The sequence below is a fragment of the Vidua macroura genome, chromosome 15 (genome assembly GCF_024509145.1).
Source record: "Vidua macroura isolate BioBank_ID:100142 chromosome 15, ASM2450914v1, whole genome shotgun sequence".
NCBI lineage: Eukaryota > Metazoa > Chordata > Aves > Passeriformes > Viduidae > Vidua > Vidua macroura.
In genome coordinates this window covers 2,669,313-2,797,489 of record NC_071585.1, presented here as the reverse complement: position 1 = coordinate 2,797,489, position 128,177 = coordinate 2,669,313, and the positions used below count along the sequence as shown (strand labels likewise).

Sequence of the window (128,177 nt, the reverse complement as noted above, 5' to 3'; positions counted from 1 at the left end):
AAAAATCTTTTTGCTTAAAAGTTTTCAGCAGCTTTGTCACCCTCTGAGCTCCCCTGGTTGCCTCTCCCTCCCCTTTTACACTTCTATTTTCTTTCTATGTTAACAAATAACATATAAAATCCTCAGGAAAATAACATTATTTTGTATTAAAACCAACCTAGGTCACACACACAACTCTTAAAAATTAATGCCACTGCCCTACACAGTGATAGAATTTTCCATGTGTGAGAAATTTCATTAAATTTCATTTCTTTGAAGTTCCATGTTAGGATGAGCACCCAGAACTTGGTGTTTTCTCTCATGGGATGGGAAAAAGGGTTAAAGATGGATATGAGGGGAGAACCAGCTCCCACCTGAAATGGGGTGACCAGGTGTGGTCCCCAGGAAAGGTTTGGGGATGAAAGGGTACATGGAAAACCCTGCAAGCTGCTCCCTGAATATTTCAAGGCAGGAGTGTGGCAGGGTAGGGCCAAATCCTGCTGGATCTGAGGCTGAAATTTCCAAGGAAATCTTGCAAAAAATGTTCCCAAGATCAGTTCAAAAAGGGCCAAAAGGCATCGCTCAGGAAGGAGGTGAAAAGCACAAAAAAATCCAGGATCCCAATTTTCTTTTTCTTTTTCTTTTTCTTTTTTTTTTTTTTGGTGAGAATTAAACACTGAGGGGATGAGGAAAAAATGCAAGGAGTTTTAAAAAATTGAAGAGACAGATGGAGGTGATGGGAGGTAAAATGGCAGCACTGAAGGGTGGAATTCAGGCAGGAATGGGATGCCCAGCACCAATCTGAGCCCCTGGCACGGGCTGGGTGTGGGGCACCAGGCACAGGGAAAGGCCTTATATAACTCCTACAATTTATATAACTGCGAGAATTCCTCCAGGGGCCTTTCCTGGGAGAGAGCAGAGCTTTTTCTGGGATCAGGGTGAGCTGACCCAGAGCTGGAGCTCTGGGGTGATGCCTGGGAGTGAACGGAGTGGAGGATACCCAGGATGGGACACCCAGGGAGCCTTGATTTTATTACTGTCATTAATACATATACATAATATACATTTAAATAGATATCATATAAAATATATTCTATATAATTAATATATATATTATATTAAAAAATTACATAAAATAGGGGCATGTCCCCCTGCATGGCAGGGGACAAGTGAGGGTGGCACCGGGGCAGCAGGAGCTTGGCAGGGAAGTGGCACTCGAGGAGAGGGAGTTTTTGCAGTGTTGCTGCATAAAAAGGGGCATCGAGAGAAGGGGTGCCAGGACAGCTCATCTCATGAGCAATGGGGGACTGAAAAAATGGCAAAACCCGGCTCTGGGGCTCCTGAATTCCCAGCACACCCCGGTGACTCAGCCTGGCAGGGCTGGCAACGCACAAGTGACACATCAGGGTGGCCCCAGGCTGGGCAGGAGACGGGGAGAGCTGTGGGAAGGCAGGATTTGGGATAGGATTTGGGATTTTGGCACTGCCGGGCCCAGAGCCCCCGGTGTGGGGGGCACTGAGAGATGGGGGAGCCCCACAACAGAGGCAACGCACAACGCCTGATTCCTGATCCATTTCACGGCACAGAACCCTGCAAATCCCCGCTCCTGCTCCCAAAATGCCCCATACAAAGCGCCCCAAAAGCCGGGGATGCTGCCTCGGTGTGATCCCTCCCCGGGACCCCCCCTTTCCCCCGGCAGCAGATGGAGACCCACTCCCAATTATGTTCCCGTCACAGGCAGAAGAAAGAAAGACAAATGTCCCCAAGAAAGCTCTTTGGGAGGACAAAAGCTCCTTGAAATAGGAGCTGAGCTGTTTTTTCCAGGTTCAGAGCGGGGGAAGGAGGGAGGGGGGGAGAAGAAGGGGGGGATGGAGGGGCGGGATGCGCACGCAGCCGGCACTTCCCGTCTTTGTCTGGAAAAGGAGGTCACGGGGGGGCCGGGGGGATGCAGGGGGGGATGCAGGGGAGGATCCAGGGGAGGATGCGGGTCCGCGTCAGCGCCACGTCAGGGCAGCAGCTGATCCCGGCTCCCAATCCCGGCGCGCTGAGCTCATCCCGGGAGCGGCGCCAGCGCGGCTCAACTGCGCACACCTGGCGGGTGAAAGCGACACTGCAGGGACACCGGGACAGCGCAGGGGGGCACGGGGAAACCCCCCGCTTCCACGGCCGGAACCCCCCCGATACCCGCATAAAGCCAGAAATCCCTTGGAAAACTCCTTGGTCTAACTCAGGGTTCAGGCAGGGGCTTCTCAAAGTTTAAATTGCCAAAACAAATCGCTCCTCAGTGGTGATGGCCCAATGCAAGCACTCCGGGGGGCTTTGGTGGGCTCTGCACGCCCACCAGTGCCTCCCAGTGCCTCCCAGTAAGCCCCGGGCACCAGCACGCAGCCCCAGCAGTGACAGCCCGAGCGCTGCTTGCAGTGGCAGCGCCCGGGACAGGCAGGAGCTGCACCCCAGGGATGGGTGCAGGTGCCACCTGCAGCTCCCCAAAAAGTGAGGGGTGGCAGGGGACTGGCACCAGGTGAAGCCACCCCAGCGGCAGCAGCGATGGGGACAGCAGCAGCTCCTCACCCCCAAAGATTCAGCCCTGGGACACAGCCCGGCCTCGCTCCCACTCACTTTTCCACGTGTCCTCTGCTAAAAGCACCACTTCCAGCCAGGAGAACACCTGGGCCAGGATGGCTCCGGGGCTGGACCAGGCCGGGTGCCCCAGGCATGGTGCTGAAATAGCAGGAAAAGAGCAGCTGGCCCTAAAACATCAGGAAAAGTCAGTCCAAGACAAACAGGCAACACCACTGCCTGGTGTGAGGTGTAAACTCCTGCTAAAAATCTCAGCTGTGCTACAGAAAGTTTGTGAGGTGGGAAGTGTCACTGTTGAGATGGACACACGACACACACACACTTGTGCAGTGACAATGGCTACTTTTTAAAGTTGTTCTTAAGTTTTATACTCTTAACAAAGCATGATTTTAAGTCTTTACTTACATCAAAACAGCTCAATATATTCATTGGACAGAGCAATAGTTTATTGTACTTTATTGGTATAAAGTAATTAATGTCAATAATTAATTGGCAAGAGTTTATAAGAAATTATCAAGGCACGTACACTGCTCACTAAGGCAGGTATCCTCTAACTGCAAATATCCCTTATGTGTCTGTTTTATTGGTTTCCATGCTGGCCTTGCTGTCTTCCTGGCTCTGGATAATCTCCTATTTCATCAATTTCTTCTGCTAACTCAGTCCTCTGGCCTGCAGAGCAGCTGCTAAGCCATCCACAGGCACGGCCCTCAGGCTCTGAGAAGCACAGCTGGGGATCAGGGAAGGTGCAAACACTTCCAGAGCAGCCAGCACCCTGCCTGTACCTATGGACTGTGTGTGTGAGATTGGGAATGATTGCACGTTCCAGGAACTGCAGGGAGCAGCCTCAAACCCCTCTCCCAGGGCTCACAGGGAGCAGGTACCCCACACATCCTGCAGAATTCACTCTCACTACAAAGGCCAGGGAGAAGCTTCTCCAAACAGGCTCCAGAAAGCAAAGGAACATTCATTCCCTGTTGTAGTTGAGATGGAGACAACACAAAGCAACAACACACTCCATTTTCAGAAGGCTTCAGACCTGTTTTTATTAGCAAGCATGATTTTTATTCTTACAAACCTCCTGAGTTTACTCATTGGTCAGGAGACAACCAAAGTGCTCATTGGAACAGGCAGCTGCAGGTTTCTCTTATTTCTCCTTCTTTCTTTCCTGGTTTCTGTGTCAGCGACCTTGGTAGAAAATTCTTTCAGGGGTAAACATGGAACCTCTTATCAAACATGGATCCTCTTATCAAACATGGATCCTCTTATCCAACTTCTCTCTGGCCCACAGAAGTCGCTGTAAAACCTCTTCCACACCCAGCTGTGTGTAACCTGTCTGGAGTTGGCACCCAGAAATTCTCCTTCCTGCTCCTCAGCTCCTGGATATCCCTGGTGCTGGCAGTGTGTGTTCCCAACACCACTCCAGGGGAAAGGAGGAGGCAAGAGCAGGGATGAGAGCCACCAGCTCCCACCAGGTAAATCCTGATTTATTTACAGAGAATATTTGCACAAGGGTGGTTAAACAGCAGAGAAGGGAGCTCAGTAATGCTGCAAGAGGAGCTGAGACAATGTCTGGCCTTGCAGGGACTCCAAGTAGACTGCAAAACGCCCTGGTCAATCCCTAATTTTGGACTGGCCTTACCTGGGGCAGGAGGAATGGGCCTGAGCCCTGCAGAGGACCCTTTGAACCGAAATCATCCTGTGATGCTGGAAGGAGCCTGGTGAGCTCCCCCTGCTCGTTCTCCTCAGCAGAAACTTTTGGATTTATCAGCTCCTGGTTTGTGGACAGATTTCTCCATTTTCCTGTGAATATTCCAGAGGGAGAGAGAAGCTACAACTGCAGAATCCCAAAGGCCTCTGAGGGGACAGAGCTGGGGACACTGGGATGGACAAGGAAGGGGAGGGAGGTTTTGGCCAGAGAAGAACCTGATGCCTGCAGCCAGGAATCTGTGAGCAAGAGGAAGGGGTGCCAGAGAATCCTGGGACTCTGAGGGCACGGGAGGAGCACTCAGGGATGCTGGAACAGGAATTCTGGGACTGGTCCCAGCACTGCCAGGAAGCCCCAAAGCTTCGCTCTCAAGAGAAACTTGGATTTGGGTCCACACGAGCGGGGCCCTGAGCCCCAGCTTGGGTGAGTGAAGTCCAGTGCCCTTTAAGGGCATCTCCAGGTCCATGTGTCAGGAGCTAAATCCATCCTGGACCTGACCTCATGGACCTAAGGGGTCACTGACTTGCAGAAATGCTCTGCATTATGTGAGATGGGGAAGGAATTCCTGGGGGCTGCATCCAAGGAGTTACAGACAACACTCCCAGGTCCAAATGGAAACCAGCAACTCACAACTTATAACAGAAATAAAAAATAATAAATATTTAAATCTAAACACAAAATACCATCTCAAGCACTTCTTCCACACAACGAAATAACAACACCCTAAATGCTTCCTTAAACAATACCTACCTGCTTCCACCAACACCATTTTATAACCAACAAAACATTCGACCTCCTACTACACCACCTCTAACCACTTGTTATCACACCTTCCAGTTCTAATAATATACAACAACAAAAACAACTACCAATTCCTTATAAAAAAAAAATTACAGCTTCAAAACCTAAAAAAAAAATCTTTACAAAACACAAACAAAAAATTAATCCAATTTCCTCATACTCCAAAAATAATCTGAAATAATAATACAAAAAATTCTTCAAAAAACACATCAAATTCTACCAACTAAACAAAAATTAAAAAAAAAATTAGTTATGCTGAGAGAGGAGCTGGGACAATATCTGGCCTTGTAGGGATTCCAACTTGATTGCAAAATGCCCTGAACAGTCCCAAACTTTTGGATAAGTTAGGCCTGGTCTGACTGGTCCATCCTGGGCTGTGGCAGTGCCTGCAGGGGCAGCAGGGAATGCTCCTGACTCCCTGGGCCTCCTGGCATGAGGGAGGTGAGGAACAGGATTTAGGGGGGTGAGAGCCAGACCTGGCTGGGCAGCACATCCCAAACTCAGCTCCTGTCAGTGCCAATGTGTGCTGGGGGTCTTCCACAGGGAGAGCAGCTGCTGGTGTGAGGTGTAAAAAATCTCAGCTGTGCTACAGAAAGTTTGTGAGGTGGGAAGTTCCAGGCTTTGATAAGCACAGGTGGGAATCAGAGAAGGATAAACACTTCCCAGAGAACCCAAAACAAGAAGGATGCTCTTATCCCAATTTCCTACCCAGACACAAGGGTGCACAAGAGGGGTGCTTGTGCCACACTTGTGGAACAGCCTGAGCTCCAGGAGATGCTGCAGGGAGTTCATTAACTTGGGGTTACTGTTTTGGGGTTCACAGCCAGGACAGAGGCAGGTAAAGCAGAAAAAAAAAAAAAAAGTATTTTATGTGATTCTTTATAGGAAATTAAGACAGAATGTTCATTTCTCCTCAGGAGGCAATCTCTGGGAGATTCAGTGGAGGAAGGGCAGTGCCAGCCTGGCCACATCCCTGGTGCTGAGGGATGTGCTGGGCATGGTGTGGAAGCTCACACAGGGAAGTCACAGAGGTGCAGCAGGAGCAGTCCCTGCTCGGGTGCCCTGGTGACAGCCAGGCCTCTGAGAGTGCCCAGAACCCCCAGACCTCCCTGAGAACAGAGCCAGGGCTCTGCTCCCACCCCAAAACCCCACCCCGGGGCTGCAGTGTCTGCACACAGGGGCTGCAGCAGGGCCATGGAGCCTCCATAGAATCCCAGCGATCCAGGTGCCACCTGGTGTCCAAGCACAGCTCTGCACAGGGAGCCTCAGCACACTGCAACAGGGAATTCAGCCTGTTTCAGGTGTAAATATCCTTCCATCAGGGGTATTTCCAGGGTTGGGGCAGCCCCAGCTTCTCTGGGCACCCTGTGCCAGGGCCTCCCCACGCTCCCAGGGAACAATTCCTTCCCAATATCCCATCCATCCCTGCCCCCAGGCTCTGGGAAGCCATTCCCTGTGTCCTGGCACTCCAGGCCCTGCTGCTGCAGGAGCTGTGTTAGACCTTTGATCATCCTTCTCCACCCCCAGTCTAATCCTATCACAATTTCTATCTGAGGAATTGCTCTGGACACCCACTGGAGTAACCCTGACTCATTGCCTGTTTCACGTTGTAGTGACCAGAACTACAAACAGTCCCCAAAAGGGCTTTGGGACAGTGGGAGTGCAAAGTGCAGAGGCTGTTATGGAAACTGCAACTCACTGAAATCATGTCATTTTAAATAACTTCAGGAAAATTCTCCTGAATCAGCTCTGCAGCTCCCTGCAAAGCTTTTGCTGGACTGAGAGGCATAACAGGGGTGTCCACCCCACCTGGCCTCTTGAAAAGGAGTTCATGGTGCTCCCCTCATGTGCAGTGATTCCAAAAACTCACCAACATTTACTCTGAGGAGCAGAATTCCCTCCATTCCTTCAGACAGTGGATGACACTGCCCTGCCAGGGACATGCTTGACCCTTGGGAGAACAGGAGCCAAAAAGGTATGGGGATGAAACAGACAAACAGATCAGGTAAGAAAAATACTGCCTCTTCTTTAATGTTCAAAGACATCAGTAAACAAACAGAACCGTACAGAGGCTGAACCCCCCCTCCCCAAACAGCACATTCCAAACCACCACAGGTACCAGGTGAGGACTCGGGAGAAGGAGCAGCAAAATCTGGCATTGGAGGGATGGCCAAGGGAAATCTCTGCTGGGTGAGGGCAGGAACAGAGCACTTGGAGGAAGCAGCTTCCCTCACCCAGCAGCAGAGCAACATCTGCTGGGTACAGCCCAGGAACGGTTTCCTCTCAGAGCAAACAGCCCAGATCTCTTGCTGGCACACAGGAGGCCCATGTGTGAATGTGGGAAACACAGCTGGAAGCTACATTAGAGGTGCAGGACACACTAAGTACTGATCTAGGCAGCCAAACCTCTGTTGCACAGGCATTCAAGCCTCCCAAGGAATAAACACAACAGGGAGGTTGTGTCCAACTCAGCCAAGTGCTGCAGAACTCGTTTGTGAATGCAGATGTGGGTGTGGGGGGAAGGACTGAGCCTCTGCTCTGCACACATCCTTCCATCCACTCCACTGAGCTGCTCCAAGGACATCCTGACCCCTACCCCACAGCTGGCCTGGTCTTCTCCAATAATTCCTGGAGCTGTGGAGCATCAGCTGCTTAAGAAGGGACATCAGGAGCAGCTCTCAGTGCAGGCTGCAGAGGACACTGGGGTGGTACCTGAGTGGAGGTCAGGGACAGCAGGATGGATGCTGAGTGCTGCAGAGAGCAGAGATCGTAGGCACAGCTGCTCCAGCTCCCAGCTGGCTGGCAGGAGAACCATGGAGCTCAGGCTCTGAGGGCAGTCCCACAGCTGCCAGCCAGGACTCAGCACAGCTCCACTCCCACAGCGGTGACAGCCGTAACCGTGACGTGGTGACAAGTAAGGAACTCGCGTCACCTCTGTGCCTCTCCGGGTGGCAGGAGCCTGCAGTGGGGCTGTCTCTGCTGCCACCACACGCAGTCCAAGATGAAGAGAGGGCTAAACTGGCTCCTGCAGGGCCCAGGTATGTGCTCCAAGCATCCGTGTCCATGGCGGGAGGCCCCGCAGCCCAGAGGCCAGGGCAGAGCCCTCAGATCTCCACGTCGCTCTCCTTGTCATTGTCGTGGTCACCGTCGTAGAACTCATTGGGAGCTTCAGGCCTGGGGGAAGAGAAACCCCTGTCAGGGAGGGGAGAGAAACCTGGAACCCTTGGGGCCTGAGGGATTGTTATCTTAGGAGACCACAGAAGCTCCTTGGGTAAAAACAAGAGACTCAGAAGTGACTTCCCTGCCCATGAGAATGAGATGGGCTTTAAGGTCCCTTCCAACCCCAAATTCTGGGATTCTCTGACTTGCTCTAGGACTCGGGTGGATTCCTCTGCAGCCCCTCCCAGGGGCAGGAAGGGAAGCCCATTGCTCCAGAAGAAGCTCTGCTACCTGCTGTAGTTTTCCTCGGAGCCCCTCTCCTCTGGATCAGGCTCATCCGTGCGGTCGTAGCTGAGCAGGTCCGAGGGGACGTCGTGGATCTGCACGCTGGGAGCGTGGTTCAGCATCTTCAGGTTCTCAAATATGGTCTGCCTGATCTGATCCAGGTACTGCAGGGACAGAACACACAGGGACCACCACAGTGGGATGTGTCACAGCTCTGTCACCTGCCTGCATCACCTCTGTGCTGGCCAAGAGCAACAAATTTGTGCAAAAAGTCACTTATCAGAGCAGAGCGAATTCAATTATTGATACTCAAGCAGGAAACCCTGAGACAACCCAGTTGTTTTTTCTCATTGTTTTTTTGCCCTGGGCTGGTTTCACAGGACAGAGCAACAACCACAGGATTTTGGAAATTCCAAGCTGATATTGCAGCATGGCTGCAGGCACTCACCTGTCTGGAATTCTGATTCTCAATCCTCGTGCTGACATCAGGGTGAAGGGTGAAGTCTGGAGCAAAGTATTCAAAGTACTCTGAGATGGAAGGAGGCAGAGTTAGAGCACAGAGGGCCAGAAGCTGTGCAGAGAGCAGAGCTCACCCTCCCACCTGCCTGGGGGAGAGCAGAGCTTAAAAAGCACAGTGATATTCAACCCTGAGTGCAAGGGATTAGACAAAACAACAGGAAATCACAGAATCACAGAATAATGAGGTTGGAAGAGACCTCTAAGATCATCGAGTCCAACCTATGTCTTAACACCTCAACCAGACTATAGCACCAAGTGCCATGTCCAGTCTTTTTTTAAACACATCCAGAGATGGTGACTCCACCATCTCCCTGGGAAGACTATTCAGTGCTTTATTATTCTTTCAGTGAAAATTTTTTTCCATATATCTAACCTGTACCTTCCCTGACGTAGCTTGAGGCTGTGTCCCCTTGTTCTGTCAGTTGCTGCCTGGTGGAAGAGACCGACCCCACCTGTCTGCACCTCCCTTCAGGGAGTTGTGGAGAGCAATGAGGTCACCTCTGAGCCTCCTCTTCTCCAGGCTGAACAACCCCAGCTCCTTCAAATGTTCCTCACAGGGCTGGTGTTCCAAGCCCCTCACCAGCCTCGTTGCCCTCCTCTGGACACACTCAAGCATCTCAATGTCCTTCCTAAACTGAGGGCCCAGAACTGGACACAGCACTCAAGATGTGCCCTCACCAGCGCCGAGTACAGGGGGAGAATGAGCTCCCTACTCCTGCTGGTCACACAATTCCTAATGCAGGCCAGGATGCCATTGGCCTTCTTGGCCACCAAGGCACACTGCTGGCTCATATCCAACCAGCTGTGGACCAGCACCCCCAGGTCTCTTTCTGCCTGGGCACTGTCCAGCCACGCTGTCCCCAGCCTGGAACGCTGTAGGGGATTTTTGTGGCCAAAATGTAGAACTCGACACTTAGACTTATTAAACTTCATGCTGTTGGACTCTGCCCATCAATGGTGCAAATTAAATCACCCCAGACACACACAGCTGTGTCTGCCCAGCAAAGTGGGTGGCAGGAGATCACAGAATGGTTTGGGTTGGAAGGGACCTTAAATCTCATCGCACTCCAACCCCCTGGCAGGGGCAGGGACACCTTCCACTAGACCAAACCCCATCCAACCTGGCCTTGGACACTTCCAGGCATGGCTAAGGCCATCTCCAAGGTCAGGAAGTGCTGACACTTTGCCTCTGGTCAATGCAGAATAAAACATCCCGAGAATTTCAGCTGAGCTCGTGAGGAAAAAAGGCAACTCCAACTTACCACTGTATGGGAGCTCGTCACTAATTGGTTCATCCACGAGCAAGGACGTTTCATAAGTCCTGAAAACATGGGAAAAGAGGAGCTCAGGACATGGGAAATGCAGGGACAAATCCCACAGAAGTGCCCAAGCAGTGCCCCTCAGCAGGCAGAGGGGACTCACCAGCACCGTGCCACGTTCCGGACCGTGTAACCTCCTCCTCCCAGCACCAGCAAGGGGATGTTGAAGCTCTTCACGTACTCCACACACTCCCTACAAACCCCAAAGAGGAAAATGCCAGAGCTGGAAACTGCAGCACAGGTTCATGGGTCAGAAATGCCCCTCTGAACTCCAGCACCACCATGGCTGCTGTGACACACCTGGAGCTTCCACCCAGCAATCTCCAGCACAGGGGCTGGGTTGGAAAGGACCTTAAGGTTCATCCCATTCCATCCCTGCCATGGCAGGGACACCTCCCACTGTCCCAGGCTGCTCCAAGCCCTGTCCAGCCTGGCCTTGGGCACTGCCAGGGATCCAGGGGCAGCCACAGCTGCTCTGGGCACCCTGTGCCAGGGCCTGCCCACCCTCCCAGGGGACAATTCCTCATTCCCAATATCGCATCCATCCCTGCCCTCTGGCAGTGGGAGCCATTCCCTGTGTCCTGTCCCTCCATCCCTTGTCCCAAGTCCCTCTCCAGCTCTTCTGGAGCCCTTTTAGGCCCTGGAAGGGGCTCTGAGCTCTCCCTGGAGGCTTCTCCTCTCCAGGTGAGCACCCCCAGCTCTCCCAGGCTGGCTCCAGTCCTAGGACCATCTCCATGGCCTCCTCCTCCTTCACCACCCCTCTGCAGCACCTCGTACAAAGCCTCATTCTCAGACCCCCTCCAGTCACACAAATGTTAAAAAACCCTCAAAATCTGCTGGCAGGCCAAAGCCAAAGGTCCAGCCTCACAGCAGAGACTCCTCAGAGCCCTTCAGGTGGTTTTTCTGTGCCCAGCCCTGCTGTACTTACCCATGGCCTCTTATACTGAGGTTAAAACATCCCAACCGGTCACAACCCAGAGAATCAGCACCACACTGGGGAAGAGAAAAACAAGAGAATTTTGGCACTGCTCTCCAGATCCACACCAGGGAACAGAAGGTTAACACAGACACAGCCCTCTGAGCCCTCTGCAGCCTCTGAAGGCATGGATGTGTGCACAGAGGTTTGCTTCCTTACCTGCAGGACTATGCAGGTGGGCTGATAGTAATCTACCACCTGGTTAATGACTGGCTGGAAGAGGTGCTTATAACCTTTGGAGAGAGAGGTGGATTTGTCATGGCTCTGGAGCACAAGGACCAGGAAACCCCTGGGGCCAAGGGGAAAGGGAAGGGAACACCTACTTTGGTCATCGATGCCATCTCGGAGGGGCACGTTGAGACAATAGTAACGGCCACTCTCTGCACCAACCTCATACATGTCACCTGCAAAACAGGACAGGCACAACAGCCCTGACACTTCAGAGCTGTGCAAAGGCCAGGGCTGAGCTGGGCTGAGCCTTTCCACCTAATCAGGATCCCTTTCTTACAAGCAACTACACTTCTGTTCCTCTCTAATCACTTTCTCCCACCGTTTCCCCCAGCAGCTCGAATTTTGTGATTTACTCTTTCTGCTCCAGCAGAGCTTCCAAGCGATTCTGAAGCAGGTTTCCACTAGAAATTAAAAAACTTACCTGTGCCAGGAAAGAAATAGTTGCCATATTTGTGAAATGACACTGTCATGACACGATCTGTCAGGTAGAAAGCCTCCTGCACCCCGTCCCCGTGATGGATATCGATGTCGATGTACAGCACCCGGGGGTGATACCTGTGGAATACATCAAAGTTGGGATTCCAGGCATTTGTACACACTCAAACATCTTCCTCTGATGTGCTTGGAAATTGGGATTTAAAACATTTTCTTCCGAGGTGGTTGGAAATGTATATTAGAACAAAAAGGTTTTTAGATGAGGCCAGAAATGTCTTGGAAAAGAACTCGTTTAAGCAGCTGGCTGCTCAAAAGTTGCAGATTCTTGTTTCCAATGTGCTCATAGTTAATCTTTAAGAGCTCCAGTGATTTTAATCATATCAGGAAATGAAAGGCAAGCTGGCATGGAGGAGGTGGGAAATGGAGCACTGTGTCCCAGCTGGTGAGCACCAAAAATTCCAGGCTGGGCTAAATTTACTGGAGAAGCAGCCAGAGACACAGAGTCAGAAGCAAACTCAAAATGCAGTCACCTGCTGCAGAAATGGTTCCTGGAAACAGGCAACAGAAGAACAGGGACATAAATAATATCCCCTGAGGGGTAACTGGGCTGTATTTGAGGCCTCTGGTGGACGGGATTAGGAAATGGGAGTGCAGGGATTGCCAGGAAAATCCTGGGGTTCCAAACAGAGCAGGGAAGGGGGAACAAGAAACCCCAGCACATCCCATAAATCTGACTGAGAGCAAGTAAACTTGCCAGCAGTCATGTAACTACTGTTTGATCAACTCCAAATCCTTTTTAATTCCATGACAACTCGTCTGAGGTTCAGTGACAAGGAGGGCACTTTGAAGTACCAAAAAAAAAAAATTAAAAAAAAAATCTCAGATCAATTCAAGACACTAAAGGTATTTCTGTAACTTTTCCTCTCATTCTAATTTTATTTTTCATTTCCTAAAGTGAAAAATAACCCGACTCTTTTCTATGGAGACCAAGTGTCCTTTGATCATCTGTGTGCAGCCCAAATCCTGTTCTTAAGGTGCCCAACAAAGATTTGAGTCACTTTTGTGTCTCCAGTGAACCAAAACTTGCATTTACCTACAAAAGTCTCACTGTGGCAAAAGGGCTGAGGCTCAGGAGCCCCTGAAATGGGACTGAAGAACTCTTCTGTACCCCTCAAGCTCCCTGAGGGATAACAAAACATCTGACTCCAAAAAAACTGGAACCAGATGTTCCAATGCTCAAACCCTGTCTTGTGTCTTAAGGATAAGGCCAGGACAAAAATGAAATTTTTGGGCTTCCTGGATTCCAGAAAGGCAAAGGAGGCAGGGAAATAGAAAAAGCAGAGGGCAAGCACAAAGCAGCCAGCAGAGCTCAGCCCTTGGCCCTGTCCTTACTTGAGCAGCTCCAGGATGCCAATCACGATGTCATTGACGTAACAAAAGCCCGAAGCCTGGAAGAGAGAGAAACCCCAAGAGTTTAGGATGAGATCAACACAGGCCAGGCCCCAAAGACAAGAGGAATTCACAGATCTCATTACCTCAAACTTTTTGGCATGATGGAGGCCCCCTGCCCAGTTTATGGCAATGTCACAGATCTAAGAGAGGAAAGAGAAGTGAGTTTAAAGTGACAATAACCCTGTACCCTCCTTCCCACCTCCACCTGCCCATCCCAGGGGTACACAACACCTCCTGGCTTTTCCTCCTCCTCAGCTCCAGCTGGGTTCCAAAAGATCAGCACCTCAGCCCCCTTACCTTGTTGTTCAGCTGTGTTGCTCCCTGCAGGGAGGCCCCAGTGTAACGAGAGCAGAATTCAAAGAGGCCTGGAAACACTGGGCTGAAAAAGAAACCACATTCCAACTCAGAACTCCTCATTCCTCCCCTTTTCTGCAGAGCACAGCCAGGACTCAAACTGGCCAGGGCTAACACCTGAGCGAGAATAAAGCTCAGTTTTCTGTGAAAGAGTTAATTTGGGGTCAGGACCCTGCCTGTAATTCATGAGCCCCAGCAGGGGAGTGAGCTGGCTGCAAACACAGTGGGGAACACAGGGAAACTGAGAGTGATTCCCAAAGCTTCCAAACCAGCCTTGAGAAGGCTTCACTGTTCCCAAAAGCTGTCAAGAGTCCATCCTGCAGCTCTGCTGGGGTGTGCCCACACCTGGGACAGGATGAGACACTGCCTCAGAAGATGGGGGGACTGGAATAGCTCCCAGTCCCAGAATGATTTGGGTTGGAAGGGAACTTAAGAGTTTGACTCCCTGTCATGGCAGGGACACCTTCCACTGTCCCAAGCCCCCTCCAGCCTGGCCTTGGGCACTGCCAGGGATCCAGGGGCAGCCACAGCTGCTCTGGGCACCCTGTGCCAGGGCCTGCCCACCCTGCCAGGGAACAATTCCTAATTCCCAAAATCCCATCCATCCCTGCCCTCTGGCAGTAGAAGCCATTTCCTGTGTCCTGTCCCTCCATCCCTTGTCCCAAATCCCTCTCCAGCTCTCTTGTCAGCTCCTTCAGGTACTGGAAGGCCACAGTGAGGTCACCTTTTCCCTTCTCCAGGCTGGACAATCCCAGCTCTCCCAGCTGAGCTGCTGTGTCTCTCTGCTCATCCTGGTGCCTCCACTGGATTTGCTCCACCATGTTCTTTGATCCCCAGAGCTGGATGCAGCACTCAAATTCTTTCCAAAGACAGCTACCACATTCCAGAAGAACTGGAAGCCCTTCCAGAACAATCAGAGTCTGCAACCCAACAAGCCCAAATCTAGACCCAAAAAGGAGCACTGCAACACCCCCAGCAAAGGGAAAGAAATCAAGGAGGCTCCACACCCTTATCCACACATGTCTTAGGCTGGAAATGGGGGTGTGCATTCTATCTGCCTTCAGTTTGAGCTGGGGCAGTTCTCTGCTGTTCATGGGACAGTTTTCTTTATCTCTCCCACAGCCAATCCTCCCTCCAGGAGATCTCTTCTGTTCATGGCCACTGAGTGTCCCTGCATGGCTGAGAAAATTCCATCATCCCATGGGGAGAGGCTCTGCCCAGGGGAGGAGCCAAGCATTCCTACCTGGATACAATCTGACCTTGGGAACACCACAGCAGCCTTTGCCCACTGCATTCCCAGAGGAGCAGCTTTCTGCCCCATTGCACTCCCAGAGGAGCAGCTTTCTGCCCCATTGCATTCCCAGAGGAGCAGCTTTCTTCCCCACTGCATTCCCAGAGGAGCAGCTTTCTGCCCCACTGCATTCCCAGAGGAGCAGCTTTCTGCCCCACTGCATTCCCAGAGGAGCAGCTTTCTGCCCCACTGCATTCCCAGAGGAGCAGCTTTCCGCCCCACTGCATTCCCAGAGGAAGCCCAGGCCCATCTCCAGCAGCCCTGGAGCTCCAGAGGAAAACTCCAGCCTTGTCCAGGCTCCTGCTCCAGCAGAAGCACAGCTGGCACTGCAGGAGGGCTGAGCCCCCATGGAATGGCACTGCTGCCACACCCTGACCCACAGCCTGCCAGGGCCTGCTCTGACTCGGGCAGGGTTTGGTTTTGTTTGTACTATTGCATTTGTATTTTTAGTTTTCCATGTAAAGAACTGTTATTCCTGCTCCCATATCTTTGCCTGGGAGCCCCTTAATTTCAAAATTATAACAACTCAGAGGGAAGGGGTTTAATTTTCCATTTCAGGGGAGGTTCCTGCCTTCCTTAGCACTCACCTGTCTGTTCAAACCCAGACAGCAGAGGAGGGGCAGGCTCCTCGTGCTGCCTAAACCAAGGCAGGAATGGCACATTCCAGAAGAGCTGCAGGGCCCTGGGCAGGGCAGGGCAGCTCCTGGGGGCACTCACCAGTCGTCGCCCACGTTGAAGGCGTTGAGGCTCTTGGTGAAGCCCTGCATGTTGTTGGGGCTCACTCTCTGCAGGAAGTCGATGTAATCCTCGGAGTGGAAGCGGCACATGTCGTGCTGGGATGCCTGGTAGGGCTTGAACACCTTCCAGAGACAAAAGCAGGAGTTATTTCCCATCCAAACTCTGTTTCCTCGGGCTGGAAGGAATCTCAAGCTAACTGACAAGTGGCCTGCACGAGGTACATAAAAAATGTGCAAACACTGGCACTTGTGTTCATTTAAATTCAACAGCTGCTCCACAAAACCTGCTTCTCCTTTCATAAATCCAAATCCTGCCTCTCCTGACTGCAGCTCTTGCCATAAAATTGCTTCCTACCCCATAGCACGTTGTCCTGCTGGGCCAGTAAAATAAACCACAGCTTCTCCTTTCCTGGGGAGATCCTTCCTTCCTCACTCACCAATTTAAGACCTTGATTTGGGGCGGTTCTGATCCCTCTGTAAGATTTACTGACAGGCTCCAAATTATTTGGGGAAATCTCCCAGACAGATGGAAGAGCTGCATGAGTTTTGTTTCCTCTGGAAAGGAAAATGGGGGGAATGGTCAGGGAGGTGGATGGACTCAAATCCAGGATCTTGTGACGGCACAGGTTTGGCATTTAGTGCACATCCCTCAGTAGAGGGGAAGTTAAAAATTAACACCACTGGGAGTTAAAAATCAACACCACCATCTCTAATCAATTCAATTGATAAGAGATCTTTTCTGTGATTCCTCTTAATATTTTAATTTCTCTTATTTTAATTTCTCTTATTTTATGCAAGCACTTGACAGAAAAAGTGGAACATGAACACAAGGGAAGATGCACAAGCTGGTCTCCAAAGGGAAATTCCTCAGGACAACTGCACCATGCTCCTGCTTTCTGTGCTGAGCAGGAAACCTGGTCCTTTTCAGAGCCACAAGAAACCAGAACAAGCCCATCTCCTCCTCTCCTGGTGCTTTCCATGTGGAATTTGGTGTTTCTCAGAGGCTGCTGCCTCTGACAACTCCAACAGGGGATGAGGTGACTCCTTATTGCCAGGGATCCCCCAGGAATCCTGATGGTTCATTAAACCAAGCCAGACCAAAACTGATGGCAAAGAGAGGAGCAATGGCTCTCACTGGACAGCCAGAGGCTCTCAGAGTAGGGATGTGGGAATCAAACAGAAAGGGAGGGGAAAACCAGGCTGGAATGTTCACTCAGCTGCTGGCAGAACAAACCTGGCTCCTTGCAGCCTTCCCAGCAATCCCAGCCACGTTCCTGAGCTGGGGAAGGTGGGAAGGGGCAAACCCAGCCCAACAGGATCACAAGCTTTGATTGTACGGAGGCAAACAATGCAACCACACCACAAAATCATCAGGAATTCACAGTCCCAATGCTCCAAACCCCCGGTTTTATTTGCTCCTGACCCTGCCAGTCCCTGACTCTTTGGGGATGAAGATGTCTCTCAGGTTTTCAGCTTCCCAGTGGCAGCTTGTGGAAAACATAACCCCTCAAAAAAAAAGAATTTCAAGACTGAAAATGTAGAGCTCTGCCCACAGCCTCCTTCAGGCAGGGATTTGCCATTTAGAAGTGTTAGGTCAGAACATGTTTCTTGGCTGTTCCTGCAAGGAAAAGCCCAACTCTGGGGAAGTTACTTGTGGAAATAATAATACAAAAAAAAAACTCTGGGGAAGTTACTTGTGGAAATAATAGCAATAATAATAATGACAATAATAATAATGACAATAATAATAATGACAATAATAATAATGACAATAATAGTCTGGGGAAGTTTCTTGTGGAAATAAAAAAAAACCAAAAAAAACTCTGTGGAAGTTACTTGTGGAAATCCACAGAGTGACAGTAAAGATCTGGAAAAGAAACTTTGCAAAGACTCCCCACAGTCCCCCCAAGTGCTGCATTTCCACACAGTCACTGCCCTGGATGTGGTTTCATTTGGGCATTTTATGAATAAAGGAAATTCTTCTCACGTCTAAACGCCTAAAATTCTTTTCATAAATTGCATCTCTACAGTTGCCTGACCTCAGCAGCTCCTTGGAATTGAAACATAAACTTTAAGAGATTTAGAGATTTTGGAGGAGCTAAGATTTTAGTTAGAGATAAGCCTTACTAGAGTTAATTAAAATAAAAGGACTCTGTAAGTAGGCCTTGATGAAGTTAAGAGTTAGTAGTTAACTAAGAATTCATTGCTTGTCAACACAATCTTTAGTTAGCTGGGTTTATAATGAAGAATATAGAAACTGACAAACAGCTTTTAGGAACATGAGACAATTGTGGGCCTCCTCTGTTCTGAAACCAATTGAAGACAAGGAATGGGAGTTCTACCAAGGTTCATTTGTCATACTTGCATTGAAAAGGTAGAAAGGTCAGAATGAGGAAGACTTCATTTACTTCCTCATTCTGGGACCCCTCCCCATGAAAGGGACCACCGACCCATTTCAAGGAACAAACTACACTTGCCTAATAGCTTTGGGAATGATTAGCATAGGAAGCGAGGAATGGGATGTACCAAAATGATGAATATGTGTTTGTATGTTGGGTATTCAATTCTGGAGTGGATAAAAGGACTCTGTAATCATTGGAAAGGTGCAGTGTGCATTTGGGAGCTGTCCCGCACGCTGCCCGGCGCCGCAATGAACATACACTTTATAACTTTAAACTGTTAGAGGGTTTTTGTCCGTCACAGTTGGATATCGGTGCTAGATCAATATCCAGATTTCTTTACTAAATCAGAATCCTCTACAGCTGCACCAACAGTGCAGGACTGAGCTCTACAACCATCAGTGAACCTGTCCCCCACCCGCGGGGCTAAAGCTCTAGAACATCAGTGAACCTGTCCCCCACCCGTGGGCCCCAAGCAGCCCCGGGGCTCGGCGGCGGAGCTGTGGCACTCGCCGAGCCCTCCGGGGCGCCCGCCCGTCCCCAGCCCGCCCGGCTGGCGGCACGCGTGGCTTACGATCATTTTCTTGTAGAGGCCGTAGTGCAGCACCAGGCTGTGCGTGAGCGCCAGGCGATGCGGCTTCATGGGGTGCCCCGCGCCTGCAACGGAACCGCGCGGGGATTAACGGGGCTGCGGGGGCGCAACGGCCGCCGCCGCCCGCCGGGCACCGCGCTCCGCACAGGTCCGGGGCTGAGGGGGACGGGCGGGAACGGGGCAGAGGGGAGCGGGCTGCGCCACACCCCCGCCTGCAGCCGGCCCGGCCCGGCCCCAGCCGCACGGCGGCCGCTCCGCCGCGCGGCCCCGGCGCTGTCCCGGCCCCGCTCGCACCGTAGTGGAAATTCCCCACGTCCGGGTCGTAGAAATAGGCCACGGTCTTCGCCATGGCGGACAGGCCGCGCCGCGCTCCCGCTCACGTCATCTCACCGCGACACCCGCCCGGGGCCGGGTGGGGCGGGGCCACGGCAAAGACACACCCACAAGGGGCGTGGCCACGAGCGGGGGCGTGGCCTCCCCGCGGTCCCGGGGTCGCCCCCCGCTCCTCCGGGCTGGTCCCGGTTGCCACCAGCGCCTCAGGGCTGCGCCCAGGCTGGCCCCGCTGCTCCCTGGTGCCCACACGCCGCCCCCGTCACCCCAGCTGCCCCCCCGGGACCGCGGGCACATCGCAGGCACATCGCAGGCTCACCTGCCTGCCCCGCACCTGCCCCCGGCTGCGCCCGCTTGTCCCAGTTACCGGCTGGACTCTCTCCCATAACCCCATGGCATCTCCCCAGTCATCCTCAGCTCCCACAGTTATCCCTCACTGCCCCTCTCCTATTGCCAGTTACCCCCAGTTACTGCCAGGTGCTCCCAGTCACCCCCCCCAGCAGATCCCAGTTGCCCCCTGGATTCTCTTCTGCAGGCCTGCAGCTGCCTCCCAGTCGTTCCCAGTTAGTTCCAGATGCCTGCTGGATTCTCTCACATAATTCTACATCTGCTCCCTCACTCGTCCCTCCTCCTCACCTACTCCCAGTCACTCCCAGCTGCTCCAGTTACTCCCAGTGAGCCCAGCTGGCCACTGGATTCTCTTCTCCAGGCCCACAGCTGCCTCCCAGTCACTCCCAGGCTCCCCTGTCACCCCCAGCTGCCGCAGCCCCCACCCCCAGGGCACGGGGGATGGGCAGGGGGTTTCCATGGGACACCCACACCCTGATGGGACTCGTTCCGTTCCAACCCCTGAAGGATGGGGACCTGCCACGGCCAGCTGTCACCAGGTGCCACCCTGGCAGGGTGCAGGCTCTCCAGACCTTTGGGAAGAACCCTCTGGAGGCACTGCCAGGCGGGAGGGAGGAGGACAAAAGCTGCGTGGGAAATCGCTGGGTGTGAGGAGGCGGCGGAATGCGGGAAAAGCTGGAGCTGACAAGGGGTGGAAAGAGGAACGTGGTGTGAACAGTGCCGGCCGGGAATGGCAGCACAGACCTGCTCCCTGCGGGCTGGAGGGAAGGAAGGACGGGCAGAGCAGGAAGCCTCATCCAAAGGCTTGGAAAACCAAGGCAGAATCAATGCTCGCTCCTGGCAGCCTCCTGCTTGATGGCTCCTGCAGTTTGGGATGAAGGAAGCTGCGCTGGAGACAGGCTCCTCAACCCAGCGGGGTCTCAGAGAGGGGCAGGACCCCCAGAGCTGCCTGAGGATGGCACCAGGGCAGACGGGTTCCCTGGCATCTCAGTGGATGCCAGGCTGGCATTTCCAGGGCATGGAAACCCCTTGGAAGCAGCAAGAGGAGCTTCCCGCCTGTATGGGATGGGGCAAGGCAGGATGGCCGGGAATTCCGGGTGCTGTGCTGGCTGCAGGTGCCAAGGTGTGGTGAAATGGTGGGGTTTTTAAAGGATATCTCTGGCTGTCTCTGTCCCCGCCACTGCCCCTTCCACACCGCTCCCTGTGTGGGTTTCCTTTCAGGATCCCAGCTCAGCGTGGAGCAAGGATCACAGGGTGGTTTAGGGGATAGGATTGGAAGGGAACTTAAGGATCATTTCATTCCAATGCCCTGCCAGGGGCAGGGACACTTCCAGAGGAGACCCAGGACCCTCTCACTGTGACCCTGCAGGGCACAGCTGTGGCTGGGGACACTCAGAGAGGGCACCTGGCACCGAGCCCAGCACCCAGCATGGGAAACTGTGGGAAATTCAGCACTCCTGGGCAACTGACCAATGTGATTGGGTCAGGGTCAGGGTTAGGGTTAGGGTTAGGGTGAGCAGAAGCTGTTTGTTGTTTCCATTATGCACTTATTTATACATTCGAACTCTCTGCACACGCTGGTCACACATTTCTTATCCACGTGTTCTGCGTGCACCTCTCAGAATCTGGGACTGGTCACAGTCCAGGTGCTTTGCTGCTGTTATTTAGTTCTTGTGGTCTTGGAGTTCTGTTTCTCGGCTTCTTTCTTATTTAGCAGAGTTTATGTCTCAGTAACCTCGATGGATTCTAGAGGGTTCTGAGAAAACTCTGCTAAGGACAGTTACAAGCTGGATGGCTGGTGCACACTGAGGCCTAAGTTCAGATACGTTACTACAGGAAATCAGTGGGATTTCAACGTGCTGAGCAACACGGCTGTGCTGGGAGCTCCCGAGGCTCTGACGCTGCTCCCCCATGACGACACTCCTGTCCCTGCCCCACCAGCTGCTGCCACCAGATAACGCCCGGCTGGGGACACGGAGCCACGTGGGCAGCACGTCCCAGTGCCCGCCTGGGGGACGGGGTGAGAGAGCAGAGACACGTCCCTGCTCGAGGAGAGCAGAGACACATCCCTGCTTCCAGCTGGGATCACTCTGCTGCTGAGCTGTCCTCCTGGGAGCCGCGTGCTGCTCCGGGCATCTCCACGGGTGTTGGAGCAGAGCAAGGGAAGTGTCGGAGAGGGATAATTTTAGATGCTCTTTGTGCTCAGAGAGCAAAAGCAGGCTGTGGTTTAACGGCCATTAGCTAATTTGGAAAGCTGGAGCAGGGCTGAGGATTCAGGGACACGTTTGACACGATGGGATGGAGCAGCTTTGCGGACGTGAGGAGGATTTTTGGGCTGAGCATCGAAGCAAAGATCCCAAGAGGAGCCTGGACCTGGTCACTCCAGCCCGTTTAGCTGCCACGTGGACAGGCAGCAGGGCCAGGGCGGCTGATCTCCCAAAAGGACATGGTCACCTTGTTTGTGGGGTGACATTTGCTCCAATGGCTGCAGAAGAGGTGTGGGAAAAGAGCGGACAAGAGGTAACGTGGAATTTCACTGGGACTGGAGCCAGCTGAGGGTGACAGGTGACAGCACTGTCCCACCAGCCTCTCCTCGGCCACTCTGTCCCCTCCTCCCAAGCCTGCAAAGCTTAAAATGTCAGTGTTTCCAGGCAATGACTGGAGAGGGAGTGAAGCTTCCAAGGACTTCCAGGATTCAGGGAAGCCCCGAGGAGGGTCCTGGGAAGGAAGGGCAGGGAATGGTTTGGGTTGGAAGGGACCTTAAATCTCATCGCATTCCAACCCCCTGGCAGGGGCAGGGACACTTCCACTAGACCAAACCCCATCCAACCTGGCCTTGGACACTTCCAGGCATGGCTAAGGCCATCTCCAAGGTCAGGAAGTGCTGACACTTTGGCCTGGTCAATGCAGAATAAAAATCCCAAGAATTTCAGCTGAGCTCGTGAGGAAAAAAGGCAACTCCAACTTACCACTGTATGGAAGCTCGTCACTAATTGGTTCATCCACGAGCAAGGATGTTTCATAAGTCCTGAAAACATGGGAAAAGAGGAGCTCAGGACATGGGAAATGCAGGGACAAATCCCACAGAAGTGCCCAAGCAGTGCCCCTCAGCAGGCAGAGGGGACTCACCAGCACCGTGCCACGTTCCGGACCGTGTAACCTCCTCCTCCTCCTCCTCCAGCTGGTGGTGCTGGATGAGGTGGGCAGGCAGAAAGAAGGCAGCTGCCTATCCCAGAGCTCCAGCCAGATTGTCCTGTGTCTCAGATCCCACTGCCTCGGCTGGTGGGGTCACACAGGACGGGAGAGGAGCTGGGATGGGGTCAGGAGGGACAGAGGATGCAGAGCCCAGGCTGTGGACGTGCCACGAGCAGGCAGCCCACAGCCACAGCTGCACCTCCCTGGCTTGGTGTGGGGCTTTACCCCATGTGGGTTCTGTCCCCACACGGCCAGGATGAACAGCCTGCTCAGAAGGGGAGCTCCGTTGTGTGGGTTCATGCCTCAAATGCTGGCTGCTTTGGGACAGAGAAGTGCCAGGGTGTTGTTTCTGAGTCACCTGCGAGGTGCTGTGTGGGACCATTAAAATGATAACGTGGTCCTGCAGTGGGACAAGGACTGAGGCCCTGGAGGGACACTGAAGCTGAGGTGGTGGAAGCAGCATGAGGACTGGGAGCAGGTGATCCCTGGTTGGGAGAATTAGGAAGAGAAACACTCAGCTGGGGTAATCCAGCTGCAGAGCCAGGAGGGAGCAGCTTGACAGCCACAGAACCCCCTCCTCATCCTGGCTCACCCCACGAAGGCCAGGATTTGTCCTCAGCAGGGCCAGGCTGCTGTGCCATGCTGTGTCCCCAGCTTGTGGAAATGCCTTGACACCAGAGGCCATGGGAAAATGGGAATGTCCCCTTGAATGGGGAGTCCTGATCAGCCTGGCATGGCTGGGGTCAGGAAAGGGGGTGGGGAGCTGGAAGGGGGTGGGGTGCAGCAATGCTCTGGCTGGGCAGGAATGCCCAGGAGGAGAAAGAGTGATTTATTGTGCAGGACAGCGTGCGTGGGCACGAGGAGAACGGGAATACACTCGCCATGACTGCATCCCCTCAGGGCCCCGCAGGAACCCAGACCTGCCAGTTCCCCCTCTGCACAGAAACAAGGGCAAGGAGCAAACTGCCTTTGAGCTTTACTTTGTGAGCTCTTCCTCAGCAGAGACTTGCATGATAGCAGCTTGTTGGTCCAGGGTTTGGAGAGCTCTCCTCTCCTGTGGCTCAGCAATCCATGGCAGGAGGAGAAGTCTTGTTCTCAGAGGTTCCATTCCTGTCTCCCTGTCAGGACAGCGGGAAGATGGGTGTCACCTGTGATGTGGTGACCTCCTGAAGTCACACTGATGGAGGAGGCTCCTGAGAGCCAACTTGGTCACCTGTGCAGAGGGACAGGAGCCCTCAGCGAGGCAGAGCTGAGAGCCTGGAGGAGTCACGGGCTCTGTCACAGCAAGGCAGACTGTGGTGGGATAATTCCCATGGGATAATTCCCATGGAGGAATGTGTGCATGGATCCGAGCTCGGTTCAATGGAGATGGGCTGGGAGGGGTTTCAAGGGCTGCATTCCTCAGGGTCTGGGGGGAGAACTGGCAGGTGGCTGAAGGATGGAGAGGAGCAGGTCTAATTTCCAGTAGCAAAGGAGTGGTGGGTGACGCCTCCCAGAGCGAGGATAATGTGGTGGAGATGGAGGTCATGGGACCACCACAGCGTGAGATTTCAAATGGCTCTTTTTTAGGAAGGAGGGAGACACAGGAGTCTCCTGGGGCTCTTTTTCCACCCTCTCCTCGGTGCTGGGATCCCCGTGTGGGGGTCTGCACCCCTCTCCCCCCCACACCCTGCTGTGTGATCAGTCCTGCTCTCACTGAGCCCCACTTCCACCCTTCTCCCTCCCATCGCCAGGGTTCAGTGCCCTAAAATTCAAGGAAAGGAAGGTGCCAGGGGAGCTCGGGGCTGGCACGCGTGCGGGTGAGGTTATTCACCCCGGGGCGGGCGGCAGCCTGGCAGCTTCCCTGAGCAGCGCTCCTGCGAGTCCTGCTGCAGCCCCCGGCATCTCCCCGAGCTCCTCTCCGCACCTTCCTCCGCCGAAACAGCTCCGGGGAGATTTTTTTCTGCGATCGGGACAGGCGGGTGCTCTTGTGGCAGAGAGCGGCAGAGAGCGGCAGGCAGAAGCAGCTGGCTCCTTCCCGGGGAAGGCAGGCAGGGAGCGGGGGCCCGGGGCCGGAGGATGCTCGCCGCGGTCCCCAGCCGCGGGGATGCGGGGTTGCTAGGAGGCAGGTGAAGGTGAAGGTGAAGGTGAAGAGGAGAGCGCTGCGGAGGACCGCAGGCCCAGGTACCGCCGCAGCGGGGCCGGGGAACAGGCGGGGGGGACCTTCTCCGTGCCGGGAAGCGGAGCCGGCGACTGGGAATGCGGGCGCCGAGCCCTTGGGAAGGGAGCCGGGAGCGCCCGGGGGAGCCGGGGCGGAGGGAGCCGGCTCGGTTCTGCGGGAGGACGATGCGGGAGCAGACGGCGGCTCGGCCCTCCGCCAGCCCGGCTGCCGCGGCTCCCTGCCTGCCGCTGCCGGTACCGGTGCCGGTGCCGGTGGAGGGCCTCGGCCGTGAGTACCGAGGGCTGCGGGGGAGCGGCGCGCCGCGGGAGGATGCTCAGCCATCCTCCGGCAAGGGCGAGCCGGGGGATACCGCCCGCCGCAGAGCCCCGGGCAGGCCGGGGCACCGGTGCCCTTGGGAAGCCGCCTGCAAGGGACGGGGGAGCGCCGCAGCCCGGGGCCGGCGGGCCTGCGGGGACGCTGCCGCCGCCGCTGCCCTTGGGATGCCTCTTGCCGGGGCCGTGCGGGGCAGCAGTGTCCTTGGGAGACCGCGAGGAGCCACCTCCGGCCGCTCCTGTCCTCCGTGCGGCCCCGCACCGCGCCGGACCTTGCGGGGCGAGGGCTGAGCCCCGGGCAGCCGCCTCCAGCTGGGAGCTGCCCCTTGCCCCCAGGAGGAAGGGGAGGATGGGCACAGGGTGGGGGTGAGCGCCGCGGCTCTGACCTGCCTTCCCCCTTCTCCTAGATCCGCATGTCAGACCATCACCACCCCAGCGATGGGGAGTCAGACCCCCAGCACGGCATTACTGTGGTCTTCCTCCTTGTCCTTGTCTTCTTTATCATGGGGCTGGTGGGGTTCCTGATCTGCCATGTCCTGAAGAAGAAGGGTTACCGGTGCCGGACCTTCCGGGACGAGCTTGACCCAGATGACAAAGACGGGGTGGAGGAGCTCCAGGATGGTGAGTGCTGGGGCAGTGAGGGCTCGGCCTTCTGCCTGGTGTGGGCTGGTGCTCCTCATACACCCTTCTGGGATGTGGGATGGGGCTGGGAGGGTTACCTGTCACATGTGGCTGCGTTGGGAAAAAGGGCTGGGGCGGTGAGAGCAGCGCGGCGTTCCCTGGGGATCCGGAGTGTGAGGGCCAGGGATCCCTCTGATCCACGAGGTAACAGGGAGGTGGGAACCAGTGCCTGGCCCTACCCAAAGGAGCATTATCACCAAAAGATAATTCTGATGAACATGCAGGACTTGCTGAATCCCCAGTATCTCAGTCATAACCCCTGTTTCCTCAAGGAAAACCTCTCCCAGCTGGAGCACAAGCACCTCTGCCCCTCTGGCGTTAGGAGGTCTGGCAGGGACCCAGCTGGTGTTTGTTATTGGTCATGTCTTCTTCTAGTCCCTGCTGTGTTCATGCAGACCAGAGAAGCAGGGCTGATGCTAGAAGGGGAAGGGACCTGTAGGGAATTTTTTCCATGGCTTCAGGCCACTGCAAGTTGCTCTGGGGCGGCTGGATTGGGAAGTCACTGCCGCATCGAGCGTGGGTGCCTGGCCCAAGCGAGCTCTGTCATTCGGTGGTTTCTTGAGTCTCTGCTGAAGTGGGGAACACACATTCCTCTGGCTGCTTCCCAGGCTGAGAACAGCCACACGGTGCCACAGAACTCCTCCAGCTCCCGCGTGCCGTCGGCAGTGCTGGGGAGGATCAGCACCTCCTGCTGCCGCTGCCGGTGCTCGGGAGGGAACCGCGGCTCCTCGGGCTCGTCCACGGCTGCAGCCAGAGCTTCCAGGTGTCCATGGATGTGCTCCTCTGGCTTTAATGTCTTGGCTGTACGTGACATGGAGACAGTCTCTGAACCTTCCAGGATGGGCTTTGCCCTCTGGAGACACCACAGCCCAGGGAAACATCTCCATGGGCTTCCAAGATCATGCTACCAGCCCTTGAGCCTTTGAGGCAGCTGCCTGCCAGACCACAGCTCCAACCTGCTTACAGGAACATCTCACACTGCTGACCAGGCTGGAGGTCCGTCCATCCATCCATCCATCCATCCATCCATCCATCCATCCATCATCCATCCATTCATCCATCCATCCATCCATCCATCCATCCATCCATCCATCCATCCATCCATCATCCATCCAGGCTTCCTGCCTCCAACAGTGGCTGGAAGCAGGTTGAGTTGAAAGCTGTGGGTGAACTCCACAACAAAGCAGGCACCAGCCAAGATTCCTCAGAACAGTCTTTTAAGCTTTTAATAGTGTGCAGCTCTGGGGCTCTCTCTGTCACCGTGTGTTCCCCATTTCTGTGTTTATTGGGTCCCAGTGGGTTTATTTTCTGTGGACATGTCCTGGTTACCCTTGGAGCCTTGAGCACTTGCAGCATCCTGCAGCCAGGGGCTCCAGAGCTGGGCAAGGACCCTCCTCTTTCAACTTTTTGGAACCTGCTTCCCTCTCATTTCTCCAGATGCTCCTCTGTTCTGAAGGAGCAACACAACCCCCTCTCCCTGCACACGCAGCTGCTGGCTCAGCCGTTTCTTTTCCAGGATGAGGGATCTGGTGTTCCCCAGTGGCTTCCCAGTGTGACGGGGGACTCGAGGCTTCTCCAACAACTCTGCTGATGCAGCTGCTCCTGGGAAGGGATGAGTGAGCGGAGCCCTGGAATCCCAGCCCTCAGTGCCACGTTGTCTCTTTTCAGATGAGGCCGAGAAGAACGATGACACCGTGGAGAAGATTGTGAAGATCATCATCCAAAACGAAGGTGAGCACTTCCATGGGCCGGCCCGGAGCCATGCTGACCACTTTGGCTGATGCATTCCTGTTTTTCCCTCTCTCTTCAGCAAATGTGGAGGCTCTCAAGGAGATGTTGGGGGAAAATGAAGAGATGCCATTGCCAGTGCCCAGGTGAGGGAAGCTCATAGCAGCTTGTGGCTGCTCCACAGTGAGGGACAAGCAGCCCCTTCCCAGCTGCTACAAAGAATCTTCCCAACCTTCTCCTGAGGGTTTTGAGGAGTGCTTTACCCCTTGTCAAGTGGAACAGCTCTTCCTCTTTCCTGTCCCCAGCGCACATCCCCCCCAGAGCTGCCGCTCCCAGGGCTTGCTGCAGTGGGGCTGCACCAGGGTTGGGATATCTCCCTGAGGTGACACAACCTGTCATCTTCTGTTGCAGCCTCTGTCCCCACAGCAGCAGCCAGGATGGGGGCCCACCACATCACCACACGGTGCACCTGGGCTCCACGCAGGCGCCCTGCATCCACTGCAGCAGGAGGAGGAGGCACCCGCTGCAGCGCCAGGGGCGGTCCAAGGAGGGCAAAAGCAGGATGTATCCCGGAGAGACCACCGTCTTCTCAGTGGGCAGGTACCCGAATGAGCTTTGCCAGACATTTCCCTGCTGGAATGAGCACCACGGGCTCTCCTCAGTCCTCCTGTTCCTTCCCCCTTCCCCACGTGCCCACGGTTCCCTCTTGCTGTTCTGCATTGGGATGCCCCAGCAGCCGCTCTGCAGCTGGAGCTCCTGAGCACCCAGGTGGTTCCTGCACCTGGAAATGCCTGTGGTATGTGGCAGGCTGTGATGCACCGGTGGCTTCCCTCCTTCTCCGGGAAGGTGACTCAAGCTGGGTTTTCCTGCTGAGTCAGTGCTGGGCACAGCCCCAGCTCCGTGTCCTTTCAGAGCCCGCTGTCCCAGCTCGGTGCAAGCAGGGCCCTTGCTGCCCAGCTGGGGGCTTCAGGGACCTCACTGTGGGGAACAGAGGGGACAGCACGTCCCAGGTGCAAGCCACCACCTGCTCACAATGAAAGAGTGGCTGTGCTGCTCCAGGTTGCTGCCTCCAATGATGTCTGTAATTAGGTGACACGGCAGCGATGTAACAATAGGGGAGTGTTCCTGATACTTCCCACAAATGCTTTCCAGTCCCCACCTGGTTTCACCTCAAGGGACTTCCTGAGCTTCCTGTGGTCTCTGTGTGGTCACTAACCTGTAGAACAGTCTGTAGGCTTGCCCAGGCTGCCCCATTCCCCAGCAGAAAGGGTTAGGAAAGTCTTCCTGGGCTTGGCTCCCTCCGGCTGTGGTGACTGGGGCAGGGTGACAAGCAACTGCTGGTCCCTGGACGGCCACCGTGGTGAGACACAAAGCTCTGTCATGCTCACATTGTGCACAAGGTCCTCATTCAGGGCCTGGGCCTTGAGGAAACTTCATGCTGTGGTCCAGAGAGACAGTCCTTTCACGGGAATGCTGAGCCAAAGTGGGCATGGAATCGTGGAATGGTTTGGATTGGAAGTGACCTCAAAGATCATCTCATTCCCCCCTCTGCTGTGGGCAGGGACAACTTCCACTATCCCAGGTTGCTCCAAGTCCCATCCAACCTGGCCTTGGACACTTCCAGGGATTCAGGAGGAGCCACAGCCTCTCTGGGCACCCTGTGCCAGGACCTCCCCCCCACTCCCAGGGAACAATTCCTTCCTGATATCCCATCTCTCCCTGCCCTCTGGCAGTGGGAAGCCATTCCCTGTGTCCTATCATGTGGATTTTTTTCCACCACCACGGGCAGGAGCCTCAGCAGGGAGGTGAGCTGGGGCTTTCTGGGCAGCTGGAGAAGCAGGGAGACCTGCTGGACCTCCCTAGGCCAATCTGCAGCTCAGATCACATCTTGTGGACACTGCCAGCTCCCGGCTCCCTCCATGCCCGTTGCTGTCCTTGGAGGTGGTGCCCAGCAGGCCAGGGCTCTGCACATTTGTGTACTCACTGCTAATTCATTCCCTGGCTGGTGCCCAGCTCCATCCACTCCTCCATGTCCTCTGTCCGTGCTCTTCCCAGCCTCCTCTCAGCACTCGGAGTGCTCTCCTTTCCCAAAGGCACCTTCCCTCAATTCCTGTTTTTTTCTCTTGAACCCTGTTAATATTCCACCCCAGACCAGCCTTCTCTGCAGGGCAGTCATCCCATTTCTCCAAGGCTTTATTTTCAATCCTGAATCTCTTTGGAACAAGGTCCAACTGCTAAGGGACCTATGTGCCCATGAGGTACAATCCCACCTCCAAATGCTGCTTCTTATTTCCAAGCTGGCCCCTTTTCTCTTCCAGATCCTGGATGACTTTTCCAGGATTGCCCTTCCTGTGTCTTATTTATGGCAAATATCTTGAAGTACTTTGACCCAGCTCTGACCCTACAAAACAGAGTTTCTTTAACCCACCCCTAGAGTTAAAGACACCCTCAGGTCTTGTTCTCCTTTATTTTTGGTGTTGTTCTTGCCTTGGATGCAGTGGTTGAGAGTCCAGCCCTCTCCTACATGGAATGAGCCCTGGTAGGCACAGGCTCATCCCTGAGGAGTGGAAAAGATGGAGCTGTGGAGGTCCATCAAGATCATCCAGGGCTGGAGCATGGGGCACCTGAGGAGGCACTTTTGGCCTGGAGAATTAGAAAGAGATGATCTAATCAGCCCCATCAGCCAGAGTGTGTCACATCCCACTGAATCCCAGGCCCCAGGGATGCTGATGAGGCAGGCAGGAAGGGCTCCTCTGCTTTCCCTCACCAGCCAGAGGTTGGCTACGTCACCTCTTGTGCCCTCTCTGGTCCAAACCCTTCCTGCTCTTTGAATCCACTCCCAGCTCTTCCAGGCTGACATTGCTCAATGGCATTACCAAGAAGTGATCCTGTCACTTGTGTCTCCTTCCTGTCCCTCTTCAGGGCCAGAACATTCTTTGGTCTCCCCAAATGGCAGTGCTGGTGTCTTATCTCCAAATATCTGGATAGACCTGAAAGGTCACCTTTGCTGCTGCTTGGCCTGACCTGAGCAGTCCTTTGGGAACCCTCTCTGGAGCTGGAGCATTTCTCTTCTCCACCCTCCCAGTCCTGAGCAGCTTTCTGGCCCTGCTGAGGGGTTGGTGCTGCCACAGGCTGGGCTCCAGCCTGGAAGTGGTCTCCTTCACCTCTGCCAACTCTCCTGGCATCTGTTCTTATCTTTTGGATCTCTCTGCTTTTTCCCTTGGAACAGCAGTGCTGCCATGTGCTTGACCTTTGTGTCTTGCTCTTCTTTCCACACCAGCAGCACTTGAACTTTCTGAAATTGTGCTTTGCCCTGACACTGACTGGCAGCTGAACCTCAGCAGAGCCAGGTCCGTTGGCTTTTCCATGCGCGATCCAAGCGCAGTGAGAGCGGCTCTGGGTGAGCCATGGGCTGCACGAGGTCTCACTGGTGGCTCTGGCTGGTGGGCACCAGCTCCCTGTGGAGGAGATTTCCTGTCTGCTGGTCCAGCAGCAGCTGGCAGTGCTGGTGAGGAGGAGTCACGGTGTGTCACAATCAGCACAATCACAATTCAGACTTTCAGGCTTTGCTGACACATTACCCTTCCCAGACTGAGGGAATTGGGAGAGGAGAAAGCTCCAAGGAGACTTTAGAGCCCCTTCCAGTGCCTAGAGGGATTCCCAGAGAGCTGGAGAAGGACTTGGGACAAGGGCACAGAGTGACAGGACAAGGGGGGATGGCTCCCTGCTGCCAGTGGGCAGGGTTAGAAGGGATATTGGGAAGAATTTGGTGGGGAGGCCCTAGCACCAGTTGCCCAGAGAAGCTGTGGCTGCCCCTGGATCCCTGGAAGTGTCCAAGGCCAGGTTGGATGGAGCTTGGAGCAACCAGGTTGAAGGGAAGTTGTCCCTGCCCATGGCAGGGGATGGGAGTGGATGATCTTTTAGAACCTCCTTCCAACTCAAGCCATTCCATGAGTCTATGATCCCTAACCCCTGTCTTCTCCCCATGTGCAGTGTTGCACCACCTCTGATTATTAACCCACCTTTGAGGGTGTCAGACCCGTTTCTGCAGCTTTTCTCCTGCCCACCCAGGAGCTCTGAGCTGTTACCTGCTCACGGTGGAACCTTGGTGAACACTCGGGTACCATCCACCCCTCCAGGGGATGATGCAAAGTGTACTCTGGCAGATTTTAGCCAAACAACTCCTCCAGCCTCTGATCCCTGTATCCAAATCACTGCCAAAACCCTGTCCCTGCCCTCACTGAGCACACTGCCATCCAGGCTGTCTCAGAGCATTTCCATCTTGCTGCTGGGAGGACAAGCTCTGCCCCAGCCAAGATCTGGATTGCGCTTCCCATCCTTCTCTTTCTGCTTGTTTTGCTCAAAATGAAGGGGAAAATCAGTCTGGGGACATGGCTTGCGTAGGTGTGAATGGGTCAGAAAGGCTGGAGATCACGGCAAAGAGAGGAGATCCAGGGCTGGAGGTACAGGCGAGCTGGGAATCCAGCGGTGGGACAGCTTGGAAAAAACTGCTCTGTCCTGCCCCATTCCAGGTTCCGTGTCACACACATCGGGAAGAAGCCGCCCGTGCAGGAGCAGCAGGACGGTGCCCTGCCCGCCGGCAGCCGGCAGCCGAGCACGGAGGAGCTGGAGCGCAGCAGCGAGATGCTCCAGCGGGAACGGGCTCTCAACGGGACTGTCCCCACGGGTGGCCTGCAGAACGGAGCCATCCAGACGGGCACCCAGAGTGGCAGAAGCGCGGAGCAAAGCGTGTCCGCCAGCCCAGCCGCGAACACACCAGCCAGCTCCGGCACCCGTGACAGCCGGCGGGCGGGCGCGGGGCCCGGCACGGCGGGGTCCGGCCCGGTGGGGCCCGGCACGGCGGGGTCCGGCCCGGTGGGGTCCCTGCAGGATGCTGGCTCTGCTCCCGGGAGCTCGAGCCGCCAGCGAAGGCTCATGAGCATGCCGGCGCTGGGAGCGTCGAGTCCCAGCATCCCAGGAGAGCTGGCGAGGGAAGGAGCCGGCATCTGCCTGGAGGAGATCGGACTGGCGTCGGCAGATGAAGTGTCGGATATTCACGGGAGCCTGAGTCTGCAGGAACAGGCCGATGAGTTGGGGAGAGACGACAGCAGCAGGAAAGAGCCCGGAGGGGAGGACAGGAAGCAGCAGGTACGTTCCTCCTCTTCCTGGTCCCCCATGTGGTCCCCTGGGCTGGAGGGGAATTGCTTTTCCCACCCATTTTCCAATGTCTGAGGCAGTGGAGTGACTGTGACACGTCCCACCCTGCTTCAGGGGCAGTGGGAGGTGCTGCAGACCTGCTGCTGGTTCCCCTTGGCAAGGGATTGCTTTTCCTTTGTGGCTGAGCTGGGATTTTGACCTGGGAGAGCTCCACTGCTGCACGTGGTGTCCCCAAAACCGTAGCCTCGATGGGGTCCAATGTGGCCAGTAAGGAACAGGCAGGGGCAGATTTCTCCAGGAGCCTTTCTTACCTCAAAGGCCAGGAAATGGCAAAGCCAAGTGGTCATTTCTTGCCTCTTTTCCCCTGCTCCTGAAGAGAGAGGAGGAAAGCCCACCCTGCCTGGAGCTCCCAGTACCCTGGTACCTCCCAATATCCCACCCAACCACCTTGCTGGAGTGGTTAGAAAGCTCCAGGGGATTTTCTCCCTGGAATTGCCTCTGTGCTGTTATCAGTGAGCAAATGAGGCTGCTGGTGGTGGTTCAGACACCCAGAATTTCACTCACAGGCTTATGCACTCCTTTGTGGTTCTGCAGCTGGGAAAAGGTGATTTTCATGGAAGGGGGCTGGGAAACAACCCCTGTGTAGTGTCAGAAGCTCCACGAGCTGGGCCTTGACTTTCCTCACAAAACCAGCACCAAGCACGTGTGGCAAAGCCCTTGGAAGAAAAAGGAAGCCAAATGCCTGGGTAAAATTCCTGGCATGCTTCAAAGCCATGGAGATCCCTTGGGGCTGGTTCTGCGCGGGCTGGGCACGGCCCATGCACATGCCAGCAGTCCTTGGCAGGGGGTGGGATGGGGCAGGACTGGGTCAGCACGGGAGAGGCCTGGGAAAGGTGCCTGGCTGGATGCTGGATAAGGACAAAGCAGGATCCCACTGTTTCCCTCTTTGCTTTCTGGTAACCAGGCTGGAAGGTTGGAGCTGTTTCATGGAGAAGGGCAGCCCATGGCAGGATAGAGCTGATGGGCTGCAGCCCTTCCCCAGAGACCTGGGGAGGTGGTGACAGGTCCTCCTGTGGCCCACTGAGCCTTGGGAATCCCTCTGATCCCTGGGGAAGCCGTTAGGTGCAGGGCAAGCCCAAGCACATGGTGATTTCTGCCCCCTCCGCAGTGCCAGGCTCTTGTCCTGGCTGCTGCCCGCGGTGCTGGGGTGCTCCAGCACATGGGGTCCCAGGAGAACGGTGACAGGACCTCCCAGGGATGTTTGTCCCCAAGCACTGGTGCCACTTGGACCCTCCCCCACGCCCTCAGTCGCAGTCAGAGCCAGCACGAGGGTGGTTGGCTGCTGCTCCTCGCGTCCTGCAGGTGGTGGGGAAGGGCGGAGATGGTGCCCGGGCTGTAGTCGCTCCTGGAGACTCAGGGGAGTTCTGCCCCTCGGGTCAGTGCTGTGGCCAAGGGAGAGCCCCCGCCCAGGCCCCGCTCTATGGGGGCGCTGACACCCCTCCTCCATCCCACAGGAGCCCAGCGCCGCGGAGCAGGACCGTGTGTGACGTGAGTGCTCGTCCCCTGCCCCTGGGACAATGTCTGGGCGGGGTGGGAGGGCACTGCCGGTGTCCCTGCCCTGGTGGGTCTCCGCTTGGTGCTGCAGATGGAGAGAGGGTGAACTCTTTCTCCAGGGGGTCGGGACGGGCCCGGCCACAGGCGGCGACTGCGGGAACTCCCATTTGCGGGTGGTGGGGAGGCGCCACGGCTGTGGGGACAAGCCCTATCCTGCCTCTCTCCCCACAGCTCCTCTCCGCTCCCGGCTGGAGCGTGCACGGGAGGCGCGCAGCCCCTGGACCCCTCGGGGCTGGGGGCTCTGCCGTGGGGCAGCCGCGGGGCAGCCGTGCCCGGCCCCGGGTGGGCAGCTACGCGCTTGGCATGGCCGGAGCGACGCGCCGGCGTCACCGACAACCGCGCTCGGCGCCAGCCTTCATCCCATTGGCAATAGGTACCCGAGTCCCACCCACCGCACCCCCCCCGGAGACCCCCCCGAGGGACCCTCGGGCCCGGCAGGGGCAGGACCGCACCCAGAGCCCGCCGCCCCCGCGGCCCCCCAGCTCCGGGGGAGGGATCAGAGGGGACCGCGGCGAGGGGCAGGGATGGAGGCAGCGGCTTGAGCCCCCCCCCGGGGCGGTGGGGAGCACCCCCCACCCACCCGGCACGTTCAGCACAGAGCACAGCCCCCCCCGGGCACCCCTGCCACGCAGAGCGGGCACAGGCACAAATCCTGCACCGGCAGGTCCCTGGGAGATGCTGGCGGAGAGAGGAGCTCCCAGCCCCATCCCGGCACGGGAGGGGCCGGAGCCGGGCCCCGGGGGCAGGATGGCCCCGGGCCAGGCCAGCGGGCAGCCCCGGGGCCCGCGCGAGCTTCGGTGTGTAACGCCCTGTACATAGACGAGCTACAACCATTAAAGCTGCTGAACCCCTCGCCAGGGCCAGCGGGATTTATTGATTTATTGGGAACAGCCCCCCCCACGCCCGCTCCTGCCTGTGGGGAGGTGCTGTAGGGGCTGGCAGGATCCAGAGATGAGCCCCCCAGGAACCAGGACTGGGAGTGCACGGGCGATGCCAGGCAGGAAGGGCAGAGGCAAGAAGGGCATGAGATGGGGCCTGGCTGTGGCACTGGGCACCCTAAAAAAGGGGCTCTGGGTGCTGTAACTGGGATGCAGGACCACTCTGCAAGCAGCATTGGGCAGGATGCAGCCCCTGGAGAGACCAGCTCGGGGCATGGAGCAGCACCAGCCCCTGCTGCTGGGACAGCAGCCTGTGGTGGTTTGCTCGGGCAAAGCTTTTTGGGGCACGGGGGGCTGGGGGGACCCACAGGGTCAGCTGAAGTGAAGCTCGGGGTCGGGCTCGGGGGCTCGGCCGGGCGGCGGGGGTGGCGCACGGAGCTGCAGAGAGGGAGAGGAGAGGAAAAGGGAGAGGGAGAGAAGTGGTGCCAACATGCTGAGGCCACTCATCCCCCTTCAGACCCCCCAAAACACATGGGTGGCTCCATTACAGAAAGGCTGGGGCAGGTTTTGGGGTCACAGCATCCCTGTGAAGGGACTTACCGGCCGCAGGCGCGTGGCTGCCAGGTCTGGAGAACTCTGCCCGCTGCCCGTGCCATCCTGCCGGCAACCTGGGAGGGCCCAGCAGCTCAGCCTGGCTTTCCGGGCTCCCCCAGCCCCTTGCCAGTTTCCCCAGTTTCCCCAGCACTCACCTCCCAGTGCTGTCTCAGGAGCAGGGTTGGGGACCAGGCTGGCCCCGGGCGCGAGGCCAGGAGGGGAGAAGGGTGGAGGGGATGGTGATGGCAGCTCCTGGGAAGACACAGCCAAGAAGGATGGGCATGGTGGGAAGGGGGTCTTCACCCCAGCACTCATGGAAGTGCCAGGGTGACACAACGACCCTCCTGCCACCAACCTGCCCGGCTGCCTCCCGGGCCCCGGTGAGCTCCTCCACCACCAAGGAGGGGAAGACGCCGACGCGGCCATCGAAGTCGCCGGTCCAGAAGCCATCGTCCACCTCACCGGCGGCACGGGGCAGCACCCGGATGATGGCCCCCTCGGGGAAACTCAGCTCCTCAGGGCTCTGCCCCTCGTAGTCGTACAGGGCTCGCACCAGCCATGCTGTGGGGAGGGCAGGGAGGGGGCTCAGCACCCTCTGGATCCTGCCCCCCTCCCTGGGGTGGGGGTGATGCCCGGCACCCACCTCCAGGCTCCAGCACCAGTTCTGCAGCCATGATGCTGGAGAGCTGGCGGTGCAAGGCAGAGGGGCCTGGGGGGCCAAGCCCAGCCCCTGAGTCACACCCCAGGGACAGCAGGTACTTTTCGGGGACGTAGCCGACCTGCCCTGCCTTGTTCCGAGCCTGAGGAAGCAGAAACCACGTGAACATCCCAGGCTTCAGAGTGGGGCCAGCCTGGGGACCTCCAGAAGGTGTCCCCCAGTATGGAGGGGGCTCAGCCTGCTCCCACCTTCACCCACTCCTCTGCGTCCCCATCCTCGATGATCTCCAGCTCCTCACCCTGGCTGATGGACAGCTCATCTGCCTGGCAGCCCTGCAGGAGATGGGGACAGAGTGGCAGAGAGGCTGAGCTGCCATCCCTGGGCAGGCAGGGTGAGGGCCGGGAAGGCAGGGCCATACCTGGTAGCCAAAGATCACCCGGCAGGTGTAGGGGTAGGTGCGAGCAGCAGGCCCCGGCTCATCGTCCTCATCCGGCTCATCACTGTCCTCGTAGTCATCGAACTCGGCCGGGTCCAGCCCCGTGGGGGTCTCCTCGCCTGTCCCCACCATGGCCCCAGCCAGCCAGGCGTCCACGTCCAGCCCTGCTGCCCGCAGCAGTGCCAGCCGTGCCTCGGCCTTCACTCGGCTCACCTGGGGACACCGCTCATTGTCACAGTGCCCAGGACATCGCTGGCGGTGTCCCCAACCCCATCGCCCCATCCCCAGGCGTGGTGGCATCCCCAGCACCACGCCCCAAGTGCAGCATCCCAGCCACCACCCCTCCCTGTCCCTACCTCCCTCACCCTGGGGGTGACAGACCTCGATGTCACCGCAAGCTCCCTGCCTGGGGGTCCCACCTCTGCCTTGCGGATGTTCTCCCTCACTTCCTCCATCTGCCGCTCCACGGCCGCCGCTTCCGCCTCCAGCGCCTGCTGCCGCCTGGCCTCCAGCCGCTGCAGCACCTGGGCAGGCACCCACAGCTCAGAGGGTGGTGGCAGCTGGTGAGGGGCTGCAAAAGCCCCTCCCTGAGCCCCCCGGCGCTCTGTGGGGCAGGACAACACCCACCTCCTCGCTGTGTGCCCTGTTCTTGCGCTCCCGGGCCACCCGCGTGGCCCAGCGCCGCGCCTCCTTCTCCAGGCTGGCCCCGTCATCTGCTGGTGGCAGCAGGCACACCTGGGCAAGGACATGGGGGTGACAAGGAGGTGGCTGTGCAGACCCCACCTTGCTGTAATGACCCCCTCCACTTACCTCCTCCACCCCGGCGAGCTGGAATCGCTGCTCAGGCGCCAGGGAGAAGGCGGGGTGGTCCTGCAGGAAGAGGAGCAGGTCCTGCTCCCGGCACACCTGCAGCAGGGGAGCGGCGTGGGGCCGGGGGCTCACCTGTGCCCTCGTGTCCCACCCAGCTCAGGGGACAGTGCCGTTACCAGTGCCGATGCCTCCACAACGCCCTGGAACCAGTCCCGGGTGGCCCGGCAGGTCTCCACCTCTGTCCGGCTGGCGGCCGACAAGTGCTCCCGCAGCCGCTCGTAGAGGTCCCCGTCCAGTGCCTGTGGGAAAGCAGATGGGAACCCCCCCAGCACTGCCACATCGCCCCACTGGAGCATCCCTGAGCCCCCAGGGCAGCCAGCCCTGACCCTGTGCCAGCGGGACCCTCCCTGCCAGCAGTGGGAAATGCTCCTTGTGGGGCACGGGGTCCGGGCATCTCCTACCTGCATGGCCGCGGGCAGCTCCACACGCTGGTAGTGCTGCAGGTGGGCAGAGGCAGACACCAGGGCAAAGCTGTACTCGTTCTGAACCCCTGCCAGCTGCCTCGAGTGCTCGGCCAGTCGCGCTGAGAACTGTGGGGACGCGGGCAGTGAGGCTTGGCGATGGTGCCCCGTGTCCCCCCCGTATCCACCCACATGGGTACCCTGCCAACCCCCGCGCCACCGACCTTGGCACTGAGCTTTTGCAGGCTGGCCTTGGTGTGAAATATCCGCCGGTCGCTCCTGCGGAGGCTGGGGAGGGTGGGAGGGGGGTGTGAGACCCCCCCGCAGCCACGGCAGCCCCCCGGCCCCGTGTCCCCCGCTCACCGCGCCTCCACATCGGCCGCCTTGTCCTTGGCCACCTCGCTGCTGCGCTGGAGGTGGCTGAACTGCTTCTTCGCCTTGTCCAGCTCCTTCACCGTCTCCAGCAGCTCCACCTGCGCCTTCTGCAGCCGCTCGATGCCCTGCGGGGAGCGTCAGCTGGGGGGGACAGCTGTCCCCAGCGCCCGGGCACAGGGGACATGTCCTTGTCCCGGTACCTTCTTGAGTGTCCTCTCCTTGGAGAGGCGGGCGCTGCGGGCGACCTCGGCGGCCAGGGCGCGGTAGCTCTCGGAGGCGGTGACACGGACCTGCCCGGCGTGTGCTGTCCCCTCGATGACACCTTTCCAGACAGTGGCCACGCTCCTGTGGGCACAGGCTTAACACAGGGCCGGGTATTCCCTGCCCCGTGACAGCTTTTGGGGATGCCCCGCAGAACTGCCAGCACCCCCAGTCCCAGCAGGGCCCTGGAACTGGGGACATCCCACCCACAGCTGTCCTGGTGACACCCAAATCCTGGTTGGCATTAAGCATCTCCAAGTTGGGAGGGCCACGGGCAGGCATAGCCAGCCCCAGCTGCTTGTCCCCAGCCCTGTCACTGTCCTCAGCCCACCTGGAGTCGCCAGCCTCGCCACGGCCCCGCTGCCAGTCTCTCTTCACGAACTGGCTCGCCAGCCTCTGCAGCGCCTGCACACAGACCTGGCATCACCGGCACTGCTCGAGCACCCACCACCCCCCTCAGGGCCCAAAACGGGGCTCCCCCACCCCAGCTACCCAGCCCATGGACCTGGGGACACACACGTGTCCCCCCAGAGCACAGACACATCCCTGTGGCTCGGTGTCAGCAGGAATCCCATCGTGCTCCCCATGACAAAACCTTTTTGGGGGGCAGCCACCACAATGAAAGGACCACCCCCCCCGCTGTGACTTTTGGGACAGAGCACCTGCAAGGCGACATCAGTAAGGGACACTGGCTACAGAGACAGAGGGGAGGAGCCCCAGCAAAGCCAAGCACAGCAAGACCCCAACCCTGGGGTGAAGGATGGTCACCCCCAGCCTGGGGGGTGTGAGGAGGGGAGTGACACGGTGACCAGCTGCAGGAAGGGGGACACAATTCTGCTGCAATATGTCTCCAAAGAACGCTGCAGGGACATCTCACATCAAAACCAAACTGACATTTCAGAGCAGCGCCCTGCGATGACCCAGCAGACAGCAGAGCCCAGCCGTTTCCTCCCTCCACAAGGTTTTCCCTCCAGGCTCCCAAAACACCCAAGGTTTGGGCCATGCTGTGCTCAGCAGAGCCCCCAGCGGGTGCTGAACGTGGTCAGGGTCCTCCCGGCAGGATGAGCCATCTGCCACCACCCTCCGGGGCCAGCACGGAGCAGCCACGCTCGGGTAATTTCCGAGGCTGCCCTCTGCTTGCGTGGGGCCGTGCCCAGCTCCTGCCCAGGCAGGCAGGATGGGGCCTGGGCCCCCCCAGGATGATCCCGAATCCCCTGGCACCTCCTTACCTGCCCGTACTCCCTGTCAATGGTGGCCCTCTGCTTGCTGTAGGACCTGGGGGGAGAGGGGACACAGGACACACAGAGAGGGGCAGGGATGGGCCATCCCTCCCATCACCTGCTGCCACCATCCCCCTGCCATCTCCCCCTGGCACCATCCTGTCCCCATCAGGCCACCCCAGTGGGTGATGGAGCCCATGACCTCGAGGTGACAGGCTCAAGGTGAGCCGTGCCCGGTCCCTGGCCCACCCGTGCCTGGTCTCAGCTTGGGGACACGCACACACACGTGGGACGAGCTGCTTCATCTCAGCCTGGGGACACACACACACGGGATGAGCTGCCCGGTCTCAGCTCGACCTGTGTCACCTGTGCGGGCCCTACCTGATGTCCTCCAGCAGCTCGGCGTCCCGCTGCTGTTTGCTCTGCAGGCCCGACAGCTGCTCCAGGAGATGGACCCGCAGCTCCTGGGTGAGCTTCACCTGCGGGAATGTCCCGCTCAGCCCCGCGGCCCCGGCGGGCAGGGGGGCGGGGATGCTCTGTCCGCCCTGCCCGGGTACCGGTGCCCACCGGCCCCCACTCCTGAGTGCCACCCAAACGCGGCCTCGCTTCCCCAGCCCCGGGAGGCTGCGCCGGGGGCGAGTCTCGGTCACGGCTGCAGGAACGGCAGCGAGGGAGGACGCGGCCCCGGTGACCCGCCCCGTGGCCCGGCCCGGCCCGGCGCTCACCTTGCGCGGCGGCGGCTGCATCGCTGCGCTGCCCCGGTCCCGGTGCCGATCTCAATCCCGGTGCCGGTCCCCGATCGCCGCCGCCCCGATCCGCGTGTGCGGAGCCCGGAACTGCCGGGCCGGCCTCGCCCCGCCCCCACGGGCCCCGCCCCGCACAGGCCCCGCCCCCACAGAATCCGCCCCATCACACACCCCGCCCCTCACAGGCTCCGCCCCAAGGCGAGCCCTGCCCACCAGGCCCCGCCCACCACTCCCGGACGGACACGCCCCCGACCGCGCCCCAAACGGCCCCGCCTCCGGACACGCCCCTTTTGCAACGTAGGCGAAGAGCCCCGCCCATCGCGCCCAGCAAGCCCCGCCCCTCGGGGGCTGCAGCGCCCCCTGGTGGTCGGAGCTGCACGTGGGCGGGGCGATGCGACACAGGGACAGGGGGACAGGGGACATGGGGACACGGGGAGACAGGGACATGGGAACACAGGGCTATGAGGGGGAGGGACATGGGAACGTGGGGACGTGAGAAGACAGGGACATGTGACAGGGATATGTGACACAGGGACATGGGGACGTGTAGGTGGGGAGACAGGGACGTGTGAACACAGGAATGTGAGAGGCAGGGACATGCAGACATGAGGACATGAGAAGACAGGAACATGGGGACACAGGGATATGTGACACAGGGACATGGGGACACGTGGATGCAAGGAGACAGGAGGACAGGGACCTACATGGGAACACAGGGATATGAGAGATGGGCATGTGTGGGCCCAGGATCACAGGGACATGGGGTGATGGGGAGCACTGTCCTTGGGCAAGGGGACATGGGGACATGGGGAGTGCTGGGGCACACAGCACTGGGATCACTGGAGACCAAGTCCTTGTGCATGAGGACACACAGGACACTGGTCCCAGGATGTGGTGACACGTGGGGTGCTGGGGGACTGGTCCTGGGATGCAGGGACATGTAGGACATTGAGGGGACAGCCCCCGGCACAGGGACGTGTGGGGTCCCACATCACATGGAGGTCACAGAGGCCCTGGCTTGGCAGGACCCTGCCATGGGGACATGGACACAGAGCTGAGCAGTGACATTCAGTGGGGCCACCTGGAATCATGAGGGGCCCCCAACCAGTCCCTGTCTGTCCCCTCCCAATGCTTTCCCATCCCCTTCATGTCTCACTTCTCTTTCTGTCTGGATTTCTCTCTGCACAACTTGTGGCTCCCCCACTGTCCCCTTTGTCCCCTTCTTTCTCTTCCCATGACATTTCTGGGTTTGGCTGCACGTGTCCTGGCCCCTCTGGGGTGTGATGATGCACAAGGCTGGGCTGGGGATGTGTCACTAGCTCTGTAATTTCCCTTAGCTGGAAAAAGGGACCAGAGGTCACCCAGCCACCCACTTTGGTGACAAGAAGGGAACAATGCAGGGTGGCCCCATCTACATCAAGCTGTGACACCAGGGGTCAGCCTGACCCCACTGATGGATCCTGGGGATGTCTGGCCCTGGCAGGGCTGGGCAGGCAGGATGCCCAGTGCCCTGGAGTGCAGCAGTGGGACAGGGCCACAGTCACCAGGAACCCGCTGCCACCTTCCTGTCCCACGCACTGGGCACAAACAGCTCCATCTTCCCTGTGGCTGTGGCTGTGGCTCTCGTGTCTGCCTCCAGCTGCCTCTTGCCCACTTCCTCCTCCCCACGGCGTGCGGCTGCGTGACGGCAGCTGGAGATTTCCCCCCCTCCGATGGTGTGCCCCAGATGCTCGTGCTGGTGACATCTGGCAGTGACCCCACGCCTCAGTCTGGCTGCCACACCGCAGGGATGTGGGCAGGACGCCGGTGTGACGTGGTGCCGACAAAGGGGGGTGTCAGCAGGGAAAGGGACGGGTGACAGCCCTGCCGTGTCACCAGCCCTGTGCCATTTGTGCAGACCCGGCTGGCACAGCGGCCACTCCGCAGAGATGTCCTGGCAGGTGCTGTCACCTGCTTCTGCTGCTGCCTGTGTCACCCTCCTGCTCAGCTGTGCCTGGCTTGTCTCTGCCGCCCAGCCCTCCTCAGGTAAGTGCCCTGGTGGGTCTGGGGGTGATGGGGTAGGGCAGGGACACCTCACTGGCCACCCCAACATCACGTCCTGTGATGCTTGGAGGCGATGGCTAGGTGACATGGGGAGAGTTTGGGGCCCTGCTCTGCTGCCCTCCCTCAGTGTCCACATTGAGAATCTGAGTGAAGACCTGAATCCCAGCCAGCATTTTGCCTTTTGGCAGCAAAATTCAGATTACTGCTCTCATAACCTGAATTTTCCATCCTCTGGATGCAGAGAGGGGGCGGAGGTTGTGGGAGATGTGTTGGATGTAACCAAAGCCCCCCAGGGTAGGGTGTTCTGGGGACCATCAGGATAGAAATTCTGCAGCTGGGGGTGATGTGCACATCCTGTCTGTTTTTTTTTTTTTTTTTTTTTTTTTTGAGCAAGCCAGAAAAGGGATTTGATCCTCGGTTGTTTCTATGGTGTCCTGGCGCCTTCCTGTTCTTCAATTTAGTTCTTTGCACACAATGAAAAACCCCTGACCACAGGAAGATGAGGAGATGTCTCTGTCTGTGGTGGGGAGCTGAGCTGGGGACATGGCTGGGACTATCCCGACCCCGTGCTGTCCTCCTGATCCCGTTGTGCCGGGCTGGGTAGGACAAGGGACATCAGCAGCACCAGGGATGTGGCAGCAGAGCCCGTCCGGGCTCAGAGCAGGGCACGCAGCTGGGCTGGCACCGCTGCGCTGGTGGCTGGCACAGGATGGGGCACAGCTCTGCAGGGGGAGGGCAGCAGGGTGTTGGGGGCTCCCCTGCTGTGGGACAGGGAGATGCCACCTCCTGTGGTCACTCTGCAGGGAGGGGTGACAGCTCCTGCCCTCGGCTGAGCCCAATACCTTGTGTCCCCTTGTGTCCCCGCAGTGACCAACAAGAAAGGGCGAGCCCTGCTCCCCCTCACTCCCCAGGAGAAGAACATGTGCTCCCAGGCCTCCGAGGAAGATTTTCTCAACAGCACCCTCAGCACCCGCCTCCTGCCTGCCCTCTACTCCGTGGTCGTGCTGGTGGGGCTGCCAGCCAACGCTCTGGCCTGCTGGGTCCTGGCCACCAACTTCAGGAGATGCTCCAGCATCTTCCTGCTCAACCTGGCCGGGGCTGACCTGCTCTTTGTCCTCCTGCTGCCCTTCAAGATCTCCTACCACCTCCTGGGCAATCACTGGCCCTTTGGGGACTACCTGTGCCGCACCATGGTGGCCTTCTTCTACGGGAACATGTACAGCTCCATCCTCTTCCTCACCTGCATCGGCCTGGAGCGCTACATCTCTGTGGCACACCCGTTCCTGTGGAAGGGCTCCAGCTGGACGAGAGGCAAAGTGGGCATCTGTGTGGGCATCTGGCTGCTGGTGGGGCTGGGCGTGAGCCCTCTGCTTTTGCGCTCCCACACACACCAAATCCCCAGCCTGAACATCACGACGTGCCACGACGTGCTAGAAAAGGAAACCCAAAGGTTCTTTGGCTACTATTTCCTGTCCCTGGTGGGGCTGGGCTTCGGCCTGCCCTTCGTGCTCATGACCATCTCCTACAGCTGCATCCTGGCGCGGCTGCTGGCCAAGGGAGGCAGCTACGGGCAGGTGGTGCGTGTCCTGGCCCTGGTCCTCGTGGTCTTCATCCTCTGCTTCACGCCCAGCAACGTGATGCTCTTCATCCACTACCTGCTGGAGCCCACGGGGTGCAACAACGGCACCTACATCTCCTACGCCCTGGCCCTGGTGCTCAGCGCCTGCAACAACTGCTTTGATCCCTTCATCTACTTCTACATCTCCCGGGATTTTCGGGGCTGGGTCCGGGATGCGGGAGGCCGCTGCCTGCGGGGGCTCGAGATCTCGTCGGGGAGGTCCACAGAGAAAACAGCCCTGCCCCTGAGGTCCAGTGGGCAGAGCCAGGGCTGCCAAGATGTGTCCCCTTGCCCCGGGGATGGGGGAGCCTGAAGCGTGCCCACACGAAGGGCTGGCAATAGACTTGGGAAAAAAAATCCCACCTGGATCTGAGGTTCACAAGGATTTTGCCTCAGTTTTGCTCCCCTGATGACACCAGCACTGCCCAATTCCACGGGACCCTCAGGTGGGTGCCTGGCACCCTGATCTCCCCACCTGCCAGACCCTGGCATCCCTCACCACTCCTCCTGCAGAGACCAAACCCTCCAGAGTACAAATAAACCTTTATTTCTCCCTGCTGGAGGCAGGAATAGGTACAAACACCCTCGCTGAGGAGGGGCTGCCCTCCATCGCCAGGACTACACGTCAGGCACACACGGCCAGCCCTGCTCCTGCTGCTCCCCCTTTCCCCCCAAAATATGCCACAGTGGATGCAAGAAGGGATGGGGGGACAGCTTGGGTGTCCTGGCCCTGCCCCGCAGGCCCAGTGCTGGAGAGGGGACACGCTGAGTTCCCCCGTGCTGGCAGGCACCCCATGCCCCCTGTCTGGCACAGTGCCGTGCTGCCAAAACATGCGGGCACCACCTTCCTGCCTTTGTTTTCCCCTTTACTTGTGTCCCTTGGCGCTGGGCTCGGTGACAAATGTGCCACTCACGAGCAAGAGCACGGGTGGCAGCAGTCCCAGCCCTCCCACGACGGGGTACCATGGCCCAACATCCTGGTCACCGCTTGTCCCTTTGGTTCCCGATCCCAGCCTGGCTCTGGGATGAGGAGGAGGAGCAGGGTGGGGGTTCCACGATGTGGGAGTGTGGGGTACCCATCATCTCTGCCACTGGGGTACCCATCATCGCTGCCACCGGGCACGACTTAACCCCCAGGTCGGTGGCCACCCCTTTGGCACAGCAGGTCACGTCACCGGCTGGCCAGGCCCCGGGGGTTGGCCATCGCTCTTCCTGAGGATGACACTGCTGAGCTCCTGCATCAGTTTGTCACTGATGGGTGAGGGAGGCTGCAAGCTCCTCTTCCTGGGCAGCTCCAGGGAGGTCTCTGCTGTGGGGCTGCTCCCCGCTGTGGCTGCCTGCTCCCAGTCCCTGCCCAGCGCCAGGGAAGGCTCCATGTTCCTCTCCAGAGAGGACGTTTTGGTGGGTCTGAGCCCCGGGCTTGGAGCTTTGTTGCTCTCCAGGTTCAAGCCCCTTTCGAGGGACACGGCTTTGGTGACAGAGGGACCTGTGACCCTGTGTGCTGGGCTGGCAGGCAGCGAGGAGCGCAGGGCGGTGGCTGGGGGCTCCTCGGGGAATGGGGATGGCTTCTTGGACCTGTCCACGGGGGGCACGGCCGCCAGCTCTGCCAGCAGCCCCTGGCCCAGGTCCAGCGCCGCCAGCTCGGGGAAGTTCCCCACTTCCTCATAGACGGGATCAATGTCTGCCTCCTTCTCCTGCTGCTCCTCCAGGGAGTCCTGGTGGATCTTCATGGGCTGGGGAGGGAAGGGGGCAGGGTGAGGGGCACTGCCCACACAGCTCAGCTGTACCCTTCTGTCCCCCCTCACCCTGTCCTCCCTGCACTGCCTGGGGATCCTTGTCCCTCACCATGGGGCCGATAGCTGCAGGGGACCTGCCCTCCACCAGCTCCCTCGGCTCAGGCACTGCTGCCCTTCCTTCCCCATGGCTGAGGAAGGGGCAATTTTGGTCCCTGCCTGGGCATGGTCCATGCCACCAGCCCAGCACCCCCTGGCAGAGCGTTCTGGGGTGGGGTGGGCAGGTGGATGCCATGCAGAGCACAAAGCCAGGAGAGATGAGGTTCAGCCCAGTGGCCTTTTTGGAAATAACCTGAAGACAAGGCACACCTAAACCTCTTTCCTCACTTTTCTTCCATTGATAACCTACGGGCAACATGTTCCCAACGAGAGAGGCTCTGGGAACAGGGCTGGACTGGTGTGCTCTTGCTTGCCCACACTGGGACCATGCAGGGAGCCACATCCCCAGGTGGGGAACACGCAGAGCAGTGGGCACCCCCTCGTCTGCCCCACAAGGTGGGCGCATCTCTGAGCGCCCGTGGGATGCTGCAGGTGAGCCCTGGCACAGTGCAAAGCCAGCAGTGGGTGCTCCAGGTGTGCAGGTACTTACAAAGAACATGGACAAAGTCCTTCGCGTGTGCAGGCGGCGCTAGAAACAGAGGAGACAGACAGGGGTGAGCACGGAGAGCGTGGAGCAGGGCCACGGCTGCCTGGGCAGGCAGGGGAGGGGCAGAGGGTGCAGGAGCCTGCAGGCACGGAGAGCTGCCACGGACACGGGCACGGACACGAGCACGGCACACAGCACACACAGCACCCATCGGTGCCTCTCCAGCCCTGCGGTGGCCACGGGGTCTTGGGGCGGGTACAAGGAGCAGGGTGGGTGCAGGAGCACCTGTGGGCAGGGGGAGCTGCAGGGGCTTTACCAGGGTCTGGTTGGCAGAGAGCATGGTGGCGTCAGTGCTGTCCCCGTGCAGGGGCACCAGTGGCATGGTCCCGAATTTCTGCTTGGCGAGGTCGGAGGAGGAGCGTCGGCGCAGGACCACGGGGCGCAGGTCGTCGTGCTGTGTGCAGGGACAGGGTGGGCACGGGGGTCACGCCCTGCCAGCCCCGTCCCAGCCCTGCCCAGCTGGGTGGCACCACCAGCCTGCACCCACCTGAGCCTTGAGGATGCTGGTGGTCCAGTCCCACAGCTCGGCTTGCCCTGAGCACACCAGGTACCTGCAGAGCAAATAGCGGAGAAGCTGCCAGGGAGTGGGGGCACTGGGGCCCATGTCCCCTTGTCACCCTGTCTGTGAGCCTGGGGCTCTCAGGTTCATCTACACCCCACGGGGTTAAATCTCTGAAAATCTCTGCGTGCCCAAATTGCTGCTTTAGGGCGAGGTGAGAGCTTTTTGGGCATCCAGCACCACCCAGGGGCGCTGGGGTGGGTGGGGAGGCAGGAAGGCTGTGTGACAGGGATGTGGGTGGCCCATGGAGCCTGGCTGCCATCCTGTGCCAGGGACAGTGGCCCCGCCACTCTGCCTCTCGAGTGCCCCAGCTCTGCCCTGACCCCAGGGCCTTGTACCACTGCCCCTGGCTGTCCCACGCCCACTAAAACTGGGGACAGATCTCGGCCTCCCCCAGCCCCAGGATGGCAGGGGACGGTACTCACAGCTGCTGCTTGTCCAGGGTCAGTGTGAAACCCCACCTGGAAAGGAACACAAAGCTATAGGGCAGCACTGCCAAGCTCAGACACAGCCTGAGGTCTGTGGGCAGTGGGGCAGGGGGCTGAGCTCGCCCCACGGGCACAGACTTTGGGTCCAGGTGAACTCCAGCAGCTGGGTTTGGGTGCCAGGAGCAGGGACTGAGGGATGGATATCTGCCCCAGTGCCACGGCTGGGGAGGTGCCACTTACTGAGCTGGTGGCTTCAGCTTCTTCCTAATGCCCATGTAAACCTTGGCTGCGTCCAGGGGCCACTCACGCTCTGGCTTGGCACTCTGGGAAAGGACATCCGGTGGGTCAGCCTGGCCTGGTGCCAGCCTCCCTGCCAGGAGAACAGCCACCAGTGTGCCGCTGCTGTCCCCAGGCTCCTCCTGCCACCCCCGGGGCTGAGGTCCATCCCACAGCATCCCTCGTACCCTCTTCTCCTTGAGCAGCAGCAGCCTCCTGTCCCGGATGACGAAGTAACGCTCCTGAAACTTGTTCCCCAGCAGCTTGGGGGGCTCCTCACGGCATTTCAGCAGCCCACACTTGGGGGTTTCACGCTTGGCACCTGCCCAGTGTGGGGACATAAGGGTCAGGGGTCTGGCAGGGTGGGATTGCAGGGGGATCCCACTGTGCATCTCAGTGATGTGCCCCTGATGGCTGCAGGGCAGTGAGCAGGGCAAGGGGAAGCTCAGGCAGAGCTGTCCCTCTCTGGGGACACCCCGAGGGGCTGGGTCCCTTTGTGCTCGCCTTACCTGTGAAGAGACAGCTGCCCTCGCCGATGGGCACCTTCCTCACCAGCAGGTACGCGGCGCTGGGCTCCGGGAGCTTGCACCACTGCAAGGCCTGCTCCAGCACCTTCTCCTTGGGGTGCAGGGGCCGCTCTGGGGACACAGGGACACTGTCACCACTGTGTCCCCTTCCCTGTGCCAGTTCCTGTCCCCTCTGCCACCACCAGAAAGCCACCCCCTGTCCCCCACACCTGCACCTCACCAGCCTGGCCCCTGGGCGATCCCCCCGTGCTCACCCAGCTCCCCATTCTCCAGCGCCTCGAAGGTCAGCCAGATGTCCAGGCTGGCGGCCACGTTGCGCATCTCCAGCACGTGGTTGGTCAGTTCCTCTGCTGTCATCGTGGGGGACACCTGGGGCCGGACACACGGGGAGCTGCGGTGGGTGGTGCAGGATGGGTCCCAGGGGCGCCAGGAGCTGCGTCCCTGCTCACGTGCTCTGGCACAGCCCTGCTTTGGGACTCACCTTCAGGGTGACGCAGCAGTCGGGCACCTTCTGCTCCAGGTAAACCTCGATGATGAGGTCTCCTGCCTGGGAGAGCTGCGGGGAGGTGTTGGTGTGGGTGCTGAGCACATCCCACCTCCCTGGGTTGGAGATGGTGTCCCGGGAATCTGGGGCTGCTCCTCCCCCGGGCAGGAGCGTCAGGGAGGTGGGCACAGGGGAGATAAGAGGGGGAACATCCTTTCCCAAATGAGGATATGGGAGAGTGGGGACTCAGGGTGGGCAGCTTGGAGTGTCCCCATCCTCTAGTCAGTCCCCCCCAGGGGCCCCTGATGTGGTGGGGGCCAACAAGCACATTCCCAGTACCTGGGTGTCCTTCCAGGTGGTGATCAGGCTGTTCTCCAGATCCATCTGGGATACCTGATCCTCGTCAATCTGCCAGAGGAAGGGTGCACAGGGTCAGCGTGGAGCGGGATCCGGCTTGAGGACACAGGGCCAGGATGGAGGGATGCAGGGGCAGAGGTGGGCACTATGGGGGGATGCAAGGGGTCTGGATCAGACCCAGCAGGGAGGGGGCTGCAGGCCCCTGCTTACATTGAAGATGCTGACGTAGTTGTCGATGAGATCTTCCATCACCTTGACCTCGTGCTCCCCTTTGCCATCGGTCTGGAAGAGGCTGGGCGCGAAGAGCAGCGACAGGTTCTTGGTGCTCATCTGGTTGAGGTCTGCACATTTCTGCACCCTGGCACAAGGAGCACAGAGGTGAGGGGCTGGTCCCGCTCAGGGTGGGGTTTCAGCCCCAGCCACCCTCCTCTGCCTCATACAAACAGCCTGGATGTCCCCAGCCCCTCAGCAGTGGGAGCAGCAGTGCGAGTTTGAAAACTGGGCAGTTCCTGTTTTGAGAACTTCCCTCCGACATAAAACCAGACAACGGCGCTACCTCAAACTCTGACTCAAGATGGGAATTGAGTGTTTTCTGTCTTTCTGAGGCACTGGATGACATTTACATCCTACAGGGTGGTGTCCCCTAGTCCCAAACCTCCTGTTGCTCTCCTTGCTGCAGGATGACTTTGGGAATGTTCAAGGTGTCCCAGAACCAGCTGTGTGGGTGGAGCAGGGCATGGGGCCTCCCTGTCTCTTAGGGATAGGAGCCAACACTCCCTGGGCAGCAGAGAGACCCCACAGGGCTGGCTGGACCAGGAGACCCTGATGGGAGGGCCCCACTGACCGGTAGAGGTGCCCGATGAGCGCAGCCAGGGTCTTGTGGTTGAGGCGAGGCAGGCGATGGATGAGCTCCTTGTACCGCTCCAAGCGCTGCGGCTTTGAGGAGATTCCTGCAGGGAGGAAAACCAGATCCTGGCTGAACCCAGCAGATCCAGAGGTGACACGGCACCAAGGCTGGCACCAGGATCCATCCAGAGGAACTCTGGCCCCAGGGAACCTGGCATGGAGCACGTCTGTGCCGCACTGCGACACGAAATAACTTACAGAAGTAGGTTAGATGTAAAAGGAAGGAAAAAGAACTCAAAAAAGTAAACTTAATTTTTTGACTCTACTATATATACAATAATAAAAATGGTAGTGGATTGGAGGGTGAAACTTACTTTTCTAACTACACTGGTCAAATTAACAGTCTATTCATTTTCTCTCCTTACAAAGAAGAATGTAAAATAATCATTATTTACATGAACATGTGTGAGAAAACTTAGTTGAAATATGTAAATATCAGAAGGCATAGGAACTTTTAGAATAACTTTAAAACTCTCAGAAGAACAGGGTGACAGGCCTGGGTGAAGGAGGTACCTGCAGCTTCCTTCCACTGTGGGTGCAGCTCCAGGGTGAAGATGGGATCTTCCAGCTCCCGGAAGAACCTCTTCAGCACGTCAGTGACATCCTCGATGAAGTTGTCGCTGATGCGCAGCTTGACGTTGCGGGCGTCCCGCCGGAACTCCTCCATCAGTACCTTGATGCGGGACTTGGCTCCGTTCTTGCGGTAAATCCCCTCGTGCCGCAGCCCTGGGACAGGGACACGGGGTCACAGGGGCCGGATCCTGCTCAGAGAATCCCTCATGGAGCTGGTGGCCCCGGAGCGGCGCCTCCAGCCTGGGTCCGTCGGCCATCCCGAGGTGCCGGAGGGCGCCGGGGCTGCTGGGCTCACCGTACTGGGTGATGAAGGCGATGCAGGAGTCCACGATGATGGGGATGTCCCCTCGGCTCAGCTGCTGGTCCCTCAGAGCGTTGCCCCGGCCCCCTGCTGACGCCTGGATGTCACCGTACCACGCTGCCGAGTCCGCCCGCGACAAGCCCTGCAGGTAAAATGTCCTGAGAACAACAAGGGCAGAAAAGAGGGAATGAGAGTTGTCCCAGGGGCAGGTTATCCCTCCTGCCTGTGACAGGGAGTGAGGGCCAGCCAGGCTGAGCCAAGGGACACCCTACCCCACCAAAACACCTCTGGAAGGCCCTGGGTCACAGCCCTGCTGTGCCTGTAACTTCCCCACCAGGGATTTGGGATCAGCATCGGCCCATCCCTGTCGGAACCTTGGTTACTGAGAATTTGAGACTTTCTGTGCTGACAGATACTGACCCCCAAGAGAACACTGCATTGACCTGAAGCCGTGGAGAAGGCTTCCAAAATGGAATGATAGAACTGGGATTGTGGGTGTGGAGTTTGAATAGAAGTGTGTAATATCACAGGGTGGAAAACTCAGAGTTTAAGGTTTTAGAATATAGTAATATATATAAAGCAAGATGTAGGTTTTAGGGTGGAGGCTGGTCCTTCTTCTTCACCTTCTTCTTCTCCTCCTTCTCCATGGGTTTGGGTGGTTTTGTGCAATTGGATAAAAAAGTCCGCACTGTGGGCCACAGATGGTTGGTTATTGGGTTAAAAGTAAAAATAATTTAGTTGTTATTTCTTAATTGGACAGTTAATCTTTAAAAGGCCTTGTAGAGAGAGAGATGGGGCTCCATTTTTAGTTTGTTAGAGTGAAGTGCTGTAGCACTCACGGTTTGTGAGACTGTAACATGGATAAGAGCTAATAAACATCTGAGTCCAAACACCTCCCCAAGTGCCTTTGCCCTGGGCAGCAAGCCCAGGTTGCTTGGCTCATTGCCCATCATCCCCACGCCAGGACTCACCTCCCCATCTCCACCAGGACCAGCAGCTCCTTCTTCTCCGGGGTGTCCATGGGGGGAACCAGACCTGCATGGGGGCGAGAAGCTGAGGAGTCAGAGGCACGCAGGGCCGCCCCGCGGTGCCTGTCCCGGGCCGTGCCGCGGCACTCACTGAGCTCCTGCAGCCGCCGCAGGTTGATGCTGTCCTCGGCCCCGTCCTCCTCGGCGGGGCAGATGAAGAGGTGGCTTTTCTGCAGGATGAAGAAGGCCCGCTGCCAGCGCTCGGGGTTCAGCATGCACTTGTAGCGCAGCTGGCCCACGCGCTGGAACTCGTAGCCCAGCAGGCAGTGGCAGCTCACGGGGGTGAACCACTGTGGGATGGAAGAGGAGATGAGAGGGGTGAAGACACCCCCGAGGGCTGACCCCCACGAGGATGGGGGCAGGTCACCAGGGAGGATGGGAGCCCCTGGAAAAGGAGGAGAGTGCTTCCCACAGCGGATGAAGAGTATGGGGAGCTGTGAGGAATCGCAGTAGGGAAGCAGGGACAGAGTCTGGGGACACGCTGGGGCTGGCTCACCTTGCCGATGGCACTGGCCCAGGCTTGCAGCGTTTCGGGCCCATCAGTTCCCAGCTGCTGCACTTTTTCCCCAGTGAGGAAGAGCTCAAGGGTGAAGCGAAACCTGCAGAGGGTGAACCAGCCCATGAGGGCAACCCTGTCCTTGCCCCCAGAGCCAGAGCAGCCACTGCACCAAGCAGGGAGCCCAGCCCTGCTGTCTGTGTGCCCCACGCTTTCTGGGCATGACTGGGGGCACGCCCGGGGGTACCTTTCAGTGGGGGCGGGGCTGGTGAGTGTCTGGTGGGCTCTGTTGACCCCCAGGGAGATGAGATCCCCGCTGTCAATGTGGCCCAGGGGCTCAGTGCACTTCTCAGTCTCGAAGAAGAGCAGGGCTCTCTCCAGGGAGCACCACGTGCGCTGGAAGTCTGCAGGAACAGGGGGTCAGTGGCACCAGGGTGGGCACCCTCTGGCTGCCCTCCCACTCTGCCCACACTCACCCTCTTTGCCCTTCCTGGCCCCTGGGAGCTTTGGGGGCGCCGTGGCCCGGTACAGGTACCCGCTGTGTGTCACTGGCTGGGTGATCTCGTTGTAGACGCCCTCTGGACCCGGGTCCCGTGTGTGGGGGCTCCCTGTGGGACACAGTACAGAGGGTGGCGTGGGAGCAGGCACCCACCAAACTGTGGGTACCAGAGGGAGATCCCCCTCGTGTCGGTGTAGGCAATAGGGTGCGCAGGCGTGGGGTTCCCTGAAAAGGGACTCCAGGGGAGCCCGCTAAATCAGAGATTCCAGAGGAATCCTTCAATAGGGCGGGTCCCCCAGGGAGTCACGGTATCCGACACCCTGAGTGTCCCCGGCCTTGGGCCATGCTAGGAGGGGCAGGGCCAGCAGTAAGGAGGAATTTCCTCCACCACAGCCAGATGGGGCTCGAGGGTCCTCTTTACCTGAAAGGTTCCTGGGCCTTTTGCTCTCTGGTCCCCACCAAAGGTCGGCCCCGGGGGCTGCCTCGCTGGCAGCAGGATCAGAGGCCAGAGCAGCCTCCGAGGACGAGAAGAACTGCAGGATGGTCTTGAGCAGGGCTGGTCCTGCCACTGCAGTGCACAGCGCCTGGGGTGAAACAGGCGCATTTAGGGACCCCGCCCTGGCTCCAGGAGACCCCAGCTCCCTCCCAGGGCTGCTCCAAGGCAGCCAAACCAAGGCACAACCTCCCAAAATCTGCCTGGCATGAGGGAGTGAGCACACACAAACAGGCAGGAGGTGCTGGCACCTCAGACCAGGAGCTGTGGGGTGGCTCCCAGCACCTCGAGGTGTCCCTTACCTGGAGCACCTCCTCCTGAGTGGCGTAGTGGGGGTGGGGCAGGCGGTACCGTCCCTCCCGGTACTTGCGGGTGATGAAATCCCGTCTCTGCTCAGCGCCGCTGTCCGGGGTGATGGCCTCGGCGGCGGGGAGCCGAGCGGCCCAGAACCGGTTGGCTCGGTCATTTCCCAGCACGATGAAGAGCTGTGGGAAAGTCCCATGGTCATGGCGAGCCCTAGGGTCAGCAGGAGAAGCAGGATTCCCAGTGTTCCTGCATCCTGAGGGAGACCATGGGGCTGCTGCCCTGCCAGGAGCAGCCTGGCCCCTGAGCACAGCATGCTCTGGCCTGAGTGCCTCACCTGCACCATTTCATTGCACCCCGAGTGCCTCACCTGCACCATTTCATTGCACCCCAAGTGCCTCACCTGCACCATTTCATTGCACCCCGAGTGCCTCACCTGAATGATTTCATTTTACCCCCGAGTGCCTCACCTGCACGATTTCATTGGACCAGACGCTGGTGTCCAGCTTCAGGCTTTGCACCTTGGAAATGTTGGAACCCAGGCTGCGGTGCTGCCCTGCAGGGAGCAGGAGAGTCAGCACCCTCACCTGCTGGGGAACTGAGCCCCAAGTTATGCCCACACCCCAGGCAGCACCATGCCTGCACAGCCTGCCCCAGCCCACACCCGAGGATGCCCCTGTGCCCCCGGAGTTGTCCCACCTGCACACTGCTTGCAGATGACCACGCAGAGGTTGATGGATGCCCAGTCGGGACTCTGAGCCCAGCAGTCGGCGCAGTATTTGTTGGCTTTGTTGGACCAGATCTTCTCTGCCACCTCGTAGTCGTAGAGCATCTCGGCGATGGCCTCCTGCAGCGCTTCCATCCACTCCCGCTTCTCCCGCTCCGACTCCGCCACGAAGCTGGGAGGACCAGCACAGCCGGAGCTCAGGGGGCTGCAGCCACCAGCACCCAGGCCCAGCTCCGGGCTGCTCCTCCCTGCTCATCCCCCCTGGATGCCAGGATACCTGAACGTTTTGGAGGGGGTGATGAGCTCGAAGCTGCGGCTCTTGGCCTCGCGGATGGTGGAGCCGCGCATCTCGATGAAGCACATGGCAATGCCCATTTTGAAGAACTGCAATGCAGAGTGACAGCGCTCTTGGTTCTGCTGGGCACCACCCTGGGCCCGCCTGTGGTGTCGGGGCTGCAGCCACGGCACCTCCAGCATCACGTCCCTGCTTTGCCCGGACAAGCCCCTGCTGCTCTCTCAGCCAATACCTTCAAATACCTTCAAATGAAAGGCAGGTTCTGCCCACAACCCCTGAGATGTGGCCACCCAGGTGTCCTGGGCTGTAAGATGTGGTTTAGGGTGTGAATTCCATCACCATCTCTCAGAGCTGGGGCAGTTATCCTCTGCTCATGGGGCAGTTTTCTTTATCTCTCCCACAGCCAATCCTCCCTCCAGGAGATCTCTTCTGTTCATGGCCACTGAGTGTCCCTGCATGGCTGAGAAAATTCCAGCATCCCATGGGGAGAGGCTCTGCCCAGGGGAGGAGCCAAGAATTCCTACCTGGATACAATCTGACCTTGGAACAGCACAGCAGCCTTTGCCCACTGCATTCCCAGAGGAGCAGCTTTCTGCCCACTGCATTCCCAGAGGAGCAGCTTTCTGCCCCATTGCATTCCCAGAGGAGCAGCTTTCTGCCCCACTGCATTCCCAGAGGAGCAGCTTTCTGCCCCACTGCATTCCCAGAGGGAGCCCAGGCCCATCTCCAGCAGCCCTGGAGCTCCAGAGGAAAACTCCAGCCTTGTCCAGGCTCCTGCTCCAGCAGAAGCACAGCTGGCACTGCAGGAGGGCTGAGCCCCCATGGAATGGCACTGCTGCCACCACCCTGACCCACAGCCTGCCAGGGCCTGCTCTGACTCTGGCAGTGGTGTTTTGTATTACTGCATTTTTTTATTTTATTTTATTTTAATTTTCTTCCCTAATAAAGAACTATTATTCCTGCTTCCATATCTTTGCCTGAGAGCCCCTTAATTTCAAATTTATAACAACTCAGAGGGAGGGGGTTTACATTTTCCATTTCAGGGGAGGCTCCTGCCTTCCTTAACAGACACCTGTCTGTTCAAACCAAGACGCCAGGTCCCTTTCTTTTGGGGATTCGAGTCAGGGGCACTCATAAAACAAATGCAACCTCAGCCAACTCCTCAGAGCTGATGCTGCTTAGTGCACAGCAGGCAACCTGGAAGTGAGGTGACTGAAATAAAAACAGGGGTGCTAAGAAAATTCATCAGGAAGGAAGTGAGGTGCTCTGTGGGCAGCAGCAGCAGCATGGGAGGTGACAGGGACCAGCTGTCACTGTGAGGGCCCCTTGCAGCAGGTGTGTTTGCTGCTGATTCCGTGGCCATTGATCCAGCTGCCCTGGGATGGATTGGGATGCTTGGTGTGACTAAGATCAAAATTCCTGGTGGAGATGATGATGATTTGGTGATAGTGAGAAGACTGGGAGGGGGATCCTCTCCTGGTACCCATCACTGCTGCCCTGGGTAGGATCTCCAGCTCCTTGCTCTGCCATTCCCTTTTTCCTGCCCACCCATTTCCTCTGCTCTCCCTTTGGCCCTGGCTCAGTTCCCTCCATCCCTCTCATCCCATGTGGGGGTCTGGCCACAAACCTGCTCACTCTTGTACAGCCACATCTCAGGCAGGCTCAGGGCTGCAAAAACCTTGGACTTCTGGCCCTTCAGCTCCAGGGTTCCTGATTTCTGGCAGTGGGCAGTGTTGGCAGGCCGGGGCCGGGACCCCACCAGGCGCTGCTCCATCACCTTCTTCTGCAGCGTGGAGCACCACTCATTCCTCTGGGCTGGGGACCAGGCAGGAGGGAGCGGGGCTGAGCCCTTCCCAACAGCCCTGGCACAGAGCAGAGCACCCAGAAGGCAGGCAGGGGGTGTTTTGGGGATGGGGTGAGAGCTGCCTGCAGGATGCTCTGCCTGGGAGAAGGGAGGCAGGGATGGCTCCTTAGGGCTGGGGGGCCCTGGCCCAGGTTTTCACTCACCCTCATTCTCAGCGCGGAAGACAAAGATCCGATGGCTGGTGATGACCTGGAACTTGTTGTCCTTGGTGGAACGAGCCATTTCGATCACAGACAGTGGGATCACTCCTTTGGGATAGGGCTCCTGGAACGAGCCCCAGGCGGAGTTACCCCCTTTGCCCTTCCCACAGAGCACCTCCATGACCTGGCACATCCTCCCACTCCCCTGGGCGCTCTGCTGGTGCTGCCTCACAGCACAGCCTGCGGGCACAGCAGCCAGGTGGGTGCTGGGGGTTCAGGAAGGGGTGGATCCATGGCCTGGACCCTATTTCCAGCAGGACCTCCCCTTTCCTGCTCCCTGTTGGCAGAGGGACCCTTGCAATCCTGGGCTCCCTATGGCTGAGGCTGTGCTGGGAGCCTGCCAGGCATCGGCTGCTCCACCCTGGGGGTGGCAGAGCACTGCTGGCTCCTTCCAGGAGAACAAGGGGAGGCCAAGGGGATGTGGCAGCTCCCCAGGGGGTGCCGAGGTTCAGCCGCCCCACCCTGCCCCACTGTGCCCCTTGGTACCTTCTCGCTGCTGAAGTACATCAGGTTCTTCCCATCGAAACGGACGTAGCGCCTCTGGAAGACATAGTTCCTGTTGGGATGGCAGAAAAACTGTTGGGAAGGGGATGATTGCCCCTCACAGACCCTTCCTCCTCCCAGGCACAGCTGCACAGAGGGCACCCAAGAGGTGCCTCTTCCAAGGGGAGCACAGTGACCAGTGCAGCCACCTCGCCTTGCCCAAGGGAGCTTTACCTATGGGGGCTGCCCCTTCCCTGGAGGTGTTCCAGGTCAGCTGGACGGGGCTTGGAGCAACCCGGGATAGTGGAAGGTGTCCCTGTCCATGGCAGGGTGTGGAATGAAATGATCTTAAGGTCTCTCCCAGCCCAAAGCCTGCTGTGATCCCGCGCCTGCCCCACGTACCCCTGTGGGGACAGCTTGTCCAGCCAGCCACTGAGCATGGTGGGCCGGGGCTCGGACAGCGACGTGAAGCTGGCGTACGGGGAGATGGTGAGGTCATCCAGGAGCTCGTCGGGGTACAGGTGGGCTGGCAGGCTGAACGGGGCGCCCTCGGGGCACGGAGCCTCCACGGTGGAATATCCCTCGGTGTCGTTGTGGGCGATGCGCTCGATGAGCCGGCTCCGGCTCTCGTCGTCCTCGCTCCGGCCCTCGCTGCTGCACTCGCTGCTCGTCCTGCGGCAAAAGGGGCTGGGAGGGAGCTGGGCAGCACAGCGTGGTCCTGGGCAACCCCACCCCGCCTGGGGACACCTGGCACTGCTCCTGGCCTCATCCCGACCTGCTTGGGGCACCCGGGGATGCTGGGGTTTGCATCTCTGGGAATGCTCAGGAGCCCCGTGGCCACCAGCAGCCCAAGGCTCAGCCAGTCCTACGTGATGGCACAAAGGCTGGGGATTCCCAGATTTAGGGAATGTCACATGGGCCACCACCACATGTCTCCAAACCCCTGGCATCACCTCCTTCCCCTCTTCACAGGCAGTGAAAGGAAGCCAGGCAGATTCCCAGTCCCATATGCCGCTCCCTGCTGCACACCCACCCCGGCTGCTCCCTCCCTCTGCCCCTCCAACATTCCTGGTGCTGTGAAACTCCTGCCACGACACCTTTGTGCCTGCTCTCGTGTCCAGACAAAATGCTGGGCTGGTGGAACTCCTGCAACCATCTCCATTCCTTGGGAAGCCATGCTAAACCCCCAGCCAGCCCGGCTGGGGCTCTCCAGCCGTAACAATAAAAGGAAATTATAAAAATAAACTGCAAAGCCTGCCTCTTCCCATCAGCCCTCTCAGCCAGGCGTTTTTCTTTCCCTGGAAAGGAAATGTGCTGGAAAATGTCTGACAGTCCCAGGAGGTCACAGGGAGCCTGCCCAGGTGCAATGGTGATGGGCAGGAAGATGGGCAGGGATGCCCCAGCACCCACAGGAGAGCATCCATGCCAAAGTCCCCTGTGGAATCCAAAGCCAGGGCGAAGAGAAGGCTCCTAAAAAGGCAACAAGGATGATCCGAGACTTGGCCCAGCTTCTGTCTGAGGAGCACCTGAGCAAACTGGGCATCTCCAGGGGACAGAGTGAGTGATGGGGGCAGGGCCATGAGGAGAACTGAAAGGACTCTCTTGGCCATCACTGCTTCAGCCTCAGAGGCTGGAAGCCAAGGAGCAAGGTGCAGAAGCACGTGGGAGAGGAGCAGGTGAGCTGTGGGAATCCTCCTTGGAGATGGAGACGTTTTTGGAGAAGAAACCCAGAGAATGTGAGAAAGTGTCTCCAGTGTAAGTTCATGAGAAGCTTCAGGACCAGGAGAAGGACCCCAAACACTCCTAAACTCTCCCAACGCCTGGTTTTGGGCACTGCCTCATTCTAGGACAGACCCTAGACAGGCACATTGGACATCAGCTGTCCCTGATCCACATGGGACAGGAGCAAGTCCTAAATCTGCCTGGGAAGATGCTGGGCTGGAGCCATCCCAGCTGGGGTCTGCTCCAGAGAAGCGGGGTAGTGATGGGGCTGAGGAGGGGATGGAGAGGGAAAACGCCTGTGTGGCTCCAGGAGAGACAAGAAATGGCCCTGGCTGGCCGCGAGGCTCGGAGCACAAGGAAAATCGCTGTTTAATCAGCACAACAGAGCCTTGGCAGGGTGACTCATCTGGCTGGAATCCCGGCCTTGTCTGCAGATGCTTCAGGAAGGACTGGACAGGGAACGGTGTGGCTGGAGGACTCTGAGTCACAGAGGCAGACAGCAGCCTTGAGAGCCAGGGCTGAGTGGGAGGCAGACCCACGGCATGGGTCAGGGCAAGAGGAAAACGGGAAAAAATCCGTGGCAGCCCCTTCCTGAGCTGGGACTTACAGTCAATGAAGCTGTAAAGAGACAGAGGGCACTGAGCATCTGGCAGGGACAAGCAGAGCCCACCCACGGTGCCTGGTGAGTCTGACCCAGTCCCCTGAGCTCTTTGGGGTGACACGGACGCTGCTGTGCCACCTCTCTGTCCTGCTGAGACTGACGGCAGGGCACCAGCATTTCAGGGGGCTGAGCATCACCAGCGTGGATGAAGGTGCTCAGACTCAGAGCAGGTAAATCCCACCCTACGTTCCTGCTGCACCCTCAGAGACCCAGCTCCCAGTTTGCAGGAATTTTGCATTCATCTTCCTTTTACTGGAGATATTTTCTTGCTGGTGAGGTGGCTCTGCTCACCCCTGACGCTGCCACTGCCACACCCCAAGCTAGGGAGCAGCGTGGGCCAGACAAAGCTCCCCCAGAACAGGGCAAGAGGGGTTACCACAGGTAGGAAAAGGGGCAGAAGGGTCTCTCTGAACTGGGACTGGGAAATATTTCCCATGACAAGTGAATTGGTGGGCTGCAGAAGACGCCTGGTGATTCCCAGTGACACAAGGATGAGGACTGGAGAAACACCAGGGCTGCGGGGGAGGATCAGGAGGTCCCACAGAGGCAGCAGAGCTGGGGCCAGGGCTGGCCAGCAGCCCCCCAGCAGCTGAGCAGGATCCCACAGCTCTGCTCCAGGGAATGTGCTGGGACCAGTGGGGCTGGTGTGGGAGGAGAGTACAGGAGCAGCTGGATGATGGAGTCTGTGAGCACAGTGCAAAAAGTTCTCAGAGCTTTTCTGTCTCCTCTTCCTCTCTCCACACCCCAGCCCTGCTTGGGCTGGGAGGAAAAAACCTGCCCCTGACACTGCTGATGGTCACATCCTGCCTCTTCTCAGCAAGGCCAGCTGCAAAGTCCCACAGCTGCGAGTGCCTGGCCAGTTCCCTTGGGATGCTCTGGATCCCAGCTCCCGGGAAGCCACTGGATGCAGACAGGTCAGTGCCCAGCTCCTCTCTGAGCTGATCCAGAGGCTCCACAGGAGATTTCAGTATTTCTGTTTACATGACTGCAGTCCCCAGGTATTTGCAGTTCCCCATCCGTGGCTGTGATCTGTGCCACTGCATCAGGTGCCACCGCGGTGCCACACACCCAGAGCACGAGAGGCACTGGGAGTGTCCCCACACGGGGCAGAAAGGCGGGACATGGACGGGCACTGGCCAGCAAGGCCACAGCAGAGCTGAAGGCCACAGAGCTGCAGCTCACCTCCTCCTCTCTAAGCAACACAGGAAAAGGAACCCTCCCCATCTGAAATGGGAAGAGCAGCTTTCCTTCCTCTTTCTGAGATGCTATCAGGAGTTATGGAAAGTACATTTCAAAAGTGTTTTAAAGGTGCCCCTCACAATTTCACTGCCCACCACCACAGAGTGACTGAGCAGCAGATACTGATCTGATGCTGCTGGAGCCTTCAGGGATTGCACAACCCCTCATCTGGAGCTTGGAGCCATCTAATTCCTGAGTAATCCCCGTCCCTCATGGTGTTTCCCTGATGCCAGAGGCCAAATCCGGGTTCCTCTGGGTGTACAGGTGTGCAGAGCCACTGGTGCTGCCCCAGCTGTGCACTCAGAAATCCCTTGCCAAGCACTGTCCCCCAAGGGCCAGCCACCAGCACAGCTCCTTCTCATCTCCAAACCCGTTAGCTCTTCTGGAGACTGCTGATACCATCCCAGACACTCCTGATCAGCTCTGCCATGGGCTAAAAACCCCCATCCCCTCTCAGGCTGTCCCCAGGGCTGTGCCCTGTCCCCTGATGCCCAGCCCAACCCCTGAGGAGCTGATCCCTACCTGCAGCCTTCTCGTTCCAGCTCTAGCTCGGACAGGGCCTCGTAGCTCTGCTCAGAGGAGATGCCAGCACCCTGGGAAGAGAGAATGGTCACATCTCCTGTCCCCTGTGCCCTGTCCCAGCCCAGACCCCCTTAGCCTGCCTGGCCTACAGTGCAGGGGCTCAGCCTGTGACCCTAACCCAGAAGAGAATCCCAGAATCTCCTGAGCTGGGACACATCCAGTCCAACTCCAGGCTTTGCCCGGACCCCACAACAATCCCCCCTGGGCATCCCTGGCAGCGCTGTCCAAAGGCTCCTGGAGCTCTGGCAGCCTCGGGGCCGTGCCCATTCCCTGGGGAGCCTGGGCAGTGCCTGGCACGTCTCAGGGGAGAACCCTCCCCAGGCACTGCCCGGCACCGTGGCCTCACCAGCTGCAGCTCCTGACTTCAGCAGCTGGTGGGATGCAGAGTGACAGCAGGGGACAGCCACCACCCCCACAGTGTCCCCTCACCTTTGGCAGGGCCACATGGCCAAAGATGGTCTCGCTGTAGGGGCTGACAGGAGTATCATTCACCTCTGTGGGCAGAGAGGGGAGGGGAAGCATCAGTGGTGAGGGAGAGAGCAGCCAGGACTCCCAGTCCTTGAGAGGGACCCCCGAGCCCACCACAGTGCACCCCAACACCAGGGCGTGTGACACAGTGACACGGGTGGGGTTGGGCTCTGCCTGGAATGGGCCCCCCCGGTCCCCGAGCGAGGCAGGAGCTGGGGCAGGGCCAGAGGACAGGCAGGGGGTGTGGGTGACCCCCTGTCCCCCTTCCCGGGGACACCGGGGGTCCCTGCTGGGCCCCGGGGCTCTCACCTGGCTTGCCGGTGGGTCTCTGTGGGACGGGGGGCAGGGCCCCGCTGGGCCAGCCGGGACTGCAGGAAAACAGGACAGGGGTTACTGCGGCTGCACTGGGGGGCTCTGGTGTCCGCTCTGGCTGGGCAGGAACCGCTGGACGCTGCTCCCGAGCCCGGCTTTGTCCCCTGGAATGTGCAGCATCCCCTCCCTGCCCCCAGTGCCCTCCTTCCTCCCTTCTCTTCCCAGCCCTGGGACTGCTGGGATGTTTTCTGGGGCTGTGGGACATTTCCCACCACAGCATCTCCCCCCTCTGGCATCTTCCAGCAGGAGGCAGCCCCAGAACCTCACACAGGCCCCCCCTCAGCATGCTGGGGACCCCCAGCCCTGCTGCCAGATGGGCAGAGCAAGGGCAGCAGCCCCTCCCTGCATCCCGAAGGAGCCATCGGGGGGGCCCAGGGCCGTCCTGTCATCTCAGAGGGATCCCAGCTGCCACATCCAGAGCTCGGGGAAGGCACGGGGAGCGTGGTGAAAGGGGCTTGTCAGCACCTGGAGGCAGGCAGGGCCAGCTCTGGGGTGGGTCCCGGGGCTGGGGGGCTCTCTGGACCCTCATCTTTGTCTGCTCTGCCCCCCTCCGCTCCCAGGGCTGAGGGAAAGCATCGGTTTACTCAGACCTGCCCTCCGGCTGGGTGTGCTCCTGTGGGGACGGAGCGGGGGGCTGAGGGACCCCCTCACCCCGGGGCCCATCCTCCCCTCCCGGCTCCTCCGCGGCTGCTGCCGGGCGCTCGAGTCCTTCGTAGATGACGTTGGACACCATCTCCAGCCGGGCCTGCCCCGAGCCCGGCTGCGAGGAGGCTGCCCTGGGGCACGGCGAGGGGTCTCTCCTGGCCGGGGCGGGCAGGGCAGCGCTGGGGGCCGGGGGACCCTCCTGGGCACTGCCAGGGCTGGGCTCAGCTGCCAGGCCCCTGTGTCTGTGCCGTGGGGGGACGCACGGGACGGACGGGGGGGATCTCTCCGCTGTGTCCAGGGTTTGTCCGTGGCCCGGGGATGGCCGTGTCGCCTCCCGAGCGCTGTCCCGCCCTCTCAGCCGGGACGCTATCGCGCCCATGGCCACGGCTGTCCCTGGAGCAGCGCCGGGCTCCGGGCTCTCCAAATCCGTGGAGCTCTCTCCTGGCACAAACCCCTCGAGTACCACAAAGGCTGCTGGTGCCCTCTCGCTGCCCGGGCCGTGCGCTGGCACCGTGGAGCGTGCCGGGGGCACGGGCACTAATCCCTGCTCCGGCTTTGAGCGAGGGAAAACCGTCCTCGGCTTGGGAACGGGCTTCACGGCGGGAGGAGCAGGGTCCTTGTCTCCAGGCGATGCCTGGCTGGGCACGGTGACACGCGGCTGCGTCCCAAAGGCGTCACTGGTCCCTCCCGGCTCTGCTCTCATGGCATCCTTGCCCTCCTGGGGGGCATCCAGCACCTCCGTGCCTCGGGAACGGCTGTCTCCTGCTGCAGGTCTGCCCCGGGATTGGCTCAGCATCCGTGTCTGCTGCGCCAGGGTGAGGATCCGCTTGCGGTGCCCGGTGGCGGTGATGCCGATCTGCTGCAGGTGGTGGCTGTCCAGAGAGGTGGCATCTCTGGCCACATGGTATCCGTGCTGCTTGAAGACATCCCGGTACCTCTCCAAGTGGATGGTGGCCAGCCAGTCTGCAATATCCGAGTCAGGGCCGCACGGGGAGCTCATGGCCCTGCGGTGCCTCCGCGACGGATGCTCAGCCCATCATCTGTGCGAGGAGGGGAGAGAGGGGCTGAGGAGGCGGCAGGAGGGGAAAGGGGGTGGGTTCAGCTGCCGCGAAGGGCGCGGATCCCGCGGCTGGGAGCGCGGGATGCTCCCGGAGGTCCCCACACCTCGCTGCTGTCCCCGCAGCCGCTCACCTCCTGCCAGCTCCAGGAGCCGGCATCCTGCTGTTCCCCAGCCCCAGCCTCTGCACCCCTCCCCGGGGCTGCCGAAGCCGGATCCCGGCTCCGCTTTGTCGGCGGGGCCGTGACCCGAGCCCGGGCAGGAACTGAGGGTCCGGGGCTCACGGGGGAGCGGGCGGTGGGGCAGACGCCGAGCGCCGGGACGCGCCGGGCTCCGCGGGGCCGGCGGGCGGGCCAGAGCCGCGCAGCCGCGGGGGTGTCCCGGGCAGATAACGGGGGGAGCAGCGGGGCCCCTCCCAGGGGATGATGAGCTCCTGTGCCGGCCAGCTCGGGGAGGGCTCTGCGGCCGGAAGGGCCAGACCATAATCTCTCTCTCTCTCTTTCTCACTGCTGGCGAGGGCATGGGAGAGGTCAGCATGACTCACGGGCAAACAGAGGGGGGACAGCCTCCCACCCACCCACCCAGCCCCGGCCGGGCCGGACCCCCCACTGCCAGCGCTCGCACATCGCCCAAAGGCACGGCCGGGCTCGGGTGCCAGCAGGGACGCTCAGCCCGAGATGAGTCGCCAGCGCAGCCGGGGACAGAGCCTGCTGAGGGCCTTTTTCCCATGAATCACGCAGCTCCGCACTAAACCATCTGTGCTGACTGTGCTGCCACTGGGTCTTTTTCCAGTTCCTCCATTTCCCTCTATTGTTCGGCTCAGGCTTCCTTCCTGCTGCCTGCACGCTCCCACGCATCCCCTGCCCCCTCCCGCAGGAGCCGCATCCCAGACCCGGCCGGGGAGAGCCGGCCTGAGCCCCCGTGCCCAGCACGGGCCCGGCCCCGCTGCCCAGCTCCGCCTGCCCAGGCAAGGGGTGCGTGGGTGCCAGGGGGAAGTGCCCTGGGAGGCTGCGGTGTCCCCGAGCACGTGGGGGACGCTGTCAGCGAGGAGGAGGGACAGCCACGGCAGGGGCTGGGACACGGGGAGCAGGACAGGGGGACAGGGCAGCTGCCAGGCTGTGTAGGACCGACAGAAAAGGCAGGGCAGGGCAGCGATGTCTCACAGCAACGTGGGCTGGGTGTCTGTGCCGCAGGGTTAAAGGGCTGTACCCATTTCTGTACCAGCAGCTGGGGCCAAAATGGGGCAATTTCCCTCTTTTTCACGCCTGTATCACCCTGAGGGATCTGAGGCTGGCTCTGCCCTCTGCCTGCCCTGCCTGGGGCTTCTCCAGTGAGGAGATGGCTCCTGAGACCTCCCCGTTCCTGTGGCTCTGGGGCCGTGCCAGGCACCATGCTGTGGTGTAGCCCTTTGGGGCAGTGCAGGGCATGGGCAGTGACACTTGATGGGCAGGTGGGCACCATCCCTGTGCCTACAAACCCATGGCCAGTTGGCACAGTGAGCATGGACTGTCCCAGTCTTGGCCCTTCCCCATTGTCCCCAAATCTGTCCCATCCATCTCCTGCCGCCCCCGCGGTTGTCCCTCACCTCTGGCGGCCCGCAGCCCCCGGGGCCGGCTCCGGCGGAGCAGCACGGTGGCAGTGTCCTGTGGGCTCCGGGGCCACCCCGCTCTGGGCTCCGGGGGATGCCAAGGCAGTCCCGTGCAGGAACTGCTGCAGGCTCCGCAGCACCCAGCCTGTGCCTCCCACTGCCGGTCCCTCCTCCAGGCCAGCCCTCTGGTCCCCATCCCTGTCCCACCCTCTGTCCTGTCCCTTCCCAGGCATGACGCTGCCCCGGCTGTGCTGTGCCCTGTCCCTCAGCCAGGCCCTGCCTTCCTTTGGGCTAAACTGGGGAAAACAGGCTAAGATATTCATGCTGATGAGGGGAATGGGAGGGCTGGCACTGGGGCCGGGTGGGTGAAATGTTGGGAAGATCAAAACCTTTGTGCTGTGGGGATGCTGGGAATGCAGCACCTCATCCCGCTTGTGCCCTGTGGGCAGGGGGATGTGGAGTGAGCTGAGGGCAGGATGACAGCAGGGGCTGGGCTGGAAGAGGGACACCCAGTGGGATTCTCCTGCAAGGAGCCTGAGCTTTCAGCACAGCCTGGCCCAGCTGCTTTTAACACAACACCTCTTGCAAGAACCCTGGCAGGGCTGGCTGTTGGTCCAGCTCAGCTCTTACCCAACCTTGAGGGTGCCAAAGGCTGATATCTCACGCCTGATGCCATGCTGATAACCTCTCCCTGCTCTGTGAGGGCCCAGAGCTGAGCAATCCCTTGCTCCAATGCCAGCAGGTCCTTCCCCCCCCAGCAGTGCCCCCAGAGCCTCTGTGGGGGTGGTGTGGGAGGGCCACCCTACAGAAACCCCTGTGTGCAGTTCAGGGGGAAAGGCACTCACCACAGGCTGCTGCTGCAAAGCAGAAGCAGAATTCAGCACGAGGCTTTTGCCTTCCTCCCCTTTCCCCAGCAGCTGCTCCAGCAGGGAGTGACACATCCCCTGGGCACGGGTGACCCCATGGGCCCACTTGTGGGTGGGGTGTGGAGACCCTCAGGGTGCAAGGGGACCCTCAGGGTGTGCAGGGACCCTGTGGCCCTGCAGGGCAGACCGTGCCATCCCTCTGCCTCGCAGAGGAAGCTGTTAGACCCTGCTGTTCTTGGGAAGGCTGCTGAGGTCTGTGGTGTGGCTGCGAGGGACAGAGCACAGATGGGTGTCACCATCTCCGTCCTGCTGTGCTGCAGGCGTTGCAGCAGTGAACACAGACTGGAACCCTGCAGCAGCTCCACAGACAGAATCCTGGGCAGGGTCAGGCTGGAAGGATCCACAGTGGCTCCTCTGGTCCAAATTCGCTGCTCATACAGAGCTCAGGGCACAGCAGGGTGTGCTCACAGCTCTGCAATGTCCCCAGGCAGGGACACCCCACAGCCTCTGCACCATCTGCCCAGGGCTGGCACTGCCCAGGGCAGCAGTTCTGCCTCCTGGGCAGGGGCAGCTCCTGGGCTCAGGCCCTGCCCGGGGCTCTGGGGCCATCGCTGGGCCTGGAGCAGAGCCTGGGGCTGCCCTGCCCTCCTGCACACAGGGATGGACAGACAGGGGGACACAGGGACAGACAGGGGACACAGGGACACACAGGGGACACAGGGACACACAGGGACACAGGGACACACAGGGACACAGGGACACACAGGGACAGACAGGGACACAGGGACACACAGGGACACACAGGGGACACAGGGACAGACAGGGACACAGGGACACAGGGACACAGGGACAGACAGGGGACACAGGGACAGACAGGGACACACAGGGACACAGGGACAGACAGGGGACACAGGGACACACAGGGACACACAGGGGACACAGGGACAGACAGGGACAGACAGAGGGACACACAGGGACACACAGGGGACACACAGGGGGACACAGGGACACACAGGGGACACAGGGACAGACAGGGACACAGGGACAGACAGGGGACACGGGGACAGACAGGGGACACAGGGACACACAGGGACACACAGGGGGCACAGGGACAGACAGGGGACACAGGGACACACAGGGGACACAGGGACAGACAGGGGACACAGGGACACACAGGGACACAGGGACACACAGGGACACACAGGGACAGACAGGGGACACGGGGACAGACAGGGACACAGGGACACACAGGGGGCACAGGGACATGGGGACAGACAGGGACACACAGGGGACACACAGGGGGACACAGGGGACACAGGGACACACAGGGACACACAGGGGGACACACAGAGACAGATAGGAGCAGCCAGGGGCAGCTAGGGACACACAGGGATACCCAGGGATACACAAGGACACTGAGAGACACCCAGGAACACTCAGGGACACCCAGGGACACTCAGGGACACCCAGGGCTGAGGCCCCTCTCACTGGGGCTCCTCTCCAGGCTGAGCAGCCCCAGCTCCCTCAGCCTTTCCTGGGCACGGAGATGCTCCAGGCCCTCGCTCAGCTCCAGGAGCTCCTGTCCCTGCTGTGCTGAGGAGCCAGAGCTGGGCACGGCACCCAGAGGTGCTGGGCACAGGGGCAGGATCACCCCTGGCCTGCTGGCAGAGCTTTTGGGAGCCCTCAGAGCCTGCTGCTGGGAGCAGTGCTCCTCCCTGCTGCCAGGAGGGCAGGGATGGGCAGCGGGGGAGGGAAATGTCCCTGGGACATCCTCACGGTGGCAGGTCACTGTCCTGGCAGGGTTGATGTGCCCAAGGACAGGCTCTAGCTCCCACACCCTGCTGGCTGCTGACAGGGCAGTTTGGTGCAGAAAACCTTCTCCACTGCTCCCTTCTCCCTCCAACGTCACCGAATTCCTGAATTTGGGGCTCTGTTCCCTTGGCAGGAGGAACCCCTGCTCAAGCACCTGGTTCCCCAGGGGGAGTGCTCCTTCTCAGAACCCATCCAGGACTTCCCCCACCCATGGGACCATCCCGGAGCCCCAGAGCTGGCACAAGGAGGGGAGCAGGGCACTGGGGCAGGACACAGGGATGGGATGTTTCCCGAGAGCTTCCTATCAGCCCATGTATTGCAGAGCAGCTTTCAAAGCCTCTGCTTGCTCCCAGGGTTTGCCAACCTGCTGATGTGATTTATATTTATTTATATTTATATTTATATTTATATTTATATTTATATTTATATTTATATTTATATTTATATTTATATTTATATTTATATTTATATTTACATTTATCTAGACAGCAGGATGTTTGGGCACAGGCACAGAGACCTGTCCTGGTCACAGAGCAAGAAGGTCATGCCTGCTCCCAGGAGGAGGCAGATGGGCAGGATCAGAAACCCCCTGGGGCTGGATTGGGCTTTGAGAAGATGCTGGCAGGGGCTGGAGGAAGCAAACATCACAGTGGAGGTTGGATCATTCCAGCATGAAGGTCTGTTTGATCCTTCCCTTTTGTGGGCAGTACCCTCGATGACACTGTCCCTCAAGATTCCTGTGTTCAGATGCCCATCCATTTGTCCATCCATCATCCATCCATCCATCCATCCATCCATCCATCCATCCATCCATCATCCATCATCCATCCATCCATCCATCCATCCATCATCCATCATCCATCATCCATCCATCATCCATCCATCATCCATCCATCATCCATCCATGCATCCATGCATCCATGCATCCATGCATGCATGCATGCATCCATCCATCCATCCATCCCTCCATCCATCCATCATCCCTCCATCCATCATCCATCCATCATCCATCCATCCATCCATCCATCCATCCATCCATCATCCATCCATCCATCCAGCCATCATCCATCCATCATCCATCCATCCATCCATCCATCCATCCATCCATCATCCATCCATCCATCCATCCATCCATCCATCCATCCATCCATCATCCATCCATCATCCATCCATCCATCCATCCATCCATCCATCCATCCACCCATCCATCCATCCATCCATCCATCCATCCATCCATCCATCCATCATCCATCCATCCATCATCCATCCATCCATCATCCATCCATCATCCATCCATCCATCCATCCATCATCCATCCATCCATCTATCCATCCATCATCCATCCATCATCCATCCATCCATCCATCCATCCATCCATCCATCCATCCATCCATCATCCATCCATCCATCATCCATCCATCCATCTATCCATCATCCATCATCCATCCATCATCCATCCATCCATCCATCTATCCATCCATCCAGCCATCATCCATCCATGTCTCCATTCACTTTCCCTCCCTCCCTTCCTCTCCTTCCACTGATCCATCGATCCCTCCATGGGTCCATCCCTCCCCAGCCATCAGCTTTTGCTGCACCCTGGGACAGGTTTTGCTTTACCTTCAGCCCCACCCACGCAGGCTCATGCTGAGGGATGTGTGGGGTGATGGTGGGAACATCTCTGGGGAGCAGGACGGGGTGAGGGACACTCAAGGCTGATCCCAGTGTGATCAAGGCTATCACACTGGACAGCTGGAAATGCTGCTTGGGACTGACCCTGAGGGTGTGCAGGGCACGGCAGAGAGCTGAGCCCCTGGGAGGGACTGGGGAGGAGGAAACTGGAGTCTTGGAAATCTGCTGGACCTCTCCAGGCAAAAGCCCTGCCCAAGGCCAGTCCATGACGCTGCTGGGGGGGCTCCTCGCTGGGCTCAGAGTCCTGGTCTGGGTGGTGGGGCCAAAAGCTGCTAGAGACCTATCCATGAGCTCAGGAGCGACAAATCACGGGATCCAGGGATGGAGTCACATCCTGCCCCAGCAGGGGCACGTTTGACACGGTGTGTGGCCAGATGGGGCCGGTGCCACGCTGCCGCTGCCCCCGATCCATCAGGAGCGGCTGACATCACTGCCTCCGGGCTAATCTCCCGTCCAGCAGCAGCTTCCCGTTTCCTTTCCAATCTCTGCGCGCGGGCGGCTCCTCTGCGCTCGGAGCCGGCCAGGAAAAGCGCCCAGCTGGGCTCTCGTGCGGGGCCGCAGCCCCCGCGTGTCTGGCCCTCGTCCCACCGGGCCCTGGGCCACCCGCTCCCCCAAAATCCCAGCGAGGGCCCCCGGGGGGCTCCGCGCTCCCCGCACCCTGCCTGTGCCGGTTGCCGGCCCCTTTCCTGTTTGTGCCGCAGGAAACCCACATCGTTCCAGAAGAGATCACCGCGCTGGGGCTGTGGCACCCCACGGTGCCCCCCCAGTTCCACCCCGGCTCACACACGGGGGGCCAGGAGCTCTCCTAGAGCCCAGTGCTGGATGCGGACAGTGACAGGGACGCTCCCTGTGCCACCGCCATTCCAGTTTCGGGCCACATCCCGGGCTGTGCCCGCACAGCTTTCCCTGGGGCTCCCCGCCGGGCTCTCGGTGCTCAGGCAGCAGCTCCTTACTCCCACTCAGGGCTGGCTAAAAATAAGCCCGGCAGAGCCGCAGCCTGGATCCTGCAGGGAGACATCCGGGGAATGCGAAGGGATGAGGCTCCTTCCCGCAGGGGAAGGGTCTTCACCCCAGCACCCGGCGGGCTCGGGGTGCCAGTGGGCTCTGCCCCATCAGGGCAGCACCCAGGGGTGATTCCACGGTTCCCAGCTCTGCCAGAGTGGTTTTGGGGCAATTTGGAGCTGGGTTGTGTCTTCCTAGAAGTAGAACAATCCCTGTCTGCTGCCAGAGGTGAGAGCAGAGTGGGGAGAGGGAGCAGCCCTCCATTGCTGTGTGCTGCCAGGTGTGAGCTGCACATCTCCTGTCCCTGTTTTCCACATTTTCCTTGCAGAGGTGGCTTCTGTGCAGCCAGCCCAGCGGCAACCCCCAGATCCAGCTGTCCTGACAGCCAGACCCTGCTGTCCCCTTCCCAGCACTCTGTGTGTGTGTGATGTCCCCCGAGGCAGCGCAGGGGACACTTGTCACCTAACAGGGTGGCTAAAGGGGCACAGCAAGCATCCATGCCTGAGATGTTGAGGTGGAGAAAAGCTCCAGGTGTGGGGGAAGCACACACAGGGCAGCTCTGGAGGGGGACCAGGCTGTCAGAGGGCGCAGGGGGGTGAAACTGGGTCAGAAGAACCCCAAAAGCTGCAGTCACATCCCCATTTGCACTGACCTTGCACAGATCAGGCTCAAACCCAGCTGGGGACGGAGCCCAGCAGCCTCCTCAGAGGATGGGGGTGAGGAGTGGGTGGAAAATCCCTCATTTGTCAGCGTTTTCCCACAGCAGTGCCTGTCTAGACCAACTTCCCGTTGCCCGGTGGAAGCTGCCCCCTGCCCACACACGCTCCTGTGGGGTGCAGAGCCCAGCATCCTTCTGCCCTGTCCTGCTGGGGCCACTTCTGTCCCTGCTGAGGGTCACCCCAGGGTGCTGGGGCTGCATGGATGGACCCTCCTGTCCCACGCAGAGCTGGATGCCGCTGGATGGGCTCTGTGCCAGCCTCCTCCCCATCCTGTGCCAGCCCCGTGAACTCTCGCACACACACCAACCCCTTTATTGTTGTGCCAGGAACCACAGCAGCGGCAAACACTGGGAGAGTGGGGACACAGGCGGCCCAAGACCCCAGTGCCAGGACAAACCCCACAAACTACCAGGGGAAGGGGTCCCCAGAGCCAGCTGGGCTAGAGCCAGCCTGCAGAGGTGAGCCTGGTGCTCCGGAGAGGGCCTGGGAGGGCTCCCTCAGATGGGGGGGGTCACACTAAGCTTGGAGGGGCAAGGAGGGCTGGAGGGGGTCCAGCCTGACCTCGGGGTTGGCAGAGCTGGACCTCAGGCCAGACGGGGTCAATCCAAACCTTGTGCTGCTGCAAAGCCTGGGCAGGACCCTCACAGGCCCCCCACTTCTGGGCCTTTGAGGGTCTTTTAGAGAGGCAGAGCCATATTCTGGTGCCAGGAAAGCTCCTGCCCACCTCAGCCTGCCCAGCCTCTCTTGGAACACCCACTGCCAGCACTGTCACATGCAGGGACATCTCCATGGGCACAGGGGCCACCAGGGTGCCCATCCTGCCTCTTTCTAGCACCTGTGGCACAGATCCCACGGGACAGTTCCCCACTGCCTGGGTAGGGAGAGGGGGGAACGATGAAGGAGTTGGAGAGCAGATGTGACTACTGGGAAGCAGGGAGCCAAATTCCCAGCTGTGCCCCTGGGTGCCAAGCCTCGGTGGTGAGGGGATTCCCTGCGCAGAGGGCTCAGGCCTCGTGGTCACTGGTGCTCAGGTGCTCCTCAGGCAGGCCGGTCTCGTCAATGTTTTCCAGGGAATCCGCGTGCTGCACGGAGAGCTCGGCCAGGCTCACGCTGGGCAGCGTGTTCTGCTCGGGGTACACCCAGGGCTTGTACTCGGGGTCGTGCCGGCGCTTCCACTCCGGGTACTTCAGCCCAGCCTTGTAGATCTTCTTCATCGCCTGCGGGCACAGCGGGGCTGGAGCTGCCTTGGGCTGTGGGCACAGCTCCCCCCTTGCAGGGTTTGGGGTGTTGGCAGGGGATGGGGTTGCTGGCTGCCCCAGCAACGTGCCCAGTGCATGCCCTGTGCCACCCAGAACTCATCCTGGGAGCATCACTGAGGATCCCTGCTGTGAGTTCTGGATTGCTCAGGGCCCATTCTGCAAGCTCTGGGTCATCCAGCACCCATCCTGTGAGCTCTGGACCACCCAGCACCCACCCTGCAGGTCCTGGGTCACTTGTTTTATGAGCTCGGGGTCTCCCAGCACCATTCCATGCGTTCTGGGTCTTCCAGCATCCATCCTCAGAGCCTTGGGTCATCCAGCACTCACCCTGTGGGCCCTGGGGTCACCCACCCTGTCCCCACCCAGGGGTAATTTGGGCAGCTCATCCCTGCTGCCCAGGACTCCCACCATCATCCATGCATCCCCCCCTTACCTTTGGTGCCACAAACTGGGACACGCGGTTCACCACCCACTTCGGCAGCGACCCTGCAAGAGCCCAAAGCCCCGTCACCCAGAGAAGCAGGGCCGGCCCCAGGGGAGGCACCACGAGCCTGCAGCACCCCCGGGGCCGGGGTGGGCACCCCTGCATCCTCGGGCTGTCCCCATTCCCGGGTGCCTGGGTGATGGAGAGCCAGGGGGGTGAGCTCTGCGTGAGCCCCCTCCCCTCCCCTGCCGTGGGCACTCACCGCGCGGGTCCACCTGGGTGAGGTAATAGAGGATGCAGGCACCGTCCCCGTTGGCCTTGATCAGGTACCCGGTCTGCAGGGACACGGCCCTCACGAAATCCTTCCGGGGCGGGTATTTCTGCGGGGAGATTCCGGGCACCTCAGAGCCTGCCCAGCCCTGCCTGTGCCCGCGGGCAGCCCTGCCAGGGCTGGGGGCAGCCGGGGGCTCACCGGGTGCTTGACGCTGTAGTTGATGATCATGTAGTCATTGCCCAGGGGCAGCCAGGAGCGCAGCGTGACGAAATCCCGGTTCTTCAGGGGGCTCGGGCACTTCCCTGCGGGCAGATCCTGTTACCCCCGGCCCCACACGCACTCACGGGGGCGTGGGGCTGGGGAGGGGGGCCCGGGGGTCTCAGGGCTGCTCACAGGAGTAGTATCCCACATCAGCGTTGACGGTGAGGCGCCCGATGTCGTAGGTCTCGATCATGTTGGAGTCCCACTTCCTGCGGTAGCGGGTGTCGTGCAGCACGTCATAGAGGGTCTCGGCGGGGACGTCCTTGCAGGAGATGCGGGTCTGTGGGGAGAGGGGCGGGGGGCAGCACCCAGCCCCGGGGCTGTGCCCACCGGGGCACGCGGACTTAGGGCTGTCCCGTGTCCCTGTGCTCTGCAGGACAGCCCCAGAGCCACCGCTCCTGCAGCCAGAGCGGGATTAGAATGAGCCTCGCACGGATGGTCCAGCTGGTCCAGGCTTTGATGCCTGTCCCCTACCCCATGTCACCAAAAAAAGGGGTGACATGCGCCTTCATGATAGTCTTGGGTGTGGGGTCTGCTCCCGGGGGGTGTCGAGCGCATTCCGGGGGGGTTTTGGGCCCACTCCCGGGTTTTCTGGGCCCGCTCCCGGGGGCTGTTGGGTCCGCTCCCGGGAGGTGTCGGGCCCGGCTGTAACCGGAGCCGCGGAGCTGCCCGGCCGCGCCAGCCGTGCATTATTGATGAAGGCGGCCGCCCTGCTCCTCTGAGCGCCGGCAGGAGGGAGATGTCATCTGCTCCTCGTTAGAGCCCCTGCATCTTTGATGAGGCGCCGTGTAACCGGAGATGGCCCTCTGAGCGTGGCAGGTCCCATCAATCTCGGGCAAGCTTTCCCTGGTGGCCCGGGTGCGGATGGACTCGTGCCCAGGCCAGGCTCGGAGATGTGCTGCAGTCCCCAGAGCATCGGGGGGAGGGTGGGAGCACCCAGCCCCTTGCTCCTGCTCTCCCTCCCTGGCTGCACCCTCGTAGCGGGCTCTGGAGGTGCTGCTGCTGCAGGGTGAGGGATTTTTCCAGCTGCCGGTGGAGCTCATGGGCTTCCTGGAAACTCCGGTTGTCACAGAGGGGCCATCGCAGTCTTGCAGCCCCAAATTCCCCACTAAAGCCTGTCCACCATCCCCCTCCAGCCTCGGATGAGCAGCCCTGCCCGGCACAGCAGCTGGGATGGGGAAAACAGAGAGCCCAGACCCATCCACAGGGAATTCGGGTGGAAAAAATCCACAGCTCCAGCTGCTTGGGGAATCTGAGATAATTAACTCCCTCAGTTAATGGACAGACCGAGGCTCTCCTGACCCCAAGGGAGCTGTGCAGCTCGGACTGCATCCCACGTTTTGGGAAGGGGCTCTGGGCAGTGACAACCCCTGCAGCGTGTCCAGGCCCTCTCCAGGGCAGGGAAAAGCCCCGTTATTGCACTGAACCAGGCTGGGTGATGCTCCCTGACTGCCCGGACCTGCCTGGGGTCCCCTCTCTGTGGGGCTCAGGGGTGGCAGAGGGGACAGAACTGCAGCCCCTCTGCCAGCCCGAGGGCTGGACTCCAGGGGTTCCTGCCAGCCTGTCCTGGTCCCTCTGAGCAACATCCACTTCTTCAGTCCGGATCTCACTATGGGGAGCCCTGTCCAAGGCTGGATCTGCCGGATCTGCCCACACCCACAGAGCCAGATCTCTCCCTGCAGAGGCAAGCAGGCTGCTCAGGCACGATTTACCCTTGGCAGGTCCTTGCTGGTCAGCACTGCCCTCCTCCTTCAGGACATGGCTTCCAGGAGCACATTCTCCATGTCCTTCTCAGGGGTGGAGGTGACACAGCAGCCCACAGTGCCACCCCGGAGCTTCCTTTTGGGAGGGGAATGTGATTTTTGCCTCTTCCCAGGTGTCAGGGACCTGCTGCAATCACCAGGACTTTTCAAAGAGGTGCTGGCCTGACCCCTCAGCACCCTTTAATCCTGTATATGCCCAGCTGGTTTAAATGCTCCCTGATCCAGGTGCAGAAGCTCTTCCCTGGCTCACGGCAGCAGGGAAATGTGTATTGCAGCAGCAGCTCTGCTGAGAGTGCTGCTCCTGCTCCTCCCCCTCACTCTGAAGGGTTTCTGTCCATGGCAGCAGCGTGTGCCCAGCTCCTCCTCGTGCCCTGGCTGCAGGAGAGGTGCTGCTGGGTGTCCTGTGCTCAGGACAGTGGTGGGAAAGCCTCTTCCAGAACGCTGTTCCCTCCTCCCCACCTCTCCGTGCCCTCCGTGCTCCCCAGGCCATGGCGACCCTCCCCTGGCACTCCTGCTTGCACGCTCTCCACAGCTGGGCTTCCTGCAGGTCGGCTGTTCTGCCTCTCCTCGCTCTGGCAGATCCCATCCCTGCCCAGGGGTCGGGATTCGGTGCCAGAAAAGCCAAAGCCTGTGATGCCCACCCTGGGCTCACCCCGTGCCCCCAGCCCCCTGCAGCCACTCCTGACGTGCCCAGGGTCACCTGGCAGTGCCACTGAGGCTGTGGAGATCAACGAAAAGGTACCTGAGGGATGGCTGAACCTCCCTGTCCCTCTGCAGCACCCCAGATCTAGCCCCTGGCAAACGACAAAGCTCCCAAAACAGCCCCTGGGGCTCCTACAGGATCTCACCCCGTGACGTGCCCCAGGGCGCAGAGCCGGGGAAGGACACCAGGGACACGTCCCATCTCGTGTCCGGGGGCTCCGGCAAGGCCATCTCCACAATGAAACTGATCCCGGGGCCTTCCCGCCTGTGTCGGGATCGGGGGCAGCCACCACGTGAGCCCACACGGCGGGAGGCTGCAGGATCCCGGCGGGCGAAGCCCCGGGCCGGGCAGCAGGAGCCGGCCGAGCAGCTGGGAAGCACCTTCGGGGGTCTAACCCTGCCAGCCCTGGAATTCGGGGCAGAAACAGCTCCAGGCAGGCGGGACTGCGCATCTCCAGCACGGGGCAGTCCCCAGGGACCCTCGGGAGCCGCCGGGCACACGGCTGGGGCAGGGAAGCTCTGCTTACCTTGATTTTCTGCACGGTGCAGCTCTCCTCCTGGCCCTGACTCCACACGGTCACGCCAGCCTTGTTATACCGGCAGTGCCAGCCCTCCAGGCTCTCGCACTGATCCCTGAAGGAGCTGAAGTCGGAGTCATCCGGGATATAAACCATCTCCCCTCCTCTGGACATGGGGCTGAGCTGCTGCCCCCCGGGCGCGGGCACTGCCTGCGGGCAGCCTCTGCCTCACCTCCCGGGAAACCCAGCTCTGCCCTTGAGCTCTGCCTCGCTGGGTGCCCGCTGCAGCTCACATCATCCTGCCAGGGCCGAGCCCGTGCCCCCGGAGCGGGCCCCGGCCGCCCGGGCACCCCGGGATGGGCAGAGAGCTGCAGGCAGCCCGGGCACGCCGCGCGGGGCTGGAAGGCTCCTTGGCTGCAGTTGCTATCGCAGCTGCCGGGAGCTCGGATGTCTTCCCGGGCTGGCTCGCCAGCATCACATTTCTCTCCGCTGCCTGTCAGCTCCTCTATTATTCAGCAGGTAGCAGCGCGCAGGTGGCTCGGCTTTCAGGGCACAGCTGCCCCCGGCTCCCCGAGCCCCCCGCGCTGCCACCCCTGCTGTCCCCTCGCCGGCGCCCTGGCAATCTCTGTGCCTGACTTTGCAGCACGGGCTGCCTGGAGGGATCAGCTGATGCCAGGAGCAGCGGCCGGGCCTCCGGCCCCGCGGCTGCAGCAGCGCTGGATGCGGGCCAGGGCGGGCCCTGGGTGGGGGCACGGCCCTGCGCACAGGACCTCGGCTCGCGGCGTGCCCTGGGGCTTGGGGGAAGGAATTTGTGAGGGGGAGGTGGCCCTTGCTGGGCTCACAGCATGCTGCAGCCCCGGGGAGTGTCCAGCCCCGCTCCCACCGTGAGCAGGACACCACCAGCACAGGAGAGGTCACCCAGGGCTCTGCCCAGCCTGCAAGGATGGACTTGCCCACCTCAGTCCTACAGCTGTGCCACCTCCCCAGGAAAAAATACCAATTCTACTGCCCAGCCTGGAGCTGCAATGAATGTCCCTTGTCCTTGGTACCAGTTCTGTCCTACTGAGAGGGACTGGCTCTGTCCCCAGGGCACCTGTAGGATGCTGGTAGATCCCAGCCCAGCTCTCTCCCAGCCCCAGCCTGCAGCCCTGCCAGCAGCATCTGCTGGTCCTTTTCCAGCCCCTCCAGCTCTCCCTGGACTGGGAACCACTCTGAGCACAGAGCTTGAGGTTCCCTGGTGCTGCCCAGAGCACCCAGGCTGGGGGCCACATCGTCCTCGTGCTGCCCAGGGTGCAGCTTGTCCCATTTGTCCATCCTCCTGTCCAGAACCTTATCTGGGATCTTGTCCCCATTCCTTTCACTGGGATCCTGCTCAGCCCCTGGTCCCCAGCCTGCCTGAAACCTGGGGCTATCTTGCCCATCCTGTTGATGTCCACAGGGTTTCTCTTGACTGGAATTTTGGGGTTCTTAAAGTCCACCTGGAATGAGGCTCCACCACTCTCACACCCCTTCCCCCTGGATCAGCCTCACCTGCCAAGGCCAGGGTGCAATTCCCTCCTCATCCCACCCTGGGATGAAGCTTGGGAACAGCCCCAGTGCTGATCCTGGGACCAGCATCACCTGGGCACTGAGAAATGGGGAAAAACTCCTGGAAAGGAGAGCAGGGAGAAAGCTGGAGAGCTGCAGGTCTCCCAGAGGGCAGAGGGCTGCCCCTGCTGCTCCCCCAGGCATACAGGCTCTCCCTGGGGCCGTGCTTCCCGCTGGGGGTGCTCTGGGGGCAGAGCTGCCAGTGCCACGCTCCATTAAAGACCTGCCGCAGTGGAAGGGAGGGGAGATCCCGGCTTGGAAAGACCTTGGGGTGGCCTTGGGGCCGTGGAGCAGGGAGCAGCTCTGGCCGGACAGATTTATGGCCCAGAGCTGCCCGGCCCCGTTGCTGCAGTGTGCTGTGAGTGTGTCCCTGTGCTGGGGGGGACTGTCCCCCAGGTACAGCCTGGAGGGACCTCGAGTGGGTGTGTGGGGTGGGTAGGGCCCGAGGCTGGGGGCTCTGGAGCTCCAAAGCGTGTCCATGGGGTGAGAGAAGGGAGGGCACTGCAGTGCTGGGATGGAGGAGCCCCCCAGGCTCCGTGGGAAGGAGCAGCACAGCACCACTGAGGTGGAACCAGCCCTGCTCTGCACCTGACACGTGGCAGCATTTCTCTCCTTGGCTCTTCCAGCTGGAAACTGGAACAGAAAGTTCTTCCCTTCTGCAGCAGCCCCTGGGGTCAGTGCTCATGCTGGGAAACTGCTCAGCCACCCGGGAGCTGGCTGGTCACCATCACATCCCCCTGCAAGCCACCAGCTGGGCTGAGCTGGGCTCCCATGTCCCACCTGGAACACTCAGGGCTCCAACCAACCCCTTCACCACCGTCTTTGGCTCTTCTGGAGCCAAGGTTTGGATCTGGGTGGTGCTCTGGGAGCTGCCCAAAGGAGGAAGGTCAGTGCAGCAAATGTGGAGCCTCATGTTAATGCTGCCTCTGTCATGTCTTGTTTAACTTCTCCTCATGGAGCTGCTGGATGAGTCCAGAGAGGCCACGGAGCTGCTCCCAGGGCTGGAGCCCCTCTGCCCTGGAGCCAGGCTGGGAGAGCTGGGGGTGCTCACCTGGAGAGGAGAAGCTCCAGGGAGAGCTCAGAGCCCCTTGCAGGGCCTAAAGGAGCCCCAGGAAACCTGGAGAGGGACTGGGGACAAGGCCTGGAGGGACAGGACACAGGGAATGGCTCCCACTGCCAGAGGGCAGGGATGGATGGGATATTGGGAATGAGGAATTGTTCCCTGCAGGGTGGGCAGGCCCTGGCACAGGGTGCCCAGAGCAGCTGTGGCTGCCCCTGGATCCCTGGCAGTGCCCAAGGCCAGGTTGGACAGGGCTTGGAGCAGCCTGGGACAGTGGGAGGTGTCCCTGCCATGGCAGGGGTGGATGAGGTGAGCTTTGAGATCCCTTCCCACCCAAACCATGCCAGATTACGATGATTCTCTGATCTCAGAGGCAATTCTGTGATGTGCCCTTGAGGCCCAGCAGTCCCATCAATCCCATCCTGGGCTGGAGCTCCATTCCCTGGGCTGACCGTGGCTGCTGCGAGCAGCAGGGTCCTGCTCTTGGCCATGCTGTCATCCCTGTGGGGATGACACAGGGACTGTCACACCAGCAGCTCCAGGAGTCCCTCCATGCCCTGAGTGGAGCCTCTCCAGAGCCTGGTGGGGTCAGAGCATGTGGGGCTTAGGGCACAGGGAGGAGTACCCAGCTCTGTCCTGTCTGTGTCTCACTGGTCCCTCCCTCCTCCTGCTCCTCTTTTCATTCTCCTGGACCATTTTCACCCTCCAAGTGTCTTTACAGGCTCCAGAGCTGGGATGTGGGATTTCCATGCTGGGAGTGGGGTTGCAGGGCATTGCGTGTGGGTGTTCACAGCTCCATTCGTGACTTGGATGCCTCAGCAGGACGAGCTTCCAGCCTCTCCAGAGCTGGAGAAGAACATCCAATCCCCTCTGCAGTGGCTGCTCCTGCTCCTCTGAGAATCGCCTTTGAAAGCCTTTGCAAATTGGAATGAAAATGTTTTTCCTACAGAAACGGTTCTGCTTTGGCTTGGTGTGAACCACAGCACTGACTCCTCTCAGATCCTTGTGCCTTCAGGGTTTATCCCCTGGGGAATGAACAAGAGAGTCAGGAGGAAAAGCAAAAGATGGCTTGAGAGTTTCTTGTCCCAGAGAAACCCAGCTGGAGCGGCCAGGAGGGGTTAGAGCTGCACCAGGAGATGGGGCTGGGAGGTGAGGATGGTCCCGGGGTGGGAGCAGAAAGGTGCTAAATACCTGAGAGACATCAGGGTCTTTGAGGGACACAGACTGAGGCAGGAAATGCAGGGAAAAGTGAGATCCTGACCCAGGAGTGGTGCAGGGCAGCAAACACTGGGGCTGCAGAGGGAGATCCCAAAGCCCCAGGCTGCAGGTACCCAGGAGCTGAGTGTGGTCTCAGAGTCCCAGGACTTCAGGAACCATCCTGGAGTCCCAGGGCTCAGGGGCCCACAGGGGCTCCAGAGAGATCCCAAAGCCTGGTGGCTGCAGAGGCCCCGGGGGTCCCTGGGAGACTCCAGAGCCCCACTGCCACCAGAGCCATGGGGCTGCAGTGAGCCCGGGGACCCCAAAGTTACAAGGACAAGATCCTAGAGAGATTCCAGAGCCCCATTGGGACCCCAGAGCCCTGGTGAGCCCCAAATCTGCAGGGATCCTGGGTGCCTGGAGAGACCCCAGAGCCTCAGGGCTGCAGGGACCCCTGAGTGCCTGGAGAGACTCCAGGGCCCCATGGCACCAGGGACCCCCAGATGCCTGAAGATACCCCCTGAGAGACACAGAGCTGTGGGCTGCAGGGACCCCATAGTGCCTGGAGAGACCCCAGAGCCCCAGTGAGACCCCAACACCCCAAAGTCACAGGATCCACTAGGTCCTGAGGAGACCCCAAACCCCCAAAGTCACAGGATCCACTAGGTTCTGAGGACACCCCAAAACCCCAAAGTCACAGGACACACTAGGTCCTGGGAAGACCCCAGAGAGACCCCACAGCCTTGGGGACTGTGGGGCCTCCCCAGCTATGCCCCCATCCAACCCAGCAGGTTAAACCCCCCTACAAACCCATCGGGCAGTGCCACCCCGTTCCCCTCAGGAGGAGCCTGTGTCCCACACGGGTGACAGCCCCAGGCCAGCGCCACCGTGCCCAGGGACCCGCGCGTGCAGTCTGGTGCTCGCCCACTGGGTGTCACGCGTGCTCCACGGACGACAGCGACACGGCCAGCACCGGGGAGCGGCCAGGGAAAGGGACAGAGAGGAGCAGGGCTCCCCTGCGGCCACCAGCAGCGTCCCCCTGCTCCACTCTGATGTCACCCCCTCGGCTGGGGGGGGGGACGCTCTCCGGAAATTTTACCGTTAAAGAGAGGATGGGATGGAAATTGCCCGGAAATTTTCCTCCTCCTCCTCCTCCTCCTCGCGCTGCCATTGCATCCCTGCTGCTCCTGGCAGCTCCCAACAGCCCAAGCTTTCAACCCCAGGCACCCCGAGCCCCCCCAGTGCGGGGACAGAGCGGGGACAGCAGGGACATCCTGCGCCTGGGACCTGCAGCTTTAACACGAGGCTTTTGCTGGCACTCCGGGAGTTTCTGGTGTCAGGAGAAGTCTCTGTGTGTGTGGGGTCACCCCACACAGTCCTTGGAGCTGGGACCCTGCACACCTGGGGTGCCCAGCCCTGCCGGGTCCCAGCTGGCAGAGCCGGGTGGCGCCGCTGCCAAAGCACGAGGGGGTGTGGCAGGAGGCTGCCAGGCACATTCCCAGCGGCTGGCACTGCCCACAGGGGCATGGAAGGGTGCGGTGGGGTTCTCCTGCTCATCCATGCGATGAGGTTTGGCCTCAGCTGTGCCCTCAGAGCCCCGGTGGAGGGCAGTGCGTGGGGTGGGCTCCTGGGGGTGCCACAGCAGCTCTGTCCCACTGCAGGTGGCTCAGAAGGTGCCATGGATGATGGGACTCCATCCATTGGAGGGGTGGGGTGAGATGGGCTTTAAGGTCCCCTCCAACCCAAGCCATGCTCTGATTCATCTCCTGAATCTCTCTGCCACTCCTTCCTGTCCTCCAACAGCTGCCACTTCCCCCTGTCCCTGTCCTGTGACCCTGTGTCCCTCCTTTCCTGCCCCCTGCTCCTTGTTTTAGCTGAGTCCTCCTCCTCAGGGCTGCTCAAGGCACAGCCAGGCTCATGTCCCCCCTTTGTTTTGCCCTGGAGCATCCCTCTCTGCCCACCCTGGGCCCCTGCACCACCCGTGGCTCCCCAGACTCCCTCCCTGCTCCCCCCCATTATTCCCATGCTGGCGGGCAGGATTTGGCACCCACAGCCCCAAAGCTTATTTGCACAGAGCCCAGCCGGGCATCAGGATGATTTAAAAGGACTGTGAAAAATGTAGTTATTTTTTCCCCTTTCAGCTGCAAGTCAATACTCAGGGAAGGATGTTTAATTATCTTTGTCACCCTCCTAAATCTCTTTATGAGAAGGTTTGGCTGCAAATCTCCACATCATTTCAAAGTTATTGGCTAGCGCGGCGCACAGCGACACAGTAAATTAGCCGGGCGCAGCAGGCGTGGGTGCTCCCGCCACTGCCAGGCCTGCGCGTGCCTGCTCCCCTCCCGCCGGGCTGTCACGGGGTGGGTGGCAGCAGGGAAGCCCCTGCTAGCTCAGGAGTTAGGCTGGTGTCCCCTCCGGGTGTGGGCACAGCCGGTTGCCGTGGCCTGGTACACTCCCCATCCCCGGGGACGCGGCATCTCCTGCAGGGTGCAGGATCCAGGGGACGTGGCACAGCCAGGACCACCCCAGAGTGACATCCTGCACCCTGAGAGTTTCATTCTGAGGGGGGATAACCCCAACCCTCCCTTCCAGACACTCCTCCCAGCCTGGGAATGCACTCCCCAGAGCTGGCTGTGCTTACCCCGTGCAGGATCGCCCTGGGCTGCCGGGTGGAGCAGGATGAAGCTGAAGCACCCTAAAGATGCCGGGTTGTTCTGAGCTGCTCTGAGCCCCCCAAGCTCCCCACGCCCCCGTGAAGGCAGATGGGTGGGCTGAGACCCAGTGCTGGGTGCTGCTGCCATTCCCAGGCCGGGAGCCACCCTGGGTGCAGGGCTGGTGGCCACGGGCCAGTGAAAATGCAGGATGGAGAGCAGGCATGGAAAACGGGTGGGAGTTCAGCATCCCTGGAGGCAGCACCCAGCACCCACCGTGCCCTAACCCCCTCCCCCTCCTGTTCTCATGCAAAACCAGCCGAGCCGGGGCTGGGCTGGAGGCCCGAGATACGCCAGAACAAAATCCCACCTTCCGGATAATGCCTTTTATTGGACTAGGTGACACGCAGGCTTTAGGGGGATAGCGGGAGAATCCTCTCGGCTCATCCGCAGAAAGGATTTCCACAGCCCTCCCGGCGGCTTGTCAGTCCCTGAAGAGTTATTACCTCCCGAGCAGGGCTGTGTCTGCCGGGGCTCAGCGCCGGCCCTGCCCCTCTTCGCTGCTTACAAAGATTACGCCGCCTCGGAATAAGCTCCGTGGAGCGCTGCTGCCGTCGCATCAGACAGCGGCTAATCAGAAAATTAGCAGCGAAAGAAACTTTGTGGCAGGAACTTATCTCTGGCGCTGCTCCCGCTGCTCCCACACCCAGCCCTCAGGGCAAAACTTCCTTGGATTGCAGCGCTGAAACCTGGGAAAATCTCATCTCATCCCACCCCTGCCATGGCAGGGACACCTCTCACTGTCCCAGGCTGCTCCCAGCCTTGTCCAGCCTGGCCTTGGGCACTGCCAGGGATCCAGGGGCAGCCACAGCTGCTCTGGGCACCCTGTGCCAGGGCCTGCCCACCCTGCAGGGAACAATTCCTCATTCCCAATATCCCATCCATCCCTGCCCTCTGGCACTGGGAGCCATTCCCTGTGTCCTGTCCCTCCATCCCTTGTCAATTGTCTCTCTCCAGGTTTCCTGGGGCTCCTTCAGGCCCTGCAAGGCCACCCTGAGCTCACCCCAAAGCTTCTCCTCTCCAGGTGAACAATCCCAGCTGTGCCAGCCTTTGCTCCCAGCAGAGCTGCTCCATCCTCTGCTCATCCTGGAGCCTCCTCTGGCCTGGCTCCAGCATCTCCAGCTCCTCCCTGTGCTGGGCCCAGGGCTGGGGCAGCTCTGCAGGTGGGGGCTCACCTGGGCACAGGGGCAGAATCCCCCCAGCCCTGCTGCCACACTGGGCTCAGCCCAGGGCTGGGGGTTCAGGGCTGGGGCAGGTCCAGCTCCCACCCCCAGCGCCCCCAGGTCCTTCTCCCAGGGCTGCTCCAGCTGCTCATCCCCAGCCGGGACTGACGCCAGGGGTTGTCCCCACCCAGGGGCAGCACCAGCACTCGGTGTTGTTAAACCTCCTGGGCCACTCCTCGGGCTTGTCCAGGTCGCCGTGGCCACTCCCGGGCACCTCGGGACCCCTCCCACCCCCGGCTGAGGGGTGTGTCCCGAGTGATGCCACCGATGCCTCGCGCACTCAGGACAGGGGTGGTGTCACTCCTGTGCTGGTGTGACATCAGTCCCCGCGTCGCGGCGGCACCTTGGACACCCAGTGCCACCCCGTCCTGTGCCAGGGGGCAGGGCCAGGAGCCGTGCTGGGGGCAGGGAGCTCTCAGGGTGATTAAAATGCGCTGTTTGTGGTGTTCAAGCCCTGGCGTCAGGGAGAGTTACAGGGCACTGAGCTAGAAAATGGCATTTGCAGCCCCCTCCCCCTGCCACCGCCAGCCCCGGCCTGTGCAGACTTCGTTAGTGCCACGTGCGTGTCCAGCGAGGGGACACGCAGAGGGACACCCCTCCCCACTGCCCCCAGCCCCACAGACCCTCTGTGGGGTGTCCCACACAGCCAGAGGGTGAGGGCCGGGATCCTTCCCACCAACCCCCAGCCCCACAGCCCCTCCCTGGGACCCCAAACACAGTAAAAAGGGGAGGGCAGGGACCCCTCCCCACTGCCCCAGCCCTACAGACCCTCTGTGGGACCTCAAACACAGCCAGAGGGGCAGGACAGGGACCCCACTGTCCCTACAGTCCCTCTGTGGCACCCCAAACAGAGCAAAAAGAGGAGGGCAGGGACCCCTCCCCGCTGCCCCCAGCCCCTCTGTAGCCCCCCAAACGCAGTCACATCCCAGCTCGGGGGCTCTGGGTGGGATGCCCGAGCCGCGCGTGGCACAGAAGCGTTGGTGGCACTGGGGGCGGGTCACAGGGGCTCTGCTGACGTCCCCGTGCCCCTGCCCGGTGCTGGGCAATGCCAGCGGCCCCGCGTGGCCACTGCCACAGCCCCAGCTCGGGCACGGTGGCTCCAGCCGTAGCAACAGTTACTACGATTTCCTTTTCCCATTCCCTTTTCCCGACTCCATCGTCTTCCCAAGGCAGCTCTGGCGCTGCCGGGGATGTGTTTACAGGCAATTAAAGCTCATTAATTGCACGCAGAAGCAACAGAAGCCCCGCGGCAATATGGGAGGGGCGATTCCCGCAGGGGACAGAGCCAGCCCCGGCCATCCCTGGCAGATCCAGAGGGATGTGAGGGGCGAGTGGGGTCTGCACCCCTGGGGCGAGGCTGGGCTGAGCCTGGCCTGGGGCGATGGGCGATGTGCGTGGGTGCTGCGATGGGTGTCACCTGCTCAGCAGCCCTGTGGGGACATTAACCCGGGCATCGAGTGCTGCCAGCGCCAAACTGAGGGGCAGAGGGGTGAAGCCCGCAGCTACCTCCTCCTCCGGGGGTACCAGCCCCATATTCCCCGCTCCAGCCCAGCGCTGCGCCCTGGGGATGAATTCCGGCAGGAGGGAGAGGAGCAGGATCCTGCTCGAGGCTCTCTCCGCACGTGTCTGAGCAGAGCTGGCACCGGCAGGGGCCGAGCCGCTGCTCCCGGGCTCGGGAAAACATCGGGAAAACAATAGCGTTCGTTAGCAGGAGGAGAAAAACCTTCTCGAGGGCTGAAATGAGGCTTTGATTGGGAACAGATGCGGGAGAGAAGGTACCGGCAGGGATCGGGCACAGGGCCAGCCCCCAGCCCCTCCTGCTCCGAAGGGAAGGGAAGGGAAGGGAAGGGAAGGGAAGGGAAGGGAAGGGAAGGGAAGGGAAGGGAAGGGAAGGGAAGGGAAGGGAAGGGAAGGGAAGGGAAGGGAAGGGAAGGGAAGGGAAGGGAAGGGAAGGGAAGGGAAGGGAAGGGAAGGGAAGGGTCCTGCCTGCCCCAGGGCTGCCGGGATGCCCTGGCAGGGAACAGGAGCGGCTGAAGGATAGAACAGTCAGGGATGCACCCGGCTGCCGGACACAGGCTGTGGGATCCAGCCCTGGGTGCCAGGGGGCAGCCGGGATCCCGCGGCATTCCCAGAGGGATGAGCCGGCCCTGGCTGGGTGGGGTCGCATGCCAAGGGTGCCCTGCCCTACAGGGAAGAGCTGTGAGCCCAGGGTTTATCCTGCCGGGAGGGATGTGGCACTGCGTGTGAGGCTGAGCCCTGTGCCCCACACGCTGCTGCAGGACCAGCACAAAAAATGCAGGGAAAATCCTGGAGTGGCTTCCAGCTCATTCTTCCTCCTCTTCCTCCTCCAGCGTTGGGCCCAGCAGGACAAACTCACAGCTCTGCCAGGCTGAGGCCAAGGGCACAGCTCAAAATAAAGACTAATCATGCTGCTGCTGAAATCCCATGCTCTGCTGCCCACGGAGAGCCTGGCGTGCTGCGTGCATCTGGGCCCCACGGTGCCGGCAGAGGTGCCTGGGGGCACGGTGCTCTCAGCAGGAGATGGAGAGTGGCTCAGCAGGGCCTGACCTGTGCCAGCTCTCTCTCCTTCCCTCCCTCCAACTCTCTTTCCCTGCAGGGCTGTGATGGAGGCTCGTGGGGGGAGCAGGAGGTGCAGGAGGGGTGTGGAGTTGCCCACATTCCTGATCCCTGATTCCCATTCTCTGCTGGATCTGGGCTCAGGAATGTCCTGAGGGAGAAGAGAGCACCACGTTGCCCTTTGAAAGCCCCCAGATTCGCCCAGCAAGACCTGCACAGGGTCCTCACCCCCCTCTGAGGCAGCACAAGCCTCTTCCCCTCCAAAGGCCAGATCCCAAGGCCGGGAGGTGGCCGTGCCCTCATTCCTGGGCAGGGATGCAGCAGGGTGGGAAGGGATGCAGAGCTCCCCCAGCAAGACTGCAGACACCCACCCAAGCCCAGGTGACCCCACCCTGCTCTGGGGACACAGGGCTGGGCGCGCTGCCAGGACCCAGCCGGGGGTGGCAGGATCAATACTCACGTGAGCCAGAGAATCCCAGCACCCCAGGGAGTGGGAAGGGCTCCGTCCACCTCTCCCCCTGGCTCGGTGGCAGCAGCACCGGCGCCTCTGGAAGCCGCTTGGCCCCCTTTAACCCTTTCCCCGGCAGGGCTGGTTGCCAGGGGCAGGGTCCCCCGCGCCCCCCGCCCTCGGCGGCGGCTCCGGCGGGAGGCAATCGGCAGGCGCGCGCTGCGGAGCGGCGCTTTTCTTCTCTAATCTTCTTATTTCATTTTAGCATTTACAATACAGCCAGCCGGTAATCCTGACATCAAACACGCCACGCGCACTTCCAAGCCGCGCCGACGTCAGGCTGCGCGAGCGCTGGCAGGAGCTGCCAGCTCCGACGGCTCCAGATAACACGCGGCAGAAAGACAAGGAAAGCGGCTCTGCCAGCAGGATGAGCGGGCACCGCGTCCTCCAGAGCCCTTGGCCCACCCACAAGGTGCCCCTCGGGTGCAGGAGCCACGCTGGGGTGAGGTGGGTGCAGGTTTGGTCTCTAGCGAGGGGAGGGAGAGGCAGGGCAGGGCTGGGTGACCCTGCTGGTGCCCACTCGTCCACCTCGCTCTGCCCTGGAGCTGCACGCAGCTCTGGCATCCTGGGGAGCAGAGCTGGACACCTTTCGGTGGTCCCAGTGCCACCCCATCCTGTGCCATGGGCAAGGGGGCAGGGCCATCCCCACGCTCGAGGTTCTTCCCAGTCTCCACCTCACTGGAGCGTCCTTTGGTTCCCAGGCACGGCAGCTGGACCCTGGCTGGGGTGCCTGGGGAATCCATCTGGAATGCTGGAATGTGCCCCCTCCCCAGCAGGAGGGCAGGGCTTGGCACGGGGGACAGCGTGTGACACCCAACACCCACAGGCAGCACCTCGTGGGGTGCACGGGGCTGCGGGCAGAGACCCAAGGGCTGGACAGCCCATGGTGCCCGTGAGTCCCTTTCCCCAGTCCCATCACCAGCTCCTTTTTGATGGGCACTGGAATTTCCTGCTGGCACAGGAATTCCTGAGGTGGGCAGGCCCTGGCACAGGGTGCCCAGGGAAGCTGTGGCTGCCCCTGGATCCCTGGCAGTGGCCAAGGCCAGGCTGGACATTGGAGCTTGGAGCAGCCTGGGATGGTGGAAGTTGTCCCTGCCTGGTGGAAGGAGATGAACTTTGAGGTGCCTTCCAACCCAAACAAATCATTCTGGGATTCTGTGCAACACTCCCCCTCTCCCACTGCAGTGACACAGATCCAGCAGCCTTTGCAGAGTCCCTGGGGTGGCTTTTCTTTCCCAGCCCAGTGTCCTGAACAGATTTCCAGCTGCTGGGAGATCCTGGAGTTTCCTTGGAGCTGAAATGTTCCACAGGGCTGGATCAGGGGAGGAGGATGAAGGGTGGGAGAGGCAGAAAATGATGAATCCCCTCTCAGGCCCTGCTGAGGATGGGACTGCTCATGGCAGTTCTTGAGTGCACCCCGAGACTCAGTGAGGCTTTTCCCTGTGCCAGCGTGGTGTCCTGTGCCCACATGGCTGTACCATCCTCAGCCCATGGAGGAGGAAGAGCCCAGCAAACACAGGCCCTGCCCGGCGCTGGCAGCACCAGAGGATGTGAGGAATGAGCAGGAGGAGAAGGATTCGCGTCCCCATGCCAACCCCAGAGCTCCCCCTTGCTCTGTGCCAGGTGGGCACCGGTTCTGCTGTGGGGTCATCTCCCACAGAACAGTCTCAGGTCTAATCCATGTCTCAATATTTGGGATTTAATCAGCACTGAAGTAAGTAGCTTTTTTTTTTTTTTTTTTTTTTTTTTTTTTTTTTTTTTTTTTTTTCCCTCTTTTAAGGCAGCGAAGAGCTGCGACTCAATAGGAATTAATTTGCCTAATTAGTGTCTTTGGGAAGCTCTCCCTCCTGCGCATGCCCCGATGGGGGAGATTCCGGGGCTCGGGGACGCGCTGTGGAGGCTGTGCCCGGTGGGAGCTGCCCAGGGTCCTTCCCGCACCTCTTCCCGCCTCTCCAGACGGCACTGCCCGCATCCCGCAGGATCCCAGCACCATCGGGGGGTGCCCATCGCCGTGGTGGCACCCCCGGGCACCTGCCGGGGTGGGCACGGGGCGGGGGCCGGCCCGGGGGTGCGGGAGCGGACGGCTGCCAGGGAAGATGAATGGTTTTAATCACACCGCTTACAGGGCACCATCTGAAGTTTCGTGTAAGTTATGATAGCGACAGTTTGCACGAAAATTGTATTTCCAGGCTTCATTGACTGGCTTAATGAGAATCTTTACGTGTCAGATATTAAATTAAGAAATTAAAGAGCTGTTTCGGTGTGTATAGACTCCTTCCCTCGCACTGAGCTGCTTCTTCCAGATCAATCAGGAGCGCGCCTCTAGAAAAGATGGGAGAAGCCTTTGATTTTCTGTCACCGGGGAAGTGAATCTAATACGTGTTGGCACCTAATTCATGTTTTATTAAAAGGCATGAGGTGGATGCTGCCGGCCCCCACCTCTGCCCGCTGCCCTCTCCTGGAGGAGGGAGCAGCCCCGGCACCGCCACCCTCGGTTCTCGGCGCTGCCTGGCTGTCACACGTGTCCCAAACGCCAGCATCCCGGGGCTGGGGACACCAGGAGGTGCCAGGCACTGGCTGTGCTAGCCAGAGATTAAGGTCAGCTTGGAACAAGCCACGCTGGAATCAGCAGGTTGGGAAATGTTGCAGCTCTCCTGTGTGGCATCCCTGTTTCCTTCCTGTGCTGGCTGAGTTTGACCTGGATTCTCTGATCCTTCGGGTCTCTTCCCTCTGGTTTTGCTGGGAATGGGTACTCGGCCAGCAGGGAACTCCCCAGCTGGAATGGGGACGATGTCACAGCCATGGGGAGGGACTCGGGTGGCCAGAGGACATGGAGCAGGGCTGGGCACGGACAGGCTCTTGGGCACGGTGAGCTGGATGGGGCAGAGAATCCCTGAATGCCACAGCACTGGAGATAAACACCTGGCACAGGGATGTGGAGAGTAACCCCGAGATCAGGGAGCCCAGGGATCGATGTCCCAAGGCAGGGACACCCAGGGACAGCAGGGATCAATGCCTCGGGTGGGGACAGCCAGGGACACCAGGGATAGGTGGCCCTGGATGGCCTCAGCCAGGGACACCAAGGATAAATCCCCCTGTTCAGAGGCACACAGGGACACTGGAGATAACCCCTGGAGCAGGGACATGCTGGGACAGTGCAGATAAGTTGGGGACACCAGTCTGCACAGTGAGAGTCCAGATGGGATGTGGCTGTGTTTCCTGATCCACCTGGACCTGTCACAGAGGGCCTTGGGGACACTGTGGTCCCAGAAGAGGGACAGGGGCATCAGGCTCTCTTAGGATGCCTGGATGAGCCCCAAAATCCCTGGTGCTCAGCACGCCTGGATGGAATCCTGGCCCTCTCCCAGTCCCCTCACTGCATTTACACCTTCCAAAGCCAAAGGTGAGGAGAGGAAAGTGTTGTTGTTCCAAACTATCTGTCAGGGCAGGAAAAATCCCCCCTCTGGGCCCTGAGCACCACCATCCATCTTCTGCTCCCTGTGCCAGCCCTGCCTTCTCCTTGTGTGGGGAAACTTGGAGTAAACAGCTTAATTTGGCACTAATCTGAGCGGTGACATCGTGTGCCGTGTCACCATCGATTCGCAGCCGCACGGCCCCATCAGTCATTCCGGCTTTTCCACCTTTTGATATTGCAAATAGAAGGGATCAACCTCCCTGCAGTCCTGGGCTGGGGTCACTGTGTGTCCCTTGGATTCTGTGTCCCTGCAGGAGCCTGGCCCAGTGTCACCAGCCCTGTCCCCACTCCCTGGGACCCCGTGTCCCTGCAGGAGCCTTGTCCTGGTGCCGCTCACAGCGTTGCTCCCACATCCTTTGGGACACCTGTGGGTGCAAAAGGGGATGTGGGAGAAGCTGGAGCCACGGTGCCCCCTCCAACAAGGACTGAGTGCCAGGGTGCCTGCGGGGATGATGCCCCCGGCTCCCGGCCCAGCAGGACCTCGGTGCCGCTGTCCCCAGGCCCTGGCCAGGCTGGCCGAGGTGCCGTCATTGCCTCGCCAGCCCACCCCGGCAGCCGGGCACCCTGCTGGCCCTGCCTAAATGTCTCATTAAAGGGATTTGCGGGGCTGCTGAGCCGGGCTGTAATCTGGCGCTTACCGTTCATTTGTTCCAGCGTCTCAGGCAGTCGGCAAAGGTCGTTGGATCTTTAATTACGGGGAGACAGCGGCGGGCGCAGCGGGGAGGAGCAGCAGCTGCGGGCGGCGGGCAGGCGGCCCGGGAGCGGCGAGCGCGCCTAACGAGGGAGATGCTTTCTGCCCTCGGGACACGAGCCGCGTTGTCACAGCGCCGATGTCACAGCGGCCTTGTCACAGCCAGCCAACCCACGGCCTGGCTGCGCAGTGACCGCAGCCTTGCCTGGCATCGCCCCCGTCCTCGTCCTCCTCCTTTTTGGCGGTGTCACCTGCCCCGCAGCGCCGGCACAGCCCGGCTCGCCTCCTTCCCACTCCTCCCGTGCTGTGTGACACGGTGGCTGCCCAGCCTGGATGCGTGGACATGGCTGTGCCTGTGCCAGCATCAGCAGGGTGGCCGGAGCTCAGCTGGGACAAGCCAGGATTCCCAAGTGGCAGAACCCCTGGGATGTGTTGATGCCTGGCGTGCCCGGGCAGAAGCCTGCAGGTGCTCCCTGCCCCCAAAGCAGTGTCGGGGGGAGGTGGCGGCTGTGGGAGCACTGCAGGGGTGCTGGGGGTGGGCTGTGAGTGCCTGCATGCAGCTCCCAGGGCTGGGCATTCCCGGGGCCGAGGGGTGTTCGAGCCCCGGGAATGCCCCCATCCCACAGAAAATGTGTGGATGTGTGCACAGACACGGCTTGGATGGAGCTCTGAGCCACCTGGAATGGTGGAAAGTGTCCTGTGCATGCCAGGGAGTGGAACGAGATGGGCTTTGAGGTCCTTTCCAACCCAACCCACTCTGGGATTCCATGATTTTATGATCCAGGCTGAATTCCAGGTGTACCTCGCTCCGTGTGTGACCACCGAGCGCTTGTGCCACACGGAGTCGTGGGGTGTTGGTGCCGCAGAGGGTCCCCAGGGCGTCGCGGGGCTGACAGGGCTCCAAGGAGCGGGTGGCAGCAGGATGGGCTGCGGGGAAAGTCACCCCATTGCCCCTCCCCCGCGTCGGAGCCATCCCGCTCCGCGCGGTCATTATCGGGCTGTCACCTCCCGTGCTGACAGCTGGCATCAGTGCCTGACACCGGCACCAGGCGCTCCGGGCTGCGGTGCTCTTGGGGTGACAGGCAGGGGCCGCGGACTGTGCTGTCACCTCTGTCCCCCTGCCCGCTGCTCTGCCTGGCCCCGTCCCCCCAGCCTGGGGTGGCCGGGTGGCGCCGTGCAGCGCTCCCGCTGTCCCCCACGCTGTCCCCACGGGCTGCCAAACGTGCAGGGGGTGCAAAGGCTCTGCCCTCCGCTGCCAGGGGTCCCCGCGGCGCTCGGAGTGCCCCCGGGGCTGGCTGCAGCCTGAGTGACAGCCTGTCGCGTTAATGAGCCGCTGCCAGGCCGGATGGCTGACACCCGCGGCCACCTCCTCGGGCCATCCCTGAGGGCTCGCCACCGTCAGGCTCGGCCGGGGGAGCTCTGGGGCAGTTGGGGGTGACACTGATGCCGTCCTTTCTCCTGCACGTCACTGGGAAGCTGCCTGAGCCCGGCAGTCTGAGGGTTCCAGGAGGTGCAGGGCGCTGGCTGTGAGTGTGCGGGGGCTCAGGAGTGTCCCCTGCCTGTCCCCAGCCATCCTGGGCAGAGTGGAAGGGGCTGGAGACAGGCTGAGCCCGGCCAGGGCTGCAGGCCATGGCAGGCACGGCGCATCCTGAGTGATTCTGGGGCACAGCATCACCCTCCCACCGTTCCCTGGAGCATCCTCCTGCCTCAGCACCAACATGTCTGGAGCATCCTCCTGCCTTGGCATGGCAGTTCTGGAGCATCCTCTGACTCAGTATCACCATTTTTGGAGCATCCTCCTGCCTCAGTCCTACCCTTCTAGAGCATCCCCTTGCCTCAGCATTTCTGGACCATCCTCTGGTGTCAGCACTAGCATTTCTGGAGCATCCTCTGCCTTGGCATCACGGTTTCTGAAGCATCCTCAGCTCAGTTCCTGCATCACTGCAGCTGTGCCCACAGTGCCAATTCCAGCTCCCAGCCCCATCCTTTTCACCGTGAGAGTCCTCATCCCGTGTTTCCCTGTCTCCTATCTCTCTCCCTTCCTCCCACGTCTCGCTGGCTCCCTGCAAGCCTCACATGCCTAATCCTCTTGTTAGCCTCTCCCTTCATCTAAAACCAATATGCAGCTGAATGCTGGAGATAATTAATTGATCAATTAGATAGAGAACTGCCTGTGCTCGTGGCACTGAACACACGGAGGAGGGGGGGCTGTGCCAGCACACCTGGCAGTGCCCACGCCTGAGTGAGGGAGTGCTCTGTCCACCCTGGGTGTGCTTGGTGTCCCCATTGGAGGGGACAGGCCACCAGGCGAGGTGACCATGAGTGCAGGTCAAGGCACCTCATCCCTGTGCCACATACATTGTGTGACACAGTGGCACCAAAGCTGGGAGGGTGCAAGTGCTCCAAATCCTACCCAGGGGGTTTCTTCACCCTGGCATCCCCTGGTCCCCAGCACTCCACTCTTCCTGGCTGCTGCGGTGCCTGGGTGCCCCCAACCACCCCAGAGCACACAGCGGAGTGCTGAGCACCTGGAGGGGTCCCAGCTGTCAGGGTGGGGGTCCCAGCTGCCACGGCGGGGTCCCAGCACCCCGAGGGGGGGGCTGCCAGGGAGGCAGGGTGCCGCAGGGAAGTAAATAATGCAGCAAACCCATGTCTGCCAACCCCCTCCTCCCCGAGCTTTGAAAAGCAACACATTACCCTGATCTCCAGACATGAGTTTTTGTCACCAAACAGGGTGATGAGGAGACTTTGAAGCAAATACAAACACCGGGAAAGGGAATACATAAGAAGAGAGTCGCGTGTTCTCTTCAGAAAACAATTGTGGTGTCAACTACACGGAGCAGCTCCGCGGAGGGGGAGCTGCTAACCAGGAACCTGACAGCCCCAAACGCCGGGAATTATCATCCAAAGAACGAATCCATCCCTCTGCTGACAGGGCTGCAGCATCTTCCCCTTTCCAGGTCACACGGGATACCCCTTCCCCTCCTCCCCTTGCTCCACTCCTGGCGCCAGGGGCTCAGTGTGCCCCCACTTGTGCCCCAATGCGGTGGCATCGCTGTCCCAGTTGGGGACAGATCCTCTCTTGTCCCTCCCGTGCTTTGTCACCTGCATGCACATTCCTGTAGTGCGCCCTGCAGGCTGACAGCTTGCACGCCTTGCACAAGCACTCACAGCACCCCCTGCTCTCTGGCCACGCTCACACCTTGCCCAGGGCACTCACACCTTCCACACACCCACCCCACACACCTCCCACGATCTCATTCCCGCGGGTGCTCTCACATTCCCGTGGTCCTGCATGTGCCCCACCTGTGTGTCCCTTTCTCCCTGACACCCTCCCTGGAGCTCCCAAAATAACTTTTACCTCTGTGTGGAGGCAAAGGCAGTGCTATTTATAGCCTGGGAGATGGCATCACCCTGTGGCACGTCCCTCTCTCCGTCTGGGTTTCACCTGGGCATTTAAGATGGGAATTGGGGCAGGATTTGGGGGTCTGTCCTTGAGCCAGGCCCTGCACTGGGATGGTTCAGGACAGCCCTTGGGAGCTCAGCTTGGGATTCTGCCCCTTCACCCCCTTGGGGGGCCAGTGCCAGGCTGTGCCCGGCTGATAACTCGGTGTGGGGACCCCGGGGATGTTGGGGCACAGGGTGGCACCTTTGTGCAGCACACAGGCACCTCCTTGCCTGGAGCTGCACCTGCACTGGTGCCCTGCATGTGCACTTACACCCCCTGCACGCTCAGCATGTGAACACTCAACTCTGCACGAGCATTCCCACCCTGCTCACACTCATCCCTGCATGAGCCAATCCAGCTGCTCACACTCATCCCTGCACAAATATTCCCACCCTGCTCACACTCGTCCCTTCACAAGCACTCCCACCCTGCTCACACTCACTGTGAACCCCCCTCTGGCCCTGCATGCCTTGCACACTCACTCAGCCCTGCACAGCCCTCACCTCCCAGACCCTGCCCTCCCTCACCTCTCAGGCACACCCTCGTGTGCCCTCTCACACCCTCCTTGCCCTCCCAGCCCTTCCCCGTGTGCCCAGACCCAGCGCCCCGATCCCACCTGCCCGTGCCATCCCTCGTGCCTGGCACACGTGCATCCCGGGCCATGCTCCATGGAGCTCCCTGGCACGACCCCAAATGTGCTTCTTCCCATCCCTGTGGCTCCAGGCCCTTCTCACCCCTTCCTGCACCCCTGGACCTCAAACCTTGCTTGGCCCCCACCCATGCCATGCTGGGCACACTGCTCATTCCCCCACACCCCTGTGGACACCTCTCCACATTCCCTTCTCCCTGCTCTGCTCATCTCGCCTCCATCCATCCATCCATCCATCCATCCATCCATCCATCCATCCATCCCTCCATCCACCCATCTCCTGACACCTTCCCACGCCCGGTGCATCTCCCTTCTCCTCCCTCTTTATCTCTGGCTCCCAGCTGCTTCTCGCCCCTCCCTGCTGCTCTCTCCATCCCTGCTCTCCCCATCCCTCGCTCCCGCCGTGGTTATCGCTCCCTCGCACACATCCCTCCTCCCTCCCTCCCTCCTTCTCCTCATCCCTTCTCCCTCCTCTCCCCACCGCTCATCCCTCCATCCCCACATCCCATCCCTCTCCATCCCCCGCCTCTCTCATGTCCAGCCTCGGGGCCGCCACCCTGCCCGCCCGCCCGCGTCCCCGCGTCCCCCGGCTCACGTGTCGCCTGGGTGTCCCCGCCGTGCCCCGTTTTACCCCGCTGCCGCAGCCTTTAAAGTTTCAATCAGCTCGGCTGGGAGAGGCGGGGAAGGCTGCGCCTCCCGCTCCCAGCCCCGCGACGCCGCGCTGCCACTCTGAGTGCTCCCGCCTTATAAATTTTACATTATTACCCTCTTTAAAGTATATAAAATAACTATTCATAAATTATTGAGGGGAAATTTAAAATACTACAAATGTTTATAAATGTTTATCAAGAGGTCTTCAGAAGTGAGCGAGCGGAGCCTGAGTGACTTCCCACGGCTGGCAGGAGCACGGCAGCCGCCCCGGCCCTGCCGAGGGGGGATTTTGGGAGAACCCCCAGCAGGAGGCTGGGGCGGACTCCCGCAGCCTCGTTAATTCCCGTCCCCGTGGATGGAGAGGAACAAATTCCCCTCCGTGCTCTGTCTCTGGGTGCCAGCAGGGCTCCGTGTGTGGGCGGCCCCATCGCCTGCTCTGGTGTGATGCCACCCTGGGGCTGCCCCTGGGCACGGACAGATGGCCTGTGCTGCTGGGAACATGTCCTGCCCAGCTGGGGACGTGTCCTGCCCAGCTGGGGACACGATCTGACCCACTGGGGACATGTCCTGACACACCAGGGACAGGTCCTGACGCACCAGGGACAGGTTCTGCCCTGCTGGGGACCTGTCCTGACCCACTGGAGCCATTCTGACCCATTGGGAGTATGTCCTGATGTGCTGGAGACCTGTCCTAGCCCACTGGGGACATGTCCTACCTCACGGGGACACATCCTGCTCTGCTGGGGACACATCCTGCCCCATGGGAACATATCCTGCCCCAGTGGAGATTTGTTCTGCCCAACTGGAAACTTGTCCAGCCCAGCTGGGAATGAGTCCTATCCTAGGGGGACAGGTCCTGCCTGGCTGGAGACAAATTCTACCCCTCTGGGGACACATTCTGCCCTTCTGTGCTCATGTCCTGCCCTCCTGGGAACATGTTATGACCCACGGGAGATGCATCTTGGCCCACTGGGGACATATTCTGCTTTGCTGGGGACATCTCATGACCCACTGGTGACACATCCTGTCCTGCTGGGGACATGTCCTGCTCTGCTAGGGACATGTCCTGCTGTGCTGGGGACACATTCTGACCCAGGAGGACATGTCATGGCCCTGTGGTGACATGTTCTCCCCCTCTGGGGTGACATCCTGTCCTACTGGAGCCCTGTCTTGCCCTGCTAGGGATGAGTCCTGACCCACTGGGGACACGTCCTGACACTCTGGGGACACACCCTGACCCACTGGGACACATCCTGGCCCACTGAGGACACATCCCGACACCCTGGGGACACATCCTGGACCACTGGGGACATACCTTGACCCACTGGGGACACGTCCTGACTCACTGGGGACATGTCCTGACACTCTGGGGGCACGTCCTGACCCCCTGGGGACATGTCCTGACCCCTCGGGGACCTGCCCTTTCCTACTGGGGAAGTGTCTGGCCCAGCCTGGGGGGATGTCCTGCCCCACTGGGGCTGTGTTCTGTCCCCCAGGCTGGCCCAGTGTCCCCAGTGAGGGACAGAGGGGCACACAAGCCCCTGTGCCCATGCAGTGCCAGCTGGCCCAGCCATGGCACAGCTGTGGGCACTGCTTGGCAGTGCTGCTGCCTGCTGGGAGCAGGGACAGGTGGCACAGAGAGGAATAACCACAGCCCTGGAAGAACCACGGCATGGCCCTGGAATAGGCACAGTTCTGGCACAGATGTGGCACAGGTCTGACATGGTGGTGGCACATTCCTGGAATAACCATGGCACAGTTCTGGCACAGATGTGGCACAGGTCTGACATAGCGGTGGCACATTCCTGGAATAACCATGGCACAGGTCTGACATAGCGGTGGCACATTCCTGGAATAACCGTGGCACAGCTCCGGCACAGACGTGGCACAGGTCTGACAAGGTGGTGGCACATTCCTGGAATAATCGTGGCACAGCTCCGGCACAGACGTGGCACAGGTCTGACAAGGTTGTGGCACATTCCTGGAATAACCATGGCACAGCCATGGCACAGACGTGGCACAGGTCTGACAAGGTTGTGGCACATTCCTGGAATAACCATGGCACAGCCATGGCACAGACGTGGCACAGGTCTGACATAGCGGTGGCACATTCCTGGAATAACCGTGGCACAGCTCCGGCACAGACGTGGCACAGGTCTGACAAGGCTGTGACACATTCCTGGAATAACCGTGGCACAGCCATGGCACAGCCCTGGCACTCTGACCAGCACGGCAAAGCCCCTGCACAGCGATCCTGCCCATCCTCTGCTCCTCTTCTCCAGAGCCCAGGGCTCACCCACAGCCAGGGTGGTGCCAGGGAGGTGCCAGGTAGGACCCACCTATCCAGGCACAGCCCAGTGACTGGGACAGCCTTGTCCCCGTGCAAATCCCAGCTGCCACAACCCACGCCGCAGGACACGGCCACCACGGCCGCCGGGAAGGGACCAATGCCCAGACTGGCCGCTGTGGGAAGGCCAGCACCGCCGGGAGCCCGTGCCCACCACGGGGTGGCAAAGGAGCTCTGCTAAAGCCCGGAGTGCGGCTGCCAAGTGAGCAGGAGCCGGGCGGGGATGCTCAGTGATCCCGGCGCTCCCAACAAGAGCCGCCTGCAGGGATTGTGTTTAAAGCGCCGGCTGATTGGGGTAATCATGGGAGCAGGGAGTGCATTAGCTGGGAAGGTTTATAAAGGGAAATTAAAATAAAATTGGATGTGACAGAAAAGTACATGGAAAATTAGGATAAGAATATGAATATTTATGGCTGCTGGAGCACGCCTGGGGAAAGTGCTCCTGTGCTCCAGGCCACCCTCCCTGCCGTGGGGCCAAGGCAGGTCCTGGGGGTGGCACCTGGCTGTGGGGTTGGGGACAGCCCTGGTGGACACTCTGTACTCAGCCCTTGGTCACCGTTGGTCACTGTCGGTCACCACGGGTTGCCTTCCAAGGACTGTGGGGTGACGGAGGTTGTGACATCCCAGCTGCACTGCCACGTGCCCCTCACATCACCCAGGGCTGTCTGCAGAGCTGGCGTGTGCCAGTGCTGGTGGTGGCACCGTACAGGGCCACACAGCTGCTGTGATGGCAAAGAGATGGCACAGACACAGCCGGTGGCAGAGATGAGGGGGTTGGCACCGCACGAGGCCGGCACACGCCGAGGCTGCTCCTGCAGGAACTAGGGCACTGGGACAGAGCCCGGGCTGCCAGGGTGGCAGGGCACAGCTGTCCCCTGCCTGCCCGGCCCTTTCACCACAGCCGGTGACCCCCCAGCCACATGCAAAGTGCCACCACCCTGCGGGGGACACCACGAGCGCCCCCCCCACCCAGAGCAGCGCCCCGCCTGCCCTGCCGGACCCGGGGGGCAGCCATCCCCCTGTCCCCTCCCGCTGTCACACTTAGAAGCCATTAAAATAATTGAATGCTTTAAATATTCAGCGCTCGGCTTAAATATTCATCAGCGAAGTTATTCTGATTGCTGAACTGCATCAGCACGGGCTGGGAGATGGCTCCTCTCGGCAGAGCCCCCCCGGGCCCCCTGCACAGCCCTGTGCACCCCAGCCTCACGTGGGCACACATGGGCACGCACGGCCCTGCATATGTGTGTCACACATGGACACGTCCAGGCACGGGGAGGGGTGCCTGGAAACCCCCAGAGCAGTGGGGCTGGGCTCTGGGAACACTGCGGGGCACTGGGAACATCTCGGGGGGCTGGCTGTGCCCCACACCCGAGCTGGGGTCCCCCGGTGAAGCTGGGGGAGGTTCTCAGTGCCCTTGGGCATGGGGGGGTTTGCAGATCCACCCAGCTGGGCCCATCCTTCCCTTCCCGAGTGCCCGTGGCATAACCCCACCCCTCAGGCTGCTGGGGGTGTTCTCCTCCAGCTCAGCAGATGTGGCACCACCAGCTGTGTGCCAGGGAGATGGCAGGGGCATGGAATCCCAGCATGGTTTGGGGGGGAAGGGTCCTTAAAGCCCATCCCATTCCACCCCTGCCTTGGACAGGGACACCTCCCACTGTCCCAGGCTGCTCCAAGCCCTGTCCAGCCTGGCCTTGGGCACTGCCAGGGATCCAGGGACAGCCACAGCTGCTCTGGGCACCCTGTGCCAGGGCCTGCCCACCCTCCCAGGGAACAATTCCTCATTCCCAATATCCCATCCATCCCTGCCCTCTGGCAGTGGGAGCCATTCCCTGTGTCCTGTCCCTCCAGCTCTCCTGGAGCTCCTTTAGGCCCTGGAAAGGCTCTGAGCTCTCCCTGGAGCTTCTCCTCTGCAGGTGAGCACCACCAGCTCTCCCAGCCTGGCTCCAGATCAGAGGTACTCCAGCTCTTGGAACATCTCCGTGGCCTCCTCTGGGCTCACCAGCAGCTCCACATCTTTCCTGGAGGCAGCTCTGCAGGTGGGATCTCTGGAGGGCAGAGCAGAGGGGGGGGGATCCCTTCCCCTGACCCACTGCTCCTGTTTGGACGCAGCCCAGGACAAGCCCAGTTTCAGCCATGCCCCCGTGCCCTGGCTCCTCACCCATGGCTGAGTATTTTGGCCCTCAAATGCCACCCAGCATGGCCAGAACTGGGGTGTGGGGAGAAGAACACCAGTGGAGCCTCTCTTGCAAAGCAGGGGGTCCAAGTGGGACCCCAAAAGAGCACAAAGAGCTCTGCTCCACACTGGGAGTATCGATCTCCTCATCTTCTGCTGGGTTTGACATCCCCCTGGAGTAATCTTCCATTAGGAGGCAGAGGATCCTTGCTCCACACCTCTCTTCCTGGCTGAGGGAAGAGCAAAGGGAGGAGAATCAAGGGCTGACATAACCCATGTCTGGGAGCAAGGGATGCCTTGGAAACAACTTGCCTGGGGCAGCGAAACCTCTGGCAGGTGCGTGAAACCAGAGCCAACACCTGCTTTTAGGAGGATTTTCCTACTCCACTGAGGTGGGAGCCTGCAGGGAGCTCGCACACCCCCAGCAAGGAACCACCAGCCCATGTGGAGTGTGGTGAGAAGCAGGAGCTGGCGTTCAGCACCTCCAGGACGTGGGGAGCAATCCCAGCGGGTGCAGCCTCACAGCCCACACTGCCTCAGGGAGGCCCTGCAGAGCCCAGAACCTTGTGGGGCGAATCCTGCAAACGCAGCCCTTGCCCTGGGTGCTGTTGGTCGGTAAAAACGTCTTTCCTCTCAGCCAGGGCTCGTTTTCCCTGCGGCAGGGCTGGCAGGGAGGGTATTCCGCGTGGGCGCTGGCGCATCCCGCGGGCACGCGGGCGCTGGCATGTGCAGGCGCACAGAGAGGTGGGAACGGCCCCGCAAAGCTCTGCAAACAGCCCTGATAAAATTGTTCCTCAAATACCTAAAGCAGGCTTAGGTTTAAGCAATCTGGCTCCAAAGGCGGCTCCCGCGTGCGTTTCTCGGGCTGGGGCTGCATCTTTAATCCCGAGCAGTCGTGAGCTTTGCAGCCACATTTGCCATTCAGATTTGCACAGCAGCACCAGAGACAGGGGGGAAGGAGGGGTTTGGGGGGGGTCCCAGCCCGAGAGAGGGGGGCAGGAGGGGTTTGGGGGGTCCCAGCCCCGGGGGCTGCACCCTGCCCATGGCACAGCTCAGCCAGAGCCCAGGAAAGCCGAGCAGGGCTGGCTGTGGCCCTGCACGGCTGCTGAGCGCCGGGAAGGAGTTGCTGGTTTATCTGATATGATTTAATCAGCCCTATAATTAGATTAATTTGTTGATTTGATAGCAACCCATTTCTCGCTGTTAGATTTGTTTATGTGTGTTTTATGCTCCAGTTTGGCAATAAAATAGGAACTGAGGAGGTGGGAAAAGTCCCTTGGAATGCCCATGCTCTGACCCTATGGATGTGTGCATCCAGGGATCCTTGTGTGGGATGGGAATGGGCAGCTGCAGGGAGTAGCCCGCCATGGAATGGGTACCCAGGATGGTCCCAGTCCCACTCCAGCCACCTCCCCGCATCCTAATGCCAAAAAGGAAAAATAACCCCAAAGTGGGTCAGCAGGGGAGTGCAGGAGTTGCGGTGTGCTGCAAACCAGAGGATGTTTGGCAGGGCAGGGGGGAGAGAAAGCTTTGGAAAGGCTTTGCTCCCTCCTCCAGGCTCTACTTGGCACAGCAGGGCACAGCCTGGCATGGCAGAGCCTGGCACAGCATGGCCTGGCAGCCAGCAGCTGCTGCTGATGGATGTGGATGGACACGGGCCTCATGGTGCCTTCAGGAGCAGCCCGTGCCAGCCCCCGCCCTGCCTGCCCCTGGAGCTGGGAGCAGCCCCAGGGCACCCACAGGGACAGGATGATTCCCAGTCTCATCCCCCTCCTCGCTGCTCCCCACGCACCTGGCAGGATGGGAGGTGTTGCCTCACCCAAGGTGGCTGCTGGCACTGCCAGACAGGTGCTGGGGACAGCAGTGTCACCTCCTGCCACTGCCTCGGGGCCGCCTCCCCAGCAGGTGATCCCTTCACCGGCGTGGCATCCCCGCGTGCCAGGCTGGCAGCGCAGCAGCCGGGCTGAATAATTCCAATTAAAGCGCGGATTCGGGGAGGGCTGCGGGGCGCGGGCAGGGGGAGGAAGGCAGGAGCGACACGGAGCGAGCGCCGAGGTTTGCCGGAGAAGCCGGAGCGAGGAGCGCTTTGATGGGCAGCTCCTTTGATCAGAGATCTGAATCCAGCCCTCACGTTTCCCGTGTGAGCCCGCTGCCTAATTACCACATGGCAGGGCCGCTCCGAGCCCTCGGCACGTTGCTGGAATAGATTTCCCTGGTCCAGCCTGGAGAAGGACATCGATCCTGCCCACAGCCGCAGGCTCATGCTAAACATTGCGTCCTATCGATTTTTTCCTCCCCCCTTTTCCCCTTTTTTTCCTTTTTCTTTTTTTAATAAGAATTTCCTTTATTTTCATTAAATCATTAATCAGGGAGAAATCTACATTTTTATCATTTCTATGGCTGGAGAGGAAGAGAGGAAAGTTATATTGCCATAGAAACCGTTCCCTACCATTCTCAGCCTCCGAGCAGTCCCTCTTGTGCTGTCTCTTGTCAAAAGGCGTAATTGTTGCTCCTGATCTTCACTGCTCAATTAGCAGTGATGTCTCCCTTCAAGTTAATTGCTGGAGATGGGAGGAAGTAGGACAAATGTAACCTTTTAGATGAAAAGATCTCTCCCCCCTCGCCGCTCCTTCCCCGCCTTTCCTCGCTGGCAGGCACTCGAGGGCCCCTCTGCAGCGAGCTGCGGTGGGGGGAGCCCCCCTGGCCTGGGCATGTTCCATCCATCCCCTGCTCCCTTCTGGAGACCCCTCCCCACCTCCCTCATCCCGTTATCCAAGGCAGGACCCCTCTGTGTCCTCCCTCCGTTCCTTCTGCCTCTTCCAGACGCATCAGCACCAGTTCAGCCACTCCACACCACTGGTGTCACCCACGGCAGCCCCTCCTGGGCTGGCACAACCTTCCTGGATTCTCCAGGACTGCCATGGGCTTCTCCAGGACTGGTTCAGCTCCCATGGCACCATGCCATGCTGCAGCAGAGCTTGTCCCTGCAGCAACAGTGGTGGGGTGGCCGTGGTGCAGGAGCAGGGGGACCCCTGCACACGGCCAGGACTAAAAACTGGTGACAAAGCTGGGCTGAGGGTGGAAGGTGGAGGTGGAAAAACAAGCGGGAGGGTTTCATCCTGCAGGAACAGCAGCTCACAGCTCACAAACCTGTTTGAGGCGAGCAGTGACTCCAGGCAGGAGGAGGGCTCAGAAGCGCTGCCTGGACAGAGGGTTTGTCACCCTCGAGGGATGGCAGACGAGCCAGGCAATCCATTAAGGAGAGGAGAAGTGTGGCAGCTGCCTGGACCTTGGCAGTCTGAAAAGGAGCCCTTAAACACTGACTGAGTGTCTGTAAGACACAAATCACCCGGGCCAGGCACGGTGAGCAGGGCACAGACCCAGGTGGCACTGCCAAGTGTGTGGGCTGGCAGCGCTGGCATGGGGACAGGAAGGGACAGGAGTGGGGACAAGACAGCCTGGTCAAACCTGGGGCACAGGACCCCCTCCCTGTGCCATGTCATGAAACAAATGAGCCCTTGAAGCTCAGGATGGAGGGGAAGGCAATGTGGATGCCTGGAGGATGGAGGGTGTGAGGGCACCCAAAGGGCTGTGTGACAGCCCGGAGCTGGACACAAGGGAAGAAGGGGTCACCACCCGTGGGTGACTCTGGGGCACCCTGTCAACCCTGGAAGACACCAAGAAGGTCCAGGGCAGGTCCAGACTGACACAAGGAGAGCTGATGTTGTCTCCTGGCAGCCATAGAATTGGGGAATCATGGAATAGTTTGGGTTGGGAGAGATCCCAAAGCCCATCCAGTGCCACCCCCTGCCAAGAGCAGGGACAATTCCACTATCCCAGGGTGCTCCAGCCTGGCCTTGGACACTGCCAGGGATCCAGGGGCAGCCACAGCTGCTCTGGGCACCCTGTGCCAGGGCCTCAGCACCCTCTAAGTATAGAAGGTGTCACCAATGTCTTCGGACACCTCTCCTCGACATCTCCCCTGCAAGGACCCTGCTGCTCCCAACAGAGCTGCAGCAGGGAGAGCCCTCACATCCACCCTGCCTCTGCCTGAGCTGCACCCAGGAGCTCTCAGTTCCTGAGCACCGTGGCTGCAGAGCCAGGGCTGAGGGGCCTGTGTGCATGGGGCCTCTCATCCAAGCCCTTTTTTTGGGCAGCGCTGTTGCAAGTGCCAGATCCAGGCAGAACCTCTGCTCGAAATGCCCCAAGGATGCTCTGAGGAGCAGCCCACGTCACTCCCAGAAGATCTGGAGCTGAGGCAGACCCCCCTCCTTCAGCAGACCCAGGGCAGCAGGAGGCTGAGCCAAACCTGCTCAGCACAACCAGGCTTTGTTAAAGCCCAGCCTCACTATTGCTCAGCAGATCACTGTGAGAGGAGCCTGCTGAGAGGCCGTGAGGGCATGCTCAGCCCTGCTCTGCTCTTGGGCTTCCCCCAGCCCCAGGCTGGTTACTGCTGGGCTAGATTTATCATGGAATGATGGAATATCCTGAGCTGGAAGGGACCCACAAGGATCATCCAGTCTAGCCCCTGGCCCTGCCCAGACCCCCCAACAATCCCCCTGGGCATCCCTGGCAGCGCTGTCCACAGGCTCCTGGAGCTCTGGCAGCCTCGGGCCATGCCCATTCCCTGGGGAGCCTGGGCAGTGCCAGCACCCTCTGGGGGAAGAACTCTCCCTCATCTCCATCGCGACACCCCTGGCCCAGCTCTGGCTGTTCCCTGGGCGCTGTCCCTGCCCCAGGGCAGAGCTGGGAGCTGTCCCCACGGCCACCACCTCTCGGCCTGGGCACTGCTGTCCTGAGCAAATTCTGCTCCAGTGCCACCTGTCCTGGCTCCTCCTGGTCCAAGACACACCCCACCACCGTGCATCAGCCCCAAAATGGGGGCCACCTCCAAACGCTGCCCTGGCCAGGGATGAACCTTCTCTAATGCTTGGGATGCTCCTCCTGCAATGCTTGGGAAGCTCTGGCAGGCCTTTAAACCAGGCTAAAACCACCATGAGAGGCTGAGAAGCGACATCTTGGGGCTGAGCACATGGAGGAATCACTCGAGGACGCTTCCCTGCTTGGATGAGCACTTCCCTGTCTCCGGAAGGTGCGGAGGAGCAATTGGCAGCCGGGGCTGCGCTCCCGCTTCCCTTCCGCTGGATGCAAACAAGCCCTTAACATTTCGGCAAGTGGCTCTGCTTGTGGAGACACGCGGGGTGCCGAGAGCTCTCTTCAGAGCACCTCGTGACCCTCCTCGGGAAGGTCGGGAGGAGGCCGGCGGGATGAGAGCATCCAGCGGCTCCGGGCAGCTCCGTGCCGCCGGCGGAGGCGGAGGGGGACAAGGGTGTCCATCCCCTGCCCCCGGCCCCGCCGCCAGCCCCCGGCTCCACGGCTCCGGCTGCAATTAAAGCTCACCCTGAACGTTGCATTAATGTCAGGTTTGCATCTCATTTCCCCAGCGCCAGGTAAGGAGGGGCCGGCAGGCTTGGAGAAGGATCACACGTGGCAGCTTTTAATAGAAACCCGCCCGCCTGTCACTGGCGGCTCATCATTCCTCTTGAAACGGTTGCTAATTACCAACGAGCCGTGTTTGTGTTTCGGGTGTGACGTTCCCCTCTGCAGCCCCGCTCCCCCTCCTCCTGCTCCGCACCCAGGCTGGCGGCAGCGCTTGGGGGCTCCGGGGGAGGTGGGAGCTGCAGGGTGGGCTCCAGAGGGGCTGTAAGGACACGGTTCCTTCAGGGGTGTCTGGAAAATGGCTCCCTCCAGTTGCTCTCTCCTCCCTTCCCGTTTTCCATGAAGGACAATTCCTTTGGAACTCTCTGCAGTGTTAAAACTGGTGAGCTCAAGCTTTGGGATCACTCCTGCCACCCCCTTCCATCCCCGTGATGCTCTGCTGGACCAGGACAGCCCTGCCACCAGCTGTGCCCCAGGATCAGCCTGCCCCATGCCATTGTCCCCTCGGAGCCTTGCCTTGGGCTGTGCCCGAGCTCCTGAGGACACTGTGACTTGGTGGTGGCACTGTCAGCCGCTCTCCTCTCCCAGCTGCTTCCCAGGGATGTGCCAGATTTTTCTCCCTGGCTGGTGGAGCAGAGCTGAAGTGGGACCTGCTGCAGGGATGCTCTGTGGGGATTGAGAGAGCCAGTCCTGAGGGCTCTGACCCCAAGGGACGTTTCCTTCGCCTCTCACCCGGGTTTGGGAGCCCTCTTGGGGCAGAATGAGCCAAGGGGCTGAGGAGAGGCATTGGAAGGGGAAAAGCAGGGCTGGGAAAGGAGCTGGAGCTGTTCCAGAGGTGTCCCAGGGAGGTGCAATGCTGAGGGGCCCCCACCACTGGGTCTCTCACACCGTCCCACACCCTGGGCCCCTCCTCGTGCCCAGTTTGATGTGGCAGTGAGCACTGGAGCATCCCCACGTGGCATTCCGAGACTGGAGAGGGGCTGAGGAGAGGAACTATTTACTGAGTCCTGTTCCAACCATTCCCAGGGCAGGGATAACCCTTGGGACACCCTCAAAGTGGGGGATCCCTGTGAGGGCTCCTCCTGCTCAGCTCCCTGCTCCCCTGCACGTCCCAGCTGTGTGCAGAGCCCAGGGGTTCTCCCACGCTCAGGGGGCTCAGGAGGGCTCCTTTATCCCAGTGAAATCCATTCCGTCCTCCCAGCAGCACCAGGGATGGCGTTGGGGTGGGAGAAGGGCGGGAGCTGTATTGGAGACCCCCAGCTTTACCCACCCACCTCCCGAAGGTTGAGGCGGCCGCGGTTTGAGCGGTTGGAAAGGGGCCAAGGCAGGTGCCTCGCTGGCTGGGGAGCCCACCCGGCCCGGGGAGAGGCATCCCGAGGCAGCCGGCGCCCCGAGGGCTGGCCGGCTCCTGCTGCCACCCGGCTGAGTGACAGCTCCCAGCCCCCCAGCCCACCTCCCCCCTTGTCAATCCTCTGGGGAATTATTTATCCTGACAATAGCAATTGTCTGCACGGGCCCTTCCCCCTCTCCAGCACCTACCCCAACAAAGGAAATCATCCTGATATGAAAGGGAAAATTAAATTACCCCAATAAAGACTTAGTGCTGCTTTAATGACATCACCAGACTCAGGCGCTAATTAGCTGAGTACAAAGGAAAGCTAAATGTGAAAACGTGAATTTCTGTTCCCTTTTCTCCTGTCGTACAGTCTCGGGAGTGGGAGTCTTGGCAGGCATGGCAGGGGGAGCTGCTCCCACCCGGCCGGGCGGCTGCTGGTGCGTGCCAGGCTCCGGCAGCCGGGCGCTGCCCCTGCCCAGGAGGAAGAGCTCCGGGAGCTTTTGGGAGATGGGTCCAGCGGCTGGCGCTCGTCTGGATCCAGCCAGGGATGCCCGGGCTGCCCGTGCTTGGATCCTGCCCGGTGCCATCACTTTCTGCTGCAGTCCGTGCTTGTCTCGCCGAGTTCAGGCGCCCGCACACCTCGCGAGGAGTAAAACTCACACACAGCTCACAGCCCTGCGCCCGAGGTCCCTGTCCCTTGCTCTGGGCCAGCATCAGCTATGGGGGCATGTCCCCAATCTGTCTGCATGACCCTGGCACTGTCACAGTGCCAGCACCTCTCCCGGGGCTGTGTCACCCGACCCCCTCCCGGCAGCGCACCCATTTCTGGTTGCTGCACCCAGGTCTGGCCGCCTCCCGCGCCGTGTCCCCGCCGTGGGGTGGCCCTGGGGCCCGGAATCCTGCCGGGCACACACTTACCGGAGCGGCTCGCGTTTCCTTCCAGCCCCAGGAGCGGTGACAGCGCCACAGCCACGGAGCTGCTCAGCCGCGGGGTGCCGGCGTGGGGGGGACCCCTGGAGGGCCCGGGGACAGCTGGCCACGGGGAGGGACAGCAAACACCCCATGAGCAGCGAGTGCTGGCCCTGGGGCTGCCCAAAGCAGAGCACTCCTGGGGTGAGTGGGGGAATTTCGCATCCACTGTTCCCCTCTTTATTTGGGACTGGTTTCTGGAAGTGCTGCTCCATCGAACCCCACCCGGGATAATTCCTCCCTCCGGCAGGGCCCTGGGAATGTGCAGGGGATTCCAGCAGAAGCTCCAGAGCTGCCTGCAGGTGCTGAGAGGCTGAGCTGCCCCTGCTCCTGCCGGTGGCAGGAAAAGGGGGGGGCTGCTAATACATAAAGCTTCATTAAACCTTAAATTATCCCCAAATCCAGGGTATTCCCGCTTTCACCCTGAACCTCACCCCAGCCCTTTGGTCAGCACTCACAGCCTTTCCCGAGCACATGGGGCCATCCCAGAAAAATGGAGGGGGCCATGTCCTGGCCTCTGCTCCCGGGGTGTCCCCATCCTCTGCTGAGGCCGGGCTGGCAGCACCATCGCTCTGTCCCAGTGCCACCAGTTGCTCCCAGCTGGCCCCGAGGGATGCTGGCCCCGGGGCACGCCCTGGGCAGGCAGCCGTGCCTGCAGCCTCGCTGCCAGCTCTCACGTGAGGTGGCACCTCTGGAGACCAGCCATCCCCCCTGGGATGTGAGGGGATGCGGGTCACCTCCCCCTCGCCCCCCTCGCCTCCCGCTGCTGGGGTTCAGGCGGGAGGGATGGGTGCGAATGCCTCCGTGCCTCCTTAAAATGACATAGCCGGTCTCCATGGCAACTCTTCTCTGCCTTTCGCCTCAGACCAAGAGCATCATCTGCTCCATCATCCCCGCAGGCCAGGGCCCGGCATGCCTGCAAAAAGGCTGGTGGGATGCTCAGGCCGTGGCACCCCCGCCTGCCCCACGCCTCTGCCCTGCTGGCACTGCCAGCTCTCCCGGCTCTGCAGCCGGGCTGATGTCCCGCAGGAGGGGACCCACCTGGCTGCAGCATCCCCAGCTGCCTGCAGCCTCCTGCAGCCCCCACCCCTTCCCCCTGCTGCCAGTGCCCGGCACAGCCACGGCACAGGGCTGGGGGAGCCGCAGGGCTGCGGCTGGATGCAGCTGGGACCGCTGGTGGCCTGTCCCCACCCCAAACGCTTGAAAAACCACGGCAAAGCCCCTTGCTCCGCGTCCACCTCCTCCTGTGGACAAGCTGGGCGAGCCGGGAGGCCGCGAGCAGCCGCGGTGGGGCGGAGGGGGCTGAGGCGGCGATCCCGAGCTGCCCGCCAAGGCTCAGCCCCCGCGGCGACAGCGGGAGGCCAGCGCTGCCCGCGGGGACATCGCCCGGCCCTCCAGCAAATCCCACCGCCCGCTGCCAGGCGCGGGGGGCCGGCCCTGGCCTCCGACATGGCACGTCCCAGCGTGTCCTTAAGCCTCTCTGAGCCGCGGTGTGACGGCAGCCGGCAGGGCTGCCACGGAGCCATCCGGCCGTGTCCAGCCCGGGGATGGAGGCAGGACCCTGGGGATGGGGGCTGCCAGCCCCCCGGGAAGGGGGAGGGTGATTTTCCATGGGGATGCACGCGGGGAGGAGGGACAGGTGCTCACGCAGAGGTGGCACGAGGGACCGGACACGTGGGGCGGGGAGCACAGGTCCTTGTGCTCGGGGGCACACGCTGGGAGCAGGAGGTGTGGGGTGAATTCAGGTGTACAGGGAGCTGCACACAGGGATGCAGCGATGGAGAGCACGTGTGTGTGTACTCAGGCAGGGTGGTTCATGTCCCCTAATGCCACTTTGTCCCCTGACACACTCTCCTGCTGGGTGGCTCCAGCTCTGTCTGTGCCCTGCTGAGCCACAGCACTGCCAGCTCCTCAGGGAGCTGCCTTCCTCCTCCTCCTCCTGGCTGCTTTGCCAGGTGCCCTGCCTTCCTCCTCCTCCTGGCTGCTTTGCCAGGTGCCTGATACCCACACAGCACGTCCCTGTGCCTGCTCTTGTCCCGTTATCCCCGTGCTGGATCGCACGCAGCCCCCCCTCCCCTCAGCATCCCGGCTGTGTCGCGGTGTGTGGGTGTGTTTATTTATAGGGCTGCTGCAGAGCCCGGCTGCTGCGTGGGGCCTTCAGCCCCCCCACCCTCCTGGGCTCCTTTCCCTGCTTCCCAGCCTGGGCACGGCTCAGCCGTGGTGCCCCGGTGCCCACTGGGGTGCAGGTCATGGAATCCTGGGATCACAGGCAGGAAGGGACCTCAAAGTTCATCTCGTTGCACCCCCTGCCCAGGGCTGGGACACATTCCACTATCCCAGGTTGCTCCAGGCCCTGTCCAGCCTGGCCTGGAACACTTCTGGGGATCGACTTGCAGAGGGAGTCTGGTACCAGGGATGGAATGGCTCCGGTGCTTTCCCCCAGCAGCACCGTCCTTATCCCTCCTCCTGTCCTTCTGCACCATGCTCCCAGCTGGATCAGCCCTGCTGCAGCCTCCGAGGGGCCATTTGTGTCCTGTGGTCTTCTCCTCCAGCCTCGCTGAGGTTTTTGGAGCACACCTGGTGATCCCAACTTGTCCTGGCACCCTGTCCCTCCCTGCCCGTTCTCTGGGCACAAGGAGCCTGCCGGTGCCCAGGGGCTCAGGGGTGTGCCCCTGCCAAGGGCTGTGTGCTCAGCCAAGGCTCTGATGTCCTTTGGATTAGGGACACTTGGAAGGGCCCCCCAGGGATCCTGAGGACAGCGTGTGCCTTTGGGTCCCGTGGTGCAGCTGGGTGAGTGTGCCAGGGTGAGGCACAGAGGTGGCAATCCCCATGCCCTGGGATGCCCAAGGGGGCACTGGCAGCTCTGGAGCTGGGCAGGGGATAACTGGAGGCTCAGCAAATCCAGCTGGCATCCAGGTCCCTCCTGCAATGGAATGGGCCATGGGGGAGAGGGCCAGGCAGGGCAGGACCTTGCTTTATGTGGAGCATCAGCTCCCAAATGGACTTGGAAAGGGGCAAGAGGATGGGGTTGGGAACGGGGCTGCATTTGGGGAGGTGCCCAGTGCCCTGCAGAACACAGGGGGTCCTGCTGGGGCTGGCAAACTCTGCCCTAGTGCCAGAGCTCCCTGGCACAGGGGGTTGAGCTGCTGTGACCAGCCCCTCACGCCCCGATGACAGCAGCCACCAGATCTCTGAGGGCACCGTGCCAGGGCCAGCACGTGGGACGGGGTCTGGACGCCACGGCCCAGCCCCGCACTGGCTGGCCTCTCATTTGTTCTCATTATGGGCTGGCAGGGTGTCTAATTAGGCGGTGTGAGTGCCAGCGCCCTGCTGGCAGACACCTGTGCAGACAGCCCTCCTCCTCGGCCTGCCTCTAATTACCCTGCCGGAAGCTGCCGTGCCGCCCGGCAGGACCTGCTCAACCTCGCCGGGACGTGGCACGGTGCCAGGCCTGGCTGGCACTGCATCCCCACGGCACTCAAACCCCGCGGCATCCTCGGTGTCACCCTGCGTCCCATCCTGGTGGGTACCACCAGCGCCCAGCCACGTGTTGACACCTCTGGGTGTCTGAGGCACGGGGCAGAGTCACCCCCCCCATGTTTTGTGTCCCCTTTTCCCCCCGGGCAATGCCCTGGGTACCTCGGAGCCATGGATGGAGCGAGTCCTGCCTGTGCCCGCCCGTGGGCACTCACCTGAGCAGCTCCTGGGCACGGGCACGGCGAGGACGAGGCCGCTCGTGCATCCTCGTGGACTGTGTAGGGATAATGAACCAGTGGCTGCTTTAATTAGATTAATTGGCTCCCATTCGGCTCCAGAAGAGCTGTTAGGCTGCAAGTGTGTTCCTGCTGTACCTGGCTAATTACGGCACCGTGGCCGCCGCTCGCGGCCACCGAGAGCTGGCACTGGGCAAAGCCGTGCCAGGGAGGTGCTGCTGGGCAAGGAGGGGGCTCGGGGAGCTCTAGCTACCAAAATACACGGGAGAAGAGAATGGGGAGGATCGGGGGGTCCTGAGGATGCTGCAGGCCACGCAGAGCTGCGGGAGAGCAAGGTCTGTGAGGAGCTGGAGTGCAGGAATGGGGTCTGGGGAGCCCCAGAGGATTGGGATCAGAGCTGGGGAAGGTGCTGGGACAGGAGCCAGGGCACGGGGAGGGTGGGAGGGTACCCCAGGCTGGAAGCTGTGCCCAGGCTCTGGGGCTGGCAGGAAGGAGTGGACACCAGGACCAGTCTTTGTCCCTGCTGTCCACGCCCTGAGGAAGAGGATGGCAGCAAGCCGGGGTTGGGACCCTCTGGGCAGGGTGTCCCACAGCCGTGCCAGGGAGAGAGCTCCTCATGGAGTTCCTGCCTGGCACTGGAGCCGCTTTGAGGCGCTGGCTGTTGATAAAAGCCACCCATGAGAGCAGCAAGGAGGTGACAGCCTAAAAATAAGCAGCTGGGCTGGGGTGAGGAGGCACCGCTTCCCCACAGAGCGGAGAGCGGGAGGCAGCGCCGGGGGATATCTTTATCCTCCTATCCCCAGGCTGTTATTACGGTGCCCACTGCAGCCCTTGCCCACGCACTTGACCCGTGCTCCAGGGCACCGTGTCTTCCTGGAGGAACAACCCACCCTTCTCAGGGTGCCACCAGGCTGGGCAGCAGGGCAGGGCAGCTCCAGAGGGGAATGATGGAGCCCAGACCCCCCCTACACATCCCCAGCGACACCCCACGGCTTCTCTGGGACCAGGACAGTGGCACCCCGAGGGTTTGCCCAGCTGGGGGATGGCAGCAGCCCCCAGGGGTGTCTCCTAAGAGAGACCAGCACGCAGGGATGTGTTGGGAAGGCACGCCTGCATGTAGGTGTGGGCAGAATCCAGCTGATCCTGGGCACAGGGATGGGCTGGACCCTGCGTGCTCTGGGGCACCCACCTGCTGCTTGCAGGTGCAGCAGGGCACCCCTGTCTGTGCTACCTGTGCCAGAGCTGTCCTGGCATCGCTGGGGGATCCCTGAGGGATTGTGAGGGTGGGTTCATCACACAGCTCAGCAAGGAGCCCCCCAGCCCCACTGCAGCTCTCCAGGATACCCCGAGCACCTGCACGGACCCTGCAGCCCCCAAACCCCACTTGACCCTGTCAGATACCAACCTGCCAACATCCTGACCACAAAGCACCTTCCTGAGTGCCAGTGCAGTGCCCGGGGACGCTGCCCAGCCTCTGCCACATCCTGGCCGTGCGATGCCCGCACAGCCACCGGCACTGCCCCCACAGGAGTGCCCGGCCGGAGTGACGGCACTGCCGGGCGAGAGACGCGGACAGCAGGCGGGGGCAGGGCGGGGAGGAGGCGAAGGCAGCCGGCTGCATCCTCAGGTGTGCGTAGGACACGTTCAGCGGGGAGCTCGTTAGCCGAGGCATCAGCAGCCCTTGCAAAGAGCTGACGCGGCTGCAGCGCGCACATCCCGGGGGCTCCCAGGGGATGCTGCGCTTCCATTCGTGCCGCACACGAGGCCCCCGGAACAGACGCAGCTCGGATGGAGTTATTTTTTCGCCGGTGAATGTTAATCCTGGCTCAGTTAATGCCTCTGCAGCGCCTCGCCCAGACCCCCCCCACCCCGCCCTCCAGGCTGGCTCCCACCCCGGGCCTCCCAGGGCTTCCGTGGGGATGGGGTGGGGCGTCAGGGGGGTCTGGTACCGCCGGCTCTGTTCCCAGGGTGGATGTGGAAAAGAGCAGGATGGTGGGAGCGCAGAAAGGGATTCCCCAGCTGGCGAGGAGGAGGAGGAGGATGTAATTGTACGGTACAGACTGAGCCTGTCAGGCGTCCCTCCGACAGCACATCCCGGGGCACCTTCACCGTAAATAATAAAGAACAGCTCGGAAAGGAGGGGATTAACAAGGACAGGAGAGGCACTTATTCCCTAATTGATGGGTTCATATTCCTGCGGAGGCTGCAGCCACAGCCACCCTGATGCCATCGCGGGCAGCTGGAGCCTCCTCCCCGCGGCTGCCGGGGAGATGCAGGCAGGGAAATGCAGGCAGGGAAATGCGGGAAGGGGGAACCAGGCAGGGAAATGAAGGAAGGGAAATGCAGGCAGGGGAAACCAGGCAGGGAAAATGCAGGAGGGAAATGCAGGAAGGGAGATGCAGGCAGGGGAAATGCAGGAAGGAAAATGCAGGAGAGAAATGTGGGAGGGGAAATGCAGGCAGGGGAAATGCAGGCAGGAAAATGCAGACAGGAAAATGCAGGCAGGGGAAATGCAGGCAGGGGAAATGCAGGAAGGGAAATGCAGGAGGGAAATGCAAGCAGGGGAAATGGAGGCAGGGAAATGCAAGCAGGGGAAATTCAGGCAGCTCCAGGGCACAGCACCAGCACAGAGAGGAGATGGGAGCCCCATCCCATGGGATTCATCACCCCCTGGATCTTGGGGTCTAGCCAGGTCTTGGTGTTTTTCCTCTCATCCTTGATTTAACCCCTTTTCTATGAAATCTTTAGAGGAGGGACCAAAATCCTGGTGCCTTGCCCCATCACTTGCTCTCAGAGGTTGGGGTCAGGTTGCTCCACCTGCTTTGCCCAGGATTTGGGGCATCCCAGCTGGGCAGGAGGGGGGAGCAGGATGGGGTCCAAGACAGCTTGAATTTTCACGTGGGTTTAGCTGAGCTAAAAGCAGCTCTGGGAGGAGGCTGGGCCACTTTGGGAGATATAATTATGTATTAAAAAAAGCTTATTCTGGTCCCTGCAGGGAGGGGCTGTGTCCAGCTCTGCCTCTTGGGATGTGCTGGGACCCGCTGGGACCCCACTGTGGGGGTGTCCCCTTGTGGCCAGTGCCAGGGCCGGTGCCTGTTCCAGCAGCATGGCCTGGTTCCCGTCCTGGATTACCCTCTCCCCACCAGCGGGAGGGGGAAGAGCTCCCCGAGTGCCAGATGGTGCCATTTAATTCCTTTTCTGGGTGAGGCTGGAATCTGTTTGTGCCCGTGCGAGCAGGACCCCAGGAGAGCAGCGCGGGCTGCGAGCCTCCAGCCTTTGGGCACAGCAGTTTCCCCTCTGGAAACGAGAGCAGAGCGTTCCCAAAAGCACCTCCTGAGCTGCAGCCCCCCCTCACTGCACGGGGCAGGCTGAGCCTGTGACCCCAGCTCCTTCTGGGGGCATTTGGCCTGGTGAGCCCCCTTCCCTGCCTGCAGCCCTGCCAGCTTCCCCAGAGCTGGACAAGCAGGTTGGGGTGCGGGAGCTGAGGAAGAGGAGGGCTGAGGAAGGCAGGGAGATGTCTGTGGAGGCAGCGGTTTCCCAGGTGCTGCTGCCAGATTGCTGCCCGTGGCCTCCACTCAGCTCACAATTATCTGGGGTAATGGCAGGGGAGGGTGACCCAGATAGCGCGGGGAGGAGGATAATAAGGAAGATGTAACCGAGGCTTTGGAAAAAGGGAAATGGGGGGGGGACATGAGAGAGGGAGGAAAGAAGCTCCGGGATGAACCCTGAGCTGGGATGCTGATCCAGCACTGCTTGGAGCATCCCCATGGCCCGTGTCACCCCTGATCCAGGTAATGTACCCCTGGTAAGCAGAAATATCCTGTCCTGGATCTATGGCCCTGCAGGGTTTGGGGTGGAACAGGGGCAGGCAGAGGACAGGGCTGGCAGCTGGGTCCCAAATGGAATTTTCCTTCCCGGTGAGCTGGGATGAGTGTGGGGGGGGTTGTGACAGGATGCAACTCTCAGCGTGGAGCTGTCCCCAGGTGTCACACCCCCAGGGGCCTTTGCTGGAGGGCACCTTGGGGACAGCACCTGCAGGGCAGCACCGAGGGGCCTGGGGCTGCTGCCCTGGCTGGGCAGCTCCTGCCTCCCAAAGGGCCCACGCAGCAGTTCTGGGCACAGCCAGAGTGATATTCCATGATAAATCTCCCAGCCCTCGGCCATCAGCCCCGCTCCACGAAGAGCTGAGGAAGCAGAGGTGTGAGCCAGCGCTCGTCCATCACACGCAGAGGTGTCCCCACGCTGCTGCCACCTGCTTCGGCCACCTCTGCAATCTGCTGTGGCTGCATCCCGTGGGAATTCTGCCTGTCCCTGCCCTGGGCTGCAGCTCCTCTCACTCGATTTTACCCCTGGCCCATCCTGGGCTGGGGCAGAGCTCACTGTCCCCTCTCCAGCGAGGCTTTAGAGCTGATTTTCTGAGCCCAGGAATGCAGAGGACCAAAAGTGGGCACTGCCCATCCCAGCGTGGTGCTGGGGACTCCAGCAGGGCAGGGCTCTTCATTCACAGTCAAAGAAAGCAGGAATGCTGTGGGATCAGGACAGCAGTCCCAGCATGGGAGGACAGCCCTGACTTGTCCCCAGCCTGGTGGCTGGCTGTGCTTGAAGTGAAGGCTGAGGGTCTTTGTCCCAGCACGGTGACACAGAGGTGACACATGCAGAGCACAGAGCAAGGCCCCAGCGAGGCACAGGCTCTCATTCCAGGCTTTATGTGGGAGCAGAGTCTGCCCTGACCCTGCAGGAGGAGCAGCCCTGGGGAGAGGAGCTGCAGGAGAGGGGCTGTGTGCTCCCTCTGGGTGTGGTGAGGGGGCTGCTGCTGACCCCACGGAGGATTTGGGCTGGGAAGGAGTTGGCTGGGGTGGGAGATCATTGCTCTGGGCACGGCAGGGACCCTGTGGAGCAGCAGCAGCACTCCCAGCAATCCTGGCTCATCGTCGTGTGATATTGAAGTGGCAGAAAAGAAAATAAAGCAGGGGAGGGTGGGATGAGGATGAGCTGGAGGGAAGGGAGGAGCTGCCCCCCTTCCCTCCCACACTTCCCCACGGCTTCGGGGGACCGGGTGGGCTGGGGTGACGCTGGTGGGGGCCCAGGCTGGGTTTTGAGGGGGGGGACACCAGGGAAGGAGGACGACGTGTTCTGTGACAGGCTCGAACGTGACTCAACGTCACCTACTTTCCACCACAACAACTTCTGCTGCTTCATCTTCTCCGTGCAAATCTGGGGCTCAGGGAGCTCCAAACGTGGCTGTGGAGGGGGGTTAGGGGTAGGGCCCATGAGGAGGAGGAGGAGGAGGAGGAGGAGGATGACGAGCTTCTTCCCCCTTCCTTCTCCTCTTGAGCTGCCTCCGAGGGTGCGTCCACCCCAGGGAAGGGAGCACCGAGAGCCCTGCAAAGCCACTCTTATTAATTGAATATTCAATTTTCAAAATAACCTTGAGGAACTAAATGAAGAGGCTGGGAAGAGATAGCTAATTGTCAGCTGCACCTGCTCGGCACACAACCACGAAAATGCTGCTTCCAGCTTCCTTCCAGCCCACTCACACAATTTAGAGGATTTTTTCCCCCGAACAGTTTATGTCAGTGCAGAGGGCACAACAGCCTGGCAGGGCATGAGGAGCAAGCACTGTGGGCACCACCGTGGGGTGTGAGGGGGAGATGGGGCTGGGAAAGCTGGCAAGTGGCTCATCTGCCCCGGGGGGTGACTTTTTGTAGGGCTGGGGGGGCAGGTGGGATGTGCAGGGGGCAGGCAGGGATGTGGGGTGCTGCATCTTGGGGTGCCACCTTACCAGTGTCCCCAGACTGCACTGGCTCCGTGGGGGATGCAATGGCTGCAGGGGCTGCCTGGACATCCCAAGGTTTTGAACCCTCCCTGCCCCCAGCTGGGCATGCTGGTGGTTCTTATCCCCTGCTGTCCCAGGACATCCCAGGGCTTCTGGGCCGGTTTTTTATTCCAGGTATTCTGAACTGCCCTCCCCATCCTGGCCAAACGGGGGGTTCTGAGCCCCCCAGCCTGGCGATTCGGGGTTCTGACCCTTCCCCATCCCGGCCAGAGCCTTCCGTGCCCACCTGAGCCAGGAGCTGCAGGTGGGGCAGGAGCCCGGGTCACCTCTGCGGCCACCGCAGCGCTGCCCGATGCCCGGGGACAGGCAGGACACTGCTCCCGCGGTGGCAGGGAATGGGCAGGGAACGGCAGCATCCTGCGGGAGGGTCCGGGCCCCGGGGGCAGCCGGCCCGGGCCAGATGCCGCCTCTCCCCGGCCCCGTTCTCTCCGACTCGCTGGCTGCCTCCACACTTGGCTGCATTAATAATCAGCCGGCTGATGGGGAAGGATTTACCAGCTGTTTTTCATGACTCCATTGGCCTCAGATAAATCAGGGAGGGGGTGTCGCGCGGCGCTTGCCAGGGCCTGATGGATGGTGCCGAGCGAGCGGATCGCTCACACGCTGACACTCGCGGGCTCTGTCAGGCTGCCGGAGAGCGCACGATTGATTAATGGCCCCAATCAAGCGCGGGGGAATCGCCGGGGTGGTACCCAGCCCTCGCCCCCTCCCCAGCATCGCCCCGCCCCGGCTCTGCCCCACGCGGGAGCTGCTGGAGGGACCCCTCCCCTCCCCTTGTTGCCCAGCTCGCCCAGTTTGCCCAGCTTGCCCAGCAGCCGGGCTGGCGTGGGCAGCTCCGCCAGGCGCGGCTGCAGGATGGAGATTAGCTCTAAAGAGCTGAGCACACACAATATTTCCAAAGCAATTGCAAGCGAAGCAGGGAGCAGCTGTGGGCTGAGCAGCCCTGCCTCCCTCAATTCCGGCAACATCTGGACGCGGCAGCTGTGCCGGCGAGTGAAACCTGTTCGGGGCGCGGGGGAAGGGTGCGGGACCCCATCGCTGGTGATGGGAAACCTGCCTGCGGCTCCAGGTCCCTGCGGGCGGGAGAATCCTCCAGAGGCACCATCCCCTCCCTGTGCTTCAGGGCAGGGGACGGGGGGAGCCCCTCCTGCACCCATCGCTCCGGGAAGGCACCGGCCCCACTCCCGGGGAGCTGGGGGAGCCCCTCCTGCACCCATTGCCTCGGGAAGGCACTGGCTGCACTCCCGGGGAGCTGGGAGAGCCGCTGCCATGGGACCGTGTCGGATGGAGCAGCGCTCCCTGCTCAGGCTCCTCTGTGGCCCCTGTGGGCCAGCATCCCCCTGTGGGGTGCGTGCTGAGGAGGGTGGGTGCCCCAGGAGGGGCTGGGGGGGTCTCAGTGGGGAGCTCTGACCCTCTGGGCAGCATTTCTGGGGCTGGAGGATGTTTGAAAGGAGAACTTTCCAGTGAGCCCAGCCCCGACGTGGGGAGGATGTTGGAGCTCAGGGATTGCAGTCAGACACCAGGGGCTGCTGTAACCCTCCCCTCCAGGAGCGAGGGGGGCCCCAACAGCAGGGTCCCCAACACAGCAGACCTTGGTGGCAGTGCTGCAATGTGAGCGTTGGGCGGCTGGTGCCACCTCCCAGCCCCACGTGGGGACGGGCAGAGCAAACTGCTGGCACAAAGGATGTCCCCTGTCCCTCTGCCCTGCTCTGGGGCACTGAGGGGCAGTCCATGTCTCCACTGAGCCCCGCAGCCCTCCTGGGGACAGTCCTTGGGGTGCCGAGGCAGAGCCGTCTCCTGGTGCCAGCCATGCTGTGTGTGCCAGGGAACAGGGTGGCACCAGGCAGTGGCTGTGTTTCTCCAGCAAGAGCCTCCTGGAAGCGCAAACCCCTGAATTATTCCATTTAATCTGGAGGCAGGAGTAGCGCCGCAGGAGGCAGCGCTGCCTCTCTGGGCACAGCAGCTCCCAGTTCAGCAGGCTCCGTGCCCCTCTGTGCCCCCCTGTGCCCCCCAGCACCTGATGGGCTCTGTCTGTGCCCCTGGGAGCTGCCACCCCTGCGGGATGGGATGTGTGAGTGCAAGGGGCAGGAGAGGAGCTGGAGGGGGGCTTTTCCCCGGCCATCCCAGGGGACAGCTGTGCCCACCTGCGGGCACTCTGTGATGCTGGGGACATGGGCTGAAGCTCCTCGCTGTCCCCACCTGGACAGGCAGTGCCACCCCAGGACAGAGGGCACAGGCAGTGCCCAGGCCAGTGCAGCCCTCCCAGGGGGCAGCAGCCAGCTGTGCCAGCCAGGGCTTTGATCCCAATCCCTGCCAGCTCAGGGGATGTGCCCGTGTGCTGCCTCCCCGTGTGCTGCCTCCCCGTGTGCTGCCTGCCCGTGTGCTGCCTCGTGGCTCTGCACAGGGCTGGTGCAATATCCACAGCCCACTCCCCTCTGAAGTGTGCTGTGCCCCCAGCCCCCTCCTGCAGCTCCTTGGGGTGCTCAGCTCGGTCCCACTGCACCAATCCCATGGGATGAGCCGTGGCACACCCCACTGAGCCCCCTGGCCCTGCTCCTGCCCTCCCGTGCTGCTCAGCCTCCTGGCAGGGGGCTAAAAGGATGCCACGGTGCCAGCCAGGGGCACCTGCCGTCCTTGGAGTGAGGTGCCTGTACCCACGGACAAACATCCCTGCTACATCCGTGGCTTGCCGTGCTGTGCTCCCTCCCTGCTGTGATCCCACAGTCAGGGGTCAGGGATCAGCGCTGGGCTCTGCAGGGGCTGGGGAGGGCCCAGCAGCATGGGGTAACTCTGCCTGGGGTAACTCTGCCTGGGGTAACTCTGCCTGGGGTAACTCTGCTTGGGTAACTCTGCCTGGGTAACTCTGCTTGGGTAACTCTGCTTGGGTAACTCTGCCTGGGTATCTCTGCTCGGGGTAACTGCTTGGGGTAACTCTGCCTGGGTGACTCTGCTCGGGGTAACTGCTTGGGGTAACTCTGCTGAGGGTATCTGTGCTTGGGGTAACTCTGCCTGGGTGACTCTGCCTGGGTGACTCTGCCTGGGTAACTCTGCTCAGGGTGACTCTGCTCGGGGTAACTCTGCCTGGGTAACTCTGCTCGGGGTAACTGCTCGGGGTAACTCTGCTCAGGGTATCTGTGCTTGGGGTAACTCTGCTCAGGGTATCTGTGCTTGGGGTAACTCTGCTCGGGGTAACTGCTCGGGGTAACTCTGCTCAGGGTATCTGTGCTTGGGGTGACTCTGCTCGGGGTAACTCTGCAGCAGGGCCAGCACAACGGGACGGGGCAGCTCTCTGCAGGACACTGAGCTGGGAACCTGGACAGCCCCGGGCAGCGAGTGTGGCACTGCTCCCTGCCCTGCCTGTGCCCTGTTTGCTGCCAGCTGTGCCCTGTCCTTGTCCCTGGGGTGCCAGGAAGGTACCAGGAGTGTCCCCAGCGCGGGCTGTGCCTGGTGTTTGGCTGTGCCCAGTGCCAGGCTGCAGGATGGACTGGGAGCCTCACACTGGAAATCATGGGATAGTTTAGGTTGGAAATGTCCTCTAAGATCGAGCCCAGCCACAAGCCCAGCACTGCCAAGCCCAAACCAAACCATGTCTGAAATCCTTCACCTTTCCTCTCTCCCAGGGTGCTTTTGGTGAGCCTGGGTGCTCTCCATGAGACCCTCCCCTCTCTCATCCCCCGATGGCCCTGCAGAGCCACCAAGCACACCCTGGCACCCCGGGCATGGGGTGCTCCAGCTCGTTGTGGCTTTGCTCTGCTTTGGCACAGGCACCTTTGGGACTGGGACCCAAACTGGGCTCTGTGGGAAGCTGGATTTGGCACCTGCAGGTGCCTCCCCACCTGTCTGCAGGGCCTCTGCCTCACCTTCTCTGGGGTCTGGTGCTGCCTCCAAACACCAGACCCAAGTCCTTCCACCCTGGGAGCTCAGTGATGCCCTTCACAGCGGGGGGATGTGCCCTGCCCTCAGCTCAGGTCACAAAACACAACTGGAGACCCCCCAGTCACTGGGGGTGCATGGGCTGTACCCGGGGCAAGGCAGGTGGAGTATTTGGGGCTGTCCCACAGCCACCCCTGCCCCACAGGTGGCCGTGGCTTTGCCAACCCTCTGGAAGGGGCATTTCCTCACCCCGGCCTCCAGCCTAAGCCTCTGGATTTTGGGAGGGCTCTCCCTGGGTGCAGAAGGCTCCTGGCAGCCCCGATGCCCCCGGGGCTGGGAAGGGCATCCCGTGCAGGGTCCGGCAGGGAGCGGGATCGCTCCAGTGGCAGTGCCCTGGCCTGGGAGGGGAACAGAGCGGAATTCCCGGATTCCTGGGCTGCGGCGATAAAGCCTCGCATCGCTGCAGGGGGAATTCAGCCGCCTCCCAAACAGGGTTAAATCAACAGCTCCTGGGAGCTCTCGGGAGTGGAACACACACACAGACACACACGGGTGGCACTGCTGGGCCGTGCTGCTGTGACACGGTGACACACACACAGAGACACACCCAGACACACAGAGATACACACACACACACAGAGATACACATACACACACACACACACACACACGGGTGGCACTGCTGGGCCACGCTGCTGTGACACTGACACACACACACACAGACACACACAGACACACAGAGACACACACACACACACACAGACACACACGGGTGGCACTGCTGGGCCACGCTGCTGTGACACAGTGACACACACACACAGAGACACACACAGACACACAGAGATATACACACACACACACAGACACACGGGTGGCACTCCTGGGCCACACCAGTGTGACACAGTGACACACACACACAGACACATGGGTGGCACTGCTGGGCCATGCTGCTGTGACACGGTGACACACACACACAGAGACACACACAGACACACAGAGATACACACAGACACACAGAGATACACATACACACACACACACACACACACGGGTGGCACTGCTGGGCCACGCTGCTGTGACACGGTGACACACACACACACAGACACACACAGACACACAGAGATACTGACACACACACACACACACACACGGGTGGCACTGCTGGGCCACGCTGCTGTGACACTGACACACACACACAGAGACACACACAGACACACAGAGATACACATACACACACACACACATATAGACACACGGGTGGCACTGCTGGGCCACGCTGCTGTGACACGGTGACACACACACACAGAGACACACAGACATACACACACAGACACACGGGTGGCACTGCTGGGCCACGCTGTGTGACACGGTGACACACACAGAACACACACAGAGGTGGCATTTCCTGGGTGCCTGTGTCACACCCGCTGTGACACCCCAGTCACAGCAGCACGCTGTGAAGGTGACAGGTCCCCTGTGCCCAGGTCAGGCAGCAGCAGCCCAGCGCTGTCACCTCTTTATGGGCCAGCAGTGCTCTTCCAAGAGGATCGGCAGAGGATGGGCGTGTTATGGGGTTGCTCTGGACACATCCCCAGGGACGGGGTGGGGACAGCCATGGTGCTGTCCTGTCCATAGGGGGATGGAGCAGGAGGGCACAGGGAAGGATGCACCAGGAATTGTGTCCCTGCCACAAAGCATCAACCCTGCCTGGAGTTCTGCAGCGCTGCTGAGGCTGCAGCAGCAGGATTTGGGGAGAAAAGAGAATTGCCTGCACAGTGCAGGGGGTTACACAGCATCCCAACCCTGCAGCAGCACTGAACTCCCCCAGGGCCAGCTCCAGGCAGCCCCTAGCCCTGGCAGTGGGACACCAGCGTGTCCCTGCCGCCAGCAGGACCTGCAGCACCCCCGGGAGCATTCCCAAAGGGGGCCAAGGTGCTCCGGGGTGCTGCCAGCCCAGCAGAAGGGTGAGGGGCAGGGGCCAGGCTGGTGCAGCTGCACGTCCATGGGGTGCCAGGGGGGCAGGAGGAGGATGAGTGCCCCATGTGCACTTTCCAGCAGGCTGGGAGCACTGGCACATTTTTAGACATTTTGTTCTCCCTGTAAATCCATCTGTGGGAGCGAGTGCAGTTGATTGATTTTGTGCTGTGCTGTGCTGTGCTGTGCTGGCAGCACCTGCTCGTGCTGCCCGAGTGGGGACCCTGCAGCCAGTGCCCAGCCTGGAGCACCCCCTGGCACCCAGGGAGGTGGCAGGCAGGGGACAGGGGCTGGGGGACCTCAGAGCTGTCACCTGAATGGGCTGGTAAAGCAGGATGGGCAGAGGATAGGGGAGAGAAGGGTGGGAAGTAGCATTATATGGGAATGGGGATGTGGGTGTTTCTTTCCCCAGCCTGCAGCTGAGCCACACTGTGTGCAGACAGCCCATGTCCCCAGCAGAGAAGGGACAGGAGTGCCAACAGCCCCGAGCTGGCACTGGGATCAGCTCTGCAGCCGACGGAAGCCTCTGGCCGGGCGGGATGGGGATGGGGCTGAGCAGGGCGGGACAGGGACTGCAGGTGACCCAGCTGGACGCTGCTACCCCTCACCCCCAGCTGAGCACCCACCGCTCCGTGTGTGGCGGTCCGGAGGGCGGCACCGGACGTGTGACCCCCCGGTGTCACCGGCACTGCCCCGAAGGCCCTGAGGACGGCGGCGGCTCGGCGGGGCCGTGGCGGGGCTGCCGGGGAGCCGTTCCCCGGTAATTGCGGAGCGTTCGCTGCGCTGCCGCTTTGCCATGGCAACGCCTGCCTGGCGCGCCGGCAGCCTCGCAGCACAGATTGTTCCGAAAGGTCACCGCCGAGGGGCGGGGGGCTCGCCAGCGCTCCGGGGACAGGGAAGGGAAGGGAAGCACAGCCCCTTCCCGGGAATTCATGCCACCACGGGATGCGGCCGTCCCGGGGATGAGCCCTCCGGGGTGGCTGAGGGTGGCTCAGTTGCTGTAGGGAAATTGGGAACTGGGCATAGTGGTGGGACAGAGCTCTGTGGGGCACACCGGGGTGTGGGGCAGCCTGTGGCCCAGGGGTACCACGGGCAGCAGCAGCCCCAGCCCAGCTCCTGCTTTGCTGGGAATTGAAGGCGACCCACAGCAGCACTGTCCGGAGGGGTGGCAGTGCCACCGGTGCCCGTGTCCCCAGGGACTGGCGACTCCCTCCTACCCCTGGCAGAGCACTGGCTGCCAGCACATCCAGCATTCCTGTGCCCGCTCCTACCCCAGGTTTGGCAGGGACACCCCATCCCAAACTGAGGTGCCACCGAGTTTTGGGAGCTGTCCTGGCTCTGGATCAGGTAGCTCAGCACCAATCCCGCCAGCCCAGCACACGCTGCAGGTGTTTGGGTGCCCACCTGAACAGGAGGGCACGGAGAAGGAGCCAAGGTCCTCACATTCCCTTTCCCAGGACCCCTCCCGTGTCCCCACAGCCTCGCCAGCGCCCGGGAAGCCGCTGGGGTTAAATATTCAGGAGCACTCGCTGTGCACATTTTGTAAAGATCAAGCGGCTCCCAGGCCCGGCAATTCCCTTCCCCTGCTGCCGGGGATGCGCCTTAATGAGTTTGCAGAATGATACATTTTTAAAGTCATTATTTCCGGCCATGTTCAAAGTCCCAGCATTTCCTCTGCTCCAGTTGCTCCGGCGGCCGCCCCACTGTGCCCCCCCTGGGGACCGACCCCCGCCTGGGGGCACCCCACAGGGATGGGGGCACCCCACAGGGATGGGGAACCGGGGGAGGGGCGCGGGGCTGTGGGGCAGAGCAAGGAGGGGACCCCAGGGCGCCTCCAACCAATCCCCTCCCTGTGCTGCCGCGGGACTCTGCGTGGGCTGGGTGTGCCTGGGGACACGGGGACACGGATCCCTGTCCTGCATCATGACAGTGGGAATATTGATCCCTGTCCTTCCTGGGGGCATGGGGGCAGTGATCCCTGACCTGCCTGGGAACATGGGGGCGTGAGGATATTGATCCTGCCTTGCCTGGGGGCATAGGAGCGGTGATCCCTGTCCACCGCGGCTCTCAGGGACACTGATCCCTGCCCTGCTTTGGGCCATGGGGAGACTGATCCATTCCCTGCGGTGGGATATGGGAGCACTGATTCCTTCCCTGCCTGGGGCCATCCAGACACTGATCCTGCCCTAGTGGAAATAGGAATATTGATCCTTGTCTTGCCTCGGGCCACAGGGCACTGATCTCTGTCCTTCCTGGGACATGGGGCACTGATCCCTGCCCTGCTTTGGGACATGGGGCACTGATCCCCACCCTGCTTTGGGACAGGGACACTGATCCCTGTCCTGCTTTGGGACATGGGGCACTGATCCCTGCCCTGCTTTGGGACAGGGACACTGATCCCTGTCCTTCCTGGGACATGGGGCACTGATCCCCGCCCTGCTTTGGGACAGGGACACTGATCCCTGTCCTTCCTGGGACATGGGGCACTGATCCCTGCCCTGCTTTGGGACAGGGACACTGATCCCTGTCCTTCCTGGGACATGGGGCACTGATCCCTGCCCTGCTTTGGGACAGGGACACTGATCCCTGTCCTTCCTGGGACATGGGGCACTGATCCCTGCCCTGCTTTGGGACAGGGACACTGATCCCTGCTGTGCCTCACAGCAGCGGGAATGGGATATTGATCCCTGTCCTATTAAAGGTCAGGGGAGCACTGATCCCTGCCCTGCCTAAGGGTGTGGACACATGGATCCTTGCCCTGGCTGGGGTCATGAGGACACGGATCCCTCATGGCAGCAGGGATTGATCCCTGTCCTTCCTGTGGTCACAGGGATGCTGATCCCTGCCCTGCCTGGGGACACAGGGCCATGGATCCCTGCCCTGCCTGGGGCCATGGGAAGATGCTGGTCCTTTCTTTGCTCTGGGGACAGTGCCGGCAGTGCAGCACAGCTCCCTTGGCAGGCTGCACCAGGCAGGTGCAGGGGCAGGGGCCCAGCACCCCCCCAGAGCCCCCCAGCAGCGGCCCCCCGCTAATTGTGGGTCTGCCTGCACTTAATCACAGCCTTGGGAGCAGCCAGCAGCTGGGAAGTGCCATGGAAACCACCCCAAAGCTGCGCCCAGGCTGGGCAAGGGGCTCTGGGACCCAGCAGCTGCTTCCTGCACCCCTCCCTCCACAGCACCATCCCTGCTCCCAGCCCCTCTCCAGCGTTCCTTCTCTCCCCCTGCCCACCCTCTGCTCCCTGCTTGGGAACACACAGGAATATTCAGGTTTGACCAGATATTTCAGCTCTGAGAGGGCTGAAATCCGAGACACTGAGGCTTTGGTGCAGCAGCAGGGGATGAGACTCAGTGTAGAAATTTGGGGACTGGTGATGCCACCCCTGCTGTGCTGATGTGCTGCTCTCCTGTGTCACCTGCACGTGTCCCACACACAT

General features: G+C 60.5%; 6 protein-coding genes and 1 long non-coding RNA gene across 12 annotated transcripts; 2 read left to right on the top strand and 5 right to left on the bottom strand.

The window, feature by feature from the left end:
* Positions 1 to 7,071: 7,071 nt before the first annotated feature.
* On the bottom strand, positions 7,072 to 19,230 carry HDAC3 (histone deacetylase 3). Its single transcript, XM_053990740.1, has 15 exons — positions 19,109 to 19,230; positions 18,797 to 18,879; positions 15,804 to 15,946; positions 13,739 to 13,820; positions 13,525 to 13,581; positions 13,382 to 13,437; positions 11,976 to 12,109; positions 11,647 to 11,727; positions 11,483 to 11,556; positions 11,276 to 11,340; positions 10,451 to 10,540; positions 10,291 to 10,349; positions 8,958 to 9,037; positions 8,516 to 8,673; positions 7,072 to 8,239 (listed from the first exon to the last, which is right to left on the bottom strand). Exons 1-15 carry the CDS (start codon positions 19,161 to 19,163, stop codon positions 8,170 to 8,172), a joined length of 1,287 nt encoding a protein of 428 aa, XP_053846715.1. The 5' UTR covers positions 19,164 to 19,230; the 3' UTR covers positions 7,072 to 8,169.
* RELL2 (RELT like 2) lies at positions 18,875 to 35,192 on the top strand. 4 transcript variants are annotated; one of them, XM_053990738.1, is made up of 8 exons: positions 18,875 to 18,962; positions 25,567 to 25,780; positions 27,509 to 27,571; positions 27,651 to 27,714; positions 27,980 to 28,168; positions 32,101 to 32,716; positions 34,240 to 34,273; positions 34,511 to 35,192. In XM_053990738.1, the coding sequence occupies exons 2-7, from the start codon at positions 25,573 to 25,575 to the stop codon at positions 34,270 to 34,272; spliced, it is 1,173 nt and encodes a 390-aa protein (XP_053846713.1). In that variant the 5' UTR covers positions 18,875 to 18,962; positions 25,567 to 25,572; the 3' UTR covers position 34,273; positions 34,511 to 35,192. The 4 variants fall into 4 exon arrangements, with proteins under 4 accessions (XP_053846713.1, XP_053846711.1, XP_053846712.1 ...); XM_053990736.1 differs by lacking the exon at positions 18,875 to 18,962 and adding an exon at positions 21,379 to 22,012; XM_053990737.1 differs by lacking the exon at positions 18,875 to 18,962 and adding an exon at positions 24,428 to 24,850.
* On the bottom strand, positions 35,173 to 40,863 carry FCHSD1 (FCH and double SH3 domains 1). 2 transcript variants are annotated; one of them, XM_053990735.1, is made up of 19 exons: positions 40,758 to 40,863; positions 40,414 to 40,511; positions 40,042 to 40,087; positions 39,144 to 39,217; positions 38,752 to 38,896; positions 38,540 to 38,676; positions 38,401 to 38,464; positions 38,177 to 38,305; positions 37,892 to 38,014; positions 37,716 to 37,811; positions 37,533 to 37,640; positions 37,325 to 37,429; positions 36,888 to 37,118; positions 36,718 to 36,801; positions 36,455 to 36,611; positions 36,167 to 36,372; positions 35,967 to 36,063; positions 35,818 to 35,885; positions 35,173 to 35,655 (listed from the first exon to the last, which is right to left on the bottom strand). In XM_053990735.1, the coding sequence occupies exons 1-19, from the start codon at positions 40,776 to 40,778 to the stop codon at positions 35,590 to 35,592; spliced, it is 2,055 nt and encodes a 684-aa protein (XP_053846710.1). In that variant the 5' UTR covers positions 40,779 to 40,863; the 3' UTR covers positions 35,173 to 35,589. The 2 variants fall into 2 exon arrangements, with proteins under 2 accessions (XP_053846710.1, XP_053846709.1); XM_053990734.1 differs by having other exon boundaries at positions 37,533 to 37,811.
* Positions 40,864 to 42,595: 1,732 nt separating this feature from the next.
* On the top strand, positions 42,596 to 44,793 carry LOC128815009 (proteinase-activated receptor 3-like). The gene is made up of 2 exons (XM_053991383.1): positions 42,596 to 42,803; positions 43,689 to 44,793. The coding sequence occupies exons 1-2, from the start codon at positions 42,707 to 42,709 to the stop codon at positions 44,750 to 44,752; spliced, it is 1,161 nt and encodes a 386-aa protein (XP_053847358.1). The 5' UTR covers positions 42,596 to 42,706; the 3' UTR covers positions 44,753 to 44,793.
* A 192-nt stretch (positions 44,794 to 44,985) lies between these two features.
* On the bottom strand, positions 44,986 to 66,095 carry ARAP3 (ArfGAP with RhoGAP domain, ankyrin repeat and PH domain 3). 2 transcript variants are annotated; one of them, XM_053991381.1, is made up of 34 exons: positions 66,009 to 66,095; positions 63,312 to 64,406; positions 62,659 to 62,717; positions 62,311 to 62,375; positions 61,822 to 61,892; positions 58,080 to 58,349; positions 57,681 to 57,750; positions 57,138 to 57,258; positions 56,758 to 56,945; positions 55,113 to 55,219; positions 54,808 to 55,007; positions 54,579 to 54,664; positions 54,108 to 54,290; positions 53,734 to 53,896; positions 53,290 to 53,421; positions 53,061 to 53,217; positions 52,814 to 52,916; positions 52,409 to 52,607; positions 52,261 to 52,324; positions 51,284 to 51,447; positions 50,929 to 51,141; positions 50,354 to 50,459; positions 49,720 to 49,867; positions 49,492 to 49,560; positions 49,150 to 49,224; positions 48,923 to 49,037; positions 48,651 to 48,779; positions 48,330 to 48,463; positions 48,106 to 48,188; positions 47,863 to 47,898; positions 47,366 to 47,429; positions 47,135 to 47,272; positions 46,822 to 46,860; positions 44,986 to 46,172 (listed from the first exon to the last, which is right to left on the bottom strand). In XM_053991381.1, the coding sequence occupies exons 2-34, from the start codon at positions 64,364 to 64,366 to the stop codon at positions 45,606 to 45,608; spliced, it is 5,373 nt and encodes a 1,790-aa protein (XP_053847356.1). In that variant the 5' UTR covers positions 64,367 to 64,406; positions 66,009 to 66,095; the 3' UTR covers positions 44,986 to 45,605. The 2 variants fall into 2 exon arrangements, with proteins under 2 accessions (XP_053847356.1, XP_053847357.1); XM_053991382.1 differs by lacking the exon at positions 46,822 to 46,860.
* A 6,303-nt stretch (positions 66,096 to 72,398) lies between these two features.
* Positions 72,399 to 78,031, bottom strand: LOC128814857 (START domain-containing protein 10-like). The gene is made up of 6 exons (XM_053991144.1): positions 77,313 to 78,031; positions 74,453 to 74,600; positions 74,258 to 74,361; positions 74,048 to 74,165; positions 73,795 to 73,847; positions 72,399 to 73,319 (listed from the first exon to the last, which is right to left on the bottom strand). The coding sequence occupies exons 1-6, from the start codon at positions 77,475 to 77,477 to the stop codon at positions 73,107 to 73,109; spliced, it is 801 nt and encodes a 266-aa protein (XP_053847119.1). The 5' UTR covers positions 77,478 to 78,031; the 3' UTR covers positions 72,399 to 73,106.
* Positions 78,032 to 90,327: 12,296 nt separating this feature from the next.
* LOC128814954 (uncharacterized) lies at positions 90,328 to 92,858 on the bottom strand. The gene is made up of 2 exons (XR_008439521.1): positions 92,280 to 92,858; positions 90,328 to 90,488 (listed from the first exon to the last, which is right to left on the bottom strand). It is a non-coding gene; the product is annotated as an uncharacterized LOC128814954 (long non-coding RNA).
* Between the last annotated feature and the right edge of the window lie 35,319 nt (positions 92,859 to 128,177).

Excerpts from the sequence above, each read along its gene's own strand:
- HDAC3 (XM_053990740.1), bottom strand. The coding sequence starts at position 19,163 with ATGGCGAAGACCGTGGCCTATTTCTACGACCCGGACGTGGGGAATTTC. Across the intron at positions 13,821-15,803 it reads TTCAACGTGGGCGACGACTG|CCCAGTGTTTCCAGGCCTCT; the intron begins GTGAGTGCCCCC and ends TTTCTTTTTCAG. Across the intron at positions 13,582-13,738 it reads CAACACAGCTGAACAACAAG|ATCTGTGACATTGCCATAAA; the intron begins GTAAGGGGGCTG and ends TTCCTCTCTTAG.
- RELL2 (XM_053990736.1), top strand. The coding sequence starts at position 21,791 with ATGGAGCAGCTTTGCGGACGTGAGGAGGATTTTTGGGCTGAGCATCGA. Across the intron at positions 22,013-25,566 it reads GGGAAAAGAGCGGACAAGAG|ATCCGCATGTCAGACCATCA; the intron begins GTAACGTGGAAT and ends CCCTTCTCCTAG. Across the intron at positions 27,572-27,650 it reads GATCATCATCCAAAACGAAG|CAAATGTGGAGGCTCTCAAG; the intron begins GTGAGCACTTCC and ends CTCTCTCTTCAG.
- FCHSD1 (XM_053990734.1), bottom strand. The coding sequence starts at position 40,778 with ATGCAGCCGCCGCCGCGCAAG. Across the intron at positions 38,897-39,143 it reads GGCGAGGCTGGCGACTCCAG|GAGCGTGGCCACTGTCTGGA; the intron begins GTGGGCTGAGGA and ends CTGTGCCCACAG. Across the intron at positions 35,656-35,817 it reads CAGCCACGCGCCTGCGGCCG|CTCCGTGCGCCACCCCCGCC; the intron begins GTAAGTCCCTTC and ends CCCTCTCTGCAG.
- LOC128815009 (XM_053991383.1), top strand. The coding sequence starts at position 42,707 with ATGTCCTGGCAGGTGCTGTCACCTGCTTCTGCTGCTGCCTGTGTCACC. Across the intron at positions 42,804-43,688 it reads TGCCGCCCAGCCCTCCTCAG|TGACCAACAAGAAAGGGCGA; the intron begins GTAAGTGCCCTG and ends GTGTCCCCGCAG.
- ARAP3 (XM_053991381.1), bottom strand. The coding sequence starts at position 64,366 with ATGAGCTCCCCGTGCGGCCCTGACTCGGATATTGCAGACTGGCTGGCC. Across the intron at positions 49,225-49,491 it reads CCACCTGGAAGGACACCCAG|CTCTCCCAGGCAGGAGACCT; the intron begins GTACTGGGAATG and ends ACCTCCCCGCAG. Across the intron at positions 48,189-48,329 it reads TGCTGCTCAAGGAGAAGAGG|AGTGCCAAGCCAGAGCGTGA; the intron begins GTACGAGGGATG and ends GTCCTTTCCCAG.
- LOC128814857 (XM_053991144.1), bottom strand. The coding sequence starts at position 77,477 with ATGTCCAGAGGAGGGGAGATGGTTTATATCCCGGATGACTCCGACTTC. Across the intron at positions 74,362-74,452 it reads TGATGTGGGATACTACTCCT|GGAAGTGCCCGAGCCCCCTG; the intron begins GTGAGCAGCCCT and ends ATCTGCCCGCAG. Across the intron at positions 73,848-74,047 it reads CACCCAGGTGGACCCGCGCG|GGTCGCTGCCGAAGTGGGTG; the intron begins GTGAGTGCCCAC and ends GGGCTCTTGCAG.